The 117,517-nt window shown below is 43.3% G+C and overlaps 1 protein-coding gene across 7 annotated transcripts; it reads left to right on the top strand.

Moving 5' to 3' along the window:
- Positions 1 to 24,703: 24,703 nt before the first annotated feature.
- LOC141139189 (cytochrome P450 2K4-like) lies at positions 24,704 to 93,160 on the top strand. 7 transcript variants are annotated; one of them, XM_073625106.1, is made up of 10 exons: positions 24,704 to 24,822; positions 52,199 to 52,391; positions 52,602 to 52,764; positions 54,420 to 54,569; positions 59,583 to 59,743; positions 62,986 to 63,162; positions 70,128 to 70,269; positions 75,609 to 75,793; positions 84,196 to 84,337; positions 91,352 to 93,160. In XM_073625106.1, exons 2-10 carry the CDS (start codon positions 52,212 to 52,214, stop codon positions 91,528 to 91,530), a joined length of 1,479 nt encoding a protein of 492 aa, XP_073481207.1. In that variant the 5' UTR covers positions 24,704 to 24,822; positions 52,199 to 52,211; the 3' UTR covers positions 91,531 to 93,160. The 7 variants fall into 7 exon arrangements, with proteins under 7 accessions (XP_073481207.1, XP_073481209.1, XP_073481210.1 ...); XM_073625108.1 differs by having other exon boundaries at positions 24,718 to 24,786; positions 52,196 to 52,391; XM_073625109.1 differs by having other exon boundaries at positions 24,733 to 24,786.
- Positions 93,161 to 117,517: the final 24,357 nt, after the last annotated feature.

Genomic DNA, 117,517 nt, shown 5'->3' with positions numbered 1-117,517 from the left:
TTTACAAACCTAAACACCTAGGCGGAGCTGGCCTCCCCAATGCTCAACCATACTATAAAGCTGCGCTAATGGACCAGATGCGCTACTGGTTCTCATGTCAAACGGACAATAGATGGTCAGATATTGAACGAACAGTGACCCCTGGCCACGATCTGCCAGCACTAGCTACAGCCGTTTGCATCCATCACAAACCCAACATTCCCTCATACCCAGCCATACAAGCTACTATTCATGCATGGTCCTCTTTAATCAATACCAAGTTCAATGACATTCCAACCTGCAAATTAAGAATACCACTAGCAGCATATGAGTACCTCATACCGAACTTCTCGGCCTTCAGCTGGAAAAAAAAGGGAGTACACTTCTATACTAATGACCTGGATACATTGGATGAACTTGATAAATACAAATTGCTCCAACTAAACCACTACTCACACGCCAATCCGACCCGTCCGATCACAATCCCACAGATCCTATGGGAATTCCTGCTCAATAAATCCCCACCTCCCCGAAAAGGCATCTCCTTATTCTACACATTCGCCTCCCCTACCTATCTACATACTAAATCACCTAATATGCATAAGTGGGAACGGGACCTTCAAAGGGAATACTCTCTGCACCAATGGCACACAGCCATTAAATATAACAGCAAATCTTCCTCTTGCATAGACCACTGGGATAACGCGCAAAAATTACTACATAGGTGGTATCTTACACCCGTTCGACTGAACAAGATGAAACCCTCAGTTTCAGCACTATGCTGGAGAGAGTGCCTATCTATGGGCAATCTTATTCACATATTTTGGAGCTGTAAACACATCCAACCGTTCTGGGAGAAAGTCCAATCTCTCATCTACAATGTTACTAACACCCATCGCAAACTTGACCCAGCGCTAACGCTGCTGAGCCTGGGTATTGAAGCCTATCCTCCCCTAATGAGGAAAGTAGTAATCCACATACTATTTGCGGCTCGTATTTCAATAGCAAAAGAATGGCTCTCACTAGCACCTCTAAAATAGAGGAAGTTATTTCTAGAGTAAACGCCCAATATACAATGGAAAGAGCTCTTGCCTACTCTAAAGGGGGATCCCCGAATTTCCATAAACAGTGGGAAATTTGGAGATCCTCAAAACATGCCTCCTCACATTCATGAAATCCTCTTACTGATACACTGAAGCACATGAATGCCTCTGGTGCTATGGTACACTAATAGAACTTCTCAACCCTAACAGGTTGGATACTTACCAAAGAGCTATAAATGGTGGTGGATTGGGTGTGTGGGAATAACTATGCACCCCGCAAATATGTCAACTATATATCTATGTTTATGTTGTTATAACTCAGAAGTGACAGCACTTGCTGCTTACAGACTAACTTCCCGTGGACCATTCATAGGCACCACGGCAAGCTACCATACAGTTACCTAGCAATAAGCCTGGTCACAGTGTGTACCCATAAGGGGTGACGGGCTGTACCTTCTACGGAGGTCAAGCATATAATCCAGTTAGTAGCTTGAACGCCTGATGTATATTCCTGAACATATATGTAGCAACTGTTGTGTATACAATCTCACCTTGTATAATCTTATAAATGCATATATTGAATGCTATGTAATGTACAAGTGAAATTCAATAAAAATCTATTGTTTAAAAAAAAAAAAAGAGCCCAATTTCAGGATTTGCTGATACCAAATTTGCAGGGAAATTTGGGGCAGGATATAGCAGCTTTACAGGAAGACCTCAATAATATGGGGGGATGGGCAGCTTAATGTCAGATGGGGCTCAATACCGAGAAATGTAAAGGGGTGTGTGGGTTTTTTTTTTTTTTTTTGCATTTGGATTCCTGTCAGTAAAACATAAACCAAGGGGCAGGGTCTCCCAGGTGACATCATTGGACAACTATAGACATGACAAGATTTTGGCCAATGATGTCATGGGGACCACAATGAGATCATATGGTAATATCCATATATGTTAAATTACTGCACCCAGGGGACAGGAGTTGTCTTTCAGTATATGGAATAGACTTAAAGTATGTTAGCGGTTGGTGGATTTTTTTTCTTTAGGCAGGTATCGTGCATTGTGATAGATGTGGATTTGCATCACCGGACAACACTGATGATGGATTATATATCGTGGTACTTTTTTTTTTTTTTTTTCACTTTTTGACCCGCAGAATGTACTGCTTGCCACGCAGTGCATTGGAAGCCCTGATTGGCTGAAGCAATGAAGGATTTGCCCAATCAGGGCACAGAACACTGTCAGAGCCATGATTGGGGAAAGTAATGATGACTGTGTCCAATCATGGCTCATTGCTCATAGACCCACCCCACACTATAAAAGGTTCCTTCCCAGAGCAACAATTTGCAGAGTGGAGATAGATGGAACAGGGCTCTGTTCATTGCTACTAGTGAGTTGGTGTGTTATTGTGATTCTCTTGTGAGTGTAGAGTAATAGTGCAGCGTGAGTGTCAGTTTAATGTTTCAGGGCAGGTTTACTCCAGTGTATTGAAGTGTCAGTGTAGAGTGTCAGGGCAGTTTTACTGCAGTATTTTGTAGTGTGTCTGTGTAGTGAGTACTCAAGTTGGTGCACCAAATGCCACTTTCCATTGATTAAAGTGCATCCAAGTAAACATTTCCCTATCTTGATTAAATTTCAGTAATAAGCCCCCCTCCCTTATGTATGGGAGGCCAACAAGAAGAGGCAGACTCTCCTATGGCATTGTGTGAGGGGGCCAGAAGTGTCTGTGTCCAGAGGCAAAGGTGGACATGGGCTGTTCTCAAGCTGGACACCATTTCCTCTGTTTAGTGATGTTGCCCATGCTATCCAGACATAGCATGCAGAGGGAGTGGTGGACTGGCTTTCTAAACCATCCTCGTCCTCCATCACCCAAGCAGAGACTAGTGCACAGTCCACTGCAGCTGCCAGAGTGACTAATTCTGCCTCCTTGTCCACAGATACTCCTGCCATAGCCTCAGCATCGTCAGCTGAGTTATTTGAACACAGCGTGAGGCACTTGTTCCTTGATGATGCACAGGCATTACCTGATTTCTGAGGTTGGTACTGAGGTTAAGGAAGGTAGCAACATGAGCCTACAGAGCGGGAGAACACTGGTACACAACAAATTGGCAATCATGTTCCCTCAGCCGCAGCGTATTCCCAAGTTGGCTCCAGTGATGATGATGTCACTGATGCGTCTTAAGTGCCGGATAGGGCATAGGGGGAAAATGAGGCATAGACACAACCCCAACGAGGCAGCCATCATGGAAGAGTAGAGAGCAGCCACCCTATTCCATCACATTGTGGAGCTGTTATCTCCTGGCCCACTTCCCACAGCTTAGCTGTCTGGGCCTTTTTTAGCGCATGTGCAGCCAATCGCACTGTTGAAATTTTCAAACTTTGCCTCAAGCATGGAAAAAACACCAGCCATTTGAGTACCACATGCGTGACAAAGCATTTAACCATCTACCACTCAGCCCATTGCCAAGAGCACCTGAAAGCCACACAAAAGGGATGCAATTCTGCTCCTCCTCACCTTTCAGGTCTACCCCCACTATAACTCATGACCACTTAGCAGCCTCCACTGACAGGAATTATAGTATAGCATCTGAACTCAAGGTTGTCAAAGCTGCTGGCTTTCAACTCCTGCCTTTCTGTCTAGTGGATTCTGCCCCATCCGTGATTTTGCAGACTGCGCTGTACCACAATGGCAGGTTCCCAGTCGCTATTTCTTTGCACGTAAGGCCATTCCAGCTCTGTACCATCACGTGGAAGGCAATGTTGTGGCATAGTTGGGCAAGGCAGTCAGCACCAAGGTCCATGTTGCTGGTGACACATGGGGGTTGATTTAGTAAAGGCAAATCCACGCTGCACTACAAGTTCACTTGGAAGTGCAATCGCTGTAGATCTGAGGGGAAAATCTGACAAAGGGAAGCTCTGCTGATTTTATCATCCAATCGTGTGCAAGCTAAAATGCTGTTTTTTTTTTAATTTTCCTTGCATGCCCCCCTCACATGTACGTTTAAAGTCCCAGGGTGACTCTCTCTTTTTTTGCATATGTATATAGGGATGGAGGTGTATCACTGGTGACTGCAGACCTTTTTATTTTATTTTGCCCTCACATGTACAGTGACTGCACTTCCAAGTGCAAAGTGGAGTTGCCTTTAGGAAATAACCCCCAAGGTCTAGCAAACATGGTCAGGGATGATATATTTCATTCACAGCACACTGGGTAACTCTGCTTGCAACTCAAAAGGATGCAGGACAGGGCTTCGTGCTGCAACTTGTTTTGCCACCATGTCTCCATACAGCTGTTGGTGGTGATACAAGATGTGCCACCTCCTCCACCTTCTCCTCCATGCCTTCCTCTTGTAAATTGTCCTAAGAACTACCAGTACCTGGTAAAAGATGCCATGCAGTGTTTCAGCTGGTCTGTCTATGGGACAGGAGCCACACTGGAGCAGAGATTCTTTCAACTCTGTAGGGGCAGGCCCAGAGGTTGTTGACGCCATGCCATCTGGAGCCAGGAATGGTGGTGTGCGATAATGGCACTAGCCTCCTGTCCAGACAGGGAAAGTTGACACGTGGCTTGCCTGGCACATGTCCTCAATTTGGTGGTGCAGCATTTCTTAAACAAGTACCCAGGGTTGGAAGATCTGCTAAAGCAGGCCAGAAGAGTCTGTAGCCATTTCAGGCAGGCATGCACAGGCAGTGCTTGGTTGGCTGAAATTCAGTGGGAATTCCACCTGCCCATAACCTGCCTGATTAGTGACATGCCTTCCAAGTGGAACGCAACTTTGGCAATCCTGAAACGGCTGCATATGCAGCAGAGGGGTGTCAATGACACCCGCCCGGCTCATGCTGGCTCGACTTTTTTTTTCCCCACGCCATTGGCTGCTGATGGATGCATGCACTGTACTGTCACCATTTGAGGAGTTGACAAGGATAGTGAGCCGTGACAATGCATGCATCAGTGACACAATCCCTGCTAGAGCAGACTGTGTGGCATTATGGAGAGGACACCCACGGCAGAGCAGCGGGAAGAAGAGGAGGACACCATTCTTGCGAGGCCACAGAACACACAAGAAGAGGAGGAGGATTCTGGCAGGTTTGGAGGCAATGAAGCAGAGGAAGACATATGTCAAACCTTAAGAGGTGGTTTTCTGTCCCCAGAACCCTTGGGATTAGTACGTTGCTGGGAGGAGGCAGTTCCAGATACTGTTCTCTTCAGTGCCCCCAAGGGCACTAATTCTCATTCCTCCACAACCTTGCGGTGCATGGGCTACCTCGTTCTTCAAAGCCTGTGAAAGGACCCGAGAATTTGTGGCATCAAGAAGGATCATTATTGGTTGGCAACCTTCTTTTGACCATGGTTACAAAGGGAAAGTCTCAGAACTCATTCCGTCCTCACAGAGAGAGCAGAGGATGAAATATCTTGAACACCTTTAAAGAGGAGTTTATGTAATGCCTTTCCAGACTCTGCTAGGTTAGAGTCTCATGGAAAGGCTAGTTCTGAGGCTACAAAAGAGAGGGGTGGTTTAGAAGACCCGCCTCAGTGATGCATTTCAAATTTTTTTTAGTTCTTGGCACCCAGAGTTGTCTGCTTCCACATCCCATCGGCAGCGTCTGCATCATATGGTGGGAGATCATCTATGGGCGAAAACATACATGGAGAGGATTAATGATCCACTGGGTTATGAGATTGGACCACTGGCCAGCACTTGCCCAGTATGCAGTTGAGCTGCTGGGCTGCCCTGCATTCAGCGTGCTTTCCGAATGGGCATTTGGTGCTGCCAGAAGTTTTGTGACAGATAAGAGCACGTCTGGCTACAGACTTTGTTGACCAGCTGACATTTATCAAAATGAGTCAGTCCTGGATTAGCAGCACCTATCAAGCCCCTCATGCCAATGTCACCAATTAAGTGCTTCTGGCTCTGGAATCTCTGAAAGACTGTCTACGCTTCCTAGCTTTGTGGGTGTTTTTATCTTGAAGAAATATTTTTTGGTATAGGTTTCATGGGCACAATTAACACCCAAGGTATTACTCAGTTTTGTGAGATTCTGTATATACACAATTAGGATTAGCATAGTCGAAGAGCCATACCTGCACGCTGACAAGTCTCAAAGCTTACCTGTATATTCATCAATCACTGCTGTATTACAGTGTACATTGCTAATGGGAACATTAGTTTAACTGTTTACACAGCTATTCAAAGTTCAGCAGCTTCCAGTACAATATAATTTTGTTCCACATTGATGCTATTCTGCTTATTAGCTGTACATGTTAAAGCAGAACGCCAGTCAAAAATATCAAGATAAAAATCAATAGCCCAATAATAGACAAAAAAAATAAAAGAAAAGCAGCTTTTCGTGCAATATTCACTTTTAAGCCAGAGTTCTCTAATGCAATACTGCTTTTCTGCCACAGGAAGTCCTCAGTCTGATGGCTAATGTCAATTAACCCACTTCCCCTGAGCCCCGACTGTCCTAGACCCAACCCTTGCCTTTGCTTGGCTTCTCCTGGTACTTCTTCCTTTCACACTCCAGCCCTGCTAGATAGGGACTGCAAGAGGCTGATACCAGGTCAAATTTAGGTACTTTCAAAGCTTGCCTTAAAAAAATAAAATACATGACATATTAATGATTACAGAGCTACATTAATGTATATTTATTTATCTGCCTAGGGTTCAATTGTATATCTTAATAAAAAATTTCCAGGGTCGGTGACTCTAGGGATCGCTCAAATGTATCCCTCAGTCATGTGACAGTGGCCAGGCCTAGTGATTGGCTCATGGACCTGACCACTGTCACAGAGGAGGGGAAAGCCTGTCTGCCCATCTCATCAAACTGCTGTAACAGTGATCCTGGAAGTAGCCCAGCTGCCGTGATGTCATTTCCGTGCATCCCACGCTTTTCCCGGATGCCTTCCTGGTGGCCACAGGACGTATTGCTAACTCTCCAGCCACATTGGAGCCCATTGGATTCCTCTTGTGAGTGTTTACAGCTACTTTGCCATTAAAATTTGCTTGTAATAATGCACTTAGGTGGCGCTTCCTGTGTTCTCCCCTCTTTTCTGCATACAGCGTTAGCTCTCTCTAAGGACAGCAGCTGCCTTATCATACCACCATCCTGTCCTTTGGACAGACAAATCACCCACAGATTGTATGTTATTGATCCATCTTTATGTCCAGTTACTAAGGTTTTTGTGCTAACAGTAAATTGTTACCACAAAGGAGGGGAATGCCTGATCACCCCGGTAGCTGGCTGTAATGGAGAAAGAAGCAGGGGTGCACTGGTAAGTTGAATATAAGTGAATCAGAGGGGCCCTTTTGCGGAGACACTGTCAATGTTCAGGGAAAACTGTGCATGGTCTCCTTAATTCTATTCTATCTTCTGTATACTGGTAATAGTTTATATCAACCAGGGTTCCATGGAGCCCTAAGGTTCAGCCAGAGGTTGCCATGGGGTTCCTTGAGCAACGAGAATTCTCTGTCTCTAAAGTAATTAACCACTAACTGTTCTTTTTATTTATATATAATAGGGAAATGTTCCCAATGACCACAGACATAATGAGCATTCTCTGCAGTGACTGTGATCTGTAGATATAATTATTAGCAAAGGTTCCTTAAGACCAGAACATTTTAAGGGTTCCTCCACCTTCCGTAGGTTGATCTATATGTTTCATTTCCCGGGCATTCCAAGGGGATGATGTAAATCTAATAGCAAAAGGCGGAGATGCTAACAGTCACTGGAGGAAAGGTAAAATAGAGATAACATAAATGAAGTCATGAATCATGTTTCTACAATAAAAGTGAAGCGTGGTGGTTAAAGATTACATAACATGTTTACACTTCTTTATGGTTCCGGTAATTCCTATATATAGAGAGCACACCTCATGTCTTACTATGATGTATAATAAACTCTTCAATGTTTTTCCAAAGAAAATGAATTTTATTTATTTATTTATTTTTTTTATTTTTTTTAAATGCCCCTAGTTTTTCTTCTCGTTCTTCTCCACCATAGGACCATGAAATCAATTCTTCAATCTTCCTTCTTGCGGTGTTTACGGTACTACCTTTTTGTAGCCAGAATTTTAAAAGGCAATTTCATCTTTACAATTTTGCTGAGTTGATATTCTGAACTAGGGCTGCAAAACGATTAACCCTAAAAATAGTATCCATTACCTATATTGTTCTACAACACTTATATGGGATCTGGATGTTTCCACTGTAAGCCTTTGTAAATATTTTTCAATTTTGGTTCCAGATACGTACAGTGTACTGCCATGCCTGCATGAAAGTTCCACAGTGAACTGTTAAATGTTAGGGACTGACCCCATGGCATCAAGTTAAATCTAAAGATTCTTGACTGGACAATATGGGTAATAAATAAACAATTTAAAATGTGTGTATTTAAAGTTAAACATAAAAAAAAAAAAAAAAAACTGTCACCCGCGGTACTTATGTTCTACCACTAAATGTCCTCAGTCTTGTTGAATGGCAGAGCTCATAATATCACTGCACTCACACATAAATTTGATGCCCCTTGTCATCATCGTAGCAGAAAAAGAAAACAGTGGTGGTCAGGTGACTTTTGAAAAAAATTGTGTGAGTGTGTATATATTGTATATGTGTGCATGTGTGTGTGTATATGTGTGTGTGTGTGTGTGTGTGTATGTATATATGTATATATATTATAGATAAGAGCAGGGAGGGTGCAGCACTCAGTCTTCTCTATTAACACAAAATGGTGGAATTACAAAATCCCAAAGGCAATAAATGCATCCACATACAGTAGGTAATGATTCCAGCTTAAAGCAGGTTAGTAGGCATGTAATCATTGAGATTAGGTATAACTGTGTAATAAAATAACTGGAAATAGTGCAAACGTGTCGCCCCAATCGTATCTCACTATAACCACTAAGCGCTCAGGACATATGTGAAACCATAAATGATTAAATAAATAATTAATTGTTTTCAAATACAGATCTATATACCTCAGAAATTAAGAAATAATATGAGAATAAAAATCAAATGAAGTAATATAAATATAAATACGGCGGAGTAGAGGCGGAGCTCTATCACAGATGAATGAGTGACTCAGAGAGAAAGACCGTTCTACTTCAGCTGCTGAATACCAGTGAGATCCTGTTCGAGATGACAACTATTGTTTCATCCCAATTTCATGCTGTTTGATCCACCAATGTCTGGTAAGGTTTGAATCTTAAAGAGTATGTTCCAGTAACCCATCGGTGACACATCCTTAGATTACAACCGAGAGTGTGGAAGACGTTTTTTTCAGTCTGGTTAAACTTATAGGACAATTTGGATGATCTGTTTAGCAGATGGACATTGATTGTCTTTGACCATCCATATAAAGGACATTGATAGCGCTGCTGACACGTTGTTTAATGTGTGGTTTCTGTATAACTGTGTAATGATTTGTCTAATGGCTTGTCTAATGGCTTGAGAAAAGGTCAGCCAGAACCATAAACCATGGTCTGTCTGGATGTATTTGTTCCTTTTGGGATTTTGTAATAGTATTTTGAATTGGCAACCTCCCTGCATGTTTCTATATTGGAGATCATGGACATATTTCAGTATACGGCGCCGTAAGATTAGGAATCAGGTGTGCATTTTGTGTGGATTGATATGTTGTATTTATGCTGTGTCGATCTTCTATGTTATTTATTTAAACCAAGATAATGAGCACAATGTCTATATGGACATTTTGACCCCTTTCACACTGGGGCGCTTTGCAAGCGCTACAGGGTTTTCACACTGGAGCGGTGCGCTGGCAGGATGTTAAAAAAAATCCTGCTAGCAGCATCTTTGGAGAGGTGAAGGAGCGGTGTGTATACCGCTCCTGCCCATTGAAACCAATGGGCAGCGCGACTATACCGCTGGAAAAGCGCTGCTGCAGCAGTGCTTTGCGGGTGGTTTTAACCCTTTCTCGGCCGCTAGCGGGGGGTAAAAGCGCCCCACTAGCGGCCGAATAGTGAGACAAATTGACGGTAAAGCACCGCTAAAAATAGCGGCGCTTTACTGCCGACAAACCCATTGCCCCAGTGTGAAGGGGGCCTTAGGAAAAACAAAAGGCAGAGGGTCTACTGTGGACTCTCATGGTATGGTAAGGACTTACATACACATTTGTATAAAAATATATTAAAGCAGAGTTCCACCCGTTTTTTAGTTTATTAAAAGTCAGCAGCTACAAAAAGTATAGCTGCTGACTTTTAATAAACCGACACTTACCTTCCCCACGGTCCAGCGATGTGACCGCCCGGAGGCTAGCTCCTCTCCCTCCCCTTTCCTTGGCACCAAATGTGGCATGTCAGGGGGCTAAGAGTGCTTAAAGCAGAAGTTACACTTTTGGGACACAGCTTTAATTTATAAGACAAAGCTATGATTAAAAAGGTCCTAAGAAGAGGGAGTATACAATACATATAGATTAATTCTCTGAAGAAGAACTGAGCAATTGGATGTGCATCCATCCAGGAAAAGGAATTGGAATGTCGTCCTAGATCAGTTCAAACTTGACATGTTTTATTTGCATTATATGCAGTTATCTCCAAAAATATTCGTACAACTATGCATTAGCCAATAAAGACACTGCCTAAGAAATGTCCAAGGGTTCATTCAAGAAACAGGGCTGATATAAAGTTGCTTACCCTGGTGGAATAGGTGCAATGCATGGAATGTTTCATCATTGCAAGAAGGGAAACAGTCAAAAGCCAGCCCATATAGATAGTTTAAGGTGTGGTGAAATCCATAACCAGGAGATTTCCAAGAATTGGCAATAGATAGGAGGCAGTGAAGCACAAAAACGGAGAGATGGACACAAAGGAGCCAAATGGTCAATATAAAAAGATGCAGATAGTCAAGTGCACCAAACATGCCTACCTCAAACATGCCTACCAGGAGGGAGCAAACCACCGGTGTCCCTGCTGACATCCAACTCCATAATGGTAAAACAATCCCATTAAATAGTCCTGGCGCCTATACAAATGACGCCACAGCTCAGCACCGAGGTGCCGGTCAATGACGTCACCGGATGCGAGGCGCATGTGCAGTACCACAAAAACAGCAAATAGACCCAGGGAGAAATATCTCTCCCAGGGCTGCCTAAAGGCGGCCAACATCCAAAAACACTACCTGGTGGATGGACAAAACACGCCAAGGGACAGAAAGATTACACACTCGCCCAGGAAAAATTCAAAGACCCCCACAGGAAATGGACGGTATTGCAACAGTCAACAAGCTCCCAACATGGGGATGCATTACAGGGGGAACAAAGTAAACCAAAAAATAGATAAATATATCATCACTTAGGATAGTTATATATACAGATATATGGTGACAAGCTAATGCCCATAGAACTTCAATACATGTGGAAAAAGACATATATGGCAATTTTATAATCAAGCAATAGAATGTAAACAACCGATCAACAGCCATGGGGATATTAACAGCAACGATTGAAAAGGCTTAAATGGAAAAAGAGCAGATGGAACGTCTAGACAAAATGACCACAGAAACCCCGCAAAGTGGACTACTCAGTAAGATGACACCAAAACCCAAATAGTGCAACCCAATGAGGTGAACTCATACCTACAAAAAGGGTTTGTACGAATTCATCTCATTGATGCCAGGACAGTGGGTGGCTGATAGTCTCTCTATCCACAAATTTTTGGCTCTTAGAATCATGTTGTCCCAGTCACCTCCTCGAGGATTGGGAGGAACAACCTCGAGTACAAAAAAGGAAACTACACTATTATCAAACCTATGGTTAAGGCAAATATGTCTGGTGACCAAGGTAACAATCTTTCCAGATCCTGAACAGTAGACATGATCTCGAATTCTCTGGCCAAATTTGTGGATAGTCTTACCAGATATAAAAAGCGTGACATCTACAAATCATTAAGTAAATGATACTTCGGGTAGAACAATCAGCGTGACAACGGGATTGATGCCATTGTCCATTGGGTAAACGGATACCTTGACCCTCAGTAACCCAAGGGCAATGGCTGCATTTCCCACATCGATAGGTTCCCCAGACAGATCTGGAAGAATGGTCTTGGGTCATCGAGTAGTGACTCAATGTAAGAGTATCTCGCAGAGAAGTCGCTCGTCTGAACACTAGTTCGGGAGTAGAGCGCACATATTTGGACAGGGTCTGATCTTCCACTCGAAGATGCCAATGACGAGACAACGAGGTTCGCAGACATAATTCATGGGCGGAAAAACGTGTGATGAATTTGACCATGTGAGCAGAGGTCCTAGAGGGGGAATTGTACAAAAGGTCTGATCTTGACCTGCATCTGGCTTTATTGAAATGGAAAAGTGGGTATTCCTGCGCTAAAATGGAATCTAATATGAGATGTTCTAAGGTGCAGCAGACACCGTGAGGGTCAAACACTACCCACGACAATGTATATAGAAAAATCAATAAATAGTGTTGCACTCCAAAATAGATAAATAAAGTGCTAAACGGCACAAAATGACTAAATAGTAAACCTTAAAGTACTGATGAGTAAAAATATTGAATAGATAAATAGATAATAAATATAATGATGGTTAAGAATGAGTAAAAAAAATGCTAAATAAGGTGACTGTAGTGAATAAATATAGAACTTTCAAGTGCTGATGTGGTAAGCAGCATTCAGATTAAATAGAGGGGATAGATGATCACTCAAGGAAAGGGGTCTCCTGTGTGTTCCTCCTGGGGGGTTCCAGTGTGTGCAGAGCCTGTATGGTACTTCCTCCTAGATGCCTCTCTCCCAGGACCAGATCAGTAGCCAATAACCGCTCAAATGCATAAAAAAACGGGCATAAACGGGAAGGATTCAGAAGCAAACAGGGAGCCTCTATAGCGTAGTATGCTTTTAAATCGGGCGTTTATTACATATAATCAAAAGAAAGTCAGGTACTCACAATGAATGTATATAGCATGCACAGTGTACAAACGAGCATCGAGCTTGCAGCCAGGACATCACTTCCGGGGTCCGTATGTCCTACGCGTGTCGTCACTGTCACATGACTTCATCGAGGATAAATTATGGCCAGTGGAAGTGTCCTTAAATAGTTTGTATAGAGTATAATTACCAGTCGGCCATTTTCCTGAAGCCTTCCTATCAAAAACATAGGAGCTGCCATTTTCCAGGAGATTTCTTCTACGGCTACGATCGCGGCCATTGTGTTGTGGTTTATAAAAGACATTTCAGCGTCGCAGCGCATGGTGATAAAACTATTGTGTTTAGAAAAGATAATAGAGAAGATGGTAAATATTGCTAATAGGAATGGTGCCAGTAACATTGGGATGTACGATCCAAAATGGATAGAATGGCACATAATAGAGACATAAATATATAACAAAAACAGGGTATAACAGAAAGTGTGCATTAAGGAACACGTACAAAATATCATGAAAGGTTTTGACAAATACAGCGTCTCCAAATATTTCGCAACACACCACAACCAAGACCAGGGCCGGACTGGCCTACCGGGATACCGGGATATTTCCCGGTAGGCTGGCTGCATTTAGTACCCCTGAGGCCGCTTTTGCCTCGGAGCTTGGCTGGCTGCCTGTGTGAGCCTGTGTCTGCGCCGCGGCCGCCGCACTATGCAATGCCTGTGTCACTGTGTCTCCTCCTCCGATCCGGCACCGCCCACACTCAACTAATATGCCTCTGTGTGTGTGAGGGGAGGAGCAGGAGAACACCGTGCTGCTTGATTTTTCTCGTCCTGTGCGGCGCCAGCACCGCCCACTAATCTGCACAAGGAGAATAGAAGTGGCCGGCCGTGCAGCTGCAGCACAAGAATTAAGGTACAAAATATCTCTCTCTCTCTCTCTCTCTCCCTCTCTCTCTCCCTCTCCCTCTCTCTTTCTCTCTCTCCCTCTCTCTCTCTCTCTCTCTCTCTCTCTCTCTCTCCCTCTCTCTCTCCCTCTCTCCCTCTCTCTCCCTCTCTCCCCCTCTCTCTCACTCTCTCCCTCTCTTCCTCTCTCCCTCTCTTCCTCTCTCCTCTCCCTCCCCATAAATTCCAGCCACTGTACCCAACGATTACAGCCACTGTGCTCATAAATTCCAGCCACTGTACCCATTAAACGCAGCCACTGTGCCCATAAATTGCCACCACTGTGCCCATTAAACACAGCCACTGTGCCCATAAATTACATCCACTGTGCCCATTAAACGCAGCCACTGGGCCATCAAGCCCAGCCACTGTACCCATAAATTGCCACCACTGTGCCCATTAAACGCAGCCACTGTGCCCATCAAACGCAGCCACTGTACCCATAAATTCCCAACACTGTGCCCATTAAACGCAGCCACTGTGCCCATAAATTCCCGCCACTGTGCCCATCAAACGCAGCCACTGAGCCATCAAACGCAGCCACTGTACCCATCAATTGCAGCCACTGTGCCCATTAAACACAGCCACTGTGCCATCAAGCGCAGCCACTGTACCCATAAATTGCCACCACTGTGCCCATTAAATGCAGCCACTGTGCCCATAAATTCCCGCCACTGTGCCCATCAAACGCAGCCACTGAGCCATCAAACACAGCCACTGTACCCATCAATTGCAGCCACAGTGCCCATTAAACACAGCCACTGTGCCATCAATGCAGCCACTGTACCCATAAATTGCCACCACTGTGCCCATTAAATGCAGCCACTGTGCCCATAAATTCCCGCCACTGTGCCCATCAAACGCAGCCACTGAGCCATCAAACACAGCCACTGTACCCATCAATTGCAGCCACTGTGCCCATTAAACACAGCCACTGTGCCATCAACGCAGCCACTGTACCCATAAATTGCCACCACTGTGCCCATTAAATGCAGCCACTGTGCCCATAAATTCCCGCCACTGTGCCCATCAAACGCAGCCACTGAGCCATCAAACACAGCCACTGTACCCATCAATTGCAGCCACTGTGCCCATTAAACACAGCCACTGTGCCATCAACGCAGCCACTGTACCCATAAATTGCCACCACTGTGCCCATTAAACGCAGCCACTGTGCCCATAAATTCCCACCACTGTGCCCATCAAACACAGCCACTGTGCCCATAAATTCCCACCACTGTGCCCATCAAACACAGCCACTGTGCCCATCAAACGCAGCCACTGTACCCATAAATTGCCACCACTGTGCCCATTAAATGCAGCCACTGTGCCCATAAATTGCAGCCACTGTGCCCATTAAACGCAGCCACTGTGCCCATAAATTCCCACCACTGTGCCCATCAAACACAGCCACTGTGCCCATCAAACGCAGCCACTGTACCCATAAATTGCCACCACTGTGCCCATTAAACGCAGCCACTGTGCCCATAAATTCCCACCACTGTGCCCATCAAACACAGCCACTGTGCCATCAAACGCAGCCACTGTACCCATCAATTGCAGCCACTGTGCCCATTAAACACAACCACTGTGCCCATCAAGTGCCACCACTGTGCCCATCAAGCGCCACCACTGTGCCCATTAAATGCTGCCACTGTGCCCATCAAACGCAGCCACTATGCCATCAAACGCAGCCACTGTAACCATCAATTGCCGCCAGTTTGCCCCATCAATTGCCGCCAGTTTGCCCCATCAATTCCTGCCAGTGTCCCCCCCGCCCGGCACTTACCTGTCTCAGGTCAGCACGTTGCTCCACGCTCCCTCCGATCACAGCGCCTGTCGCTTCAGCCAATCAGGTGACAGGTAACCAGACCCAGTGCACCTGATTGGCTGAGAGGCGGGTCAGTGTTAGGGAAGCGATTTATTTGATTTCCTAACACAGCACTGTGTAAGCAGCGAACGCACAGCAGTGTATATATATATATATATATATATATATATATAAAGCCCTATGTGCTTTTATATGTGTCTTAGCTATATATAATGCACTCTTTAAATGTGCTTTAAAATGCATGGTTTTCCATTTTATGAACAAGAAAATAATGACGTTATGCTGTTGGGCTGGTATTATAATGCTATGGGGCTGGTATGACATTTTTCCAGGGCTGGTTTTCATACCCAGTCCGGCCCTGACCAAGACGCCACACATCTTAGATTTTAGGGCATCGAACCATACAAAAAACACTGGAGGGGTGGGCACAAAGTCAGAACCCTCAGCCAGTTAGTCAAAATGGATTTTTATTCTCGATAATTTCACGCCCCAGGGTCTTAACATAGAATTTAATTTAAATTGTTTTATTTGTGATTTTTAAAGGATTCTTGCACTTTTTTATCAGTACCATTCTCTCTTAGCGTAGTTGTAGATCCTTTTACCTCTATCTCTGTTAACATAGTTTTATATATATTTACTTTCATCTATCATGTTTGACATGTTTGCTATATTTTCATTTTATCTCTGACATCATTTCCGGAGTCCCATGATGTGCCTTTTATTCTATTTTATGACACCCTATTAGTGTCCTATTTTTAATGCTCACACCTCCATTTTTATTGTTGTTCTTAGCTCCACCACCTGTGAGTGCCTATTATTTAGCCTTTTTTTATTCAATTTTATTTCCCCTGAATTTTATATTTAGAAGGACTATTACCATGTACCTACTGTCCCTTTAAGGCTCTCACTCTGTTTTTGTTATCAATTGTTTTAGTTCTGTTATATCCTATTTTTGTTATATATTTATGTCTCTATTATGTGCCATTCTATCCATTTTGGATCGTACATCCCAATGTTACTGGCACCGTTCCAATTTGCAATATTTACCATCTTCTCTATTATCTTTCTCCGCTTCACTGGAATGTCTTTTATAAACCACAACAAAATGGCCACAATCGTAGCCCGGTAGAAGAAATCTCCTGGAAAATGGCCGCTCCTATGTTTTTGATAAGAAGGCTTAAGGAAATTGGCCAACCGGCACTTATACTCTATTAAACTATTATCAAACTATTTAAGGACACTGCCACTGGCCACAATTTATCCCCGATGAAGTCACGTGACAGTGACGACACACATAGGACATACGGACACCGGAAGTGACGTACTGCCCACGAGCTCAATGCTCGTTTGTACACTGTGCATGCTATATACATTCATTGTGAGTACCTGACTTTCTTTTGATTATATGTAATAAACGCCCAATTTAAAAGCATACTACACTATAGAGGCTCCCTGTTTTCTTCTGAATCCTTCCCGTTTATGCCCATTTTTTATGCATTTGAGCTGTTTTTGGCTAATGATCTGGTCCTGGGAGAGAGGCATCTAGGAAGAAGTACCATTCCGGCTCTGCACACTCTGGAACCCCCCAGGAGGAACTTCCTGTACCAGTATACACGGCTGTGCTCATACGTTTACATACCTGGCAGAAGTTATTATTTTTTGGCCATTTTTATGAGAATATGAATGATAACACAAACTTTTCTTTCACGCATGGTTAGTGTTTGGCTGAAGCCATTTATTATCTATCAACTGTGTTTACTCTTTTTAAATCATAATGACAGATGATGAATAAATAACAGAAACTAGCCAAATTACCCTGATCAAAAGTTTACATACCCCAGTTCTTAATACCATCTATTGCCCCCTTTACCATCAGTGACAGCTTCTCAGATGGTAAAGCTGCCCATTCCTCTTGGCAAAAAGTCTCCAGTTCCAGTAAATTCTTGGGCTGTCTTGCATGAACTGCACGTTTGAGATCTCCCCAGAGTGACTCAATGATATTGAGCTCAGGAGACTGAGTTGGCCACTCCAGAATCTTCACTTTATTCTACTTTATTCTGCTGTAGCCAATGACAGGTCGGCTTGGCCTTGTGTTTTTGGATCATTGTCATGTTGGAATGTCCAAGTACATCCCAATGCGCAGCTTCCTGGCTTATGAATGCAAATGTTCCTCCAGTTTTTTTTTTTTTTTTTTATAACATACTGCATTCATCTTGCCATCAATTTTGACCAAATTTCCTATGCCTTTGTAGCTCACACATCTCCAAAACATCAGCGATCCACGTCCGTACTTCACAGTACAAATGATGTACCTTTCTTCATAGGCCTTGTTGACTCCTCTGCAAATTAAGCCTTTATGGTTGTGACCAAAAAGCAAAATTTTGGTCTCATCACTCCAAATGACATTGTGCCAGAAGGTTTGAGGCTTGTCTCTGTGCTGTTTGGCATATCGTAAGCGGGATGCTTTGTGGCATTTGCGTAGTAATGGCTTTCTTCTGGCGACTTGACCATGCTGCCCATTTTTCTTCATGTACCTCCTTATTGTGCCTCTTGAAACAGCCACACCATGTTTTTAGAGAGTCCAGTATTTCATCTGAAGTTATTTATGTGTTTTTCTTTGCACCCTGAACAATTTTCCTGGCAGTTGTGGCTTTGGTTTGGTTTCAACAGAACCCCTCATTTTCCACTTCTTGATTAAAGTTTGAACACTACTGATTGGCATTCTCAATTCCTTGGACATCTTTCTATATTCCTTTCCTGTTTTATATAGTTCAACTACCGTTTCCCGCAGATTCCCCATGACTCAGAATCCAGAAACGTCAGTGCAGCACTGGATGAAAGATGCAAGGGTCTGTCAGGAGTCCAGAAACTCATTGACCTTTTATACACACACACTAATTACAATCAAACAGATCACAGGTGAGGATGGTTACCTTTTAATAGCTATTCAAACCCCTTTGTGTCAATTTGTGTGCATGTTATCAGGCCAAAATCACCAGGGTATGTAAACTTTTGATCAGTGTCATTTGGGTAGTTTCTGTTGTCATTATGACTTAAAAAGAGTAAACATGGGGGGGGGGGGGGGGGGTGGCTTGCTACGGAGCTGGTTGGAAGCCTAATACAGGAGCTCCAGTAAAAAGGGGGATACAGCGGCACAAAACCGACCCGCCGGGATGCACTTTAACCTGCTTTTCCAGGCGATCTGGCTCCGGGACACCCTGGGATCATGCCCAGAAAAAGAAAGTAGGAAAGGAAGCCGCAGCACCTAACAGGCCTCTTCATCCTTAAACAACATGGAGGTAGGCAAAATGGTGCCGGACCGTCATGCACCCCTGCACCAAAAACACAGCCCAAATCACACAAATTGTGCTGGACGGCTCCAAATAGCGGCTCCCCTGACAGCCTACAGTACTACCCTCCATCTCCAGCCTCTAGGAGCCCAGCTAAAGCCAAATTTAGGAAGGATGGAGAGGGATACAAACCAGAAGCAAGCCCTGTCACTGACTCAGGGGATGACACAAGGGAGCTGCCAGATTCTACTGAATCCTTCCCTACCTCACACCAACCTGTGATGGACACTGTCCTAAAAGACATGCTTTTGTCTCTAAGGAGCTCCCTGCAAGCTGATATGATCAAATGCATGCATATATTTAACAGTGACATACAAGCAGTGGAATCCAGAGTGGATCACATTGAACACAAAATGGAGAAATATGCTACCACCATTAATGAATTAGTAGATTGCAATGAAGAAAGAGAGGGGGATACTGAATGGATAAAGGCTAAGTTAGCAGATATTGAGGACATGTCCAGAACGAACAATCTGAAAATAAGGGGGGTCCCCAGGTCAATCCAACAACTTGGACTGCGCACCTATGCCTCTTCTCATCCCTGACCTCTCTGACTTAGATGTCACCATTGACAGAATCCACCGTTTACCAAAACCAGCTCATCTACCTGAATAAGTACCCAGGGACGTGATTCTACGTCTCAATTTCTATTATGTCAAGGAGCATCTTATGATGATAATGCGTAAGCGGGAACAAATCCCTGCGCAATATCAAAATCTGCAGTTCTATGCCGACCTGTCCCAAAATATCTTGCAAAAAATTTGAATACTATTACAAAAGTACTCAGAAACCATAAAATTATCTACAGATGGGACTATCCTGCCAAACTCTCCATTGTAAAGGAAGGACGCACACACACTGTAGCATCCCTGGAGAAAGGCCTTTCTCTCCTGGAAGAATGGAAGATTCTTCCCGAACGCAAAGAGGACCAGAACTCTGCCAGGCCCGCGAGACAGATTGAACCCGACTGGAAAAGGGTTACAAATAATAATGCCAAATCACACAATTAAACCCAAATGGGAACCGAAGCACACTTTAATCCCTGGAAGGAAATCCGGGAGGGCCTATGGGCTTGAACTCACCCCTCGCCTAACTTAAGCAGCAACAGCTGCATTCGGGTATTTCATTACCTATCACTGTTAAGGGACACCCCTTGCATATGTTGTTTTTACACCAATTGTGTGGTTATTTATTTTTACTTTTATTTTCAGTTTTCTGTTCCTATGACCCCCTATGACCCCTCTCTCCTGTTTTCACCTATTGACACAGCCTATGACTTCAGGGCTCTCACGAAGAAAAGCAAACTCTGTGCAGCGGAAGTTCATAATAGATTTCTCCTATGGTTGAGCTCACGACCCTGCCAACACTCAACTCTCATCATAAATTGTAAGTACAATGCAAAACCTCACTCCACACAAACTGCTTGCTTCACGTCATATTCAAAGTGGCCACAAGAGGGAGACCTCAGCACAACACTAAATACACTCCCTAAATATTGTACAAACATATTAAATCCTCCAAAATGGGAATAAAACTTCTCTCTATAAACGCAAAAGGACTCAATCAAAAGTCCCTGTGGAAGGAAGCACTCTCTAACAAATGTGACATTTTGTGTGCACAAGTGAAGAGCTGCTAATAGTTTGTTCTTTCCTGAAGTGTGTTCCCGTTACCCCGCCTACCAGAGAGGCAACTTTTTGGATTCCTCCTGGGTGTTAGTTCTCTAAGGCCCACTCCTATTCCTTTTCCTGGACCCGCACTCTAACCCCTTTAAAGTCTCTTAGATGTGCTGTTCCCCTGGGTTACACTCACATGTGTTACCGAGCGATCGTCCATAATTCCTCGGATGATCCTCTCCCAGTCTTTGTATCTGTCAGTAGTAGCGACCTCCATGCAACATCTCCTGCAGTCTCTTCTCCACCTGCATATTCCTTCTCTTCACGTGCATCTCCCCCCCCCCCCCCCCCCCCCCGCCTGCAGGGGAAAGCACCAAAGCTGTACTGGTCTCTACATCCTTTTCTCTGGATCTCCAAATTCCCACAGACCAACCACCCCAAGGAGCATGTGACCAAGCCTTTTATAGCAGCCCCGCCTCCGCTCAAACAAATTAATGATTGGTCCAGAGGGGTCTCCAGAAGACTACCTGCCACTCTATTCCTGTATTCCTCCCACTTTCCAAATCAGGTCATGAGAAGTGAAGGAAACTAGACAGGCAGAGTGTAGGTGGCCACAACTTCTTCTACTCTAATCAGCCTCCCATGCCAATCGAACCCACCAGCCCACACCACATGGTAAAACACTGGTAATATGGCATACTTCTAAACCTACCTATCTAATCTAGCACACCCCTAAGTAGGTGGGCGCTACATATACCCCCTCCTAGAATTACAACTGTCCCCAGTTGTAGAAATTAGGATTCCACAAACCAGGAACAGTCTACCTACCATTGCCCTACTTGGTGGTGATGTGTGCAAAAAGAACACAAAGAAATTAACATGAGTGTATGTACAATCATATTCACAATTACAATATCATACAATTCCTGACTATGTATCCCTATCACTACAGATAATACAAAAAGGAATTAATACACCGCTCCCTAAGGAGAAATGTCTTAATAACTTTAGGTCTTCATCTGTACATACAGACAGCCGTCTTTTGCAGATGATACCTGTAAAGGAGAAACATATGCATACTAATATACACTCTATCTTCACATCCATAATTCTTCTTGGCATGTGTAACAGCACCAGGACTGCTGTTCCCTCAAAAGAAGTCTAGAGACTCCTGCAGAACAGAGCCTATATGGTCACGCCAGGTATATACTTTTAAGTCCATAAGCACAAGCACTTTGTGAATGACTCCAACTGGGCGTTCATAACATTTTACTTTTTACGTGTAAATAGTCCCACACCAACTCTCCTTCCCATTGTTCTCTGGAAGCTTCTATAATGTCCATTATTTGCTCCAGAACATAAGGGTACTCGTATCCCCACTCTTGCGCTACCCTCTTTTGGACATCCCTCTGAAATCTAGACAAGCGAGGCAATTCTTTTGGCCTTCCCCGCCCGGGCAGAACGTATGAATCCGGGGCCTTGATAGCCTTTTGCTGGGATGAGGATGATCCATGAGAAGGAGTCTTTGAAAATTTTGATGAAAGTCTGATGGGGGTACGGAAGGTTTAATGAAGATAGAAGTGTCCCTTGTAGCTCCTATAGAAGCCTCCATTGATGTAGAGCTTTCCAGGAACAATTCATCCTCCTCACTAGAATTTCCTTCCTCTGGGGATGACCACTCAAACAGGCGCTCAACAGACCCATACCTGTCCAGCATTTCTGGTGATCCCCAGTCCACAGCCTGGCCCTTATCTGCCCCGTCCGGCTCACCCGAGGGATCCCCCTCTATTGACAGTAGCTCCTTCCGAACGGGTTTAACAAGGGGCTTATTTAAACTGACCGGCTCTTCAGGGGATGCTTCCGGGGATTTCCCAAACACACTTTCAGTCCCCGGGTCCCCGGCCGAGTCACAGGCTTCCCCAACAGGTCCTACCTGAACCTCCGGCACCTCCGATTCCTTTGGATCAGACTGGAACTCCTCTGCGACTGCAGGTGCAGGCGACCCTCGGCCCTCTCTGGCCCCTCCGGTCATCTGTACTTGAGGCTGACAAAGTCCGGTTGTAGGACTGGCATAGTAGTACGGGACCTCTTGCTGTACAGGTCCCAGGCCTGTCAGCTGTGTTCCGCAGTGTCCACAGCGGGCCCAAGCACAGACTCCCACTGTAGGCTTCCAACATGCAGGACACAGCATACAGAGCCTCTCCACGCCCTCCAATACTCCAAGCGCCAGTCCTCCGGTGAGTTCCAGGCGAATGCCGGTGTCCACGAGGACTTGGACCTGCTCATCAGTTGATCGCTGCATAGCGGCTGTGCTCTGCACACGAGCCGCCATCCTCCTCCGCCTTGTGTATGGCACATGGCACGCTGAACGCTGATCTTCTCTCCTCCTGGGCGTGGCTCCGCCCATCAGCTTGTTGGCTCAGCGCGCGAGGAACTGTAACCCAACATTTGTTTGCCACACCATAGTGACACCTGGTGGCAGGCTCTGTAGAACTGCAGGTTACAGCAGCAAAATGACTTTTGCACAGTGGAAATATTCCTTGTGATGCCCCAACTGTAGGAGAAATAGTCCCTGTATTGTCTCCGGTACCACACCACCCCCTGAGTCCATTTTTCCAAGGGCAACAGCGGCACCCACAACTCCATCACATTCCCAACTGTGTAGCAGGACAAATTGTAGCAATCAGTGGAGATGCTGGCGCTGTACCCACGCCAGGCATCTCTGTATATGGCAAGGTGCCGCCTGCAACGGTTCCCTGGGACTATCCGGAATACAGTCACTGTATTGCTGGGACTGTCTGCGAGGTTGCTGGGGGTAACAGACTTGCAGGAAAGTAACGAGTCTTATTAAACTCTCTTCTGCGAAAAAGTTTTATCCCTATTGTGGGGTCACCAGTACAGTATTTGTAAATTGAAATCGTATCCCCTCTCAAGCGTCTCTTCTCCAGAGATAAAACGATAATTCTCCCGCTCTACAAGACTCTGGTCTGGCCGCACCTGGAGTATGCTGTCCAGGTCTGGGCACCAGTCCTCAGGAGGGACGTACTGGAAATGGAGCGAGTACAAAGAAGGGCAACAAAGCTAATAAAGGGTCTGGAGGATCTTAGTTATGAGGAAAGGTTGCGAGCACTGAACTTATTCTCTCTGGAGAAGAGACGCTTGAGAGGGGATATGATTTCAATTTACAAATACTGTAGTGGTGACCCCACAATAGGGATAAAACTTTTTCGCAGAAGAGAGTTTAATAAGACTCGTGGCCACTCATTACAATTAGAAGAAAAGAGGTTTAACCTTAAACTACGTAGAGGGTTTTTTACTGTAAGAGCGGTAAGGATGTGGAATTCCCTTCCACAGGCGGTGGTCTCAGCGGGGAGCATTGATAACTTCAAGAAACTATTAGATAATCACCTGAATGACCGCAATATACAGGGATATGTAATGTAATACTGACACATAATCACACACATAGGTTGGACTTGATGGACTTGTGTCTTTTTTCAACCTCACCTACTATGTAACTATGTAACTATGTAACATCTCGGTGGGACCTCCATGAAGCGCACTACTCGCGTAGGAGCTGCTAATAGTTTGTTCTTTCCTGAAGTGTGTTCTCGTTACCCCCTATCCCTCACAGATATGACATGACAGACAGTCCATGAACATTAAACTTTATGAACTTTATTCAACTTCTGGCATTCCCTTGTTATCACATGACATGACTATCACATAACATACCATATTATTTACACGTAAAAATATATAAATACTATACGATGTAAATCTCATATGTACAGCCTACGCTATAAATGCTATTTTATGATGACACATATCAAATGTTAATTTTCATAACCAATACAAACTATTGAAACTAAAAAGAGTAAACATAGTTGATTGATAATAAATAGCTTCAGTCAAACCCTAACCTTAAGTGAAAGACATTTTTTTGTGTTATCATTCATATTCTCTGAAAAATGGCCAAGAAATCATAAATTCTGCCAGGGTGTGTAAACCTTAAAAAAAAATTGTAAATATGTTCACTTGATATCCAATCCGATTTCCCTGATGAAGTCATGTGACATAACGTAATGCATAGGGCGTGGCCGGAGTGAGTCCCTAAAGCTGATTCATCACTGCACAGAGGTGAGAGTTCTGTGAGCACTGAGCAGTTGTGTGAAGGTACGGGATCATTGTTATTTTTTGGTGGAAGTTCAACTTATGAGGACTTATATACATATTTTTTTTTCATTGACACTTGGATGGTCATTTTTGGACTTATTGATTTTACACTGAGCACTTTTATTATTATTATTATTATTGTTTATTGATTGAGATATTCAGGAATTTGATTTGTCACTTCATTCAGTAACATTTGCATGTTTGTTTTTGGATTAATTTACACCCAGCACTTATATATATTTATATATATGAGATAATTGAGGAATTGTGCTGATCACTTTTTTCTCTACTTTGTGTGGATAGAATTTTTTTTTTTTAAAGTGCAAGGTGGAGTTGTCTCAGGGTGAGGTGGGGGTTTCGCTAGACTTCCATCCTCTATTAACACGTCTTTACATGTCTTCACCCGTGACTGTTATGGCGGGTCCTGCTGACTCAATGTATGAATATCAATGGATACCCGCAATTGTCTCACGGTGAGGAAGAACGGGGATGTGCTAATGTAAACAAGCATCTCCCCGTCCTGCCTAATGACACTGTCACTGATCACAGCTCCCTGTAATCGGGAGTGGTGATCAGTGACGTGTCACACACAGCCCATCCCCCCACAGATAGAATCACTCCCTAGGACACACTTAACCCCTACAGCGCCACCTAGTGGTCAACCCCTTCACTGCCAGTGACATTTTTACAGTAATCAATGCAATTTTTTAGCATTGATTGCTGTATTAATGTCAATGGTCCCAAAAATGTATCAAAATTGTCCGATGTATCCGCCATAATGTCCCAGTCATGATAAAAATCGCTGATCGCCGTCATTACTAGTAAACAAAAAACTAACTTTTGCGCAAACCAATCAATAAACGCTTATTGCGATTTTTTTTACCAAAAATATGTAGAATACGTATCGGCCTAAACTGAGGTAAAAAACATTTTTATATATATTTTTGGGGGATATTTATTATAGCAAAAAATAATGCGTTTTTGCAAAATTGTCGCTATTTTTTTGTTTTTAGCGCAAAAAATAAAAACCGCAGAGGTGATCAAATACCACCAAAAGAAAGCTCTATTTGTGGGAAAAAAGGACGTCATTTTTGTTTGGGAGCCACGTCGCACCACTGCACAATTGTCAGTAAAAGCGTCAAAAAGTGCTCTGGTGTTTGGCCAGGCAAATGGTTAACATCTTCAAATTATAGGTGTTTAATGCCTTTAAACTGCCCTGAGGTTGTAAAAGCATGCTGCACGTACTGTCCTTATTAAGCAAAATAGCAAAGCAAAAATCACAACTGTTCAGATTAATGTATAACTAGTTAAAGGAAAGGTTTGTATGGGTAGGACAATCCACGGAACAACATAAAACAATTTCATACGAATCATTACAAAAAGCCTGTTCAAACTGTTTCAACAAAATAGCTCATGCTTAAGGTATGCTATTTCTAAACACATTAGCTCATGCTTAAGGTGTGCTATTTCTAAACACATTAGCTCATGCTTAAGGTGTGCTATTGCTGAACATGTTGGATCAAGCTTAAGGTATGGCATTACTAAATAAATTGGACCATGCTTAATTTATATGTAAACACACAACTGTTAAGTAAATAAGTACTTATTATGTAGGGAGCATATTAGAGCTGAGCGGTGGACGGGGCAGGTAAATGGACTATGGCAGAGATAGGTTCATCATGCATAGGCATTACATCTTGTAAAGCAAATATTTGGACGCAAAGTGACCATGGAAGCACACATCTGATTCTGTGCTTGATGTGGTTAGTTTACATCAAGGAAAAGGGAGACTGGAAGGATTAACCAGGTATTTGACATGAAAGGGACCTGGAAGATACAGCAGGCTCCCAATGACAAGGGATGAGCCCAGACCGGTTAGGATCCTAGTTCAAACCCACCTGAGCTATCCTGCCAGGCAGCTGTCACTGTTCTTGGTCAATCATAGGCAGCCAAGGCATTCCCGCCTCTCAGCTGCATGAGCTTGTTCCTGGAGAAGAAGATGATGGTGCAGGAATGGATTTAATGCAGTGTTGGATTGCTGGGTAGGTGAGTACGTTTTTTGTGGATAACCCTGAATACATCCCTGATTTGCAATCAGCTCCTCCAAACCAGCCAAGGGCTCCTCCCATCTCCCTTATGCTCAGAGATTAATTAAGGTATGCACACACCTATATAGGGAGAAACTCAACTATCTTAGCAACTCACATTCTCCTTGCCTGAGACCCACTACCTGTATAAAAATAATATCAACACAATAGCCTTTTAATGGTTATACTATGGTGGCATTCTCTAGGTCCATAACTTCTTGTACAGTACACAGCTGAACATCAGATATAAATACATGAACTCAGAATGTCTGGCAAACTCTCCCAATGTAGGCCAACTCCTTGTCAATGTAGGTCCTCCACAAGTGGATTCTCCCTCAGGGTCTCATCAGCCAACCCCAAAGGACGCTCACCTACTTAGTGTACAGACTTACATGGCATGTAACAGGGGTAACCTGCTCTCATTACTCCTCTCCCTGAGACTCCTCCCATACCAGATTATGTAGGGGTACAATACTCAACTCACTGGCTCCACCCAAGGGAGTGATCTTACTAAAAGTTGTACAAGCTCCTGCTTACAACCAGTTCCCTTTTAAAGAAATGTAAAGGTGAATTAAAGGTGAAAACACTGGGATTTTTAACATATACGGTACCTTTGGGGAGTATATACTATAGATTTGGGAGCATAGAGGTATTTGTTCTCTTTTTTCAGGCTTTATACCTGTCAGGACCTGGGTCTGAACCTGAATCTTCTGCTGTGTCTGGTGATGTCTCTTCTTGCCAAGCTCCCTGGACAATTTCTTGATCCTTCCTTGCACATTGTTTCTCTTGAAATTTGAACCTTTTGCTCCTCCCATAAACCTCTTATTTTAGCAATGACTTTGCACTCCCTGTTTGCCAGATTATTGTGATTTGGGTCCTCTGCTCTGGTCCAGCCATATGTGAGGCCTCACCCTCACTGACACCACCAGTAGTATATTGAGAGTATATTGGCACATGAACGTCAATCAGCATGAACACAATAATGACTTAATAATTAACTTCACAGGTCCTCTCATAGAAACGTTAGTCTCCATCATATAATGTGACCCCCAAGGGCATAAACAGTACCCTCCCATTTTAGATAAAGCACACCAAGTGACTAAATAAGAGTAACAACATAGACAACTATGCCACTTGAGAGCTCTCAAACAAAGGTTTAGGGCACAAATCTGCCCTCAGGTTAGAGTGGTTTGAATAAGTCTTTGTGTGGGATCTTCTGCCGGGTACGTTGGGGCCCTTCAAAAATGTGCATATGAAATCTTAGAAGAAACAGACCCAGTTGCAGCAGCCAGGTGCTAAAAGGTGCCCGGTGGCAATAGTTAGATGTAAGGATGGGCACAGTTGCAGTATTTAGATGTGATGGTATGCATAAAGTAGCGTCAGCACTGAAGGGAAGCAGATAAAATAACTGGGCAGTGCTGGGCCCAGCCTATAACAGCATGAGCAGTTCACTTACCAGCAGGAGTGGGGTCTATAAATGTAAGTTATTTGTGAATGGGTGCAGCTTAACAGTAGGAATATGACCTTTCTGCTTCCTCTCTCGATAATCTTCTGACAGTAGTTGGTTGGATTGTTAAGGAAATGATTAAGAGCTCCAATCGAGCCCAAGGTTATCTGCTGCTGTCTCTAATTGGAAAGTGTGGCTATGCATGTATATAAAAGTAAACACTCTGAGACACGCTCAGCACCGTTACTTTTTACACTTCTAATTTATTGAAGGCGGTGCTAATGTTTTATACACAAAAATACGTCATTGCTATGTTAGTCTAATAGGTACATCTCATTGGTTAAGATAGAAAAGAAGATGGAGAATCTTCATAACGAGGTTTGGCTGTCCTTGGTTTTATCTTCAGTTCCGCGTTCTTCTGATGTGTGGGATGTAGGGGGTACCCGCCATTTTGAGAAAAATATAGGAACAGAGCTAATCTGTATACTTATATAATGAGTAAGGAGAAAAATATGTATACACATAAGAAAAAAGACATTTTCAGATTATTATTATTATTATCTACATCACATTCCTTCACAACCCCCCCCCCCCCCTAAAATGACTATTTTCTCTTTTCTGTCCCTAATACTAAAGGTCCTACTTTGGCCTGACCCTTCTCCTCAGCAACTCTTTTAGGCTGTATATAGAATTGGGCAGCAACTGTTCACTTCCCTCCTCGATACAGCTGGAGAGGTGCAGTCAGGCGCTATCTATCCCTATAACCCTATAGGACTGTAAGATTTTTGGACAGGGAGTGACTGTGGAGGAGTGAAGGGTTTGTCATCTTCCATCATTAAGGGGGTCCTCTTCTTCTTGGTGGAGAAATGTAGGTGTGCTATTGTCTACAGCCTTGCTCATTAACTTTTTACGAAAGGTAGAATACAGCATACAATCAGGGCTAAAAGAACCAGGATTATTAATACCATTACCCGTACCTGGGCGAGCACCTTCTGCCACCCACTCATCCAGCTAAAGTATTGATCCCATGGGTCTGTGATACCTGAGTTCTTCTTCAACTCCAATGACAGATCTTCTAATTTCTTTATAGCTAAAGTAACCTTACCATTTGGGCCAGTATTATCAGGAATGTATGTACAACAGGTTTCCGTTTTTTCCTATGATTTTACAAAACACCTCCTTTCCCAGCTAGCACCATGTCTAAGGCCATCCGGTCCTGGAATGTCATGTAGGAAGTGGGGGATAACTGGTCAGCAATTCCCTGGAGGGCATCTTTAGTGTAATTTACAAATCTCTGTTGGTTATAATATGTGTAGTGTCAGGTCACCTAGAGGCTGGGTGACAGATGCACACCGTTGGGATCAGGAGTGCACCGCAAGGTAGTGGACCCTACGGCTGACTGCTGCGGATTGAACCCTGGGAGGTTCAGGAAGCAGGTCTACTGGATCACTGACACAGATCCCACTGGGAGCTAGAGCATAGATTCCCCAGGGCGCGGAGTCTAAGAGCCAGCGGGTGTTCACCAGAGCCTTTAATGGTAAGGATGGACTGCGCTGCAGTCTGGCTCCAGGTCGCGGCCCCTAGGGTCTCACAGCTCACGCTCACGGTAGACTACAGGAGAAGAGGAAGGAGGCAGCAGGCTGGAACAACAAGGAAAGTAAGGGACAAGCCAAGGTCGGTAACAGGAATCAGATGTAGGAAACACAGCAAGTACACACAGAGGCTAACACACAATGGTTGATCAGCACTGCTGGCTTGCAGTGCACAGGTTAATATAGGGTTCCCTGATAGGGCCTGGGGTGGGGTCATGCTTAGAGGAGAGGTTACAAAAGCAGTCAGGTGAGGGTCAGCTGGTCTCTAGAGATGAACACATGGAGACAGGTATGTTGATCAACAAACTCTATTGCATAACCATGACATGTAGTTAATCCAATCTACATTTTTGTTGACAGTTGTTATGGGGATCAAAGACTCAAAACCAGCTTTTACCTGATCCCTGGCCTTAAACTCATCAGGGACCCCCCTTGTAACCCTTATGACATCTATGTATACATGAGGGTCAAAGCTTCCAGAGAGAACTGCTCGCTTCCTCCTCTGACTGTGTGCTGGGTTAGTGTATGTATCAGGGGTATCTTTGGTTAGGATATGAGGGGGGGGCATAATGACCTTTGCAAGGGCACATTCACTGATCCAGATTCCCTCTAGATCAAACAGAAAAAGGATATGCAGCACCGGAAAACACGCTCTCCTGCAGTGATAAGCGTGCATTCAGGTGTTCTTCCTGGCCAACTTGACTGAGGTGGCTGTGGTCAGCAAACTTGGAATGGACCATCATATCTTGGCTCAAGGATCTCCAGACAGTAGTTGGTGTGTTCCTGTATCTAATTCAGGATCTGGAATGGAGAAAACACCTAGACATACATTCAGGTTAATTCTCGTGATAATGTGGTTACATAATTAGTCAACACATCAGACTGCAACTGTAACTGTTGTGGAAAGTAACAACCAAGTCTGGGAGCTGAACCAAACAAAATTTCATAAGGGGATAGGGCATGTTTCCCCCGGGGGTGTGTCTGACACTGAACAGGGCAATGGGCTAACTGTCTGGCCAACTCATGTTAGTCTCTTGGGCCATCTTTAACATCCTGTTTTTAGTATCCCATTCATCCTTTCTACCTTCCCGCTACTTTGAGGGTGGTATGGGATGTGTAGTGCCAACTGAACCCCCAGTGCTGCCCAAATCTCTTTTGTAAGGGTTGCTGTTAAGGCTGGGCCCTGATCTCTCAATATCACCTCTGGGACCTCAAATCTACATACTATCTCACTCAGTAGTTTCTTAGCTGTGGTCCTGGCAGTCATGACCACTTCCACTAGGACGTTTTCGAATCTGCCACTTCTTGGCACTTGAGAATAATCAATTTGCATCCTCTGGAATGGGGTATAGGGCTTTTGCCAGGTGCTTCTTCTGTTTTTTCTGTGCGTCCTGGGTTACATTTGGTGCAGATAATGCATTATCTGCAGAAGTTGTCGGTCAGTGGAGTAACTCTTGGTGCAACACTTGTTGATAAGAGAGTTCATAAAAGTCTTTGTCAAGTGGGCAGCTCCATGTGCCCATTGCACCACGGCTGGGTACATACTCCTGAGTAGACAAGGCTTCTTGTTGCACTTGAATAGTCCATTTCTGAGAGTTGCTCCTCTCCATTTCCAGCTTTCCTTCTTATCCGGACTTGCTGTTTCCTGTAGTTCTTTTAGATAAACTCTGTCCACTGGGAGAGTCTGTAAGGTAAGCACAGGGTGGTCTTCTTCTACCACCCTGCTGTCCACTTCCCGTGGACCACCAGCTGTCTGTTTGGCAGCTGAATTGGCTATATGATTGCCTCGAGCTTCCTTTGAGTTCAGTTTGTCGTGTGCTTTTACTCATAATAGTCACTTGGGTTGGAGGGTTGGGAGAAGCAAGGCATCAATTTTTCACAGGTGTTCCTGCAGCCGTCAGGAATCCTCTGTCCTAGATAACACCATTATCATGGGCAATGCTGAAAGCATATCTTAAGTCCATATGAATGTTGGCTCTTTTTCCCTCTGCCCATTTACATGCTGTAGTAAGTGCTTACAGCTCTGCCTCCTGTGCAGACATCACCGGTGGTAAGGCTTCAGGCTGTGTAGAACAGTGTTTTCAGTGGTGACCGCGTGTCCTGTGTGGTCATGGGGTGACAAGTCAAGACTCTACTCCTCCTCCTACTTTCCCCCCTCAAGAAGTGGAAGAAGGGTGGTAGGGTTCAGTGTTTGACAACTTAATAGAGTAATGCTGTCCAGTAGGAGGGAACACAGGAGTCTCAAGTGTCTGGTAGTGGACAAGTGTTTCGGCTGGATCTTGGTTGAATATGGCAACAACGCCATGGGGAGCAAGCAGAACGAGGCAGTGTCCGAGGACCAAGTTCAAAGTTTTGTCAAGCAAGGTTTGTGCAGCAAAGCCAGCTCGCAGACACAATAGGCCTCCTCTTGCTACCGCATCCAGCCAACAGGAATAATATCCTACGGGGCGTAGGCTGATGTGTGATTGGGTTAGTACACCTGCAGCATGTCCCAGACGTTCAGATACAAAGAGCTTGAGCGTTTTGTCGTAGTCTGAAAGCCCTAGCGCTGGGGATGGCGCACACTTGAGGGCCTCAAACTTAGATATTTCTTCAGGAGACATCTGGAAGGGTCTGATTGCAGAGCATCAGTAGGAAGGCTTCTGGAATCCATGCTCCACACTAGGAAATTAGTCCAAGGAAGGCATGAAGGGATTTCTGACCTTGTGGCAGTGGAATATCAGATTACTTGCACCCTGTCTTCCGTGGGATGTCTTGTCCCATGGGACAAACAGTGTCCAGGGAAAATGACAGGTGTTGAGCACCACTGCAATTTGGGCTTTGAGGCTTTGCACCCCTGGTTGGCAAGATAGCACAACAGGCTTTCTGAGGTGACTTCAACAGGGGGTAAGTCAGCTGCACAAAGGAGAAGGTCATCAACATGTTGGAAGAGAATCACTTCCGGGTGTTCCTCTTGTCATGTGTCAAGGATGATAGCCATAGCTTTTGCAAACTGGCTTGGAAAGTTCTGTGCCCCTTGCAGCACAACTGTTTAGGTATGTTGCCGTTTCTTTCCGCGGATGGATGCAAAAAGGTACCAGCAGGAGGGGTGAGGGTGGACACTGAAGAAAGCGTTTGTAAGGTCCACCTCTGTGAGGTATTTTGCAGTCAAAGGCATCCACAGCAGGTACCTGGTTCTCCTTTAGGGGTTATTTTCTTGGGGTTATTGTGGTTTCCGGGGCAATGATGCGCCCTCTTTTAGCTTGACTGAAACTGGTGGCACCTTTAAGTGACCGTTGTCTTCCGGTCCTGTGGACCATAGGCACGCAGAGATTCTGTCAAGTACTTCCTGCAGTATTGAACTTGAAGTTTTTGCTTCATGAAGTGTCTTCAGGAGAGGCAATGAACACAAAGCAGATTAGTCTTCTAAAGATAGGGGAGTATGTAACTTCATCCCCCCTTCAGGCGTGTCCTGATTGAGGCCTGTAGTCCGGACAACACATCAGCTCCTAGTAGATTCAAGGGACATGTAGAGGACACCACAAATCTGGCAAGCAAATCAGGAAATGTCCCCACTTGGAGTGGCTCAGTAAGTGGACTGGAGCGGGGCACCCCATCCATTCCTACGCAGGAAACGTGTGTGTCTCTTTTCATAGCGGGAGAAACTCAGATCATCAAAGGCCGGTACGAGTCTAGCATGATACTTCTTCAGACACCCCTTTATCTTGGGTAATATCTTGGATTGTGGTGGTCTGATCCGTCAACTTCTCCTTTGCCCAGTCGTGGAGTTGTGCACAGAACTCCACGCCTGAGGTGTAGGAAGTGGCACTTGTCAGGCAGGCATCATTGAAGGCCGGCTGCCTGACTGGCCAAAAGACATGTCCTGCTTTGATTTGGCATAGGCTGATCAAGTCTCTCCAGGCAGCTGAGTAAGTTTCTTGTATCTGCACTATCCTGTGGTAGAAGGGAATTGGCTGCTTCTCTGGGTCAGGCAGACTTGTCACTAAGGCCTCTGCTTGTGACGGAGTAAAAGCGACATACATCACTGGTGCCCCTTCTGGTAACCGAGACTGTTGTTGGGGCGGGGGGCTGGCAAGAGGCACTGTTCCTTACGGTTGCCAGCATGTGTTTGAGATCCTCTCGGAACTGTGAGTCCGGAGCCGGATTGGGGGTTAAATCAACAGGTGGCCTTGCTGCCTGCTGATGGGCTTCCCACTCAGATGCTACTTCATCATTAACATATCCGGCCTGGGAATGTGATGCTTCCGTATTGGGGAAGACAGGTGTGTGGTATGAACCATCCTGGTTTAAAACAGGGAGGGCTGGGTACAGGCTGTTTAAGCTTACTGGGTGTACCAAGATGGCCGCCGGCAGGAAGTGCACTGGGCTGGGTAGAAAGTGAAGGCATGGGTGCACTAAGATGGCCGCCGGGCTGAGTTGTCACAGTGGGTTGTGCTTGGGTGGTGAGAAAGGAGTGGTTGTTAGACGGAGGGCAGTGCTGTCCCTCCCCTCCTTTTGTTTCAAGCTCCAACATATCATCAGCTCTGTGATACACATACATAATACAATTGCCATCTTTCTTAACTTCCTTTATCCAATTTTCTTTATCACACAGGATTTTTCTCCCTGTTTCTTTAGCAACATAACTTTCGCCACTTCGTTCAACTTTGTTAACTATTTCAACATCTTCTTCTCTCCTCTTCACAATATCACATTCTTTTCTCTCTCTGTTTCTCAGCTAACGGCTTGAGAGGAGAATACGTACAACTAATGGGTTAATATTCTTCTCACTGCTCCTTATCAACAAATTCCTTGGGTGGGGGCACATAAGGCTGCGCTCCTAGCTGCTACTGTCTGCTACTGTCTGCTATAACCCTGTAATGTACGGTTAATCTCAGAACAAGAACAAACACGTCAGGGGTAGTGGGGAGCAACGGCCCGCGACCCAACAGATCCCCGGGTAGCCCCCCCTCCGACCTTAACCAGTCCCCAACCCCTCTCGTGTATAGCAAACACTAAACCACAAATACACTCACGACAGGATATTACACCTGCCACTCTTCGAACTGCAAAATTTCAGCAGGCTAAGGTAACCTCAGGGGCAGACAACTCCCCTTAAACCCAGTTAAAGGTCGTCATTACAGACAGCTCGTCTGGGGGTGAGACTTCTGTAACGCTTTCAGACTGCGGGGGGCTCCAGCAGCTGAGATATCCCTCAAGGGTCTGACAAACCTTGAGTAACCCGTCCTATAACCGTCTGCTACAAGATAAAACCTCATCCCAGAGGCCGACAGCTCATCTGGGGATGAGTACACATACACTCAACTCATGTAGCACTTTTAGACTGCTGAGTTTCGTAGCCCAAAGAATGGCAGACAGTGAGCAAATACAGACAGCAGAAACCCATTGGCAGGTTCGTTAAAACAGCCTCAGGAAATACCTCTAAGACAGTCTCAGCATACCGACAGAATCCAGCAGTCAACCGAAAGATAAGAAAGTCGTACAGTGGTAAGAATATAAATCAACTTACCGTACTGTTAGGGCTGCGCAAACCCCCTCTTATCAATCAATTAACGCTCGAATCCTTATCGCGGTATGGCTTCGACTGTAGCCTGAGGTCCCGGGTTTCGGCACCATCTGTTAAGGAAACGATTAAGAGCTCCAATCGAGCCCAAGGTTATCTGCTGCTGTCTCTAATTGGAAAGTGTGGCTATGCATGCATATAAAAGTAAACACTCTGAGACACGCTCAGCACCGTTACTTTTTACACTTCTAATTTATTCAAGGCGGTGCTAATGTTTTATACACAAAAATACGTCATTGCTATGTTAGTCTAATAGGTACATCTCATTGGTTAAGATAGAAAAGAAGATGGAGAATCTTCATAACGAGGTTTGGCTGTCCTTGGTTTTATCTTCAGTTCCGTGTTCTTCTGATGTGTAGGATGTAGGGGGTACCCGCCATTTCGAGAAAAATATAGGAACAGAGCTAATCTGTATACTTATATAATGAGTAAGGAGAAAAATATGTATACACATAAGAAAATAGACCTTTTCAGATTATTATTATTATTATCTACATCACATTCCTTCACAGGATGAATGGATGGGCAGGTGGAAGCAGGTGGGATAGCGACCTCTTCATTAGATCTGGATGATGGCAGTCCAGATCACAAGCATCTTGGGTTGAGCACTGAAACAACCGATAATGCAGTAAACTCTGACCAGTGCAGCCTGCTCTAAAACACCTTAGCACAGCACCTCCTCTCCCTCCCTTTCCAGTTTGTGTGCCCCCCCCCCCCCGACTGCCCTGCTCCTTCCCAGGCTTTTGCTTTTATCAGATCCTTCCTGCTCTCAGATATTACTGGGTATTGTGGTTGGCTTCCCAGTGAGGGCTATGGCTCAGATCCTACTCTAGACTACATCTCCCAGAGTGCCACAGAAGAAAATCAGTCATAAGCTGAAAGCACATTTGCCACTGCCATCTTGTGGGAGATAAAGAGTTGTGCAGTCAGTAACATGAGCTTCTGTTACATATGACTATGATTATGTATGGCCTGAACACAAGTTCAGGTAAAACTTTGGCTGTTCAGGGAAAGGCTGAAGGTATTTTACCTGTATGCACTCTACGCTTGAGGGTAAAAAAAAAACCTTCTGTGTGCTGCTCCCCCCCACAGTCCCCATAATACTCACCTGAGCCCCTGCTCGATCCAATGATGAGTCCTGGGACTCTCCTCATTGGCTGAGACAGCAGTGGGAGCCATTGGCTCTCACTGCTATCAACCACAGCCATTGATCCAATCAGGAGAAAGGGAGGGTGGGGCCAAGTCATCTCTTATGGAAGCATAAAGCAGGGCTCGGGAGTGAGTATGCACCAGTGCCCCTATAGCAAGTGGCTTGCTATTGGGGGCACTAGTCAAGGGGGAGTAACCAGGAGCACCAGCGTGGAGTCTGAAAAAAAGAGCATCCCGCCTGGCCTATAATGGAATGACGGCCGGGAAGTGGTTCAGTTATCCTGACTGGGTGTCATATGATGTCCAGCAGGATAACAAGCCAGCGCGCACCCACAGGGGCGCGCAGCGCTGCAATATGTGGTGCGCTGTTTCAGTCTGACACACCACAATTCTGATCTATTTAAAGAGCCTCTGACAGAGGCTCTTTACCACATGATCAGCTGTGTGCAATCACAGCTGATCACAGTGTAGACAGGAAAAGCCGTGTATCGACTTTTCCTCTATTGCGTCTGACAGATGCGAGTAGAGGAGAGCCTATTGGCTGCTCTCCTGACGGGGGGGGGGGGTCTGTGCTGATTGATTATCAGTGCAACCCCCTGAGGATGCCCACCCAGGACCACCAGGGATGCCACCCAGGACCACCAATGATGCCCCCCCATGACCACAAGGGATACCAATCAGTTCCCATAAATGATGTCAATCAGTGCCCATCAGTAATGCCTGCCAGTACCTCCTCATCAGTAATGCCTATCAGTGTCATCTATCAGTGTCCATCAGTGGCATCTATCAGTGCCGCCTATCAGTGCCACCCATAAGTACCCATCAGTGCAGCATTTCAGTGCCCATCAGTGATGTCTATCAATGCCCATAAGTGCTGCATATCAGTGCCACTTATCAGTGCCGCATATTAGTGCCCATCATCAGTGCCACCTCACTGGTGCCACCTCATCAGTGCCCATCAGTGAAGGAGAAAACTTACTTATTTACAAAATTGTATAACAGAAACAAAGAAAAACTTTTTTTTTTATTTGTTTAGCAAAAATTTTAAAACCCCAGAGGTGATCAAATACCACCAGAAAAAAAAGCTCTATTTGGGGAACAAAATAATAAAAATTGAGTTTGGGTACAGTGTAGCATGACCGCGCAATTGTCATTTAAAAAGCGACAGCGCTGAAAGCTGAGAATTGGCCTGGGCAGGAAGGGGGGGAAAGTCCCCTGTATTGAAGTGGTTAAAGCAAGTAAATGTTACATGGTTGTTATTTTTCTTTAAAGCTGAACCTTTAATACCACTTTAAGGCTGGGGAAGAAAAGTTTCAATGATGCTGAACATCCTCCAGCCACAAAATGATGTGGGCTCTTTCTGACCTGCTGCAGCTTCTAATGCACACTGCAAGAAGCTCACAGTGTTTAGTGAAATTAGAATAAGCAGTTAGAGTACATAAGAGGAGCCTGCACAACTGTGCAAGACTAAAAAGAAGACTGGAGTTCAATTCTAATCAAAGAAATCATCAAAAGCACCTTATCGTGATTTAAAATATATAGTTTTTTCACTTTACAATCAAGATTAGAATCACTTTTTTACCTACCTGTTATTACAATATCTTCAAATCAAAGCATTGCAGTGTACTAGTTAGAAACCTACACAATGCAAGAGTAGTTAGTTTACATACATTACATACTGTGGGTGGAGGAACGGTTGAATGTTTGCAAGGCCATTGTCTGTACAAGGTTCAAATATTCCGCTAAAGGTATAAAAGTCACTGCAGGAAAACTAGAGAGGCAAGACCTGATTACAGAAAATCTTCAGCAGAAAGATACAGTAAGTTGCTTCCAAAGAATTGTATATCATTCTGATATTTTTTTGTGCAAATTATTTGCAGGTAAATAAATGTAAAATATATTTTCACTGATTATTTATTTATATCTCTGAATGTACAGATCATTTTAACATGCTGTTTTCACTGCAGTTAATTTTTTATTGCATTTTTTTATCATGTGCTCATATAAATTAGACTAGGATTGGGACAGGGACAATTTTCTCTCCATAGAATATATAAAAATAATAATGGATTTAAACAGGTAAAGTAAGTTTATGATTGCAACTTCGAGTTTCAGAGCTGTCATTCCCTGGCTGTAAGAAGCTAATCAAGTATAGTCTGAGCTTGTTGGAGGTCAGGCAGGGGCGTTGCTAGGTCTACAAAAGATCTGGGACTAGAACCCATAGCAGCAAAGTAAAGAAAGTCATACACTTGTACAGTATCTCACAAAAGTGAGTACACCCCTCACATTTTTGTAAATATTTTTTTTATATCTTTTCATGTGACAACACTGAAGAAATGACACTTTGCTACAATGTAAAGTAGTGAGTGTACAGCTTGTATAACAGTGTAAATTTGATGTTCCCTCAAAATAAGTCAACACACAGCCAATAATGTCTAAACCACTGGCAACAAAAGTGAGTACACCCCTAAGTGAAAATGTCCAAATTGGGCCCAAAGTGTCAATATTTTGTGTGGCCACCATTATTTTCCAGCACAGCCTTAACCCTCTTGGGTATGGAGATCACCAGAGCTTCACAGGTTGCCACTGGAGTCCTCTTCCACTCCTCCATGATGACATCACGGAGCTGGTGGATGTTAGAGACCTTGCACTCCTCCACCTTCTGTTTGAGGATGCCCCACAGATGCTCAATAGGGGTTAGGTCCGGAAACATTCTTGGCCAATCCATCACCTTTACCCTGAGCTTCTTTTAGCAAGGCAGTGGTGGTCTTGAATGTGTGTTTGGGGTTGTTATCATGGTAGAATACTGCCCTGCGGCCCAGTCTCCAAAGGGAGGGGATCATGCTCTTCAGTATAACACAGTACATGTTGGCATTCATGGTTCCCTCAATGAACTGTAGCTCCCCAGTGCCAGCAGCACTCATGCAGCCCCAGACCATGACACTCCTACCACTATGCTTGACTGTAGGCACACTTGTCTTTGTACTCCTCACCTGGTTGCCGCCACACACGTTTGACACCATCTGAACCAAATAAGTTTATCTTTGTCTCATCAGACCACAGGACATGGTTCCAATAATCCATGTCCTTAGTCTGCTTGTCTTCAGAAAACTGTTTGCAAGCTTTTTTGTGCATCATCTTTAGAAGAGGCTTCCTTTTGGGACAAAAGCCATGCAGACCATTTTGATGCAGTGTGTGGTGTATGGTCTGATCACTGACAGGCTGCCCCCCCCCCCCCCCTTCAACCTCTGCAGCAATGCTGGCAGCACTCATATGTCTATTTCCCAAAGACAACCTCTGGATATGACGCTGAGCACATGCACTCAACTTCTTTGGTCGACCATGACAGGGCCTGTTCTAAGTGGAACCTGTCCTGTTAAACCACTGTATGGTCTTGGCCACCATGCCACAGCTCAGTTTCAGGGTCTTGCCAATCTTCCTATAACCTAGGCCATCTTTATGTAAAGCAACAATTCTTTTATTCAGATCCTCAGAGAGTTCTTTGCCATGGGGTGCCATTGTGAACTACCAGTGACCAGTATGAGAGAGTGAGAGCGATAACACCCCGTTTAACACACCTGCTCCCATTCACATCTGAGACCTTGTAATACTAACGAGTCACATGACACCGGGGAGAGAAAATGGCTAATTGGGCCCAATTTAGACCTTTTCACTTAGGGGTGTACTCACTTTTGTTGCCAGCGGTTTAGACATTAATGGCTGTGTGTTGAGTTATTTTGAGGGGACAGAAAAATTACACTGTTATACAAACTGTACATGGACTACTTTACATTGTAGCAAAGTGTAATTTCTTCAGTGTTGTCACATGAAAAGATATAATAAAATACTTACAAAAATGTGAGGGGTGTATTCATGTCATGTTACCTGCCACAAAATGCAGATTGTTACATACAGAGAGGCTAGTGTATATAGTATATAGGCTGGGTATACAGAGAGGGGAGAGGCTGTGTATACAGAGAGGGCAGATGCTGAGTATACAGAGAGAGGAGATGCTGAGTATACAGAGAGAGGACATGCTGGGTATACAGAGAGAGGACATGCTGGGTATACAGAGAGAGGAGATGCTGATTATACAGAGAGAGGACATGCTGGGTATACAGAGAGAGGACATGCTGGGTATACAGAGAGGGGAGATGCTGATTATACAGAGAGCCTGACACATCATTCAGACCGGACTGCACAGGGAATGACAAGTCTGCATGAATATCTGTTGCATGTCTCCCCTCCCCGCCTTCCTTGCAGCCTGTCTCACTCACACACACAGCAGAATGAAGTGGCCTCCTCCCCCTCCTTCTCATTCAGCTCTGTATACACACAGGAGGAGGAGGAGCAGGAACACGCTCTGATGTCAGGTCTGTAAGTTTTCTATGCTTTGTAGATGGACAGGGAGGAGGGAGAAAGAATGACTGGGAAGGAGGAAACTAAAACGATGTACACTTGGTGGAGTGATTGCACTAGCCCTCTTCCCGCCAGCACATACCCAACCCCCCTTTCAGGCCAGCACTAGCCCCCCCCCAGCACATATTCAACCCCCCTTCCTGCACTAGCCCTCTCCCCCAGCACATATCCAACCCCCTCTTCCAGCACTAGCCCTCTCCCCCCAGCACATATCCACCCCCCCTTCCAGGCCAGCACTAGCCCTCTTCCCCAGCACATATCCAACCCCCCCTTCCAGCACTAGCCCTCTCGCCCCAGCACACATCCACACCCCCTTCAAGCACTAGCCCTCTCCCCCAAGCACATATCCACCCCCCTTCCAGGCCAGCACTAGCCCCCTCCCCTCAGCACATATCAAACGCCCCCTTCCAGCACTAGCCCTCTCTCCCCAGCACACATCCAACCCCCTCTCCCAGCACTAGCCCTCTCCCCCCAGCACATATCCACCCCCCCTTCCAGGCCAGCACTAGCCCTCTTCCCCAGCACATATCCAACCCCCCCTTCCAGCACTAGCCCTCTCGCCCCAGCACACATCCACACCCCCTTCAAGCACTAGCCCTCTCCCCCAAGCACATATCCACCCCCCTTCCAGGCCAGCACTAGCCCCCTCCCCTCAGCACATATCAAACGCCCCCTTCCAGCACTAGCCCTCTCTCCCCAGCACACATCCAACCCCCTCTCCCAGCACTAGCCCTCTCCCCCCAGCACATATCCACCCCCTTCCAGGCCAGCACTAGCCCTCTCCCCCCCCAGCACATATCAAAGCCCCCTTGGAGCACTAGCCCTCTCCCCTATCACATATCCACCCACCCTTTCAGGCCAGCACTAGCCCTCTCCCCCCAGAACATATCAAACCCCCTCTTCCAGGACTAGCCCTCTCCCAGCAGCACATATCCACCCCCCTTCCAGCACTAGCCCTCTCCCCCCCAGCACATATCCACCCCCCCTTCCAGCACTAGCCATCTCCCCCAGCACATATCCACCCTCCCTTCCAGCACTAGCCCTCTCCCCCGGCACATATCCAACCTCCCTTCCAGGCCAGCACTAGCCTTCTCCCCGGAGCACATATTCAACCTCCCTTCCAGCACTAGCCCTCTCCCCCCAGCACATATCCACCCCCCCCTCCAGCACTAGCCCTCTCCCCCAGCACATATCCAACCCCCCCTTCCAGCACTAGCCCTGTCCCCCCAGCACACATCGAACCCCCCTTCCAGCAATAGCCCCCCCCCCCCAGCACACATCCAACCTTCTCTTCCAGCACTAGACCACAGCAGATATCCACCCCCCCTTCCAGGCCAGCACTAGCCCTCTCCCCCCCAGCACCTATCCAACCCCCCCTTCTAGCACTAGCCCTCTCCCCCCTAGCACACATCCATATCCCCCCAGCACATATCCTAGCACAGGCGTTCTTGGAGCATAAATTACACCTCTAATTTCCTAACAACCTATTACACTTTTGAAGGCCCTGGAGCACCTGGACAGTGGAATTACCCACAAAATGACCCCATTTTGGAAAAAAAACACCCCAATGTATATTCTATGAGGCATTATGAGTCTTTTGAACGGTTAATTTTTTTACACAAGTCTTCAAAAAACGTGGAAATAAAATGAAAATCTTTTTATTTTTTACACAAAGTTGTCAATTTATAAGATATTTCTAACTCATAGCATGTATATAGCAAAAATTACACCCCAAAACACATTCTGCTACTCCTCCTGAGTATGGTGATACCACGTGTGAGACTTTTACACAGCCAGTCCACATTCAAAGGCCCAACATTGAAGTAGTACCTTCAGGTGTTCTAGGAGCATAAATTAAACATCTCATTTCACCCCATTTTGGAAAGCAAGCACCCCAATGTATATTCTATGAGGCATAGGTTGCAGATACATACTTGGGTACTCTGATGGGCTGGAGACAGGTACTCGGTTACTCTGATGGGCTGGTGACAGGTACTCGGTTACTCTGATGGGCTGGTGACAGGTACTCAGGTACTCTGATGGCCTGGTGACAGGTACTCGGGTACTCTGATGGCCTGGTGACAGGTACTTGGGTACTCTGATGGCCTGGTGACAGGTATTTGGGTACTCTGATGGGCTACAGATAGGTACTCGGGTACTCTGATGGGCTACAGAAAGGTACTCGGGTACTCTGATGGGCTGGTGACTGTACTCGGGTACTCAGTTGGGTGGTGACAGGTACTTAGATGGGCAGTGACAGGTACTCAGATGGGCTGTGGTAGGTACTCAGATGGGCTGTGACAGATACTCAGATGAACTGTGACAAATACTCAGGTACTCGGGTACTCAGATTAACTGTGACAGGTATTCGGGTACTAAGATGGACTGTGACAGGTTGTCGGGTACTAAGATGGACTGTGCAGGTACTCAGGTACTCAGATGGACTGTGACAGGTACTCAGATGAATTGTGACAGGTACTCAGGTACTCAGATGAACTGTGACAGGTACTCGGGTACTCAGACGGGCTGTGACAGGTACTCGGGTACTCAGATAAACTGTGACAGGTACTCAGATACTCGGGTACTCAGATGGGCTGTGACAGGTACTCGGATACTCAGATGAACTGTGACAGGTACTCGGGTACTCGGGTACTCATATGGGCTGTGACAGGTACTCTGATGGACTGTGACAGGTACTTGGGTACTCAGACGGGCTGTGACAGGTACTCAGGTACTCGGGTACTCAGATGGGTGATGACAGGTACTTTGATGGGTGGTGAAAGGTACTTTGATGGCTGGTGACAGGTCCTCTTTATTAGGGGAGTCGGCAATCAGTGTGGTTGGTGTACACTGTGAGCGGTAACGAGATGTTACCACAATCCCCTTCTCACACACGATCAGTGTGTGAGCAGGAGAATGCGGTAACATCTCGTTATCACGGTTTGTTGACATTCTGTGACCGGCTATGATTGGACACAGCCGGTCAATTTAATTGGCTCTTCACTGAGATCTGGGTTGGGCTGTGTCAGGGTGACAAGTCTCGTCCCCGATCGACGCTCTGTGCGTGCCCTAGGGGCATGCACGAGCGCCATGCATGTGGGCATTACATGTGACCGGCTGTGATTGGAAACAGCCGGTCACGTGGTAAAGAGCAAATTTTTTATAGGCTCTTTACATGGATCTGAAATGGGCTGTGTCCAAGGGACATGCCCCATCCCCGATCACCGCGATGCGGGCCCCCGGGGGGCCCGCGAGAAACCGAGGACATCATATGAAGCTCGCCCAGGATGGGAGATCCCATCTGCAGATGTCATATGACTATAGCCTGGTATTGAAGTGGTTAACTATCCTCAGCCAATGCCTTACAGGAGGACTCCCTTACCTCCCCCCATACTTCACCAGGAGACCTCCCCCCAACAAAATTACACTGGGAGGCTCTACACCAAAAATTACACACTACATATACACTATATTGCACATTACACACGCCTGCACTATATACACTATATTGCACATTACACACACCTGCACTATATGTAATTGGCTACACCCACTGTTCACCACTGCGCATGGTGCATTACTACCCCCCTAGGGCACACAGAAGTGTCCCAGGTATTTTACAATCTCATAGTGTATGCTACAAAAAAAATGCTAAGCCCCGCTGAAGTGTTCGGTTTTGGCTCAAAGAAAAGGTGGCAACCCTAGGCTGAGTATACAGAGAGGGGAGATGCTGGGTATAAAGAGAGGGGAGAGGCTGGGTATACAGAGTGGGGAGAGGCTGGGTATGCAAAGTACTCAGTGAGAGTGCCACGGCTGTGCGGGAAGCGTTGTGTCAGACAGCCCGGGACACTCTCACTGTAGGGCTGGTCCTGGACTCGGGGCTATAGGCCTGGGATAAGGGGCTCCAGCCTCAATAGCCACCCCTTAACTATGCCACTGAGGGCAGGAGAGAGACACTGGGGGTCGAATAGACCCCTGATATCTCAACAATAAAGTGTACCTGCCATCTGCCCATGATAGAAATACATTTAAATAGAAAAAAAAGTGTAAAAAATGAATTTTAATAAAATACATAAAAAAAAAAAATTAAAAGCACACCCCCCCCCCATGAAATGCACAAATGGAAATGCGCATTTAGTTACATACACATGTATGTAAAAAATGATTGCACCACACAGGCATACAGTGAGAGTGAGAGCAATGATTCAAGGGCCATCATTCACGATTAACCTTACAGTGATAACCTGTAGAGGCTTTTAAAGCATTTTTTTGGTACCACATTTTGTCACAACTTCACGGGTTCCAATTTTAAATCTTGATATGTTTGGTATCTATATACTTCACACAATATTGTCTTTTATATTTTACCAAATAATTGGATATTATATTGTGTTTGCATGAACTCAAATTCAATGGTGGCCCTATCCATATGTCCGGCCCCCCAATATACATGCGGTGCGCCGGATGCATTGATTCAAATGTTTTTTTTTTAAGCATATGATTAGAGACTGAGGCTCTAATAGGCTTCAAAAAAGGATGGGCTCGGACGCTGCGCCCCGAGCCCACCTAGTTGTGTGACAATAGCGAAAGAATTTTCGCTATTGTCACACTGATTCTCCCCCTGGCCAATCAGGAAGCTGGTCTTGAGACCCATTTTCTGATTGGCCCAAAGGCGAAGTGATCCTATTGGCCTAGGAGGAGGAGGGAGGAGGACAGAGGAGATCCACGGCCACCGCGAGAAGATGCACGAGAAGCCACCACCCCTCCCCCGGAGGAAACTGCGGCCCGCGCCATTGATGGGGTAAGTGCGGGGCCGACTGACTGGGGGGAGGTGTGATTGACCCGACCGACCCACGGGGGGTTGCAGGTGACCTGACCTACCGGGGGGTTGCTGTGGATGCATTGTGTAGCGGTACTCCTGTAGGAGCTGCTGAATGTAGTGGTCCGTCTGTCACCCTGCCCAGCCAGGCACACACTCCTCATTCGCTCAGCGACATGAAAGCAGTCCTTGCACTTGTTTTGTTATGTTTTTAACTTAGATGAATAGGAAAATTATGAGATGCCCATGTAATCAACAGTCACAGTTGGGACTACTATATACACCTTAGTATATACAATCTCCCCTTCTTCTCCTGCACTTCCTTGCTTGCAGACTATCACTCCTCACTCCTCCAGCACATCACTTGCTGCATTTCCTGGACTAGCTAGCACTGTAGGCCTGACACTGGCTCAGCCAGGCCTAAAGAAGATGCCCTTTACAGGCAGGGACCACAGGCCCCTATGATGTAGCAAAATAGAAAGTTCCAGTGCTTGCTATCCCTGTGGCTAATGCTCCCAGTAACACCTCTTCAGGCGTTGCCAGCCCTCCTGGTTACAGCCGCCCCTTTCCATTGTCCATGCCACCACCATCCTCCAGACTGGCTCTGCACCCATCCCAGTCCTCTTAGGAGTGCCTCCCAGTCCCCCGTACTGTGTGAACACTCACCAGCCCTCTTGGCTGCCTCTGTGGTACTCCTGCAGACTTGCCCAGCAATGTTCTCCTGCTGTCCTCTCTTGCTCCTCCTGTGCCTCCTAGCCAGGACACCTCTGTGAGCTGTAAGAGGGTCCCGTCTGCAGCCGAGCCCAGGCCGAGCTCCCTAAAAGGCCCTGACAGCCTAACACTCCATCTCCCACTCAATCACCTCCTCCCCAGCTGGGCATCCCTCAGCATTTAAGGGGGCCTGCCCCCTGCCAATCCAGATTGGGGATTGGTCAGGGCTCCTCAGAATACCCCAGGTGTCTCCACCTCCCCTCTCCACCTCTCTTTCCAGAAAGCACCAGAAGATTCTAGAAAGAAGTGGGAGGTCCTAGTGACACCACCTGTGAGTCACCCAGCTCTATTCTAGGTCACTCCCAACCCAGATCACAAAAACACACCCAAACTTGGCTACTAGCCAAGCCTGGAAATTTTCTTTGTTTTCTAAAATAAACTACATTACTCTTCTAACACATTAGAAGGTGCTACAACTGTTTGACGCCCCCCGAAAATTGCATTTTGTGAATAATAAAGTAATTTTCTAGCCAAAAATGCAAATTTTCACATGTGTAAAAATTATGTAGTGACCTCCCGGACCTCCAGGGGCCTGATGGTGACCTCAAGAGTTAGGCAGAGCTGAAATCCTTCCTTGTAGAATTTATTAACAGGCATGGTGGGTGTAATGCAAGATGAAATGATGGGCACAAGTCACTTTTTTAATACGAACAAGAGATTTATTGTCTCTTAACAAGAACTATGGGAGAACGGGTTAGGGCTAGGACACCCTTGGCTAGATGCAACCAGTGGATTTTCTAATAATTAGCCAGGACAACCACTACCTGGCAAACTAAATTTGTTATCAAGCCTGCCTAAACACCAGGGTGCTACAGCTATAAAAAATCCCCCCCAGAAAGTAAGTGGTTAAGCTAAACCTGTAACCAGACTATGCTTACTAAAGCATTCACATATTCTATACAAGCCTTAATTCGCCTCTTTAGCTTTAGGCTCCATTCCTGAGCGATCTACAGCGACAGCTGCTGCAGCCACTTGTTTTTTTTAGCTTTTTTTTTTTGTTTGTTTTTCCTTGAGACCTTTTGGAGTGGCACTATTCATTTCAATGGGCCTCCCTCTGCTCTAAAAACGCTCAAAGATAAGATCATGCACCAAATCTCGGCACAGAGCCAGGAGCATTTGCGATTTTTGCCATGATCATACCACAATCTGTCCCTCAAAAATTCAGTCAAAATTGCACCGCATTTGGGGTGCCATTAAGAAATAGTGGCACTGCAAACGTGTTCTGATGCCGCAATTCTGGAATCTCCTGGCAGAATTGCAGTAATTCCGCTTGCGATCCAGAATGCCTAAGTGTGCATGGAGTTTTAGGCATTGTAGAGAAATTAAAGTGGAACTACAGGTAAAATAAAAAATGTTATATGGTGCAGTCTGTCAATAGCATTAACACAGCAGAATTGGAGTCATAACTGCAGCATAGTTGTATTACCTATTAAACCTGCCAATTAGTGTGTTATTTTATATGTTCTTTCCTGGCTCTTACAGTGGTTAACTGATTGGGCGCCTGCCCTACAGCCCTGTTGGTAACAGCTCAGTAATAGTGTTGGAGCCATGTAATTGTGCACACCACCAGCACATAAAATGACCCCGGTTGTATGCATATACAGTATGTAGCAGCATAGCATAACAACTTCAGCCCCGGACCATTTGGCTGGCAAAAAATTTGGCACTGCTTCGCTTTAACTGACAATTGCGTGGTCATGGAACGTGGCTCCCAAACAAAATTGATGTCCTTTTTTCCCCATAAGTAGAGCTTTCTTTTGGTGGTATTTGATCACCTCTGCAGTTTTTATTTTTTGCGCTATAATCAATAAAATAGCGACAATTTTGAAAAAAAAAATGCATTATTTTTTTTCTTTTTGCTATAATAAATATCCCCAAAAAATATATAAAAAAACATTTTTTTTTCTACATATTTTTGGTAAAAAAATCGCAATAAGCGTATATTGATTGGTTTACGCAAAAGTTATAGCATCTACAAAATAGGGGATAGTTTTTTGGCATTTTTATTAATTATTTTTTTTTACTAGTAATGGTGGCGATCAGCGATTTTTATGGTGACTGTGACATTATGGCTGACACATCGGACACTTTTGGCGCTATTTTGGGACCATTCACATTTATACAGCGATCAGTGCGATTAAAAATGCATTGATTACTGTGTAAATGTGACTGGCAGTGAAGGGGCTAACCACTAGAGGGCAATGTAGGGGTTAAGTGTGTCCTAGGGAGTGATTCTAACTGTGGGGGGGGGGGGGGGCTATGCGTGACACGACACTGATCACACTCACACTCACGGAGGTTGTTTTGGGAGCGCGCGCCCACAAACCGATTCTTAAAGGGCAACGTACAGGTGGGTTACTCTGCCTGTAAGTGCCCTTCTGCTGACGTATATCGGCGTGAGCCGGTCGGCAAGAGGATAAAGTCCACCACTGTGCCAGCACATACTGTATATTGCTATGGCTGGCAAAAGTTAACCGGTCGGCAAGCGGATAAAGTCCACCACTGTGCCAGCACATACTGTATATTGCTATGGCTGGCAAAAGTAGCTTAAAGTTAACCACTTCAATACCAGGCACTTTCGCACCTTCCTGCCCAGGCCAATTTTCAGCTTTCAGTGCTCTCACTTTTTAAATGACAATTGTACGGTCATGCTACACTGTACCCAAACTAAATTCTTATCATTTTGTTCTCACAAATAGAGCTTTCTTTTGGTGGTATTTGATTACCTCTGCGGTTTTTATTTTTTGCTAAACGAATAAAAAAAGACCGAAAAATTTTGATTAAAAAAAAGTTTTTGTTATAAAATTTTGTAAATAAGTAAGTTTTCTCCTTCACTGATGGGCACTGATAAGGTGGCACCAATGAGATGGCACTGATGAGGTGGTACCGATGGGCACTGATGATGGGCACTGATGGTGGCACTGATGGGCACTGATAGGCAGCTCTGATAGGTGGCACTGATATGCAGCACTGATGAGCATTGATAGGCGGCACTGATGGGCACTCATAGGTGGCACTGGTGGGCACTGATGGGCACTGATAGGCAACATTGATGGGCACTGAAAGGCTGCACTGTGGGGTAATTATGAGTAGCACTGATATACGGCACTGCTGGGCACTGATAGGTGGCACTGATGGGCACTGAAAGGCGGCACTGATGGGCACTAATGGCTGGCACTGGATTTCACTGATAGGCATCACTGGCACTGGCCGGCATTTTTCAATGGCACTGATTGGCAGCTGCCTAGGCACTGATTGGCATTTCCCTGGTGGTCTAGGGTGGCATACCTGGTGGTCCAGTGTAGATGGCTTCCCTGGTGGTCCTGGCGGCATCCTGGTGGTCCAGGGCGGTATCCGAGGGGGGGCTGCACTGATAAACAATCAGCACAGACCCCCCCTGTCAGGAGAGCAGCCGATCGGCTGTCCTCTACTCGTGTCTGTCAGACACGAGTGAGGAAAAGCCGATCAACGGCTCTTCCTGTTTACATCGTGATCAGCCGTGATTGGACACAGCTGATCACGTGGTAAAGAGTCTCTGTCAGAGACTCTTTACCTAGATCGGAGTTGACTGATACACCGCAACAACGATCGCCGCGATTCGCGCCCCAAGGGGCACGCAGCGGCTTAATATCCTGGCGACGTCATATGACATCCGGTCAGGATATCGCAGCCACTTTGCCGACGTCATATTGCTATATGGCGGGCGGCAAGTGGTTAACATAAAAATATCTTTAAGTCACTTATCTACAGTTTTGCATTGCTTAAGTTTTCATCTTTTCAAAAAAAAAAGGCACAGTTCAGAGCTTGTTCACACTTGTGAGGTAAACCTGCGCTTTTCTGCACTGCAAATGCAGTTCTCTGCAAGATAACACAGGAAACCATTGTTTTATATGTGCCCTGTTCACACTACCACAGTTTTCTCTTTTAGATTAAAGCCCAGCTGGGTTGAATGAAAAAAAACCTGACAGCTCTGGTCGGAACCGCTGTACTAACAATGCAATGTTAGTACAGCAATCACCCCTGCTGTTCTATTGTGTTCTGACAGGGGGACGTCCCCCCCAGAACACTCCGGTCAGTGTTCTCAGCTATTGGTTGAGAGCACTGATTGGGAGCTGGTTGGCTGCTGGTTTTCCATTGGTATTATGACCGTTGGTATTTAACACACTGTCACCAGAGCAGTGCAGTGTCACTATGGTGGCACTGTACTGCTGCAGCTAGTGATCAGGTACAGTGGCTGGCTACACTGAAAACACTGTATGTCAGTGCAGCCAGTCATTGTCTCTGATCACCGCTACAGCAGTACAATGTCACCAGACAAATGCGACCAGGTATGCCCTGTACACAGGACCGGTTTTGCCGTCGGAATAAACTCCGAAGGTTTCTCCGATGGAACTCCGGCGGAATTCTATTCAAGCGGTCTTGCCTACACACAGTCAACCCAAAGTCCGACCGTCCAGAACACGGTGACGTACAGCATGTACGACGGGACTAGAAAAAGGAAGTTCAATAGCCAGTAGCCAATAGCTTCCGCCTCATACTTGCTTCAGAGCATGTGTCGTTTTTGGTCCGTCGGAACAGCATACAGACGAGCGTTTTTCCCGATAGGAATTGGTTTCATCGGAAATATTGAGAACACGTTCTATTTCTAGGTCAGAATTTTCGGGGGAAAAAAAAGTCAGATGAGGCACAAACACGATCAGAATAGACGATGAAAAGCTTCCGTCTGACTTTTTCTGTCGGACATTCCGCTCGTGTGTACGAGGCTTTACAGTGTCCCCAGTTACTAACGCACCAGTCACAGTGTCCCCAATCACCAATGCACAAGTCACAGTGTTCCTGACCAGTGTAGCCAGAAACAGTGCTCCTGGTCGCCTCTGCACTAGACCAGTGCAGTCAGCAAGAGTGTTCCTGGATCACCACCACACCAGTCCAAGTGTCACCAAACATATGTAAGCCATCAACGTTGTTTTCTATCAACGCCACACCAGTCCCAGTGCCACCAGACCAATGTACGCCATTGACAGTGTTCCTGATCAACATCACACCAGTTCCAGTTTGACCCGACCAGTGTAAGCCAGCAACAGTGTTCCTAATAACGGGAACACCAGTTCTCAGTGTGGTCAGATCACACCAGTATAGGTCAGCAACAGTGTTCCTGATTGCTGTCACATCTGTTCCAGTGTGGCCAGACCAGTGTATGCCAGCAACACTGTTCCTGATGTTCCTGATCACCGCCACACCAGTCCCAGTGTCTCTAGACCAGTGCGCACCATCACCAGTGTACCTGATTACCACCACATCAGTTCCAGTCTGATCATATTGTTCAAGATAACACTGCAGAATCCACATGACATATTAGCACTGGATTTCTGGCAAAACCAACAAATATTTTGTGCTTATCAAACAGATATAATAAAACACTTTCATATTTAAAATACCAAAAGGAAGTAAATAAATGAAGTTAATTGCTAGGGTTCAAATGTATTATTCTTCTTCTTTACCCACAATGTCTGTGTTCCTCTTCAGTAGATATTACAAGACAATGTTCACAGCTGACCCAGTGACGATCCTTCTGTCTGTTGTTGTCATCCTCTTCTTGGCCTATGTATACAACAAGAGTCAAGACAAGTACAAGAATTTCCCACCTGGACCCAAACCATGGCCAATTATTGGAAATATGCTCAGTGTTGACATGAAGAAACCACATAAGACATTTATAGAGGTAATATACTTCTTGTCCTATATCACCTGAGACAATACAGGAACTCCAACAAAAAGGTCATTTGAGAAAGAAATCCATATTTAAGAGAACAGCAGTTGATGATCTCAACATTCAACAGAGGACCTTTTATAAATTTGAATACTGTTATTTGCAGACCATTTTTAAACTGTTCCCTTTTCACTCTATCTCTTGATTTTATTTTGTTTTCAGTTATCCAAAACGTACGGTCCAGTGATAGGTGTCCAAATGGGGATGCAGAAGATGGTTGCTCTCTGTGGATATGACGCTGTGAAAGATGCCTTAATCAACCATGCCGAGGAGTTTTCTGACAGGCCAAGGGCGCCAATACTTAATAAAATGCAAAGGGAAAATGGTATCTTTTTGTTTATTCAATGAAGCAGCATGAAAACATATTGCCTAAAATATATGAACATTAAACAATATGTATAAGTAAATAAGTTAACTTGATGATTAATGCTAACAGTTTGCAGCCCTGAATATACAATCTTTTTAAATAAAACCTTTCCATTTTCATTTCATAGCTTATTTTAGACCTAGTAACTTCATCACTGGGTTTCTGTGCTGCTACACTATATTGCCAAAAGTATTGGGAAGCCTGCCTTTGCACGCACATTAATTTTATTGGCATCCCAGTCTTAGTCCGTAGCATTCACCATTGAGTTGGCCCACCCTTTGCAGCTATAACAGCTTCAACTTTTCTGGGAAGGCTGTCCACAAGGTTTAGGAGTGTGTCTATGGGAATGTTTGATCATTCTTCCAGAAGCGCATTTGTGAGGTCAGGCACTATTGTTGGACGAGAAGGCCTGGCTCACAGTTGGGTTGAGGTCAGGCTAGCCAAGTTCCTCCACTCATCCATGTCTTTATGGACCTTGCTTTGTGCACTGGTGCGCAGTCATGTTGGAACAGGAAAGGGGCCATCCCCAAACTGTTACCACAAAGTTGGGAGCATTAAATTGTCCAAAATGTCTTGGTATACTGATGCCTTAAGAGTTCCCTTCACTGGAACTAAGGGGGCAAGCCCAACCTCTGAAAAACGACCCCACACCATAATCCCCCCTCCACAAAATGATCTGGACCAATGCACAAAGCAAGGTCCATAAAGACATGGATGAGCAAGTTTGGGGAGGAGAACTGGACTGGCCTGCATAGAACACCTGTGAGCCATGCCTTTTCATCCACCATCAGTGCCTGACCTCACAAATGTGCTTCTGACAGAATGGTCAAACATTCCCATAGACACACTCCTAAACCTTGTGGACAGCCTTCCCAGAAGAGTTGAGGCTGTTATAGCTGCAAAGGGTGGCCCAACTCAATATTGCACCTTACGGACTAAGACTGGGATGCCATTAAAGTTCATGTGCGTGTAAAGGCAGGTGTCGCAATACTTTTGACAATATAGTGTATATGTGATGTTTTGTGCTCTATGCAGAGCAGGTTAGGCCATGGGTGTTGGGAGGAGCAGGCAAGGTGTTGCATATAACTTCCTGAAAACAACGCAGCATCCTGCCTCGGTACTCCCCCGAGGAGCAGTGGACTGGCTCTTGGGAGGAGTTATTCAAGTATCAAATTGCCTTGATAAGTAGATGTCAGGTTGGAGGAGAGGGCTTTTTCTAAGCTAGCTGCATTTGCATGTCAACTGCCCTGGGTAATGGCCATGTGAGGCATACAGTATGTTATGCTGATCCTTCGTGAAAAAACTGAAAGCCAATGAATGAAAGGGATGGGCTAGATACAAGGCTGAAGGTAAAAAGATCCAGAAGAAGCTGAGCATTCTCCAGCCAAGAAAAGAGGCAGGTTCTATCTGACTTGCTGCAACTTCCAATGGTTACTGTGAGAAGCTCACAATGTACAATGAAATCAGAGTTAGGGCAGCAGATTTTTTTGCATTGGTAGGGCCGATTAAATGTGTTGTCACATTGCACTATTTACTTTTGCTTTAACTTTAGCTTTATCAAAATCAAAATTTAATTTAACTCTATGCATTAAGTGTTTGTGTTTTATTCTTAGGCCTTGTCTTTACTAATGGAGAGACCTGGAAGGTGATGAGAAGGTTTGCTCTTTCCACACTACGGGATTATGGGATGGGAAAGAGAACTATAGAAGATAAGATTAGTGAGGAAGCTGAATTCTTGGTACAGACTATTGAGTCACATGGAGGTAAGTGTTCTCAGGGGCAACGCTAACCATGATGCTATTTGTTCTACTAATTGCCTGTTAATTAAGTGACTCGCACTCAAACTTCACCAATTTAAACCAAGCTTTCTTTAAGCCATCAAGCTGAGTCTCCATATGTAAGGAAAAAATAAAGACAGTTTCCTATGCCTAAATAATTACAAACATTACATAGAAACATGATTTTTAAGCTGATTAACCACTTGCTTACTGGGCACTTAAACCCCCCTCCTGCCCAGACCAATTTTTAGCTTTCAGCGCTTTCACTCTTTGAATGACAATTGCACGGTCATGTAACACTGTACCCAAATGAAATTTTTATCATTTTTTTCTCCACAAATAGAGCTTCCTTTTGGTGGTATTTGATCACCTCTGTGTTTTTTATTTTTTGTTAAAAAAATGAAAAAAGACCGAAAATTTTTAAAACAAAAACAAAACGGTTTTATATTTTGTTATGAAATTTTGCAAACAGGTAATTTTTCTCCTTCATTGATGTACGCTGATGAGGCTGCACTGATGGGCCCTAATATGCGGCACTGATGGGCACTAATATGCGGCAGTGATGGGCACTGATGGGCACTGATAAAGGAGCACTGAGAGGCGGCACTGGTGGGCACTGATGAGGCGAGACTGGTGGGCACTGAGAGGTGGCACTGGTGGGCACTGAAAGGTGGCACAGTTGGGTAGCACTGATGGGCAGCACTGAGAGGTGACACTGGAGGGCATTGATAGGTGGCACTGAAGGGCACTGATGGGTGGCACTGATGGGTGGCACTGATGGGCACTGATGGGTGGCAGTAATGGGCACTGGTAGGTGACACTGATAGGCAGCACTGCTAGATAGCATTGATGAGACACTGATTGGCATCACTGGTGGGCGTTGATAGGTGGCACTCTTGGGCATTGATAGGTGGCACTGATATTCACTGGTGAGCACCGATTGATGGCACTGTGGGCACTGGCAGGTGGCACTGGCAGGCGGTACTAGTTGGCACAGATGATGCGGCTATGCCTCCTCCTCTTCGGGACCAATGTCCCTTCAACAGAAGCCAGTGATCAACTTTTTTTTCTCCTCACGCTGACAAAAAAAAACGATTACCCAGCTTCTGTTTACATCACGTGATCAGCTGTCATTGGCTGACAGCTGATCACGTATTAGGGGGCCGGGATCCACCCCTTACTACGATCTGTGATCACCCAAGTCTCATTGACTCGGTTATCATAGAGCATGCCGCGTGCGACCCGCAGGGGGCATGCAAAGAGGAGGAAGTCTATTGACGGCAATGTAGGTCCGCACTGTAGCCATCATTCGGCTATAGCGCGGATGGGAAGAAGTTAAATAATTTGCATGAGGTAGATCTATATTACTTTTACTGTATATCAACCCTTTTCAACCAGGGTTCTGTTTGGGTTTTTTCGGGGGTGCTTTAGCAAAAAGCCTAAATGTTGCTTCAAATTGCCCAAAAATTGTCAACAAGCTGTTGGTAGATCCAGCCTGCCTTTCTTTCTACACAGATTTTTATTGTTCAGCATTGCTACCTTGGGCACCATGTGGGTCAGCTACCAGCATCCTAGGTATTTAGGGCATCATCAGTTGATAAAGAGGAATTCTGGGGTCTACTCTACACCAGTGGCAGCTCAATTTTCTTGAGGGGGGTGGCCCCAGCCAGCCAGCCAACCACCCTCCACCCCCGATGCTTGATTGATCGATCACCGCTTCACTCATGTCGCCATGAGCCCACCCTTTTTGAAGTCAATTAGAGCCTCAGGTTCTAATCATGTGCTTAAAAAAAAAAACATCAATGCATCCGGCGCCAGGCATGCGTCCGGCACCAGACATGTAGATTAGGGGCCAGGCGTATGGATTAGGAGAGCGGCGTTTTGTCTTGGAGTTTTGTCTGATATGTTCTGCTAGGGGTTCCATAAGCAAATTAAAAATTTGTGGGGATAACGGGCATCCTTGCCTAGTGACATTTGTTATATGAAATGTTTGGGATAACATGTCAGCTGAGAAAACTTGGGCTGAGGGAGTGGAGTATAGTGGTAGTAGAGCTTTTAAGATATGTCCACTGAAATTTTTGGAGGACCTTCTGAAGGTATGACCAAAGTATCCTGTCAAACGCCTTCTCTGCATCCAGTGATAGGAGCAGAGAAGGTGTTCCGCTGGACTCAGCATAGTGTATTATGTCTATCAATCTCCTGGTGGCATCTGAAGCTTGTTGTCCAACGGTGAAGCCAGGCTGATCTCTATGGATTAGTGTGGGCACAATGTTGAGTAATCATGTTGCAATTATTTTTGCCTAAATTTTCAGGTCTAAGTTTAGGAGAGAGATCGGACACATTTTTTGGGGGGCTATCAGCTCCTTCCCTGGTTTTGGCAGTGTTATGATCAATGCTTGCAGGGATTCATGAGGAAACAATGAAGAGGAGGCAGCGTCGTTAAATAGGGCTGATAGGGGTGAAAGAGGCTGTATAAATATGAGGGAAGTGTTTGTTCAAACATGCAGGGGCAGCCGAAGATGAAAAATGCGTCTCTTGTACACATAGGATGTCGCATTTCAGGTCTTGGGCTGTTTTCCAAAGTGAGTGTCTTTTTGCCAGGTGGTTAAGCCCGTTGGCACTGAGGGACATTACTGTAAGTGGCATTATTGGTGGTGTAAGGATGACCCTTAAGCCCCATACACACTATCAGATTTTCTGCTGATTTTTTCCTTCAGATTTACCAAAACCATATAATATGAGGTCAAGCCTTAGGAGTTTCAATTTGTATGCAATCAGGCAGGCCCTTGTACTACATGGTTTTGGTAAATCTAAAGACAAAAATCAGCAGAAAATCTGATAGTGTGTATGGGGCTTTAAAGTCACAAAAACTTACAGTTAGTTGTAAGAGTATGAAGTCCGTGTTCTAGAGGACAAGTGTTGTTGTTAGTTGTAGTCTCTGATATTCCTGGTTGATACGTGAGGACCCATGAGGAGTTTAGAGCTAGAGCTGTAAAATAACAAGATTAATAACAGAAAGAGATATTAACAGGAGAAAATTGGAGCTTGTAGAACACTGGATTTGGGTGGGTATACCACCGCTTAGAACAATAGGTAGAGTAGAGAAACAAGGATTTCAACTAAACCACTACAGGGGGAAACAATAGACAAGTGTTGAATGGATTTATAAATCTGAAAGCCGATAGCTGGGAAGAAGTTCAACTGTGAAGAGATATAGGCTCATTAGAACTCATTACTTCAATTTTTGTCAGGTGTAGTATCTTCCTTGGGTGTGGCGTGATGGGTGAGGTCCATGTTGTTCCAGTGGTGGATTGGATTCCTGAGGGGGCTCAGGAATGATTCCCCAAGTGTGAAGTAGTTGCATGCCGCTTTTGAGGGTATTGATCACATGTGACATACCATTCCTTGTTATGAGCAGTGTTGCTGGGTAGCGCCATTTAAATTGAATTTTGTAGTTGTGGAGGCCTTTGGTGACAGGGTTGAGTTGTCTCCTCGATTGCAGGGTATATTTTGAAAGATCCCAGAAAAGTAGAATTCCATGATATGGTGCAGGAAGCGGTGAGCTGGTTCTGGCTGTCGTCCGTGAGGAGTTTTATGTAGAAGAAGTGCACTCTCATTAATACATCTCTAGGGATTGAGTCTGCTAGGTGAGATGGTTTAGCAATTCTGTGGATTCGATCTACAATCAGATCTCTAGTTGAGGCATCAGGAAGAATTGTATGCATGAGCTCTTTGGCATATTTGGGAAGGTCAGTTGGCAGTATAAATTCAGGAACCTCTCTCAGTTTTATATTATTCCTTCTGGATCTATCTTCTAAATCTGCCAGTTCGGCCCTTACCCAGGTTTTTCCTCTCTCACTTCATCGTATGTGTTGATTAGATCATTGACAGTTGTGGTACATTCCTCCATGCTATTTTCAATGTGTGACACTCTTTCATCAAGGACATGCATGTCAGTGGATATCTTGGTGAATAAAGATGAAGGATCAGTCATTAATGAGGATTGGAGGGACAACAGCATGTCTTTTAGGGTGGTATCAATCACCGGCTGCCCTGTAGTGGGGAATGAGGCCATGGATGTGTGTAAGGCCTGGTTGGATTGGAGGGGGTTAAAAGCCTGGGCCTCAATTTGTGCAGGCAGCGGTGGCAGATCTATCTGCATGTGGGCTTTCGCTGGGCTGCCTGTGTGGGGCTTTCCCTCTGATCTGTGTTTTGGGGATGGGGGGGTCCTCCTGGACATCATCCTGGACATCATCTGGGAGATCCGCGTATGCCTACTGTAGCATGGCCGAGCCGGCGCCATTTTGGCTGTGACTGACCTTAGGTGCTGGTTTGAGGAAGATGGCCGTCAGTTTTTTTGGGCGGTAATCGCTCATCCTCTTGCGGGACATGGCTGGCTGGGATGCCTGGGTGATAAGGAGTCAGAATGGCCATGGATTGTCCGCGGGATTGGGCCTGTGTCGCTCCGGTACTCTCCCCTGGCTGATGAGCTTTGTGTCTAAGCGGCCATCTCTGGCACTGGCAGGCCATGCCCCCCAGGACTAGCAGATTTAGATGGACTTTACTAACAAATTAATGCTAAACTCAAGCTAACACTTTTGTAGCTTGAGTTCAGCAAGGGTTTGTAACAATCGGCTAGAGGCCAATTTTGCTGGATAACTTGGTCTGTTAAAAAAGTTGAAAAATAACAGATTTACGGCCAGGTAAAAACAAAGAAAAAAGCCCCCACCCCAAAAAAAAATAAATGAATGCAGCCACCACATCTAAACTCTGGTAAGATGCAAAATATTAAAATTTTGTTTTGGAGTTTAATCCCCACTTTAAGTCACTTCTAATGGGTGAATGAGGTTTAATTTGCATTGCCCTTGATCTTTTACATTAAACAAGATTACTTAATCAAAAACTATTCAGTTTTACTTGATATGACTTTTTTATTTAATATATGCATATGAATAGTCAAATTGAATGTATTTTTTTCCGTCTGTGTTCCAATTCCAGGGAAGCCTTTTAACAATCAGACTATCATAAATGCAGCTGTGGCCAACATTATTGTATCCATACTACTGAGCCGTAGATTTGAGTATGAGGACCCTACTATACAGAAGCTCATGAGATTAGTTAATGAGAATGTAAGACTTCTGGGTTCCCCTAGAGTAAGGGTAAGTTGTTTTTACTGTTTGGTTCTACATAAGTATATGACAAAGTAACAAATACCGTAAACCCACAGCTGTGCGTAGCCAATACCTAATCGATGGTTGTATAAAATGCAAAAAACTAAAAACAGAAAATTGTATCAAATATTTACAAGGAAGATATTTGTGGATGACTGCACTCTGATATATTTGCCTTTATTGAAGAATATTCACAAAAACAATGTGAAGTGAATAAAAAGAGCTAAGATGTTTTGCACTAACTAGCACCCAATCAAGCTATGATTAGGCTATAGTTAGTGCAAAACATTTTCTCTTTGTTCCATCGTTTAACATTGTTTTTATGACTATTCTTCTCTAAAGATATATCAGAGTGCGGTCATCAACAAATCTTTCTTGTATGCACCTCAATGCAAGCTGGATCGACGCCTCATTCCCTCTGGAAGAAGTAGTGGCTACACCTGGAGTGATGTCCTCTTCTCATTTTCAGCTGCGTACCAAATACTTATTGTAATTTTTCTTTCCTGGTGCGTTAAATCCATGGCAGCATACGTATGGTAGTATGCTGGCATGTTGGTGCCAGGAAAATGAAAAATTGTATCAAATAATTACCATTATTTCCCCCTAGTATCAATCGATGCCAGCATAATATCACATGTATGCTGCCATGTTGGCGACAGGAAACAGAGTTTCTCACCCTCTATTATTGAGGGTAACTTACTCATTGTTTCCTGGTTGTATTATTACTCCGAGAGTCGTGTGTATGAAGAGGGCGGGCTGGTACCGCTGAAAAAGAGAATGTGTTCCAAGCATAGCACCCTCTTTTGGGTTAGGCACGCTCCAGTCTAACTGTGGATCCAGACAAACTTGGACAAGCAGATCTATACCCAGACAAAAAAAAACAGGCTCGATGGATGACTTGGTCTTTTTTTTTGCCATCACTCTTCTATGTTTCCATGTTATAAAGATAACAAAAATGAATAAATAACCATTTTACATTGATCTTTCCAGATGACAGACATAAGTCAGTGAGCTCTGGTTTTTGTTAAGTGAATAAAAAAGTAACAGTAAAGGTGAGAGATTAAAAAAACAGGGGTGCTCAACCTTTTGAAGAGCGAGGGGCACAATAAAATGAAATGGTTCAGAACTTTAAATTTTTTATTTTGAATAGCAAGAACATTTTAACCAGTTGCCGCCCTCCCACCGTCAAATGACGGAGGGATGGTGCAGCTCTTGTTCTGGGTGGACGTCATACGACGTCGCCCAGAAAGGCACCTCTCGTGATTGGGGGTTGTGCTGTATTGCTAGGACACGGCGCAACCCTGATCTCTGTAAAGAGCCACGGCCGCGGTTATTTAACCATGTGATCGACTGTGTCCAATCTGATAGTGTGTGGCGACGAGTGCCAATCAGCGGCATCTCCTCACAGGGGAGACCTGGGCTGGTAATCAGGGCACTGATCATCTGTGCCCTGATTACAGGAAAGCCCAAGCAATGCCCATCAGCGCCACCAATCAATGCCCCTAAGTGATGCCAGTCAGTGAAGCCTTTCAGTGCCTGCTCATCAGTGCTGCCTATCAATGCCCATCAGTGCCTCCCATTAGTGCCCATCAGTGTCGCCTATCCGTGCCGCTTATCAGTGCTCACCAGTGCCACCTATCAGTGCCCCTATCAGTGCTCATTAGTGTCATATATCAGTGCGGCATATTAGTGCCTCCTCATCAGTGCCACCTAATCAGTGCCCATAAGTGCTGCCTTAATCAGTGCCCATTAGTGCTGCCTCATCAGTGCCCATCAGTGCCGCCTTATCGGCGTACATCAGTGTAGGAGAAAAATTACTTACAAAATGTACTGACAGAAACTAAGAAAAACTTTTCTTTGTAAAAAATAAAAATCCCAGCAGTGATTAAATACCACCAAAATAAAGCTCTATTTGTCTGAAGAAAAAAGATAAAAAATTAATTTGGGTACAAGGTAGCATGACCGCGCAATTGTCATTCAAAGTGTGACAGCACTGAAAGCTGAAAAATGGCCTGGGCAGGAAGGGGGTGAAAGTGCCCAGTATTGAGGAGGTTAAACAACAATCAGGATCATTTTTTTATGGGACCAATCCTGCTGGATGTTTACCCACTATTACTCTCTTGTGGTTGTGGTGCACTTTCTGAAAACACACCAAAATTCTGCATTCAGCATAAAAGGATACAAAAGTGGTCTATGGCTCAGTGCAGCTAACCCGCAGTAAAGCCGCAGGTGCAATGCATTGCAGTCACGGATCATTGTGAAAGCAGCCCAATAGTTGTTAACCCTTTTGTAAGTGGTAATATGCTCATTGCAAAAGCTAGTATGCCCAGTGTATGTTGTTTAACCATTTGCTGGCAGCCCTTTATCAGCTTTACTGCTACAGGATGGCATTTCTGCCTGCAGGGGGGCCCACACTTGCCACTGGCGGGCCACTTCTGCCAATTGTCGGTAAACTACACAGAACAGGGATCTTCCTATGTAAACAAGGCAGACCACCGTTCTGTCAGGGGGGAAGGGATGGATTCTGTGTTCTCCCAAAACAGGGATTAGAATCCATCTCTTGCCCTAGTAAAAGCAGCACACATAGTAAACACAAGCAAAGACTAGGCACACAGTTAACCCTTTGATGCCCTAGATGTTTAACCCCTTCCCAGCCAGTGTCATTAGTACAGTGACAGTACATATTTTTAGCACTGATCACTGTATCATGTAAAATTTTATTTATCCATAAACGCCACTTAGCTAATCGCCACCAGGAGACTACCTCTCTGGCATGTTTGACCCTTACAGGCTTACTCATAGATGATACAAATATACTGTAGTGAGTTGAGCGATGTCATCGGTTTGTGGCTTCTCCTTTTCTGTCACTTGAAAAAGTTTTGGCTTTGGATACGCTGGCCAGTCATCACTATCATGATGGTGCCATATGATGCCATTCATTCTGATTGGCACCCCAGAGCATCTTGTCGATAGATACGCATTTCAGAGCTGTCCATGACAATGAACTAAAGTACGTTGTGGTGTGGTGCATTAACAATTTTTGGTGCATTTTGGTGTGCCAATCTGTTCATTTTGTTTCCTGCAATGGTATGAGAGAGGTAACTATTTTTTTTATAAACACCATATTTTAATTATTAATTTAATTTTGAATTAACAGGGTGATTAAATAGACTAAAATTTATTTAAAAAAAAAAAACAATAAATATTGTGCATTTTTTTTCCCTTTATAGCTGTACAACAGCTTTCCATTTCTGGTAGGTTTTCTGCCCGGAGGCCACAAGAAGATGGATGAAAACCGCCTACAGATTCAGAACTTTATAAGAGCAACATTTACTAAGCAGAGGAAAGAACTGGATGTAAATGATCAGAGGAACCTTGTTGATACATTTTTGGCCAAGCAGCAAGAGGTAAGGATTAAAGCCGTATTAAAGTGGTTCTGAAGGCTGAAGGGTTTTTACCTTCATGCATTCTATGCATGAAGGTAAAAAATCTTCTTTGTGCAGCCCCCCCCCCCCCCCCCCCCCAATCCTTACCTGAGCTCCCTCCTATCCAGCGATATTCACGATAGCCTCAGCTAGGGTTGCACTGATACCAGCATCGTTATCTGTGCCGATACCGAGTATTTGCACAAGTATCGGTACTCCTGCAAATGCACTGATACCTGTAACCGATACTTTCAGGCTCAGTTCCTTGAGCTATCTGTGCATCCCTAGCCTAGCTGTCCCGGGACACTCCCTCCTCTTTGGCTGAGAGCGCAACGGGAGTCCATTGGCTCCCACTGCTGTCAATCACAGCTGGTGAACCAATGAGGAGGGAGGTGGGCTGAGTCATGGCTCTATGTGTCTTATTGATGCATAGAGCAGTGGCTAGGGAGCGAGCATGCAGGGCAAGCGGTTTTGTCTGGGGGCACTGTTGGAGGGGGAGGGGCCAGGAGCACAGCAGGGGATGCAAAAAGAAGAGGATCAGAGCTGCTCTGTGCAAATCCACTGCACGTAAGTATAACATGTTTACTGTATTTAAAAATAAAAAAAAAAGAAGCTTTACTACCACTTTAAATCCTCAATGTTTTTTAGTGCAACACTTTAGCCTAACACTTGCAGCTTACAACTTTCAGTACTTCTGTCTCCTGTGCTGCGTTCCTGAACTTCCATATAGTGAACTTGGTGTTGAGTTATTCACTTTACAGTCATCACAGAGGACAAGGGGGCACTCTTTACATCTAGAGGAAAAGAGATTTCATCCCCAAATACGAAAAGGTTTTTTCACAGTAATGCCGCGTACACACGAGTGGACTTTACGGCAGACTTTGCCCGGTGGACTTTTCAACGGACTTTACGACGGACTTTCTGAATGAACGGACTTGCCTACACACAATCAACCAAAGTCCATCGAATTCGTACGTGATGACGTACGACCGGACTAAAATAAGGAAGTTCATAGCCAGTAGCCAATAGCTGCCCTAGCGTGGCTTTTTGTCCGTCAAACTATCATACAGACGAGCGGACTTTTCGACCGGACTAGAGTCCGTTGGATAGATTTGAAACATGTTTCAAATCTAAGTCCGTCCAACTTTTGAGAAAACAAAGTCCGCTGGAGCCCACACACAATCAAATTGTCCGACGAAATCCCGTCCGCAGGGCAAAGTCTGCCGTAAAGTCCGCTCGTGTGTACGCGGCATAAGAGCTGTGAAAATGTGGAATAGACTCCCTCCAAAGGTGGTTCTGGCCAGCTCAGTAGATTTAAAAAAAAAGACCTGGATTATTTCCTAAATGTACATAATATTACTAGGTACTGACATTTATAGGTAAAGTTGATCCAGGGAAAATCTGATGCCTCTCGGGGGACCAGGAAGGAATTTTTTCCCCTGTTATAGAAAATTGGATCATGCTTTGCTGGGGTTTTTCGTCTTCCTCTAGATCAACTGTGGGTATAGGATTGTTTTATATGGGATTGTATGATATTATTTTTTATTTATCTTAATGGATGAACTAGATGGACTTATTTCTTTTTTCAACCTGACTAACTAACTATGTGATTTTGTAACGTCAGGTCTTTACAGAAAAGACTCAACAGTGGACAGAACAATCTCATTAGCTCGGAGAAGGGAGGGGGAAGCAGAAGGAGCAGGGGAGTGCCTTGTTATCATAGGCAATGGAGCTTTGTGTAGTCTTTGTGTACACACAGTGTAGGGATATACGGTGCATAAAATTGCCCATAGGTGACATTTTAAGGCTCCATGCACACTAGGAGCAGAAACAACGTCAACGTTTTTAGCTTAAAAACGTGGCATAAAGGACGCAAAATTGAAAGCATATTGTACAAAGTTTAGGCGAGTCTATGAGAGTTTAAGAGCATTTTGTTTATAGGCGTTTTTTGCACTACACTCCCCTCTGCAAAAGCCAGGAAATGATGTACAGTGACAACACACCTTTTTTTTTTTTTTACTAAAAAAACGTTGAAACTTCACGATCAGAAGAGATAAGAGGTTTAGGGGAGACTGACGTTTTTACAGCTCTTAAACTTCTCCAGAAAATGCGATAGAAAAGGTTTTTTTTTTCCTGCCTCTGAACGTCTCTGACAGAAAACGCCTGTAGTAGTCATAATGTGCAAAGACACATAGAACACAATAGAAGTGCTTCTAGAGGCAGGTGAAAAAAAAACGTCAAACGCCTGTAGAATCAACGTTTTTTAAGTCCAGTGTGCATGGAGCCTAAAAGCTTTTACAGATTATCAATTTAGAGTAAATTAGAGATATTGTCCTCACTCCAACGTTCAAGGTAATACCTCTAATGTGTGGTGCAATAATTGTTTGAATATGCGTGTCTGAAACTAAGCCAGCGTTTGCTTTTATGTGTATGCTCAGGTGGACAGGGGTACTTTTAGATTATTTTTATTTATTTTATTTAACCGCTTCCCGACCACCTCACGCAGATATACTGCGGCAGAAGGGCACATACAGGCAGATTAACGTACCTGTACGTTGCCCTTTAAAAGGCGGCTTGTGCGCGCGCCCGCCGGGAGCTCCGTGAGTGTGAACGCGGGTCCCGCGGACTCGATGTCCGCGGGGATACTTGCGATCGTTTCACGGAGAGGAAGAACAGGAAATGCTGATGTAAACAAGCATTTCCCCGTTCTGCCTTGTGACACTGACACTGATCACGGCTTCCTATAATTGGGAGCGGTGATCAGTGTCATGTCACACATAGCCCATCCCCCCCACAGTTAGAATCACTCCCTAGGACACACTTAACCCCTATAGCGCCACCTAGTGGTTAACCCCTTCACTGCCAGTCACATTTACACAGTATTTAATGCATTTTTAATTGCACTGATCGCTGTATAAATGTGAATGGTCCCAAAATAGCGCCAAAAGTGTCCGATCTGTCCCCCATAATGTCGCAGTCACGATAAAAATCACTGATCGCTGCCATTACTAGTAAAAAAAAAAATTATTATTAAAAATCCCATAAAACTATCCCCTATTTTGTAGACGCTATGAAAAAATGTTTTTTTTATATATTTTTGGGGGATATTTATTATAGCAAAAAGTAAAAAACATTTTTTTTTTTTTTTCAAAATTTTCGCTCTTTTTTTGTTTATAGAGCAAAAAATAAAACTGCAGAGGCGATCAAATACCACCAAAAGAAAGCTCTATTTGTGGGGAAAAAAAAGGACACAAATCCCATTTGGGTACAGCACTGCATGACCATGCAATTGTCAGTTAAAGTGATGCAGTGCCAAATTGTAAAAAGTGCTTTGGTCAGGAAGGGGGTAAAATCTTCAGGGGCTGAAGTGGATAATGTATTTAAGGTTTCAATCATATCTCCCCTTTCCCTTCTTTCCTGCTAATGCCATTTTTACATAAACCCTTTCCTTTTACATTACATAGCTTATTTTAGACCGATTTATGTCATCAGTATGTGTTTGTGATTCTCTGTGCAATGCAGGCAGACCATGGCTGGTGGGAGGAGCCAGCAGAATGCTGTACATAGCTTCCAGAAAACATAGTTACATAGTTAGTCAGGTTGAAAAAAGACACAAGTCCATCTAGTTCAACCATTAAAATAAATAAAAAATAATATCATACATTCTCATATACCCAATCCTATACCCACAGTTCATCCTAGAGGAAGGTGAAAAATCCCAGCATGCATGATCCAATTTGCTACAACAGGGAACAAAAAGTCCTCCCTGGATCAACTTTACCTATAAATGTCAGTACCCAGTTATATTATGTACATTTAGGAAAGAATCCAGGCCTTTCTTAAAGAAATCTACTGAGCTGGCCAGAACCACCTCTGGAGGGAGTCTTTATCACATTTTCACAGCTCTTACTGCGAAGAAACCTTTCAGTATTTGGGGTTTAAATCTCTTTTTTTCTAGACATAAAGAGTGCCCCCTTGTCCTCTGTGTTGACTGTAAAGTGAATAACTCAACACCAAGTTCACTATATGGACCCCTTATATATTTGTACATGTTGATCATATCCCCCCTTAACCACTTAAGGCTAGGTTCACACTGCTGCGAATTCTATTGCGAATTTGAGCCGTTGCGATCGCTCGAATTCGCAAGTCATTTAAATTTCATAGATTAACATTAGTGCCGTTCACATCGATGCGTTGCGAATATAACCTGCGTGAAAAAAAGGTCCTGTGCGAGTTTGATCCGTGTGCTATGCGAATTCAGCTCTATAGACTGCAAAATTTGCAGTAGAATCGCAAGAACACATATAGAATTCGCAATGCAAATTCACAACGCAATCGGAACAAAATTGCACTAAATTCGCACTGCAGCAGTGTGAACCTAGCCTAAAGACCGAGCCTCTTTCTGAGATTTGTTGTTTACAAGTTAAAAACATTTTTTTTTGCTAGAAAATTACTTAGAACCCCCAAACATTATACATTTTTTTTCTAACACCATAGAGAATAAAATGGCGGTCGTTGCAATACTTTCTGTCACACCGTATTTGCGTAGCGGTCTTACAAGCACACTTTTTTTTTAAAAGTACACTTTTTTAAATTAAAAAATAAGACAACGGTAAACTTAGCCCAGTTTTTTTTTATATTGTGAAAGATAATGTTACGCTGAGTAAATTGATACCCAACATGTCACGCTTCAAAATTGCGCCCGCTCATGGAATGGCGACAAAATTTACCCATAAAAAAATCCATAGGAGACGTTTAAAAAATTCTACCGATTGCATGTTTTAAGTTACAGAAGAGGTCTAGGGCTAGAATTATTGCTCTCGCTCTAACGATCGCGGTGATACCTCACATGTGTGGTTTGAACACAGTTTTCATATGCGGGCGCTAGTTACGTATGCGTTCGCTTCTGCACACAAGCTCGTGGGGACGGGGCATGTTTAAAAAATGTGTTTTTTTTTCTTACATCTTCTTTTTTTTTTTTTACATTTTTGCACTGTTTTTTTTTTTTAAATGTGTCACTTTTATTCCTATTACAAGGAATGTAAACATCCCTTGTAATAGAAAAAAGCATGACAGGACCTCCTAAATATGAGATCTGGGGTCAAAAAGACCTCAGATCTCATATTTACACTAAAATGCAATAAAAAAAAAATTGTCATTTAAAAAAATGGAAAAAAAAATGGCCCTCTAAGAGCTATGGTCGGAAGTGACGTTTTGACGTCGCTTCCGCCCTGCAGTGATATGGGGACGGGTGGGGGCCATCTTCCCCTCACTCGTCTCCATACCCAGCAAGGGGACAGACACAATCGCCTCTGCCGCTGCCAACGGCTCCGGTAAGCGGCGGAGGGCACCGGATCGCGGTGGATGCGGGGACCCCTTTCCCGCCGCCGATAAAAGTGATCTTGCGGTGTATCCGCTGCAGAGACCACTTATCTTGTAGCGGACCGCCCGCTGGAGAAGAGGATACCGGGGTTATGGCAGCTAGCTGCTGCCATAACAATGATCACCTCCTTCAACGTCATCGTGTAAAACGACGGTGGGCGTTCCGGAAGTGGTTAATCTCCTCTTCTCAAGAGAGAATACATTCAGTTCCTCTATAATTCAGTTCCTCTTATCTTTCCTCATAGCTGAGCTCCTCCATGCCTCTTATCAGTTTGGTTGCCCTTCTCTGCACTTTCTCCAGTTCCCTGATATCCTTTTTGAGAACTGGTGCCCAAAACTGAACTGCATATTCCAGATGAGGTCTTACTAATGATTTGTACAGGGGGGCAAAATGATATCCCTCTCTCTGGAGTCCATACGTCTCTTAATACAAGAAAGGATTTTGCTCGCTTTGGAAATTGTAGCTTGGCATTGCATGCTAATATTGAGTTTATGATCTACCAAAATCCCCAGATTACGGATCCCCTCAGTTGCACTCCCCCTAGTATGTATGATGAATGCATATTCTTAGCCCACAAGTGCATAACTTTACATTTATCAACATTAAACCTCATCTGCCACATATTCGCCCAATTAGACTGTGCATTGAGGTCGGCTTGTAAATTGGAGACATCCTGTAAGGACGTTATTCCACTGCATAGCTTGGTGTCATCTGCAAAGACTGAAATGGTACTCTTCATCCCAGACCCCATATCATTTATAAAGGTATTAAAAAGTAAGGGTCCCAGCACTGAACCTTGGGGCACACCACTGATAACCTTAGACCATTCAGATAAGAATCATTAACCACTACTCTCTGAATTCAGTCTTTTAGCCAGTCTTCTATCCATTTACAAACTGGCCTTTCCAAGCCTGTAGACTTTTACACATGAGTCGTGTGTGGGGAACGAGCAAACGATTTTGCAAAATCCAAATATACCACGTCCACAGCCACCCCTCTGTTCAAGGTTTTACTTGACTCTTCATGAAAAGAAATCAGATTTGTTTGACAACTTCTGTCTTTCATAAATCCATCGAAGCACCTTGTCTCAGTACTTCTATCAAGAGACCTCAGCCCTGATGAAAGCAGTGGGTTGCCTCTTGGGAGAAATTGTGCAAATATTAAAATGCTTGATTGGTGGATATCATCTGGAGGGGTGGATGTTTCTGGGAAAGCTGCATTTGCATGTAATGCTGAGCTGCTGTGATTGAAATGACTGAAATCCAATGAATAAAAGTGGTGTGCAAAAATAAAACCAGAATAAAGGAAAAAATCCTCCAATAAGGTCACTTCAATGGGAATCCAGCCAAAATTTTGGATAGAGTAGTAAAGGGTCAGAAACTCGGTTAGGATTTTATGTCTGTCCTTATTAGGGAATATTCTCTGTATTTTCTGCTAGGACATTGATGTGAGCTGAAAGTTCTGCAATAGACATGTATGTTGTAGACCCAGAATTATTGCCGGAGAACTGTTGTTACATTGCATCTACAGTAAATATCTGAATATCTTCTCTCTGTTTCTCTAGGGGAAGCCAGAATCTACTCTGTATTTTCATGATGACAATTTAACAGCCCTGGTGGCCAACTTGTTTGCGGCTGGAATGGAGACGACATCCACCACTTTGCGTTGGGGCCTTCTTCTAATGATGAAGTATCCTAATATACAAAGTAAGACATGCCGCTATGTGACCTCAGACTGATCATGGAACATCACCCTGGGATTTTCCTCCTGAGTTTAAATTTTCCTTTGACCAGTACTTACTGAACTTTAAAATTTGTGCTAAGTGTTAGTAACCTACAGTGCAGCACTGACTGCATTTTTGGCACCGGGGACCGGTTTTGTTGAAGAAAATATTTTTCCAAGGACCGGGGTGGGTATCAGGTTAGCGGTATTAGCGCTTCAATCATCCCGACACCATGTTGATAGGGTCACCATTAAAGCCTTCCACCAAATGCAGTTGCTTGTCACTTGCCACTTACCTCTGGGGGAATCTAGGATGGAAAAGGACCTGGGGTCCTAGTAGATGATAGGCTCAGCAATGGCAGGCAATGCCAAGCTGCTGCTAACAAAGCAAACAGAATATTGGCATGCATTAAAAAGGGGATCAACTCCAGAGATAAAACGAGAATTCTTCTACGATAAAAGACTCTGGTCCGGCCGCACCTAGAGTATGCTGTCCAGTTCTGGGCACCAGTCCTCAGGAAGGATGTACTGGAAATGGAGCGAGTACAAAGAAGGGCAACAAAGCTAACAAAGATTCTGGAGGATATTAGTTATGAGGAAAGGTTGCGAGCACTGAACTTATTCTCTCTGGAGAAGAGACACGATATGAGAGGGGATATGATTTCAATATACAAATACCGTACTGGTGATCCCACAATAGGGATAATACTTTTTCACAGAAGGGAGTTTAACAAGACTCATAGCAATCATTAAAATTAGAAGAAAAGAGGTTTAACCTTAAACTACGTAGAGGGTTCTTTACTGTAAGAGAGGCAAGGATGTGGAATTCCCTTTCACAGGCGAAACTATTAGATAAGTACCTGAACGACCACAACATACAGGGATATACAATGTAATACTGACATATAATCACGCACATAGGTTGGACTTGATGGACTTGTGTCTTTTTTCAACCTCACCTACTATGTAACTATGTAACATCACTATATACCATAGCAGCACTCAACCTGACTTTACTGATTCCGGTAGTGGAACAGAAAGTCCCCATCCCATTGTTGGAACAAAGTGCTGTATACTATATGTAGCTGAGGCTACATAGAGTTACTATAGCGTGCCCAGTAAGGGCACCTGTTAGTGCAGTAAATAGTTTTTGGGCCAGCTTGGATGGATAGATACAGAGACAGCTCCCAGTCTCTATTAACGATCAAGAGCTGGCAGGACCAGTTCCCAATCAGGTGACCATTCAGGAAGTCCTTCCTGCCCCTGGGAAGAAAGATTCAGTTAAAGTAACACTGGGGCTCAGCGGGAAGGGGTAAATGTGTGTTTTTTGTACCTTGACATGCATTGTGTTCTTTCTGTTTAGTGTGCTGTGTTGTGCTCTATTTAAGCCTTAAGAAGACTGTGGTCTGAAAATAATTGTTTTAACTTTTTTGAACATGTGCAGGGATTTTCATCATGTTGTGGAACAAATCGAATTAGCAATTGTCCTCTAAGAGGCTGCTACTGAAGCTATTTTTTTAAATGAAAAGATGGTCTCACATAGCTATAGTGATTTATCTCTCTCTGGCCATTGGGTAGCCCAGGTTATAGCTTAAAATTGAATAGGAAGAGTATAAAGAAAGCCCCCACTAATTTTAACAACAATCTTTCCATAAGGTTACAAGTGCAATTGAAGTATTTTATGCATGTTACTTAAGTGTGTAGACAAACAAAACCCCAGAGATAGCTGCTGGATTTTCTTAAAGAGTGACAGACCAGTGTAAGTATTGATGTGCCATAGCTGTGGGATGCATGCGGAGGCTGGAAATCACTGTAGTAGTCACTGCAACTACTTTGATCTCCACTAGCTTCCTTGTCTCATGCCAAACAGCTGCCCTGCTGCATTGTGAACACAGAAGATTGCTTGCATGGTATAAGCACCATTCAGAGAACACTTTGTATTTTCTCAATAAATGCAAATAGTTCTCTGATAGGATGAGGTGGAGAGGTGGGGCAGTGACATTACAATCTGCACCTCTTCCAATCAGAAAACAACTTCCATGGAGATCCCACAAGTTTGGTATATGCATACAGTGCCTTGAAAAGGTATTCATACCTCTTGAAATGTTCCACATTTTGTTATGTTACAACCAAAAACCTAAATGTATTTTATTAGGATTTTTTTGTGATATACCAACACAAAGTGGCATATAATTGTGAAGTCGGAGGAAAATGATGAATGGTTTTCAAAATTTTTTGCAAATAAATATCTGAAAAGTGTGGCATGCATTTGTGTTCAGCCCCCTTTACTCTGATACCCCTAACTAAAATCTAGTGGAACCAATTGCCTTCAGAAGTCACCTAATTAGTAAATAGAGCCCACCTGTGTGTAACCTAATCTCAATAAAAATACAGCTGTTCTGTAGAGCTCTCAGAGGTTTGTTAGAGAACCTTAGTGAACAAACAGCATCACAAAGGCCAAGGAACACACCAGACAGGTCAGGGATAAAGTTGTGGAGAAGTTTGAAGCAGGGTTAGGTTATAAAAAAATATCTCAAGCTTTGAACATCTTACAGAGCACTGTTCAATCCATCATCTGAAAATGGAAACAGTATGGCACAACTGCAAACCCACCAAGACATGGCTGTCCACCTTAACCGACAGGCCTGCCAAGAAGAACATTAACCAGAGAAGCAGCCAAGAGGCCTCTTTTAACTCTGGAGGAGCTGCAGAGATCCACAGCTCAGGTGGAAGAATCTGTCCACAGGACAACTTTTAGTAGTGCCCTCCACAAATTTGTCCTTTATAAAAGAGTGGCAAGCAGAAAGCCATTGTTGAAAGAAAGCCATTTACTTACCCTACCTGTATGACCCCCCTGCTTTATTTGTAACTGTTTCATTTCCTGTCTTCCAAATAAACTTTTGTAAACAAAAAAAGAAAGAAAGCCATTTGCAGTTTGCACAAAGCTATGTGGGGGGCATAGCAAACATGTGGAAGAAGGTGCTCTGGTCAAATGAGACCAAAAATTCACTTTTGGGCCTAAAAGCAAAACGTTATGTGTGGCGGAAAACTAACACTGTACATCACCCTGAACACACCATCCCCACTGGGAAACACAGTGGTATCAGCATCATGTTGTGGGGATGGTTTTCTTCAACAGGGATAGAGAAGCTGGTCAGAGTTGATGTGAAGATGGATGGATCCAAATAGTGTACAGTAATGTTTCTCAACTCCAGTCCTCAAGTACCCCCAACAGGTCATGTTTTCAAGATTTCCCTCAGATGAAACGGCTGTCGTAATTACTAAGGCAGTGAATCTGATCACATCACCTGTGCAAAACAATAGGAAGCCTGAAAACGTGACCTGTTGGGGGTACTTGAGGACTGGAGTTGAGAAACATTACTGTGCAGGGCAATCTTAGATAAAAACCTGTTAGAGTCTGTAAAAGACTTGAGACTGGGGTGGAGGTTCACCTTCCAGTAGGACAACGACATCAAGCATACAACGAGAGCTACAATGGAATAGTTTAGATCAAAGCATATTCATGTGTTAGACTGCCCCAGTCAAAGTCCAGACCTAAATCCAATTGACAATCTGTGGCAAGACTTAAAAATTGCTGTTCACAGACGCTCTCCATCCAATCTGACAGAGCTTGAGCTATTTTGCTAAGAAGAATGGGCAAAAATGTCACTCTCTAGATGTACAAAGCTGGTAGAGACATCCCCAAAAAGACTTGCAGCTGTAATTGCAGTGAAAGGTGGTTCTACAAAGTATTAACACAGGAGGATGAATACAAATGCATGCCACACTTTTTACATATTTATTTGTAAAAACAAATTGAAAACCATTTATCATTTTTCTTCAACTTCACAATTATGTGCCACTTTGTGTTGATCTATCACATAAAAACAAATAAAATACATTTATGTTTTTGGTTGTAACATGACAAAATGTGGAAAATGTCAAGGGGTGTGAATACTTTTTCAAGGCACTGTACTTACATTGGTCTAAGTTGGACCAATTTAACTATACAAAAATGGCCATACCCAGTCTTCAGCTTTAAAGTGGTTGTATAGGCAGAAGTTTTTTTTATTTTAAAACCTTTATTTGCATTATAATGCATTCTATGCTCGATCCAGTGATGTTGCAGGAGAGAGCTGCCCGAGACTCTCCCTCCCTCATTGGCTGAGACAGCAGCGAAGTGCCATTGACTCCTGCTGCTGCCAATCAAAATCAGTGAGCCAATAAGGAGAGAGAGGGTGGGCCGTGGCTGAATGGACACTGGGAGCTGCGGCTCGGCTCGAGTGCCCCCATTGTAAGCTGCCTGCTGTGGGGACACTCAACAGGATGGAGGGGCCAGAAGCACTGAAGAGGGACCTGAGAAGAGGAGGATTGGGGCTGCTCTGTGCAAAATCACTGCACAGAACAGGTGAGTATAACATGTTTGTTATTTTTAACAAAAATAAAAATTTTGTATCACCTTAACTAAAGGAATTGAGAATCTTCACACAGTAAGTTGTGTAAATATTAACTTTAATTAACCAATCATGTGAAAAGCAAATTGGTGGAATACCCAATCATGTTTTAGGCTAAATCAGTAAACAGGAAGTTGCTTTTGACATGGTTGAATAGTTGAAGTGAATATCCACGTCATTTATTGTGTGAAAATTCTCCACTCTTTTGAAAAATCAACCTGCACATTTTCACCTAACTACAGTGTGCAAGCTAATTTTTATTTTTTCATTTGGTAGAGTAGGGAATGAAGGCTAGAACCAGTTGGCTAGTTGAACCTGAATAACGCCAGCACTGGTGTGACTCCCCCATTTAATCTAAGACATCGGGTTGGTTTAGGTTGGAGTGGGAGTTAGGTAAGTATAACAACTGTTTGGTGAGTTAGGTGTGGGGTTAATAGGGGGGGAGAGGAACATTCTATTTGGATGAATTGTACTCATTTAGGATATACATTTACATACCTCCCAACATTTTGAGACAGGAACAAGGGACACCTATTAGCAGAATTACTTAGGCATAGGGCACACCCCCCTGCCACGTCCCCCTAAATGAGAATTATACAAAAAAAATGATTAGTTAAACTCAAAAGTTCTTTATATTGGCTTTTGACATTTACAAATTGGATGAAAGGTTTAGCACTGGGAAACAATTTTTGAAAGATAAATAGTGCTTTTTATATACAACTATATAGATCAGACCAAAATGAGGGACAAATGAGTGGGAACGAGGGACAGAGGGACTTTGATGCGAATCAGGGACAGTCCCCTGAAATCAGAGACAGTTGGGAGCTATGCATTCATAGAAATTCATTCTGATATCTGTATGTCAACAGAGAAAGTGCAAGAGGAAATTGAAAAAGTCATTGGCACAGCTCAGCTTAGATTAGAGCACCGGAAACAAATGCCGTACACTGATGCCGTTGTTCATGAGATCCTGCGCTATGGTGATATCGCACCAGGAAGTGTTCCACATGCAACTTCACAAGATGTCACATTTCGAGGATATTTTATTCCAAAGGTAAGTGACTGAAGTATAAGTATAATATGGTAATGTCATTAAAAAAGCTGTTTTTAATCTTTTGAAATGTGCATCTTACATTCAAATAATTCCTGATGATACTCCTTCCTATGAAGGTCCTTTTTTAGGCACTTTCTGTTACTGAGTTACTGTCCTCCAGTGCTGTTCCTGCATTGTCACCATCACATGGACCACTGATGGAAACTATAAGTGGCCGTGCTGACAATGAGCAGGCATGGTCCATTATTGTCACTATTAGTAATCTATCCTAAAGCAATGAGGAGTAATTGCTGCTGAACTGATTGCATATAGACAGGGGATGGCTGCAAATAGGTTGGAGCAGTTCATCAGCACTGAGATTAAAACTTGAATAAAAAAAGGTAAAAAAAACTAAAAGCATCCCTTATGCTGATTTTATTTATTTATTAGAAAAAAGGTTTTAATCACTTGTCTACTGGGCACTTTTACCCCCTTCCTGCCCAGGCCAATTTTCAGCTTTCAGCTCTGTCACACTTTAAATGACAATTGTGCGGTCATGCATCACTGTACCCAAACAAAATTTTTAGATGTTTTTTTCTCACAAATAGAGCTTTCTTTTGGTTATATTTAAATTATTTATATTTACTTTTTTATTTTTTTCCAAAATATTATTATTTGTTTGTGTATAAGAATAACATACAGAAGGCTTAAACATGAGTCATACAGTAATAATATTTTTTTAGAACTACAAGGTATATTTGCAAATAAAATACAGTCACTTCTGTATTAACCGTAACATAGTGGGTCCGGGCCCATAGTGTGTTTTAGGGTATACAATATTCCTATGTAGAACACTTCCTAGTTTAGATGCCCAAGTTGGTTTTGAATTGCTCCATGTATTAGTCAGTTAGGGTTGGGTTGAGAGTAGTGCTTTTGAGTGGTCTTGATGAAATCCTCAGGGGATGGAGCAAGACTAGTATTTAGGAAGGGTTTACAGTATGTTTTGTATGTGTAAGGTTTTGTAAGAGGGCCGGGTGTGATGTATGCGAAGTGTATTTGGGGGGGGGGGGTCGATGTGGGTATAGAAAATGGGAACATGGATGGGGATGGGAGAGGTGGAAGAAGAAAGAAAGGGGGGGGAGATAAATAAATAAATAGATGAATATGAGAGCTAATATCAGTGGCTAATAAAATGTAGGCGACTCTGACTGGAGTTCCTGTTGGAGGGGAACAGCCCTTGAAAGGGTGGGGAGTGCTAAGCCAAAGCTTAGGTATCAGAGGAGAGGTACTACCGGGTTTGGGGAACTGATTGTGTATTAATATTAGGTTTTTCCTTATGTGGGTAGATTGTGTAAGCGTGAGTACTCTGGGGTTATCTGAAAGTGTATCCAGCATGCACATTTGGCTCCGAACTTTGTAGGAGTGTCATGGGAGATGTGAATTAGTTCTTCCATTTTGGTAACTTTATGGATTCTGTTAAACCATGATTTGTGATAAGATTAGTATGGTAGGGGTGAGTGGTGTAGTAGGAACTGGGCTGGGTTCAATTCTAAATCATAAGAAGTTACATGAGAAGTGATACGACATACCTCTTTCCAGATAGTTTGTATGGGAGTGCAGGACCACCATATGTGCAATAGTGTGCCTCGGTCTTTATGGCATCTCCAGCATGTTTCTGGTGTAGTAGGTTTGAATTTGTGTAAAAGGGCTGGGGTGCGGTACCATCTAGATTGGATTTTATATCCATTTTCCTGTGTGGACACATTTATTGATCCTTTATGAATTTTCAGGAAAATTTGTTCCCAGGTTTTTGTTGAAAGTGATAGGGAGAGGTCTCTTTCCCAGTTTTTGCAGGGTTTACTATCGTTGGATTGTTGGTCAGCAAAAAGTAGAGCGTGTGCGGTAGATATAAGATGGTTTTGGGGTGTTTCTCGAGTACAAAGTATTTCAAAGGGAGTAAGTTGTCTTGAGCACCGTGAGTTTTTGTCTAAAGTTCTTAGGTAGTGTGTGAGCAGCAAGTATGTCCAGAGGGGGATGGGTGGCTTTTTCATTTGGGTGGCTAGGTGGGAGGCTAACTGGAATTTACCTTGGTTATAAAACTGGTGGATTAGAATTTGTTCATGTGACCAATGATCTGTGGCAATACATGCCTGGAGGGAAGTCTGGATTTAATGTTATCAAGCTTAAAGGCCCAGGGATAGATGATAAGGTGGTTTGAGTATATACCTTATTGAAGCTTTGTAGAGCGGGTCCAATTAATGGATGAAAATGTGTTTTCCCTGGGATGTGACGTTGTCCATGGTAGAGATTCGAGGGGGAGGATGGTGGCAGATGCTTCTAGAGAGACCCAATCTTTGTAGGGGGAATGGACATTCCAGTTTATTATTCTGGAGAGGTGTATAGCTTTATGGTCGTTTAAGAGGTCTGGAAGGCCTATCCCTCCCAAGTGTCTGGGTCGGGTAAGCTGTGCTGAGTTTAAGCTGAGTTTAAGTTCATTCCAGAGAAATCTGGAGCGTATACTTTTATACGTTTTGAAAAATGCTGGTGGGACGTTTATGGGTATAGTCTGTAGAATGTATACCAGTCTAGGTAGAGCATTTATTTTCAAGATAGCCACTCTGCCAAACCAAGAGAATATTGGTTTATTCCAGTTTTTGAGATCATAAGTCAGTTTGTTTAGGATTGGTATGTGGTTTTTCATGTACAAATCTGATAGATTGGCGAGGAGTTGTATGCCTAAGTATGTGATTGAGACTGGATTCCAGTGGAATGGGAAATTTTCTTTGCATTGGTCTACTAGGTGCTGTGATAAAGAAATGATGAGGGCAAAAGATTTGATGAAATTGATTTTAAGGTTTGAAATAGTTTTGAAGTGTTGGAATTCTGCTAGTAGTACTGGTAGCGTGGTAAGTGGATTAGTGAGGAATAATAGAATGTCATCTGTGAATGCAGCGTATTTATATATATTGGCTGCTTGGACCCCTTGTATGTTTGGGTTGTGTTTTAGGTTACGAAGGAAAGGTTCAAGAGTAAGTACAAAAAGGATAGGGGATAGCCCTGTCTCAGATGGGGAAGGCATTCGACAGAGTGTTGTTGACTCTCGCTTTGGCTGAGGGATTCGCATATGAAGAAAATATTAGGCTAATCATATATGGGCCTATGCCTATGGCTTGCAGAACTGCTCTCATGTAGTCCCATGACACCCTGTCAAATGCCTTCTGCGCATCTAGGGATAGTAAAAAGCCTTTTTTGTTTGTTTGTGTTATCATGTGGTGTAAGTTGATTGCCTTGATGGTGTTGTCCCTGGCTTCGTGACCTGGGATGAAGCCTACTTGGTCTCGGGAGATAATTGAGGGGAGAAGTGGGATGAGCCTGTTTGCTAGTATGTTAGAAATTATCTTGATGTCCACGTTAAGTAGTGATATTGGCCTATAATTCCCGGTATGCGTGGGGTCTTTCTCTTCTTTAAAGACCATTATGTGGGCTTCAAGCATCTCATGTGTGAGAGGATTTGCAGAAGAAAGGGAGTTGAAAGTGTTCAAGAAGGGGGAAATTAGTGTTTCCTAGAAAGTCTTGTAGTATACTGTGGGTGGGCCACCTGGGCCAGGGCTTTTGTCTGATGTCTGATTTTAATTGTTTTATTGCCTGTTCCCATTCTTTTAGAGTGAATGGAGTTTCTAGCTCTTTGGTGGCCTCTGTTGGTATTGCTCTAGGGGCAAATTTGTCTAGAAATTATTTAATCTCATTATGCCTTTCCAATGGGGAAGAAGTGTGTGTGTGTGTGTGTGTGTGTGTGGGGGGGGGGTTAGATGCGTTAAGGTCATATAAGGTGGAATAATATCTTTCAAATTCTTGAGCAATGTCACAATCTTTCATTAGTTTTTCATTACCAGAAGGGGAGTGGAGTTTTACTGGGGTGTACTGTATTTTTAGCTTTAGTGCCTGGCTAATAGATGGCCACATTTATTTCTGAATTCATAAAAGAGCTTCTGTGAGAAAGTGTATTTTTTTCCTAAGATTGCGTCCCAATTCTTCCTGTAAGAGCACGCGGGTTTCAGTAAGTTCCATGTAGGACTTTTGAGCCAAGTTACATTTATGTATCGTTTCAAGTGTTCTGAGCTTAGTGAATAATTCTGTAAGTCTGCCTTTCTTTTCTTTTTTAATTGCTGCTGCTGGGGAGATGAGCTTTCCTCTTACTACACATTTGTGTGCCTCCCATTGGGGCAGTTTGGAGGTATCAGGGGTGTTGTTCTTGTGGAAGTAATCAACAAGGCATTTACAAATCTCTGCTTCTCTGATTTTGTCTGTGAGAATGTTTGAATCTAATCTCCAGATTTGACAGTGGGTGATCTTGTCAGGAAAGGTAAGTGTGACTGAGATAGGATGGTGGTCAGATAGGGTCATTGGTTCTCTGGTAGCTGACTTCAGGTAAGAGAGATCTTGTTGTGTAAGAAATAGGTAGTCAAGACAAGAGTACCTGTTCCGTGGGATAGAAAAGAAGGTGAAATCTTTGTCCTTTGGGTGGAGAGTGCTCCAGGTGTCATGAAGTAAGAGATCCTGAAGACATACACTAATTTGTCTAATTGCTCGATATGGTAGATGGGGCGTGCCTGATGAAGTGTTGAGAAGGGGATCTAGAGGGACGTTGAAGTCTCCCCTAGAATTAAGATCCCTTCTTGGAAAGTGGATAGTAGTCCTGCGATGGTACGGAAGAATGGCACTTGAGCTGAGTTGGGACTATATATGTTTGCCAGCGTGATCGGTTTGTCTCTTAGAATGCGTTTAAGAAAGATGTATCTACCCTGGTCATCTATGACGGTGTCTGAAATTTGGAGGGGTACATTTTTTAGATTGAGAAATTGGGGATGTAGCATGATAGCTGTGGGGGAAGAAGTTATTTGTAATTTTAGGGACTGTTTTGGAGCAAAAATGTGTTTCTTGCAGAAAAACTACGTCTGCTTTCATGCTACGCATGCTGGATAAGATTTGTGAACATTTTTCAGGTATATTTAGGCCTTTGGCATTCAGAGAGATTAATTTCAGGAAAGGTTGTTGGTTTTCATTTTAGGTGAAGTCATGACGAGTGTGGGGTGTTAAAGTTTTGGTTGTAGCGTCCTGAGGGAGAGAAGGGAGAGAAGGCAGAGAGGACGTAGTGGGTGAAGAAATAAAAAAGGGGGGAAAGAAAGGAAAAAACGAAAAAGAGAAAAAAAAATGGGGGGGAGGAGTAGAAGGAAGGTAGGATAGGTGGGGAGCGGAGGTGCTTTGTATTGAAGATAGAAAAAGGTTTTTGTTAGGTGGGGTGAAGGTCAGGTTGCTATAGGATGCTTCAAGGGTGGGGGAATGGTAATACCGGATGTGAGTGTGAACCTGCAGTCCCACCTGATAGGGGGAGGGGGTTCAGGTGTGGGTCAGCGGGGTCTACCAGAGTCCGCTGTGAGTGGGGGTGGTAGGTGACCATACACAAGAGGAGGCAATCTTGTGTCCCTATGAGCACAATAGGGCAAAGAGGTGTGTTCATGATGAGCTCAGTCGGGGAGCCGGAGAAGGGGTATGGCTTCCCTTCTGGTCTCACCTGACTATATTAGGATATTCATCAGTTTGGCATGGAGAGAAAGTGGTTGTTTGGGGTGAGGAGGAACGTCAAGTCTAGATATCAGTCTCAATGTTTTGTCATCAAAATGTAGGTTAAACTTTAAAACATAGAGAGAAAACAGAAACATATACTATAACATACCAGAGGTCAGGGGTGTAGTAGGTATATCTGGAGAGTCTGGTGGCAGCATAGAACAGTTGAGAACATTTTAACTTGTAACTTGTGGTTTACATGACACATGTTCAACAGAAAAAAACAGTAGTACCCTTAGGTATTTTATATAAATCAACTGAGTTTGAGGGGGATTTACTTAAGTATGGTGTAATAGATATGTATTGGCATTTCTCGCATCTTTTCTAGATTGGAAAGTAGTTAGTGTGGCATGGTATTGGAGGTATGGGATATGCCCATGTTCAATTGAGTAAAGAAATTGATTGCAGAGTTTGAGGTATGCTAGAACCCTCAACTGTGTATATCACCCTCAGACATCAGATTATGTAGCTACAACAGGAACATAATAGAGGTACGGATTATGATTATCTGTCCTTAGGGGGATCCCGGAGACACATTGCATGGTCATGCATATACTATTCAGCCAACTTGCATGTAGGGTAAAAGGGGTGTGGAAGGATATAGTGTGGAAAAAGGTTGGTAGGTAGGGATGAAGAGGAGATTTGAGGATTTGATAGGGGAGATGAGAACAGAAATGAATGGAGTTAAGAGGAGGAGAGTGGAATCTCGGACTGGGAGGAAAGTAGTACTGGATTGGTCAGTTTCTACCCTGGGTGGTTATAAAGGATAGGTTTAAGAAGATGTAAGGTAGAGGCCCGTGGGCTACCTGATCCCAGTCATTGATGAGATGGGGTTGTTGTCAGAGTCCCGTACTTTGTGGAAGGGGTATAGAATCCGATTTGAAGGAGAATATGTCCGTTAGTCTAGCTTCCTCTGGTTGTTGAGTGTCGTGGTTCCAAAGGCGGTTTCTGGGTTTGTCCTGGTAGAAGTTCACTGGGACGATACAGTCAATTTTGCTTTCATAGGGGTAAGCTGTAGATTGCTTTATTTGAGGGCAAAGGGGGATCATGCAGCTTTGAGGTTGAAGGTTCGGTGTCTTTGTGTAAATTTTCTGTATGTAAGGGGTAAGTCATTATTGTTTAGTTAGAGAGGCGTCGGTGTAAAAGCTCGGTGTTCGAGCTTGTCTCTAATCATGTTACTCTCATTTCCCTTCTCTTTGGTCCAGGGAGTAATGTTCAGGTGGTTGTTGTTCTGTGGTGTCTTCCAAGGTGAGTGGGCCAGTTGATTTAGACCGTGTTTCTAGTGAAATGACTATATAGACTGAGGTTAGCCTTATTGTGTATATTTTAAAGAGCAAAATTATTTCGTGGAAGGGTAGGTGGTTGGGAGTTTTGAAGTCTGGCATTTATAGTTTGTGGTGACCTAGGGAGGCTAGGCTCTGGAAGTACCATCCATGCAGACTGGTTACCACAGATAGACCAGGTGAGGAAGACTCTGTTGGATCCGGGGTGGTTGTAAAAATGGTTTTGTTCAGGGAAGGCTAATCATCCTCCTGGGACCATGGAGAGTAAAAAGTCATGTTCCATTAGTTTTGTCCTTAAGGTAAGTTGTATAGTACGTGATAGAGTTTGATGGGGATAGAGTTTTTTGTGTCATGCAAAAAAAAAAGAGAGAAGGGGGAGACGTGAGTCTTTTACCTGTCTAGGAGAGGCGAGCTTTGCGATGTGCTGGAGAAGCAGTGGGGCTGCCATTTCTTGGTGCTCCGGGGATTCTTGGTGGAGAATGTGGCGGAGAAGGGTGGGTGCGGCGACGGCTGATGCTAAAGTTGCCCGCTTCGTTGATGCTGTCCATGGAGGTGGCTCTCCTAAGTGGTGGCAGTCATAAATCACTGTACCAGTCTGGCAGGTCAACTAGTGGGATGGCTAGAGTATTGCAAAAGTGATCCAGGTCTTCTGGTACTTTAAAGTTTGCTGTGCCACCCTGATGTGTCACTGAGAGGCAGAAAGGGAATTTCCAATGGTTTACTATTGCCCTGGCTCTCAGAACATCAAGCAGGGGCCGCAATTCCCTTCTGCACTGCAGCGTGATATTGGAGAGGTCTTGGTATATCTTTAATTCAGTGACTTGTTCCTGTGCTGTGCTGTGTGAATGGGGCTGTGTGCCCTCCCTCCAATCAGCTCTCAGAGCTCTCCTCATCTGTAGAGTGTAACTTTAGCTCGTTGCTCCCTGCCTTCTGAAAGCTCAGACAAGCTGTATAAATTTGGCACTTTGAAGGGATGTAGAGAGGAGAGGGCTGCAGGTACAACTTATGTAGGATGATTTGTTTCATCTCTGTAAATCACCTAAGGCCATTCACTTCACTGGGTATATGTAAGGGGTTTACAACCACTTTAAGTTAAAAAATGCACCTTGCAGTGCCTCCTTCACCCCCACCACCATGCTGCAAGGTTTAAATGCTAATTTGCTCATCTCTGCTCTCCAGTGCTCCGGGATGTGGGCAGGTCCTGACCATCCTCACATAAAATGCATGATTGCTGAGTATGCATTGTACAGAAAAAATCAGAACGCTGGAAGGGAATCTGAATGGCAGCAGTTTTGGGAGAGCTTTGGGGTAGCTATAGTAAAGTATGGAGGAAGGAATAAGGTAAGTATAGCTGATTAGTTCCTGGCCATTAGACAAAATTAGCGATTAACTTTTGCAGTGGTTAGATGTTCATTTTCTTTCTGGACAGTCTATTTCGATATAAACATGCCAACATACTGTATCTCTTTATGTTTTTGTTAAATGCTAACTGGTTGGTGACTATTTTTCCTGCAGGGAACCACAGTCATCCCAGTGCTATCCTCTGTTCTGAGGGAAAAGTCCTACTTTGAAAAACCATACGAGTTCTACCCAGAACATTTTCTTGATTCTAAAGGCAATTTGAAGAAGGTTGATGCGTTCATTCCATTCTCTAGTGGTAATACACAACATGTTTTTTGCATTAATAATTTCATTGTTGGAAATAAGTTTCAAGTAGCTCTGGTAAACTTCAAGGGCACTAAACCTAAAACCAATATCCGTTGAGAAAAAAATAGGAAAAGGGAAATTGGGAAATTAGGACTTTATATGATACACATCACTTAGGTTGAATCAATCAATCAATTAATTGTAGAAATATTTATTGTTAGCCATAATTAGGCACTGTATACCGGTAACATTAATAATAATAAATCAATATGTACAATACAGAATAAAGAAGGACATGATAAGTACATCATATAACAATCCAGGTAATATAATAGAAGTTATTGCACACATGAAATAATGAACCGGCAACATCCCTAATGCATGAAAGGACATAATAAGGAATAAAATAGCATATAAGATTACATGATTGATTCAAACAGTAAAACCCTAGTAAACCCATGATTAATGTGGCATAGCATCAAAAATTCATGCTCGACGCGTTTCGTGGGTTGTTTCCACTCATCAGGAGCAGCTATACATTGGAGGTATCTATAATAGAGTAAAATAAAATAAAAATCTTTCATCAATGGTAATTGATCAAAGAATAGGGAGAAGAGGGACATAGAACTTATAGTCCAATCATTCTTACCTATGAGTAGCTAATGTAGAGTATGGGTAATAATGATAGTGAAGATACATCAGAGGTACCAGGGGGCGAAAGACTGCCCCCCCGGGAGCTGAGGTGATGGCTGTGCAGGCGGCGATAGGGCCAGGTGTATAGTAACAGGTGTTGGCCCCGTAGGGCGTCTGTATCAATAAATAATTAGGGAAGGGTGTAAGCATACAAGTAGAGGTGCCATGGTAGTGAATGGGAGAATATAGGTGAAACGAAAAGGGGGGGGGGGTTTTGGTGATATGAAGTGATAGGAAATAAAAAAATAAAGTGTGTAAAAAAGCAATAATAATAAAGCATAAGTGAAAGAGGTAGCAGAGTAAGGAGGGTCCCCAGGTAAAGTAATCAAGATATATGAAGGTAGTAATCATAGAGATAGTAAAAATACTATGAAAGTGCATTTGCCACCATAAGGCCAAGGGTAACATCCATAGGAAAAAGATTACCTGAAGTTCAAGTGTGTCTGGGGAAATCCAATTGGGAATAAACAGTGCAAACCAAGTAGACCAAAATAGACCATATCTGGTGTAAACCAAGGGGAGTAGAGGTGTAAAAGAAATCTGTCCGCCGGCAGAGCCCCACCAACGTCACGTAGCGTGCTAAGAGAGAGGAGGCGACCATGTCAGAGCAAACACTGCTCTTAAATGGGCGCCTATCCTCCCTCGTGGTGCACGCAGATGAAAACCACGTCTGCCCGCGGCGTCAGAAGTGACGTCGTACGCAGGACGTGTGGGCGTGGCGTCAACGCACAGCGCATGCGCAGCCGCAACCCCGACGACCAGAATGGTCGAAATGGGGGCTGGGGGTGACCGCGGTGTGCGTTGCAGCTCCCGGGGCTAAAAGCAGCAGCCCCCAAAAAATGACCTCACAGAGTAAAAACAAAAATTGTAACAATTCCAGTATAGCAAGTGTCCTACCGCTGGCACTTGATACTAGTCAACAAAAAAATCAAAAAAATCATGGAAATAGCAACATATATAAGTGTGTGAATCCATCCAATATTACATTTGAAAGAAAGAGAAAAAATGTTGGAACTTTATATGAGGCCATGACATGTCGTGCATTGGTCTCCATTCCATATTCGTTGAGAAAAAAATAGGAAAAGGGAAATTGGGAAATTAGGACTTTATATGATACACATCACTTAGGTTGAATCAATCAATCAATTAATTGTAGAAATATTTATTGTTAGCCATAATTAGGCACTGTATACCGGTAACATTAATAATAATAAATCAATATGTACAATACAGAATAAAGAAGGACATGATAAGTACATCATATAACAATCCAGGTAATATAATAGAAGTTATTGCACACATGAAATAATGAACCGGCAACATCCCTAATGCATGAAAGGACATAATAAGGAATAAAATAGCATATAAGATTACATGATTGATTCAAACAGTAAAACCCTAGTAAACCCATGATTAATGTGGCATAGCATCAAAAATTCATGCTCGACGCGTTTCGTGGGTTGTTTCCACTCATCAGGAGCAGCTATACATTGGAGGTATCTATAATAGAGTAAAATAAAATAAAAATCTTTCATCAATGGTAATTGATCAAAGAATAGGGAGAAGAGGGACATAGAACTTATAGTCCAATCATTCTTACCTATGAGTAGCTAATGTAGAGTATGGGTAATAATGATAGTGAAGATACATCAGAGGTACCAGGGGGCGAAAGACTGCCCCCTCGGGAGCTGAGGTGATGGCTGTGCAGGCGGCGATAGGGCCAGGTGTATAGTAACAGGTGTTGGCCCCGTAGGGCGTCTGTATCAATAAATAATTAGGGAAGGGTGTAAGCATACAAGTAGAGGTGCCATGGTAGTGAATGGGAGAATATAGGTGAAACGAAAAGGGGGGGGGGGTTTTGGTGATATGAAGTGATAGGAAATAAAAAAATAAAGTGTGTAAAAAAGCAATAATAATAAAGCATAAGTGAAAGAGGTAGCAGAGTAAGGAGGGTCCCCAGGTAAAGTAATCAAGATATATGAAGGTAGTAATCATAGAGATAGTAAAAATACTATGAAAGTGCATTTGCCACCATAAGGCCAAGGGTAACATCCATAGGAAAAAGATTACCTGAAGTTCAAGTGTGTCTGGGGAAATCCAATTGGGAATAAACAGTGCAAACCAAGTAGACCAAAATAGACCATATCTGGTGTAAACCAAGGGGAGTAGAGGTGTAAAAGAAATCTGTCCGCCGGCAGAGCCCCACCAACATCACGTAGCGTGCTAAGAGAGAGGAGGCGACCATGTCAGAGCAAACACTGCTCTTAAATGGGCGCCTATCCTCCCTCATGGTGCACGCAGATGAAAACCACGTCTGCCCGCGGCGTCAGAAGTGACGTCGTACGCAGGACGTGTGGGCGTGGCGTCAACGCACAGCGCATGCGCAGCCGCAACCCCGACGACCAGAATGGTCGAAATGGGGGCTGGGGGTGACCGCGGTGTGCGTTGCAGCTCCCGGGGCTAAAAGCAGCAGCCCCCAAAAAATGACCTCACAGATTAAAAACAAAAATTGTAACAATTCCAGTATAGCAAGTGTCCTACCGCTGGCACTTGATACTAGTCAACAAAAAAATCAAAAAAATCATGGAAATAGCAACATATATAAGTGTGTGAATCCATCCAATATTACATTTGAAAGAAAGAGAAAAAATGTTGGAACTTTATATGAGGCCATGACATGTCGTGCATTGGTCTCCATTCCATATTCGTTGAGAAAAAAATAGGAAAAGGGAAATTGGGAAATTAGGACTTTATATGATACACATCACTTAGGTTGAATCAATCAATCAATTAATTGTAGAAATATTTATTGTTAGCCATAATTAGGCACTGTATACCGGTAACATTAATAATAATAAATCAATATGTACAATACAGAATAAAGAAGGACATGATAAGTACATCATATAACAATCCAGGTAATATAATAGAAGTTATTGCACACATGAAATAATGAACCGGCAACATCCCTAATGCATGAAAGGACATAATAAGGAATAAAATAGCATATATGATTGATTCAAACAGTAAAACCCTAGTAAACCCATGATTAATGTGGCATAGCATCAAAAATTCATGCTCGACGCGTTTCGTGGGTTGTTTCCACTCATCAGGAGCAGCTATACATTGGAGGTATCTATAATAGAGTAAAATAAAATAAAAATCTTTCATCAATGGTAATTGATCAAAGAATAGGGAGAAGAGGGACATAGAACTTATAGTCCAATCATTCTTACCTATGAGTAGCTAATGTAGAGTATGGGTAATAATGATAGTGAAGATACATCAGAGGTACCAGGGGGCGAAAGACCTCAGCTCCCGGGGGGGCAGTCTTTCGCCCCCTGGTACCTCTGATGTATCTTCACTATCATTATTACCCATACTCTACATTAGCTACTCATAGGTAAGAATGATTGGACTATAAGTTCTATGTCCCTCTTCTCCCTATTCTTTGATCAATTACCATTGATGAAAGATTTTTATTTTATTTTATTTTATTTTACTCTATTATAGATACCTCCAATGTATAGCTGCTCCTGATGAGTGGAAACAACCCACGAAACGCGTCGAGCATGAATTTTTGATGCTATGCCACATTAATCATGGGTTTACTAGGGTTTTACTGTTTGAATCAATCATGTAATCTTATATGCTATTTTATTCCTTATTATGTCCTTTCATGCATTAGGGATGTTGCCGGTTCATTATTTCATGTGTGCAATAACTTCTATTATATTACCTGGATTGTTATATGATGTACTTATCATGTCCTTCTTTATTCTGTATTGTACATATTGATTTATTATTATTAATGTTACCGGTATACAGTGCCTAATTATGGCTAACAATAAATATTTCTACAATTAATTGATTGATTCAACCTAAGTGATGTGTATCATATAAAGTCCTAATTTCCCAATTTCCCTTTTCCTATTTTTTTCTCAACGAATATGGAATGGAGACCAATGCACGACATGTCATGGCCTCATATAAAGTTCCAACATTTTTTCTCTTTCTTTCAAATGTAATATTGGATGGATTCACACACTTATATATGTTGCTATTTCCATGATTTTTTTGATTTTTTTGTTGACTAGTATCAAGTGCCAGCGGTAGGACACTTGCTATACTGGAATTGTTACAATTTTTGTTTTTACTCTGTGAGGTCATTTTTTGGGGGCTGCTGCTTTTAGCCCCGGGAGCTGCAACGCACACCGCGGTCACCCCCAGCCCCCATTTCGACCATTCTGGTCGTCGGGGTTGCGGCTGCGCATGCGCTGTGCGTTGACGCCACGCCCACACGTCCTGCGTACGACGTCACTTCTGACGCCGCGGGCAGACGTGGTTTTCATCTGCGTGCACCACGAGGGAGGATAGGCGCCCATTTAAGAGCAGTGTTTGCTCTGACATGGTCGCCTCCTCTCTCTTAGCACGCTACGTGACGTTGGTGGGGCTCTGCCGGTGGACAGATTTCTTTTACACCTCTACTCCCCTTGGTTTACACCAGATATGGTCTATTTTGGTCTACTTGGTTTGCACTGTTTATTCCCAATTGGATTTCCCCAGACACACTTGAACTTCAGGTAATCTTTTTCCTATGGATGTTACCCTTGGCCTTATGGTGGCAAATGCACTTTCATAGTATTTTTACTATCTCTATGATTACTACCTTCATATATCTTGATTACTTTACCTGGGGACCCTCCTTACTCTGCTACCTCTTTCACTTTATTATTATTGCTTTTTTACACACTTTATTTTTTTATTTCCTATCACTTCATATCACCAAAAAACCCCCCCCCCCCTTTCGTTTCACCTATATTCTCCCATTCACTACCATGGCACCTCTACTTGTATGCTTAATTTCCCAATTTCCCTTTTCCTATTTTTTTCTCAACGAATATGGAATGGAGACCAATGCACGACATGTCATGGCCTCATATAAAGTTCCAACATTTTTTCTCTTTCTTTTCTTCTAAAACCAATATCAGCTATTACAATATCTGATGAACATATGTATATTCTGATTTTACTGAGGTGAAATGCTTGCTGAGGATTCCCCTGTCAATGGCAGCCCGCCAGCTAAAACTGGGATATGTGGAGAGTATGTAGAATTAGGAAGGAGCTCGACTCAGTTACAGAGATCATGTTGCCCATTTTCACTAGGAATGAGAGAAATTTGGATTTTTCATTTCACAAATTGGGAAATGTTGGCAAGAAAAAAAAAATGTTGCTAAAAAATATCCGATCTTCATCTCTGTCCTATGCAAAAGAGTCAATTTATCCACAATGTGAGTCAGCTACATCAAAGATCTTAAAACTGGAACCCAGGGTTTCATCCTTCCAACCAATCACTAACAGAAAAAAAGCTACTTAAATGCCCTTTCAATGCACCTAAATATGCAATCTAGTGATGTTCCAGTCTTAAGTATTTGTTCGGGGGTCCACATCACTGTCCATGTGATAAAGGACACATCCTATTGGCTGTGCAGCATCAGGAACCAGATTAGGAGTTTCAGCGATTAGCTCAGTAAAAGATGATCCACCAGCATCTGCACATCTACAATGCTGGACTACCAGTCCCTGGCACCTGGAAACAGCACCAGCGAGGGAACCAGAAAGCAGAACAAGGTAAGTAAAGGATTGCTTTGCAAGGAATGAAATAAAATTGAGTGGGCGATCGGGTGGTTCATTTTTATAGGATATAGGTTTTCCCAAGTCTAAACAATTCCTGAATCCAGTTACTATGTGATGTATAAGGCTCATAAATAAAGAAAAAACTTCCTTTACCTTCCCTAACTGAGCCAAATTCTCCTTCATTTGTGTCTCATGCGCTCTCCCAGACACTGCAGCTCACAGTGGAGGCTGTGCTGACTATACAGAAAGCAATGGGTAGGGTTGGGTGGTGCCAGGTCCTGAGTGGCAAGCTATGAGCTTAACAATTATTAGTGACAATGCTGATAGCCACGTCCCTCTGCAATAATTTTTCATCCAACTGTAGTTCAGGCAGGCACAGCCAATACGAGAGTGGTGCTTCCACTATGAATTCAGGAGTAGGGGTGGACGTCAATGCCAGGATCAACAGGTATTTGTGAGACTTTGCAGGGGGACTATAAAGTGCAGATGGACTTGAAACTAAGTGCATGTTCTACTTTAAGATCCCATTGCCCTCAGGCTTTATTTAGGCTACCCTTACATGGACCAGTCAGTCAAATGTCATGATTTTGCACTATTCTGATGATTATCTTGAAGGACCATTCGGCCAATTTTATAAACAGATGCAACTTTATGACTAATTCAAATGAACCACATAATTTTCTTTTTTTATTAGGAAAAAGAAGCTGTGCTGGGGAAACATTGGCTAAGATGGAGCTGTTCCTCTTCTTTACAACACTGCTGCAACACTTCACCTTCCAGGCCCCTCCCGGAGCTGTACTGGACCTCAACCCTGCACTGGGGGCCACAAACTCCCCATTACCATATGAAATGTGTGCAATCCCCAGAACATAGATAAAGTCTGCCTTAAAATACATAGTAATTTATTAAAAAATTGCATCTTTTGTTGAAATGAAATAAAAAAAAAACTTTTCTGCTTAAGTTACCGATTCATATTAACAAATTGTAGTTGTTCCTGGAACAGCTAATTTAAGATGATGTGTTTTATTTCAATTTCAGGCCTAGCTATTCTGTAACTGGTGGTAACTCTCAAAAGAAAGGAATAAACTCTGGACCAGCAATTACTCCATCGCTGGCCTAAATGCTGCAGAATCTTCCTTCCCAGCTGGGCCTAAAACTTAAGTGGCTATATGGTTTAGGGAATGTTTTATAGCATCCTGAAGTCTGCATCTTACAGCCCATGCATAAAATGCAGGCAGTGGTCCTACAAATGCCGCGTACACACGACCAGTTTTGCCGTCGGAATAAACTCTGAACGTTTCTTCAGGCCCATGTACAGTATGTGAGAGATAAAAGCTAAAGTGTTGTCAGAAGGCTTAAAATGTTGCTGGACAGCTCCCCGTCTTAAAATATTGTTGGTCTGGCCTTTGGACAATCGTGCCTTGTTTCTGGTGAACCTTGAACTCCTTGCTCCTCCCATTCCTATTTAAGCCATGCCTCTGGTATGTTTATCAGATTATTGTGCTCTTCTCCAGCCAATATCTTGCTCTTTTCCCTCCTGCTGCAGCCCATATCTTTACTACTACTCATTACTAAAAGAAATAGAAAATGTTGTGGTGTCATGGCTAGGGTTGCTGCCATGCATTGTAAGCTTTATGGGTTTGATTGACTTGACTTTTTTTTTTCAATATTGCATGTTATCATTTTTGGAGTCCATAAATTACATTTAAGGCAAATAAAGTACAGGACTCATATTCTGAACCCTAGAAATAAAAGTGCCTATTGTACTGCATTTCATTGTTCTCTTTTTGACTTGATTATGGTTTAGTGTTTCATGTGATGGAGGTGGACATGTTTGCAATATTTTACAAGCGGGAACATAAACAAGTTAGGAGTTTTAACATTTGTTTTAAACAATATCAGAACTTTTTTGGTTTAGCATTGTTGAATATACTGTCAGGAACTTGATCACCTGCTGTCGGCAGGTTCTGGTTCCTGAAGCAAAAGGTTGGAGTTACGGTGTTCACCAGTGGGTGTCTCCCAGCAACCAGCAGATCTCAGCAATTAGTCTTTACCTGATGCTGGCTGCTGGAAGGGTATTTAGTTCCTCCTTTACAATTCTCTCTCACTTTAATGTTTTGCCTGATAGCCAGATTCCATTTGTTGATTCATCCTGAGCCTTATTCCTGATCATGATCCTGCTCCTACTCATTCCCTGTACTAATCAGGAGTTGCCATCACTCTTCCTTGATCCTGTATATCTTGTGCCCTGCTGCCTTTTACTTGCTCCCCTCGCTTCTAATTCCAGTTCTGGCCCCTCCAAGACTGTTCCTTGCGCCAACTCCAGTTTTACCCTGTTGATCCATATTCCCTATTTTATATATGTTGTGTTATAGTTGGTTTGCTCGTTAGGTATTTTGTAACTTGCTATATTGTTTACTTATATCTTCATGTTTGCTGCACATTCCATTTGCTGGTGTTTGAATGTGTTTTGTTTAGCTATTAATAAACTTCCTTTATTATACACAGTCTGATTTTAGTTTTCTAAGTGCAGCTACATGGATCCCTGCTGCTGGAAGCCTAATTTTGGTATCCCTTACACATACACCCATACATACTGGCAGAAGAAACACTGAACATTACACTAACTTAGCAATTGTTCATTACTGCTAATTACTTTGAATATTCAATTAGTAACCTTTTACTAATAATAAGGTTTTAAAGCCTCATTCAAGAATCTAAAATTGGCTACACACTGTACAAATTTTTTACAATTTTCTTGTACAAATTTCCTTTAGATTTACCAAAACCATATAATATGAGGTCAAACCTAAACACTTTCATATTGTATGCAATCAGGCAAGCCCTTGCACCACATAGTTGAAGTTAAATCTAAAGGAATTTAAACAACAAAAATTATATAATGTGTATCCAGCTTAAGTGAGCATACTCACCATACTATGCCTAATATTAACATTTGTTTTTTTCAGTTAACATCCAAAAATAATTGATTACAGTAACAAGCAGGAGTATTTATTAGAATACTACGTTTTTTAATTTTAAAAGCTTATACATTTATATTTATTATGGTTGATATGAAGGTCTTGACTAGAGAGTTGAGCACAAATACAGATATACATATCATTGTGAATCCATTCTGACCTCTCTCTCTCTGTACGCCAAAAGAGAGTTTTTATTAATTAGATCAACTTTTGTAAGATACAAACAGCTGGTTTTTTTTTTGGGCTTGGGCACTGCTCCATAATGTACAAGTGGTGCAAATTTGGAATTTGGCGAACAAGTTGGTGTCAGAACCAAAGTGTCCCAGATATTTCTTGAATTACAAGAAACATTGATAAGAGTAACTAACTAAAGCCAAAAAAAGTGGTGCAGCAGTCTCTTCTCCTGTGGCTACCTAGTCTTATCCACGTTCGGCATGGAAGGCATAGGTGTTGATCTCAGTGACATCATGATTATCTTTGCCTCAATGTTCTTGTAACAGGCAACAGTCACTCAGCAATAGCATCTCAGCAAGAAAAACTGAAAAAAAGATCACTCAGTTTAGCTAGTGAACAAAACCAGCTAAGTGGTTCCAGGGACTATTAGGCAAACTCAGTCCCATAAGGTTCTGCCTTTTTTTGCATATGATCTTTCATGTTGGCTAAGTGCTTAATGGCTCTGTAGAGATTTCCTTCTTCACCATCTTTTGCTGGTCCGGTGTCAGAGCACAAACACCTATGGAATCAGTTTCTGGCAAGTATGCCAGGGCAGCCTACAAAGTAATGGATCTATTTTGTTTGATTCTGTATGCACAATAGGCACATATCTATTTATTTTTATCATAATACAAAACTCTTATGCCCCGTACACACGGTCGGATTTTCCGACGGAAAATGTGTGATAGGACCTTGTTGTCGGAAATTCCGACCGTGTGTGGGCTCCATCACACATTTTCCATCGGATTTTCCGACATACAAAGTTTGAGAGCAGGATATAAAATTTTCCGACAACAAAATCCGTTGTCGGAAATTCCGATCGTGTGTACACAAATCTGACGGACAAAGTGCCACGCATGCTCAGAATAAATAAAGAGATGAAAGCTATTGGCCACTGCCTCGTTTATAGTCCCGACGTACGTGTTTTAGGTCACCGCATTTAGAACGATCGGATTTCCTGACAACTTTGTGTGACCGTGTGTATGCAAGACAAGTTTGAGCCAACATCCGTCGGAAAAAATCCTAGGATTTTGTTGTCGGAATGTCCGAACAAAGTCCGACCGTGTGTACGGGGCATCAGAGTATGCCTCCATCCCATATCAGTATATATCCCTTGAAGTACAGGTTTCTAATAGGTATTTCACATACATTATCCTCTTCTATTTATTTCCTAGAGGAAGACATCCAACCTTAATAAAATTAATTCATTTTAATACTGATGATGAAACAATCTATGGATTAACATCCTACAAAATTACAGAATACTCATAGTCCTGTATCTTATGTTTTGTAAGAAGGATATCTAAATATTTTAATATGCCAAAATTATAAATGAATAACACTTTGTACAAGAGAAAGAAAGCTTCACGTGCCGTGGCGGCTGGTGCCCAAAATTTTTGGGGGGTGCAAAATTTTTTTGAAAAAAAATCATCAATTGCAGCCACTGTGCCATCAAACGCTGCCACTGTGCCCTCAAATGCCACCACTGTGCCATCAAATGCTGCCACTGTGCCCTCAAACGCTGCCACTGTGCCATCAAACGCTGCTGCTGTGCCCTCAAACGCTGCCACTGTGCCCATTAAATGCTGCAACTGTGCCATCAAACACGGCCACTGTGCCCATCAAAAGCAGCCACAGTGCCAAACGCTGCCACTGTGCCATCAAATGCCAGTGTGCCCATCATATGCTGCCAGTGTGCCCATCAATCACTGCCATTGTGCCCATCATATCCTGCCAGTGTGCCCATCAAATGCTGCCAGTGTGCCTTCTGGCTCATTATAGTCTATTGCCTATGCCCATTATAAAATTAAAATTGTTTGTGTATGCATTCATCAGAGTTATCCGTTTAACATTGCTCACCATTTATGCTTCTTTTCTTTACTTTTGAGTTCCTAATTGATTCTATATCATGTTTTGAAGAAAATCAGCACTGCATACATATACTTACTTTGTAGCAAAATCACTTTCAGTATACAGTTACTTTGTATTTTTCAGATAATATTTATGTAAACATTGTTTATTTATACATTGTTTTTAACTGTAGCTCAGCCTTTCTCAACTTTTTCAATACAGAGGAATCCTTGGGATAGCTTTCCAGTCTCAGGGAATCCCTGATAAAAATTACTATATCTACAACTTATAATACATTAGTGTGATGGTCAATGGGAAAAATGCTCCTCACACATGTGGTCAATGGGAGGAATGACCTCGTTACAGATAGCTAGATCAGTGGTGTCAGTGGGAACTTATCTGAGAGGCAGATATTGCTCATTGCTCAAGGAACCCCTAACAAGCTCTGGAGGGTTTCTCCAGGGTTTCTCCAAGCTCTGGAGGGTTTCTCAACCAGGATTCAATGGAACTTCCTGATTGGCTGGGAGGAGAATTAGGAAGACAGTAGTGAATATTAATTAGCTATTGTCACACAACTGGGTGGGCTCAGGGCACAGTGCTCTGCGCCCCAAGCCCATCCTTTTTTGAAGCCAGAGCCTTAGGATCTAATCATGTGCTTCCAAAAAAAAAAAAAACATTGAAATCCATGCGTCCAGCACCCTGCATGTAGATTAGGGGCCGGGTGCATGGATTTAGGGGGGCGGTGCTCCTGCGCCCCTTATGGAAGGGCTACCACTGCTATCTATCTTCATAATCTATCCATCTTCCATGTATTGCCTGTAATATATTTTATGTCTTTCTAGGCTGCTTCAGGGGATCTATATAAGAAATTTCCAGGGGCGTGGCTTGGCGCGCAGCGTGGATGGCTGCACTCTGCTAGAGCTCCGGATACCTAGGAGGCCTGGGACCTAAAACGGACCGCTGTAAGGGTGATTATGTCCTCACAACTAAGAAGAGGGACACATAATCACTCCCTGCGATCGCTGACAACCCCCAAAAGGAGATTATCTACCTTCAAACTACACAAATATAGATACAACAGCGGAGGGGAACATTCCAAGATGGCGCCGCCGCACAGAACGAACAGAGGAGATGACATGGAGGACGATGAAATCTCTCTGCCAGCCTCAGAGGACTCTGCAGCAGGTAATGACAACAAAGACCTGCCTCTAACATACGCCTCTATGACAGACATTGCGGCAGATATAAAGAGATCCTTCTCTGCGGCCATTACAGACATAAAAACTGAGCTGCTGAGATTAACAGAACAAACGGCTGTCAGTGAGCGCGTAGGGAAGAGGAGAGACAGAGCACTAACCAGACTTGATGACATTACGAGCACACACTCCCAGCATCTGATCGAGATGAACAGGCAAATTGAGGACTTAGATAACCGTGGAAGAAGGCACAGCATCAGAGTCAGAGGTATTCCTGAGTCTGTAACCACAGATCACATCAGACCTGCTTTATCCAACATCTTCAACAACCTCATTGACAGACCTGAGCAATCCCCAATTGAATATGACAGAGCTCATAGAGCTCCTGATGGGATCCCCCCCAGAGACATCATTTGCTGTCTCCCGAACTTTGGCCTGAAGGAGAACATTCTCCAAAAAGCGAGAACTCAGGGGCAGATTACCTTTGAAGATTCAACAATTCAATTGTTTCAAGACCTCTCCCCTATCACACTAAAAAACTGGACAGCTTTGAAACCCCTGTTAGAAGTGCTGAAAGAAAAAGAGATCAACTACCGCTGGAAATTTCCCTTTGCTCTGCAAGCTTCATTTCTGGGAAAACAGCACATGCTCAGAGTGCCAGAAGATCTGCTAAATTTTTGTGAATCCCTACAGATTGCTCCGGTGGATCTTCCAGATTAGTACGCTGAATTCCATCTGCCTCCTACAATCAACAATCCACAGTTCACTTCAAGCTCCTCACCCTCCCAATCTCCTTTCCACTTGGGGAAACAAGGGAAAACCCCCAACAGGAACAACTACAACTCTCCAAGCTCCTCCAAACCCAGCAAGGGTCCTAGATTTAAAGATGTCAGACACTACTGATTTCCCCTCCTTACAAATAGGATCATAAGAAGTAAGGAGAGGGAGCAAACCTTCTCCTTCTGTTTCCTTTTATTTTTTCTCTGCATTTATTGTTCTAGATCCTAGTTACCTATTTGCAACTGTTCTCAGTTTCGTTTGGTTTAATCCATGTTCATCATCATATATCTACGGGTCACGATGAAACAAGGATCCCTTTCCAACCAATATAGATAGCAATAACTCATGTAATAAGCGTACAGGAAAAGACAAGATGCAATTTAAATCTTTCTCCACAAGATGGCTCTATCGCTTCAAATAACAGGCTCACACCATTTCCAATATTGTATCCAGATAGCTGTTTTACTATATAGCTCCAGGTGTAGATCACTTTTCACATCATCCATCACAACATAAATGCTATTCTCTCGTACTTCTGTGATGTAACTGATCCTCGATGACAACAGTCACTTGATCTACCCATGGAAAGGTTTAACTGAGAGCAAAGTACCATCGTTTATATAATTGGGTTTAATATCCTCCTTTTTTCTTGCTTTTTTTTTCTCTCTTTTTTTTTTTTAATATATATTATTATGTATTATATATAGAGGTTGACATTTTGTGCTTATATTACCTATTGAAAACAAGGAATAGTCTTCATCTGAGAACTTGAATCCTCATAAACAGTACTTGTTAATACTTATAAACTGAATGCTAAACTGAATCTTTTTCCTCAACCAAAGAGACTGGCTCTGCTTTATATGCACCTACAGAACGGTTGCTCAGCACCTGTTACCTACTCGAGCTGCAAAGACCCTGTAGCTCCATAATGCTCCGCTGCACCGCACAACCTCTCCAACTGTGGTCCAACTCAACAGTGAGTAAACTAAAAATACCACACATCAATAACAGGAAAACGCCTAGGTTATGCATGAGAACTATACCTCAGTCACTTTGATATTGAAAATAGCAGTGATGGAAGTAAGTCACACATGTGCAAGTCACAAGCAAGTCTCAAGTCTTAACCTTCAAGTCACAAGCAAGTCCCAAGTTACTGTGGCGAAAAGCAAGCAAGTCAAGTCGAGTCCCTGCTAGAAGTCAAGCAAGATAAGTCAAGTCATTTATTTTCGTCAAGTCACAAATTAAGTCAAAATACTGATGTACCCCGAAGCCGGGACTCGGGGGAGCTTTCTTTAGTGGGGGGGGGGGGGGCTTTTGCCTAGGCCAAGACACAGAACTGGTGGTGCCAAGTCATTGCAAGTCATTGCAAGTCAAATAGCCCAAGTCAAAGTCAAGTCGCAAGTCAAAAGTGACAAGTCAAAGTCAAGTCGAGTCATTTATTTAATTTTGTCAAGCAAGTCGCAAGTCCTCAAACAGGTGACTCGAGTCTGACTCGAGTTAAGTCATGTGACTCGAGTCCCCCACCCCTGGAAAATAGCATATGCAAGCACGCTCATTTCACATCTAGCTGGAGTTTTTTTCATAGTTTATTCTCTTATAAATCCTTGCTTGGATGTTACGAAACGGATCCTAACCCATATTACTATGTTGCATAATGATGAGATAGGCGCACATAGTGCCCTTACTGAACTTGGCCATACTCACAGAAGCTCAAAACGCTAGATTATGGACCTCTTGCTCTCATTATGCATATTGTGTAGTCCTGACATAGTATGAGCCTTCTCTAAGATCGCTCCCACACCTCACTCAAAGCCTTTATCAATGTTAGGCAATATGCCTTCATTTTTCTTTTTGCTTTTTTGTTTTTTTAGAGGTTTACGTGTTTATTTTCTAATTGTGTTAAACTCTTTGTGTCAGCCACAAACTCTATGAGGAGTTCCTAGGGTATATACCATTGACAATTATAGTAGATAAGATTTTACGCAATATAAGCTGGATAAGTTCTTACATAACACTATAACAGATCCTCACTTCACTGGTCTCAGTGTACTATCTCTTAATTTTTATCAACGACCCCCAGGCCCTTCGGTCCCATACGAGATCTACTTTGATACTTAACACAAACTTTGATTACAAAGATTGCACACCACTAATGCACCTCCCACTACCCCCCTAGAGTACTAATTAGTGCCAGATAATTTGACACTAAATATCTCTCCACCCATTAGGTGGACTTCAGAACTCTCAATCAATACACCCCCCCCCCACTTACCTTATATCCTCCACCCAATCTTTCTTAACCTATTCCCCCACCCCATACCCCTAACTTCCCATTACCTTTCCTATCACCCCAACCCACCCTCCCCCCCCACACAATCCCTAACCACTATCTTCTGACAACATTTCAAGACTTAACATATCTATACCCAACTATAAAACAGCAGTAACATGGCAAACGCATTCCTAGGAAAAACTCCTACTATTATATCTCACAATGTAAACGGCCTAAACATACCAGAAAAGAGGTCAAAACTGCTCAAAGAACTTAAAAAGGTCAGACCATCCATCGTATTCCCCCAAGAAACGCACTTTAAAGGCAAACAAATCCCTAGACTTACAGATAACATTTTCACGAAGGCATATCATGCTACTAATCCTTTGGCCAAAACAAAAGGTGTTTCCATTTTAATCAACAAAGATTCCCCTTTCGAACTAAAGCAACAACTCATAGATACAGAAGGTCGTTATATCTTTCTAAAGGGTACAAGGGAAGGTTCCCCTGTTACATTAGCCAATGTCTATTTCACAAACACTGCACATGTTCCGTTTTGCCGCAAAATTACTGATGAGCTTAAATGGTTCTCGGAAGGATGTACCATCTTGGGAGGAGATTTTAACATCCCACTCTCCCCACTTAAAGATACCTCCACGGGACAGACCTTGGTAACCTATAAGACCCTCAAAAGAATCAAAGCCCTCCTACATTCTTTGTCACTTGTAGATACATGGAGATCTACACACCCCACAGAAAAAGATTTCTCCTTTTTCTCCCCACTGCACAAACGTTATTCAAGAATAGACCTGATTTTCGTGTCCCAAAGAGATCTAACCAAACTGTCAACAGCTGAAATAGGCATTATCTCCTTCTCCAATCATGCCCCCACAGCTATCACACTGTCTTTCTATCCACCCAAGCACTCCACCTTTAACTGGAGACTTAATGCTTCACTCCTGACTGACCAAAACATAAAGGATGAAATTCATACCACTATTAATAACTACTTTAGAAACAACATTGATAAGGACACAAACCCACTAAACAATTGGGAAGCTCATAAATGTGTCGTAAGAGGGGAGCTCATAAAATGGGGAGCAAGGAAAAAAAGGGAAAGAGAAGAAGAGATACATAGATTATCCCTTCAAATCGCCAAACTAGAACTACAACACAAACTATCTCTCGATCAAACTAGAAGCAGAATTAACACAATGCAGAAACTCCCTGAAAGAAATACTGGGATTTAAAAATTAAAAAAGCCTTGTTTTTCAAAAAAAGTATTTTCTATGAATTTGGAGACAAAAGTGGGAAACAACTAGCTAGAGCCCTTAAAGAAGCGACACTAGCGGGTCATATACACTCCATAAAAGATAAAGCAGGAATACCCAAACATACCTCCACTGAAATAGCCAAACTATTCCATGCATTCTATTCTAAATTATACAATCTACCAGAACAACACAAACCCTCCCATCTCACACTCCCAAAACAAGAGGCGATTTTAGAATTCCTCAGAAAGAGCAAAATCCCATCTCTCACTATGGCAGATACAAAAAAGTTGGAGGAACCCATAAATACGAATGAAATACTAGACACCATCAAAGATCTAAAATCAGGGAAAAGCCCAGGCCCCGACGGTTTTACATTTCAGTATTACAAAACATATACCCACCTGCTCACCAAACCTCTCCTATCTGCTTTCAACTATTTATCAGAAAATAATCACAATTCCAACTCCCTCCTTCTGGCACATATAGCACTAGTGCCCAAAAAAGACAAGGATCACACAGAATGTTCAAACTATAGGCCCATCTCACTCCTAAATGTGGATTTAAAGCTACTAGCAAAAATCCTGGCCAATAGATTAAAACCCCTACTTTCCAAAATCATAGGTCCAGAACAGGTAGGGTTTATGCCAGCAAGAGAAGCCAGAGACAATATCACAAAAGCATTGAACCTCATTCACTTTGCCCAGAACTCCAAAACTAAAGGCCTCCTGCTATCAACTGATGCCGAAAAGGCCTTTGATAGAGTCTCCTGGGATTACATGCTGTCAACCTGCTCCCATATAGGACTAAATGTAAAAATGCTTTCTTGGATCTCAGCACTCTATCGAGGTCCTCAGGCTAAGATTAAAATCAATAATGTCTTGTCTGACCCCATAGACATTCGTAATGGCACATGCCAAGGTTGCCCCCTCTCCCCAATTCTTTTTTTTTTTTTTTTTATATGTTTAATGTTTTTATTGAAGTTTCAGAGAAAAACAAAACATCAGACATATATCACTAAAAGTGGGAACAACCGCATTATTGAGAATAGTTACAGCAAATATATGTATACATTCAGTTGGAATCGGGTGCTGAACCAGTAATGGCCGATGTGTAGTAGGGAGTTCTGTGCGGGATAGGGAGGAAAAAGAAACCGTGCGATCAGGCATGTGTGATCCTAGGGGATGACAAAAGAGGTCTCACTCCACCTGTCCACCCCTAATGGGAACATGCTGTGGACAGGAGTGGTCTCTTCCGGTCTTACCCAGGAAAGTAAGGTTAAGTGCAGGAGCTAGACCTCAGGGGTAGGGATGTAAAACTCCCCAATTCTTTTTATAATCTCCCTAGAACCATTAATAAGATCGATCAACTTAAACGACGACAGTAGGGAAGTTAGAATACAAAACTGCAGCTTATGCGGATGATCTCCTGTTCTTTATCACACAATCCCATACCTCTATCCCAAATCTCAAAAAAATATTTGAAATCTTTGGATATATTTCTAATTTTAAGATTAATCAATCAAAATCTGAAGCCCTTAATATTAGCCTCCCTCCAGACCAATTAAAACTAATGGAAGATAACTACTCTTATAAGTGGGAACAATCATCACTTAAATACCTGGGGATAAACCTAACTAGCAATATAGAATCACTCTATGCCGCCAACTACAAACACCTTTTAGCCACTATAACTAGAGATCTCAACAGATGGACATCAAAATCGTTCTTGTGGTTTGGTAGAGCTTCGATTCTAAAGATGACAGTCCTTCCCAGGTTACTCTACCTCTTTAACACACTCCCTATCAAAATACCAGATACCTTTTTCAGTAAAGTCCTTAAAACACAAAGAGGCTTCCTTTGGGCAGGGAAAAAATCTAGAATTCATTTCAGGACATTGACACTACCTAAAAACAGAGGAGGTATAGGTCTACCAGACTTCAAAAAAATACTACCAGGCCTCTCACATTACAAGAATTATAGATTGGCACTGCCATGGAAATAATAAAGACCTTCTGGAACAAAATCTAGCACCCTACCAACTTCTCTTCCACCCATGGTCCTCACATTCTAAAAAGGACAAGAAAATAAATCACCCTCTAATCGCAAACACTCTCCATATCTGGCACAAAATCGCCACCACATACAAACTTGCCTCTATTTCGGGCCCTTTAACCCCCTTAACCCCAATCACCAATAACCCAGACTTTCTCCCAGGCCTTCATCATAAAAAAATCCAACATCTACTCGCTACACACTGTATGACTGGCTCAAAGGTAAAATCATTTGAATCACTGCAATCAGAGTGGGATGGAGCATTTCCTGGCCCATGGTTCTACATACAATTGAAAGACTTCTTGGTAAATAGCAAACATAGAACAAAATATTGCCTTCCTATGACGCATTTAGAAAATGTCTCAAAAGGTCTCCCGTACCAAACACCACTTCTCTAGCTTATTCATTGTTGTTCCAAACCCCGCTTACAGAAAAATGTAAACACAAAGAGAACTGGGAAAGGGACTTAGGAATCACAATCACAGAAAAACAATGAGAAAAGGCATGCATTATGACGCACAAATGCTCATTGAGCTCTAAATACCAGGAGATCTCCTACAAAATACTCACCCAATGGTATGTTACACCACAGAAAGCTAGGAGATGGTTCGCTGCAACATCAGACACCTGTTGGAGATGTAATAATCATTTAGGTACGTTTCTACATATATGGTGGGAATGTCCCCCAGTCCTTGCCTTTTGGGAAGAAATCAAAAAGTGGATTAAACACATCACTGAAACAAAACTTGAACTTAATGCAGCCACATGTCTGATTAACCTTAACCATCTCACTTTGAGCAAGTATAAAAAATCATTAACCAGACATTTATTATTGGCAGCTAAAACCCTTATTCCCCTATACTGGAAATCCACAAGAGTACCGGGGGTCAGGGACTGGGTAGACAGTATACGATACATATATATAAAATGGAAGAAATAGCTGCCATGAAAAAAAAAAAGTGATAAATTTAACAAAACATGGCAACCGTGGCTTCTGTTCACCCTTTCGGCTGAATATCAACTACTCACTAAATGATTTTTCAGAAATACTTAAATTTTACCTTTAAAACATGCTCTGTGAAGATAATTAAACCCAAGACCTCACTTGTCCTCAAACCTCTGCAATTACTGTAATGGTGGAAAAATGATATGCATACCTCTTAACTCTACCTACCCATACCTGCCTCCCAGATGTCATCCCTACCTCCCCTTCCCCCTTACCTCTTCCATCCCGCCCCCCCTTCCAACCTCCCACCTCCCCTTTACCCTCTCCCTCTTAACCCATGTCATATATATTCTGTTTCCCCTCTTTTTCTTTTCTTTTTCTTTGTTCCTTTTCCTTTTTTTTATTACTCACCTGACTACCTTTGATCTCAAATATCACCAATTCATTGTTAACTTTTACTTTTTGACTTCATTAAGATTATTGTACATGTAAGCTGACTCTTGTTAACTCTACTTTTCATGTATAATTCTTATATAATTTTGTCCATTGTAAGATTTCTTTAGCTGCAATAAAACTTTGATTGTAAAAAAAAAAAAAAAGAAATTTCCATCACACCGATGGTCAATGGGAAGAATGCTCCTCACACATGTGGTCAATGGGAGGAATGACCTCCTTACAGATAGCTAAAAGGATCAGTGGTGTCAGTGGGAACTTATCTGAGAGGCAGATATTGCTCATTGCTCAAGGAACCCCTAACATGGAACCCTGGTTGAGAAACCCTGCTGTAGCTTCTCAACAGGCTTAGCAGCTCCAGTCAGCCCTGAATGATCCCCTGACGCTTCTCTGTTCCTTGTCATGTTTCGGGTGGGTTGCATGGGCAGACCAGGACCCGCCCCCTGTTATTTCCAGTGGGTAGCCCAGTTGCTGAGGAAGAAGCGATCGTGCTTTGAAATGCATCCCTGTATTAATGGGGTGCTATACAGCAAGACGGGCAGCTCACTGTTCCAGGCTTCAGTTGCCAGATGGGTGTTCTCTCGCTCATGCCAGCTGTGCTGAATCCTTCGAGTTCATGTCTCAATCGGTGGTTCAGATTTCCTGTGCTGATACCAACACAGTCCACCCCCTCCCCAGCCTGTGGCCAAGGTGAGGATTCCTGGATATCTGTTCTTGATCCAGTGGTCTCACCACCTATCATGCTCATGCGCCCATTTATTGCTGTGTGAGTGCAAGATTTTATTTTTATCCAATAAATCTTTTTTTAACTTGCTACACTATGGGTTGTATGCTCTTCTTTCTCTCCCTTTGTATCTTTACAGCTTTGCAGCGAATACCCACACAGCATGATAGCAGCCCTCACACAGCCTATTGACTTTTTTACTTCTGGGCTACCTGCTCTATTGTTACAACACATTTTATTTCTTTGTTTTATTCATCATTTTGTAGCTATCTAGCATTTTAGAGTTGTGATCATTATTGCCTTTCAAATTGCCCATTTAGCCTGTTGATTGTTTGATGGCTGTTTGTGGGGCATCCTGCAGCTCATTAAAGCTAATTAGGTGCAGTGAAACAGCACTCTGGGGTAAGCACAGTGCTACTGAGAAGCCTTGTTGGCTTTCCTTTTCCTTTAGCAAAAGGAGTGGCATGCCACCACCAGTCTATCCATGCAATCCTCCTCAAGGTTCACTCCTGTACCATGGTATCACAGCTAGGCCATGTCACCCTACCGACAATTTGTAGCTCCTCCATGCCTGTCCACCTGCACACTCCTATCCCATGGATTGCTCCCAATCCCCAAGGAATTTTTCACAAGGAGATCATTCCTCCACATACCCATTTTATCAGCAACTTTATTTATTTTTTTGTTTTGTTTTTTACTTAGTTTTTGACTGAGTTACTGTTCACTACTAGATCATAGAGTCAAGGCCCTCATTTCTTGGCCATTTGTATGCCTATTGTTAATATATTAATGCATTTTTAGCATTAAAGACAAATTTAAAATTAATTAAAAAATCCCCAAAATTTGCCAGTTTTGCATTTTAATTATAGAGTGTATATATATATATATATATATATATATATATATATATATATATATATATATATATATATGTGTGTATTAGGCAAATGTATCATGTTTTTGAATCTTTCTTTTTTGCAAGTTCTAGGAAATGTTTCAGCACAGGACAGGATACTTTTTGCTGTGTGTTGGGTAAATGCATCCATTCCCATGTGGAATGGCTGCCTTTACCTTACACAGAAAAAAAAGTGTTTTCTTTTGTGTGAGGTAAACGCGTTCATTCTCATAGCCTAACACCAAATAATATGTACTGACTTTACAGGTACAAATCAGATAATGCTTGATTTTAAAACAATATGCACATTTTTATTACGTCATTCAATTTTAATAGGTCAATAAGATCCTAAAAGATTGTAGATGCATGTCAATACCAACAGCTCCCATAACTGATTTTTAGGTGTCATGTACATTTCAAATTCAGCATAAAGTATATAAGATACAGATATCACATAACTCGCTATAGTAGATCCCCAAAGATCAACACATTTCTCATTAAGCTTCTTCAGGACTAGCCGAGGATCAGATAAAGGAGAATATGGTAATGGCTAAATATGGGAAAACAACTAAAGCACAATTACAAAATAATTCTTGCAAAAAATAATGTCATTATTCCATGAGAAATTGCAGATATACCATATACCAATGTGTACAGAAAACCATGTGCATCTCGGGTGGGAGGCAGAGGAGGCCAATGGCGGAGAAATCCTCTAGTGGTGGACATTAGACAAAGGGATAAGCGAGGAGCATGACCAAATCCAGCCCAGATTTAGGCTAGCAACAGAGTTTATTAAGAAAAAGAGGCAAATTCATTATTATGGTAACTGACCCCACTGTAGCCCATCTACATTTATATAATATTCCCTCAGAGGGAGAACCTGTATATAGATTCCCAAATTCAGGGCTCAAATTGTAGCATCATTTTTTTATTTGGTCTAAAGGAAAGTAATATATGAATGAAAACATACAGCAAACAATAGATATAGATAATATACAGTAGATGGTCCTAATCTCCTCTCTTTTATACCATTACATGTCAAGATACATGTGTATGGTAATGGTAATCCAAAGTAGTAATCTGTCCAGTTTTACTGTGATAAACAATGTATTTTAAAAGTGATTCTTCATATTCCCTAGTTGCATTAATAATCTATAGTGCTAAAGGGAGAATGCATTAATATTACATACAGTAAGTCCACTAGATGGCAATAGAGCACAATGTATCTCCAGCAAGCTAGTCCTGCCTACCCTCTGAATATCCTTATAGGAATCAGCAAAAGGTTGAGGGAAAGCAGAAGAGAGTACATCCAATTAATATCATCATTAAGACTACATAACAGCAACATAAAAAATTATCACCCCATTAGGATCCATGTCCCTCTGCAGAGCTTGCTTATCTCGCTATAGCCTATTATTACATTACACTCCAGGACCCATCGCGTGCAGACACTGTGGCCCCTCAGAGCTCACTCCCTTTATATGCCCCATCATCCGAAGACACCCAGGCTGCTACTAACAGTGGGAAGGCTGTAACATCACTGGGTGGCACGGACATCACTTCTGCACATGTACAAGATGGCACTTGCCTGAATACCCAACATTTGGGGGGCAACACACCAAAGCCCCGTCCACAGAGAAATGACCAGAGCTCACACCCCCCCCCAGCAGCAGAGGGGGGTGCCTGAATACCCAACATTTGGGGGGCAACACACCAAAGCCCCGTCCACAGAGAAATGACCAGAGCTCACACCCCCCCAGCAGCAGAGGGGGGTGCCTGAATACCCAACATTTGGGGGGCAACACACCAAAGCCCCATCCACAGAGAAATGACCAGAGCTCACACCCCCCCAGCAGCAGAGGGCAGTATGGATAACACATACCAAACACCATTTGATGTATACAGAGCAAAGCCAAACAATGTGGCTTGGTCTGTGAGTGGCGTCCAAGTGTCCGCCTACTAGGAGATCAACTACCATTGCCAGATCTGAAATATTGACGCCCCAGTGCTCCACACTGGTAGTGCTATTAGAATATCACAAATAGACTCAAACTTAAAGCTTTAATTTAACCCAAGTGGACTGTAGCCTTTAAGTTATTTATCCATCTTGCCTCCTTTAAAGATTTTTTTTTAATCAAATTCTTCTGCTTGAGGCTAAGTCCATACCCACTCTAGGGGTGCATTAGGTTCTCAGCAAGTCTGAAAGTCTTATCCCCCATGATGACAAGCGCCAGACTTGTCTCCATTGTGCATGGGAGAATCCTTCTTGGGGGAATCTGAAGACATCCTTCATATAGCCAACGTCCCATCACAGACTCTCGGACAATTCTTGCGTTTTCTTGGCTGCTGTAGACTCCCACATCAATGGATATGAATCGGTGGTGGGCATCCGCCAATCCTAATAATACAATGGAAACACGTTGTATTTCTTGTAATTAAAATGCCTTGATCCTGCCTTGGTTAGACTTTTCATCCCAACATGTTTTCTATCAAGGACTCCTATGCTTTTGGGAAACTGAGACTTCTCTCAAAATTCATCTGAAACCCGTTCCTACATATCTTCTGTAGGCTGAAGCATCACGACATGACACAAGTCCCCCCACAGCGCCAAGCAAGTTTTCCAGGTCACTTTTTTGCCACCGTGCTGACGCTCATTAGGATAGGAAATAATGGTACAGAGATGCAAACGTTTTTCCTGTTACCAGAAACCTAGAATAAAAAAATATTATCATCGAAAAAGTAAGCATATGAAAAAAAATTATCATTAAAAAAAAAAAAAAAAAAAAGGAAAAAATGGGCATTTTATATCTATATAAAACATGTAATACTTGTAAAAACAAGCTATTGCAGAACACAGACAGACAGTAGAATAATAAATGAAGACATTTTTTTTGTTTGTTTTATATGGAGTAAAGAAGCAGTAGAACACCTCTCAGTTTTTTCTTTTTGTTTTTTTTTGTTTTTGTTTTTTTTTTTTGCTTTGCCCTATTAGGGAGATTCACCCTCTTTATTTGTTCTGTTTACCATTATCATCTAAAAGGAAAGTGTTAAAAAAAGAAATCGTCCAATGGAGACACAAGTTCTGGTGACCCTGGTGACAACTCTCACAGCCAGGAAATGAGGTGGGCTCCACCTGACCTGCTGCAGCTTCTAATGCACACTGCAAGAAGCTCACAGTGTGCAATGAAATCAGAATAAGCAGTATCAGCACATAGGAGGAGCCTGTACAACTGTGCAAGACTGAAAAGAATACCGAAATTAAATTTTAATCAAAGAATCCATCAAATGCACCTTATTTTATATATATATATATATATATATATATATATATATATATATATATATATATATATATACACATACACACATACACATACACACACACACACAGTGCCATGAAAAAGTATTCATACCCCTTAAGATTTTCCACATTTTGTCATGTCACAACCATAAACGTAAATGTATTTTATTGGGGTTTTATGTGAAAGACCAACACAAAGTGGAACATAATTGTGAAATGGAAGGAAAATTAAAAATGGTTTTCCAAATTTTTTACAAATGATTATGTGAAAAGTGTGGCGTGCATTTGTATTCAGCCCCCTTTACTCTGATACCCCTAACTAAAATCTAGTGAAACCAATTGCCTTCAGAAGTCACCTACTTAGTAAATAGAGTCCACCTATGTGTAATTTAATTCAGTATAAATACAGCTGTTCTGTGAAGCCCTCGGAGGTTTTTTAGATAACCTTAGTGAACAAACAGCATGATGAAGGCCAAGGAACACAGCAGATAGGTCAGGGATAAAGTTGTGGAGAAGTTTAAAGCAGAGTTAGGTTATAAACGGAGCACTGTTTAATCCATCATCTGAAAATAGAAAGAGTATGGCACAACTGCAAACCTACCAAGACATGGCCGTCCATCTAAACTGACAGGCCGGGCAAAGAGAGCATTAATCAGAGAAGCAGCCAAGAAGCCCATGGTAACTCTAGAGGAGCAGCAGAGATCCACAGCTCAGGTGGGAGAATCTGTCCACAGGACAACTATTAGTCGTGCCCTCCACAAATCTGGCCTTTATGGAAGAGTGGCAAGAAGAAAGACATTGTTGAAAGAAAGTCATAAAAAGTCCCGTTTGCAGTTTGCGAGAAGCCATGTGGGGGACACAGCAAACATGTGGAAGAAGATGCTCTGGTCAGATGAGATCAAAATTGAAAATTGAACAAGCAAAATGTTATGTGCATACCTCCCAACATTTTGAGATGGGAATGAGGGACACCTACTAACAAAGGTGTATAGGCATAGGACACGCCCCCTGTCACACCCCCTTAAAGGAGAATTAACCAAAAAAATGGTTAATTAAATCCAGAAGGGCTTTTTTTTTACCACTACTATTCCTTTATATTGGCTTTTAAAATGTACAAATGCAGCAATTTAGAAATTGGATGAAAGGTTTAGCACTGGGAAACACTTTTTGAAACATTTAAAAGTGCATTTTATATACAACCATATGGATCAGACCAAAATGAGGGACAAATGAGGGGGAAAGAGGGACAGAGGGACATTGCTCCAAATCAGGGACAGTTAGGAGCTATCTATGTGTGTCGGAAAACTAACACTGCACATCATCCTGAACACACCAGTGGCAGACGTATAGGGGTCGCAGAAGTCGCCATGGCGATCAGGCCCCCTGTATGCCTCGATAGGAGGAGCGGCAAGGGCGGCTGAGACTGAGCTCCCCGATCCTCAGCCGAACTGTAAATCGGCACTGCGGGGAGCTCATAACACTGTTTACACCTAAAGTAAAAGCACAGTGTGTGCTGTGCTCTTTGTCTCCCCCTACAGTGCAGTACCCGGCAAGAAGAGCTAGGGTAAAGGACTGCCAATTTTTAAAAGGCTATCTGTATGTGTGTGTGTTTATATGTGTGTGTGTGTGCGCGCATGTATGCATGTATATGTGTGGGTGTGTCTGTATGTATGCGTCTGCGTGTATGTGTGTGCATGTGTGTGTGCGCATGTGTTTATATGTATGTGCATTTATATATGTGTGTGTGTATATATATATATATATATATATATATATATATATATATATATATATATATATATATATACACACAGTATATGTGTGTGTATTATGTGTGTGCATACATGTGTGTTTACAAGTATGTATGCACATTTTATGTATGTGATTTTTAATCCTGACCCCCTATATGTATACAATCGGAAGTGATTTTTTTTTCTTGCTTGTTCATAGTACCAGAAAAAAATGGTGTTCCTCTGAAAAGCGATCCATGCTCAGATCATATTTTCGAGGCATTTGACAGCTGGTAAACAGTCAATATGTTGCCTCCTGACTGCCTGTTTTTAACCTCTTAAATGCATCATCGCTATGCTGCAACTGCGTGCAATGCACACAGTTGCGGAGTGGTTGCAGTGCAGCCCATTCACCTAGGGGTATACTTCAAGGGTGCCCTGACTGGAAAAAGATTGAGAAACACTGACATAGAGGAACCCATCTCTCAATTTTCCTCCTGCAGCCACTGAATGCCTGCAGGAGGGAGAAGAGGAGAAACAGGGGGGACATGGAGAAATTGGTTCCTTTATATGCAACCATCCACTTGCGAATGGGCCCTGGCATTCCGCCACCGGGCTCGGAGGAAAGGGTCCTGTCCGTGGGTCAGGGGGGCCCTTTAGGGTTTCTTTCATTGGGGCCCTAAAGGTTCTAGTTATGCCACTGGAACTCACCATCCCCACCGTGAAACACGGTGGTGGCAGCATCATGTTGTGGGGATGCTTTTCTTCAGCAGGGACAGGGAAGCTGGTCAGAGTTGATGGGAAGATGGATGGAGCCAAATACAGGGCAATCTTAGAAGAAAACCTGTTAGAGTCTACAAAAGACTTGAGACTGGTGTGGAGGTTCACCTTTCAGCAGGACAACAACCCTAAACATACAGCCAGAGCTACAATGGAATGGTTTAGATCTAAGCATATTCATGTCTTAGAATGCCCCAGTCAAAGTCCAGACCTAAATCCAATTGAGAAACTGTGGCAAGACTTGGAAATTGCTGTTCACAGACGCTCTCCATCCAATTTGACAGACCTTGAGCTATTTTGCAAAGAAGAATGGGCAAAAATGTCACTCTCTAGATGTGCAAAGCCTTGCAGCTGTAATTGCAGCGAAAGGTGGTTCTACAAAGTATTGATTCAGGGGGGCTGAATACAAATGCATACCACACTTTTCACATATATATTTGTAAAAAAAATTAAAACCATTTATCATTTTCCTTCCACTTCACAATTATGTGCCACTTTGTGTTGGTCTATCACATAAAATCCCAATAAAATACATTTATGTTTTTGGTTGTAACATGACACAATTGTGGAAAATTTCAAGGGGTATGAATACTTTTTTGAGGTACTGTGTGTGTGTGTATATATATATATATATATATATATATATATATATATATATATATATATATATATATATATATATATATATATATTTTTTTTTTTTTTTAAATTTATTAAATACATACATACACAGTATAATAGGATTTTTAAATACAGCTTACCTGTAAAATCCTTTTCTTGGGAATACTGTACATCACGGGACACAGGGGCTTGGTAATTACTTAGTGGGTTAGATTGTACCTGCAGGTGATTGGACACTAGTAACCCTAATTACAAAGTGATTTCCTCCCCTATATAACCCCTCCCATATGGAGAGTACCTCAGTTTTTGTGGCAAAGCAATAAGTACCCCAATGTATAATCCCGAAGAGGGACGGGAGCTCTGTGTTATATTCCCAAGAAAAGGATTTTACAGGTAAGCTGTATTTAAAAATCCTATTTTCTTGTTCATACATCACGGGTCTGCACTCGAAGGCGGCATCCTCATGCCCTCTCGCATCCACCAGATAGAATCTAGTGAATGTATGGACTGAAGACCAAGTTGCAGCCTTGCAGAACTGAGCCATGGAGGCCTGGTGATGCACTGCCCATGAAGCACTAACCGCTCTAGTTGAGTGCGCTTTAACCAGAAAAAGAGGAATCTTCTTCTTTATACCATAGGCCTGAATAATACCTTGCTGAATCCATCTAAAAATAGTGGATTTCAACGCTGCCGGGCCCTTTCTGGGGTCTTCTGGCAGAATAAACAGACAGTCTTTCGTATCTGAGCGGTTGACTGCAGATAGATACTGACTGCTCTTACAACATCTAGAGAGTGTAACAACTCCTCTTCCACAGACTGCGTATCTGGAAAAAAGGAAGGTAGGACCACATCTTGATTCAGATGGAATCCTAAAACCACCTTAGGTAAAAAAAGTTGGGTGAGGACGCAACACCACCCTGTCTTTGTGAATAATCAAATATGGCTCTTTTCAAGAAAGAGATGCTAATTCTGATACCCTTCTAGCCAAGGAAATTGCTACCAAAAAGACCAGTTTCTTTGTCAGAAGAACTAAAGAAGCATGGTGCAATGGTTAAAAGGGTTGTTCTTGCAAAACCGACAAAACCAAATTCAGATCCCATGTGCACACAGGAGGTTTGACTGGCAGATTCAAGCGCAGTGTCCCCTGAACAAAGGCCCAGACCAGAGAATATGAGGGAAGTGACCTTTGAAAGAATACTGATAAGGCCGAGATCTGGACCTTGATAGTGCTCAAAGCCGGCCTCATTTCAATGCCTAATTGAAGAAAAGCAAGAATCCTGCTAATGGAATACTTTCTAGAATGCCACCCCCTGGGTTCACACTAGGAAACATATGCCTTCCCGATTCTGTAGTAGATGAGCCTGGAAGCCGGCTTCCTAGCATTAACCAGAGTGAAAGGGACTGATTCCGAGAGCCCGCGGCTTTTCAGAATGTGGGTCTCAGCAGCATCACTGTCAAATTCAGACTTCGTAAGGCAGGATGGAATATTGGACCTTGTGAGAGTAGATCTGGACGCAGCGGAAGAACCTAAGGTCTTCCCACTGCCATCTTTGTGATCTCTGCATACCAAGGTCGTCTGGGCCAAGTCGGGACCACCAGAATGACTGACTTTGCTTCCCTTTTGACCCTCTGAAGAAACCGCAGAAGAAGCAGAATTGGAGGAAAGGCATAGATCAGAGAGTACCGATCCCATGGAATCGTTAAGGCATCTAACCCTTGTGCTAGCAGATCCTTTGTTCTTGTCACAAAGCTGTCCAGTTTTTTGTTGAACCTGGACGCAAAGAGGTCTACATCCAGAGTACTCCAATTTTGACATATGGTCTGAAATATGTCTGGGTGTAGAGACCATTCTCCTGGACACAGCTACTGGCGGCTTAGAAAATCCGCCTGCCAATTTTCTACCCCTGGGATAAAGACTTCAGACAGGCAAGGAATATGCCTTTCTGCCCAGAAAAAAAAAATGTGATTCACCTCCTTTTGGGCATCCAGGCTCCTGGTGCCTCCTTGGTGATTGACATAAGCCACAGCAGTGGCATTGTCGGACTGTATCCGGACAGGATGACCCTGTAATCTAAAAGTCCATACCTTGAGGGCTAGATGAATTGCCTGAATTTCCAGAATGTTGATGGGCAAGAGCCTTTCGGCTCTGGACCATCTTCCCTGGGTGGAAGCTTCTTCCAGAACTGCTCCCCAGCCTATTAGGCTGGTATCTGTGTTTACGAGTTTCCAAGTAACTGGGACAAAGGACTTTCCTTTTAGAAGATTCTTGGTCAGTAACCACCAATTGAGGCTCTGGCTCACCCCTGGGAATAGGCACATTGGAAGATCCAAGGCTTGAACCCTCTTGTTCTAGGCAGAGAGGATGCTGCTTTGTAAAGGCCTTGAGTGAATCTGGGCGTAAGGAACAGCCTCGAAAGAGGCAACCACTTTCCCCAATAGTCTCATACATAGTCAGATGGAGGGATTTCTCCTTGCTGAGACTACCCTGACTAAATCTTTTATGGCCCTGGCTTTTTATCTGGGTAAGAACACTCTGCTTTGGACTGTGTCTATGACCATGCCCAAATACTCCATCCTTTTTAGGGGCTGCAAGGAGGATTTTTCTAGATTGAGGACCCAGCCTAAGTACTCTAAGTACTTTACTGTGCAGAGCACATTGTGGCTTAGGCGTGTTACGGACTGTTCTATGAATAGCAAATCGTCCAGATAAGCTGTCACAGTTATGCCCTGAGCCCTTAGATTTGCCAGGGGCGGGGCTAGAACTTTTGCGAACACTCGAGGAGCGGTAGCAAGACCAAAAGGAAGGGCCACAAATTGAAAGTGGCGCCGATCCATCGTAAACCTTAGGAATCTTTGGTGAGCGGGAAATATTGGCACATGCAAATATTCATCTTTGATGTCTATTGATGCCAAGAATTCTCCCCCTGAAGGGTGGAAACTACTGAACGGATAGACTCCATGCGTAAAGGATGAATGTCTAGAAATTGATTCAGGTCTTTTAGATCCAGAATAGGTCTGACATCTTCGTTTGGTTTTGGAACTGTAAAGAGATTTGAGTAGAACCCTGAGCCTTGCTCTTCTGGGTCCACCTCTATAATTACCCCTTGGGATAACAGACGTTCTAAGGCCAGAAGTAATGGCCTTCTTTTCTCTGGATCCCTGGAGACTCTTGACCTTATAAAAAGAGATGGCGGAAGCTCCTGGAACTCTAGCTTGTAGCCCATCTGTCCCGAATCTCTTCCCGCCAGTCGCCTGGAAACTGCAGCAGCCTTCCCCGCACTCAGCTGAGCGGGGGCGCCCCTTCATAGGGAGGCTTTGGGGTTCTGTTTACCAGATCTTGGACCCCAAGGTTTCTTTTGCCCTAGGGCTTGACTTTGGACCTTTCCCCTAGTATTTGATTGGGGAGGCCTTCACCACTGCCTGGAGGATGAGGCTCCAGGGGCTGGGGACAGAGAACGTCTAAATGAAGGACATTTACTCTTCTTTTGACCAGTAACAATGTGGTTTGACCCTGGTAATCTTCTGGATATATTTGTCCAGATCATCCCCAAACAGGCATTCTCCACGAAACGGGAACCAAGTTGAATATTTTTTGCATGAAGCCTCAGCTGCCCAATGTTTAAGCCAAAGGGACCTGCGCATATGTACCAGCAGGAGAGTGAGGCGAGATGCTTGCTGAGCAGAATCCATAATGGCATCAACCATAAAACATAAGGCTTTAGGAAGGTCTGCATAAACCTCGGCCTCATCAGTGGAAAGGAGGCTAAGCACCTGCTTCATTTGTTCCTTGAGGAATTGGCACATGCCAATTGCTGCGACCGTAGGCTGGACCACAGCACTCACCACAGAGAAAGAGGCTTTAAATAAAGTTTCCAGCTTTTTGTTAGTTGGATCCTTAAACCCTTGAGCATTGTCCACAGGACAGGTCAGGCTCTTGTTCACACAAGAAACAGCTGCATCTATGGCAGGGACTTCCCATTTCTTGGTGAAACTTTCCTCCACTGGATAAAACATAGAAAACCTTTTAGGAGGAGAAAATAGTTTATCTGGGTGACCCCAGTCCTCATACAACACTTCATCCAGTAAAGGATGAATTGGGAAGGCATACGCAACCTTGGGGATTTCCGGGACCCCAGGGTGGAAACAGGGGAAATAGCAGCCTCAGCAGAGGGCAATCTGTATGTGGAATGCACCAATTCAGTATAGTATTGCACCTGCGCTTTGAGGGCCTGGGAAGAAGAAGAGAGATTCTCCTCTTCCCCTGATTCGTCCAACTGCACCTGATCCCTATCCTCAGATAGGGATATTTCCTCATTATCAGAATGCTCATCCGATAGGGAACCCAAAGCAGAGGGAGGGGATCTACCCCTTTTTCTGCTATTTTTTAAGGAAGCTGTGACAAAGGTAGTAATCCTTCCTTCTAAACCATCCAATGCAGCCTTCAAAGCGTCTTCTGTGACATAAACAGGGACTGAAACATTGAGAGAGGCTGCAAAACCCGACATGGGCACAGACTCATCCTGTGAGGCTGCCTCCAGTCTTGCAGGGGGCGGTGGTATCCTGCAGGCATGTCCAGAACCCCTAGATGTAGGCGGTGATTTTCTGCTGCCTCTTTTACCTCCCCCTGAAGCCCTCCTATGTCTCCTGCTTACGAGGAGACATAGTCCTACGCTGCAAAGCAGGGGTACTAGTGTAAAGTGCAATCACTGTTGTGCTGTAGATTTATAATATAAACATTAGATACAAACTGCACAACCTGATGCCGAGTAGGTGTCTTAGGTTTGCCAGGATC

Source organism: Aquarana catesbeiana, linkage group LG04 (genome assembly GCF_042186555.1).
Source record: "Aquarana catesbeiana isolate 2022-GZ linkage group LG04, ASM4218655v1, whole genome shotgun sequence".
Classification (NCBI taxonomy): Eukaryota; Metazoa; Chordata; class Amphibia; order Anura; family Ranidae; genus Aquarana; species Aquarana catesbeiana.
The sequence above is the reverse complement of the archived record's forward strand: the minus strand, read 5'-3'. Positions and strand labels throughout refer to the sequence as shown.

Excerpts from the sequence above, each read along its gene's own strand:
- LOC141139189 (XM_073625106.1), top strand. The coding sequence starts at position 52,212 with ATGTTCACAGCTGACCCAGTGACGATCCTTCTGTCTGTTGTTGTCATC. Across the intron at positions 54,570-59,582 it reads GACTATTGAGTCACATGGAG|GGAAGCCTTTTAACAATCAG; the intron begins GTAAGTGTTCTC and ends TTCCAATTCCAG. Across the intron at positions 63,163-70,127 it reads TTTTGGCCAAGCAGCAAGAG|GGGAAGCCAGAATCTACTCT; the intron begins GTAAGGATTAAA and ends CTGTTTCTCTAG.